The sequence below is a fragment of the Simochromis diagramma genome, unplaced genomic scaffold, assembly GCF_900408965.1.
Source record: "Simochromis diagramma unplaced genomic scaffold, fSimDia1.1 OVJJ01000038.1, whole genome shotgun sequence".
NCBI classification, from domain to species: Eukaryota; Metazoa; Chordata; class Actinopteri; order Cichliformes; family Cichlidae; genus Simochromis; species Simochromis diagramma.
Genome location: NW_024387105.1, coordinates 242,775 through 365,000, shown reverse-complemented (window position 1 = coordinate 365,000; position 122,226 = coordinate 242,775). Strand labels below are relative to the sequence as shown.

General features: G+C 46.4%; 6 protein-coding genes across 15 annotated transcripts in view; 1 reads left to right on the top strand and 5 right to left on the bottom strand.

Annotated features, from left to right (window-relative positions):
- LOC120743106 (rap guanine nucleotide exchange factor 1-like) overlaps positions 1-6,424 on the bottom strand; it is a 22,089-nt gene extending 15,665 nt beyond the window's left edge. Inside the window, exons 1-5 of the mRNA XM_040046651.1 lie at positions 5,950-6,424; positions 5,649-5,776; positions 4,270-4,481; positions 4,043-4,199; positions 219-463 (exon numbers count right to left, since the gene is read on the bottom strand). Coding sequence (XP_039902585.1) covers positions 219-463; positions 4,043-4,199; positions 4,270-4,481; positions 5,649-5,776; positions 5,950-5,977 — 770 coding nt within the window. The 5' untranslated portion in view covers positions 5,978-6,424. The remainder of the gene's footprint in view (positions 1-218; positions 464-4,042; positions 4,200-4,269; positions 4,482-5,648; positions 5,777-5,949) is intronic.
- A 25,571-nt stretch (positions 6,425-31,995) lies between these two features.
- On the bottom strand, positions 31,996-52,471 carry dnm1b (dynamin 1b). 2 transcript variants are annotated; one of them, XM_040046629.1, is made up of 23 exons: positions 52,126-52,471; positions 45,424-45,497; positions 45,199-45,348; positions 44,930-45,133; positions 44,745-44,843; positions 44,405-44,565; positions 43,399-43,541; positions 41,701-41,836; positions 41,521-41,588; positions 40,367-40,505; positions 40,186-40,272; positions 39,885-39,955; positions 39,679-39,730; positions 39,549-39,560; positions 39,128-39,241; positions 38,575-38,684; positions 38,044-38,155; positions 37,919-37,930; positions 37,685-37,852; positions 37,520-37,606; positions 37,275-37,429; positions 37,028-37,198; positions 31,996-33,813 (listed from the first exon to the last, which is right to left on the bottom strand). In XM_040046629.1, exons 1-23 carry the CDS (start codon positions 52,284-52,286, stop codon positions 33,792-33,794), a joined length of 2,508 nt encoding a protein of 835 aa, XP_039902563.1. In that variant the 5' UTR covers positions 52,287-52,471; the 3' UTR covers positions 31,996-33,791. The 2 variants fall into 2 exon arrangements, with proteins under 2 accessions (XP_039902563.1, XP_039902562.1); XM_040046628.1 differs by having other exon boundaries at positions 31,996-32,754.
- Positions 52,472-54,893: 2,422 nt separating this feature from the next.
- On the bottom strand, positions 54,894-65,745 carry fhip2b (FHF complex subunit HOOK interacting protein 2B). Of its 4 annotated transcripts, XM_040046638.1 has the most exons (19): positions 65,032-65,142; positions 63,870-63,948; positions 63,668-63,753; positions 63,508-63,591; positions 62,878-62,982; positions 62,347-62,466; positions 62,261-62,266; positions 62,111-62,230; positions 61,727-61,920; positions 61,526-61,637; positions 58,128-58,204; positions 57,889-58,042; positions 57,644-57,804; positions 57,458-57,568; positions 57,251-57,341; positions 56,971-57,120; positions 56,747-56,887; positions 56,559-56,659; positions 54,894-55,825 (listed from the first exon to the last, which is right to left on the bottom strand). In XM_040046638.1, exons 1-19 carry the CDS (start codon positions 65,080-65,082, stop codon positions 55,723-55,725), a joined length of 2,046 nt encoding a protein of 681 aa, XP_039902572.1. In that variant the 5' UTR covers positions 65,083-65,142; the 3' UTR covers positions 54,894-55,722. The 4 variants fall into 4 exon arrangements, with proteins under 4 accessions (XP_039902572.1, XP_039902571.1, XP_039902570.1 ...); XM_040046637.1 differs by lacking the exon at positions 65,032-65,142 and adding an exon at positions 65,662-65,745 and having other exon boundaries at positions 62,111-62,266; XM_040046636.1 differs by having other exon boundaries at positions 62,111-62,266.
- Positions 65,746-65,877: 132 nt separating this feature from the next.
- On the top strand, positions 65,878-77,888 carry LOC120743100 (gelsolin-like). Of its 4 annotated transcripts, none has more exons than XM_040046631.1 (19): positions 65,878-65,966; positions 66,668-66,868; positions 67,053-67,207; positions 71,558-71,722; positions 71,786-71,845; positions 71,927-72,016; positions 72,224-72,313; positions 72,409-72,541; positions 72,726-72,814; positions 72,975-73,097; positions 73,167-73,253; positions 75,589-75,734; positions 75,845-75,935; positions 76,018-76,188; positions 76,476-76,650; positions 76,723-76,844; positions 77,280-77,357; positions 77,436-77,496; positions 77,662-77,888. In XM_040046631.1, exons 2-19 carry the CDS (start codon positions 66,676-66,678, stop codon positions 77,823-77,825), a joined length of 2,193 nt encoding a protein of 730 aa, XP_039902565.1. In that variant the 5' UTR covers positions 65,878-65,966; positions 66,668-66,675; the 3' UTR covers positions 77,826-77,888. The 4 variants fall into 4 exon arrangements, with proteins under 4 accessions (XP_039902565.1, XP_039902566.1, XP_039902564.1 ...); XM_040046632.1 differs by having other exon boundaries at positions 72,969-73,097; positions 75,601-75,734; XM_040046630.1 differs by having other exon boundaries at positions 72,969-73,097.
- Positions 77,642-108,459, bottom strand: dab2ipa (DAB2 interacting protein a). The gene is made up of 20 exons (XM_040046627.1): positions 108,235-108,459; positions 102,880-102,947; positions 102,531-102,640; positions 95,132-95,276; positions 90,812-90,984; positions 88,505-88,776; positions 88,218-88,426; positions 87,980-88,124; positions 87,712-87,856; positions 87,401-87,637; positions 86,753-86,942; positions 86,437-86,672; positions 86,183-86,274; positions 85,611-86,093; positions 81,843-82,123; positions 81,542-81,655; positions 81,342-81,464; positions 81,189-81,268; positions 79,264-79,351; positions 77,642-78,826 (listed from the first exon to the last, which is right to left on the bottom strand). The coding sequence occupies exons 1-20, from the start codon at positions 108,263-108,265 to the stop codon at positions 78,656-78,658; spliced, it is 3,393 nt and encodes a 1,130-aa protein (XP_039902561.1). The 5' UTR covers positions 108,266-108,459; the 3' UTR covers positions 77,642-78,655.
- Positions 108,460-115,155: 6,696 nt separating this feature from the next.
- Positions 115,156-121,438, bottom strand: phf19 (PHD finger protein 19). Of its 3 annotated transcripts, XM_040046735.1 has the most exons (14): positions 121,160-121,432; positions 120,556-120,736; positions 120,388-120,469; positions 120,190-120,294; positions 118,185-118,279; positions 117,790-117,938; positions 117,617-117,712; positions 117,349-117,538; positions 117,202-117,269; positions 116,973-117,113; positions 116,834-116,894; positions 116,673-116,758; positions 116,486-116,566; positions 115,156-116,415 (listed from the first exon to the last, which is right to left on the bottom strand). In XM_040046735.1, exons 1-14 carry the CDS (start codon positions 121,210-121,212, stop codon positions 116,070-116,072), a joined length of 1,734 nt encoding a protein of 577 aa, XP_039902669.1. In that variant the 5' UTR covers positions 121,213-121,432; the 3' UTR covers positions 115,156-116,069. The 3 variants fall into 3 exon arrangements, with proteins under 3 accessions (XP_039902669.1, XP_039902668.1, XP_039902666.1); XM_040046734.1 differs by having other exon boundaries at positions 116,486-116,563; positions 116,834-117,113; positions 121,160-121,438; XM_040046732.1 differs by having other exon boundaries at positions 116,834-117,113; positions 121,160-121,437.
- Between the last annotated feature and the right edge of the window lie 788 nt (positions 121,439-122,226).

Below are 122,226 nucleotides of genomic sequence, written 5' to 3'. Positions count from 1 at the left end.
CGAACCAGACTGATGCAGACTAAACCAGACTGACCCAGACTGAACCACACTGAACCACACTGATCCAGACTGAACCAGACCGAACCAGACTGATCCAGACTGATCCCAGACTGATCCCAGACCGAACCAGACCGAACCAGACTAAACCAGACTAAACCAGACTGAACCAGACTGATCCCAGACCGAACCAGACTGGACTCAAGTAATTTAAGACTCACCTCTGTCCCAGCTGGGGGGTCACCTGAGTTAGCGACTCTGGGATGGGCATAGGAGGTTTGGGAGGAGCTGAAAGTATTTGCTCCTCCTCTCTCTTCGTTGGCTCCACCCCCATATTCTTGTCCTTCTCATCAGCAGGATTCCTGCAGGTCGATATTGCCTGCTCATCAAACCCTGATGACTCTGGCTGGACAGGTGACAGGGGGGCGGAGCCTTCTTGTCTCTCTGCAACCAATCGAACCAGTTCCTGAAGAATCCATGAGAACAGAAGTGAGTCAAAGCTGTTTCAGACAGATAAAAATATAAGGTCCATTCACTGGCTCGTCTCCACTGAGACACTGAGAGCAGAGTGCAGTGTGATAACCATAATAACATGACACAGAACAAACAGAAAAGTGAAGAGAAGCCAGACATGTCTGCAGCTGATCTCTCCAACACTGAGGGAGTCCCAGCAAAGCTGGAGAGATGGATGACCACAGGAATCACGTAACCTTCATTATGGCGTTAACAGATAAGTATGACAGGGGTTTCTGGAAGCAGCTGGATGGACTTCCCCCACTCTGTGCAGGAGTCCCTCAGGGCTGCGTGCAAAGCCCACCTCTCTGTACACCCACAACTGCACACCAACCACAACACCAGCTTAGTCATCATGCAAGCTATTCTATTGTATTTGTGATGATGCAGTGGCAGGAAGTCATGGCATCATGTATAATGACTGCTGTGATGGTTTCACTACATATACTCTCAGGGTTACGTGGTGGAGATGTGATTAAACATCTGCTGCAAATGAATTCACAACCTTAGACGTGCTAATGTGATGCTGATATATGCAGATATGAGATTATCTTTAGGCTGGAATATGAACAACTGTATAAACGTGATTCACAGTTGGGTCCATACATTTTTGGACAATGACACAATTTTTGTAGTTCTGCCTCGTCAGTGGATTTTAAACCAAACAATCAGGACGTGTCTGCAGACGTTCAGCTTTGATTCGGAGAGTTTAACTAAAGCTTTGCTTTAACTGTTTATGAGTTACAAACATTTTACACACAGTCCTAATTTTCAGAGGTTGAAAACTAGCAGGACAAACCAACATACGTTTAAATATAAAGACTCTTTTTAATACACGGGTGGAAGTCTGCCTGAAGCCTTCAAGAACAGATTTTACAGACCTGTGCAGCTAAAGTCTAATGGTCCTGTTCCTGAGTGCACCCAGAGGTTTGCACCTGTGAAGGCAGCTTTGACTGTGGACCTGAACACTGCTACAGCTTCTTCCTCGAGGTGTTCCTGACTTGATGCTTTTTGTAACTATAATTCTGTCTTCATGCACTTTAGTGTCTTCTGTGGACTCTGTTGCTTACAGCATTCGTTCATTCTAACAATGAATCAGACTGCTGATTGGGTCACTTCTAAAGTTTCTGCTCTCTGATGGGTTATTTTGGTTTTTCAGCATAATGACGTCCTCCCTCATCTCTGCTGACATCTTTCAGTCATTTGGTCTGTGTTTCTGGAGGAGCTCAGAGTAGAGCTGCTGCTCCTCCGCATCGAAAGTAGCCAGCTCAGATGATTCGGGCGTCTGATAAGGATGTGTCCTGATGAGGGGTTAATCCTCACCTAATCATGAAACTGTTGTCCAATTGCTTTTGAGCTTCTGAAAATGTGGACTGTGTTTAAAATGTCTGTAATGATTGAACTATTACTCTTGTTAAACCGCTTAAATTAAAGGTGACGTTATGATCTAAGTTCCTCTAAGGCGTTGTACCAAGGCAAAATCAAAACCGAGTCGTTGTCCAGAAGCTTTTGAACCTGACTGTAGTAGAAATGTTGGAGAAAGGAGCCGACTGTGCTGAAGAAAGACGGATCCAGAGGGGAAGTCAGCTTTAACAATGATCAGGTCTATTTAGTGCTGCTCAGGAGCAAAATAATGAGAGCACAAAAGCATTTAGAAGATGGACAGAAACATTTAGCATTGATAAGTTGCAGCACGTTAAAGTCTTCATTATTTTTAATGTGAGCATTGATGAGACAGCAGCTCTCTGCAGCCCAACAGCGCTCTGAGTGGAGATACTGAACTCTGAAGCCGTCGGCTGAAATCGGATAATTGATCAGAAATATGAATTCATTATTAAAAGGACAATTAACATTTAAATGGAAAAAGCGTTTTAGTGGACAAAGAGTTTTTATAGTTTTTGTTTCCATTCGTGGGGGTTCCAGTGCAGTTTGAGTTCAGATGGTTCCCACAGCGAGTTCACTGGTTTCACTTCAGGTTTTAATGCTGAAAAATGTTTAGTTTCAGTTTTTATGAGTTTCGCTGTTCGTCGTGCACATTTCAAGAAGTTCAAACTCTGAAGCCTCACAAACATCCGACTGACGCTCATGTGACTCTGTCGTCCTCGTCTCGTTATCGACCGTCTCGCTCTTTGTTTTCCACGTGAAAACTCTCACGTGTGCTTTAGCTTTACATTCACTAAACAGAATCATCTTTATTTATGATTTTTATAGCCAAAAGTTTTAATATGGAGGGAAAAGAACACGATTAGCACATTTAATCTTGAGCATATTTGTGCAAATTACGACTCACTTTGACTATGAATAAATCAATAAAACAAACTGCAGCTGTGAAAAGAAAGAATTAAGGAAAAAAGGAGAGTTTCAGACGAGAGCAGCGGCAGCTCGAACAGGAAGGCCGAAACGACGACGGGAGGAGGAGCAACACACCACGCGGACCTGGGTTCAGCCAATCAGAGGTTTCATCAAAGTACTAAAAATAGCCTTCATATTTAAAATGGTGTTCGTTTGTCCCCTTACTTCTGAGCATCTGAAACTGTGACACAGCATCAAATATCCACTCAGCACAGTTTACCTCATGAAACAGTTTGTGAGCCACAAACCTCTAACGTGTTCGACACAGAGAATTAAAGCATCATTTAAAATAAAACTCAGTGGACACGTAATAAAGAGCTGCCATTCATGTTTGTGTCGTTTTGGGCCAAAGAGCTTCAGGCTGACATGCCTGTGTGGGATTGTCATCAGAGGTCAAAGGTCAGTCTGGCTTAAAAAGAATAAAAGTATTTCAGAGGTCTGAGGTTCGTCGTCGTCGGGCTCCTGAATGGCACTCAGGAATATTTAACGACGAATGGACGAGTCTAAGCAGAAGCTGTTTTTAGAAGGACGTTTCCCTCACAGACGATTTCTGTTCCCGTTTGTCACAAGATCTGTTCGAATACTGAGAATGTATTTCTGCGGACTCAGCGAGCCCATCGAGACACGTGACGACGTTTCAGGAGCTTCAAACACACTTCAGACAGCTGGTGACCATTACGCTCTGTGAGACCACAGACGATCAGAGGCAGGTCACCGAGCTCCTCACCGCTGCTCGGCCTGAACCCACAGACTCAGGTCCACGCCATCAAAGCACGACTCTCAGAACCCGCTGCCTTCACTTTCTCAGCTGACTGAGCAGTTTTGGCTCGTGATTCGAGAATTCGAGAAGCTGGAAAACCCGAAATTAGACGTTGAGTGAATGTGAAAATAAAAATCTGGTACAAAAAACACCAGAAGTCCAACAAATGTCCCGTGAGAGTTTCTTTGTTTGTCCATTTTCTTTCTTGTTGTATGTGTTTGTTTTGTGTTCTCTGTTGTTGTTTGACTGACTGATGTGGTTTATTGTTTGTTTTTGTTTTGTTTGTCTTTATTTTTGCTCTGTTTGTTTGTTTGTATTGTTCTACAGCCTCACAGCAGTGAAGCGTCTGGGGGCGAGCTGCTGCCGTTTGATGCTGTATAAATAAAGCTAAACTGAATCTAGTCTGTGATTGGTTCTCACCTTGACGTTGTCCAGCAAGGTCCTGATCACTTTGGTAACGCTCTCTGTCGACTCCTTGTTGTCGTGTGAGACGCTCTGCAACATCACCTGATCGGTCCAGTGAATCAGCTGAGCCAGAGAGCGGTAGAGACGAGCAAGACAGGCAGCGACCGTCTTACTGCAGGGACACACACGGGTCAGATGGAGGACACGTCGTGTTCAGAAACTGCCACGTCAGTGACACCTACCTGCTGTGTAGGCGAGGCTCCAGCTGGACCAGAGTCTGGATCGCCTCCAGGACCCCCCCAGAAGCCCCGCCCAGCAGACCACTGACCACAGACTGGTTCAGGACCGGTTTGTCCACGCCAGGTTTGTCAACACCCAGTCGGTCCACCAGAGCCTTAAAGTACTGCAGGGAGCTGACCACGGCCCGCTGCTGGTCCGCGAACACACCTGACGACTGCGCGCGCACACACACACACACACACACACACACACACACACACACACACGCACACACACACACACACACCGTTCTTCAGCATCAGCTGATAAACTTGAAAGAAGTAGGGTTAGGAGTTAACCTTACACAGGGGACTTAAAGAGGAAGTTGATGAAGAGCATCTTCATCAGCTGCAGATGTTTGAGCTGTTCCAGCATCAGATCTCAGTGCTGGGGCTGCTCTCAGTTACTGCGGTCTGTTCTTTGGAACGAGCTGGCCTGAGATCAGTTACAGGTGCGAACATGCAGACTCAGACACAGGCGTGCACTCGTCAAGTGCTGTCGTTCTGCTGTCACTCCCTCTCCACAGGGTTTCATGATTTTATGTGTTTATCTTCTGTGTGGAGTGCACAGAGGTGCGTGTGATGAAATGTGCGCTATAAATACGCTTGTGATTGTTACTGTGTGTTACAGTGTGTGATGATGATGCCATTAGAAGGCTCTTCTGAGCGTGTGCAGGAGATGCGGTCAGCTGACCTGAGCTAAAAACACACCTCCTCTGAGGTCTTCAGACTTCCTTCCTGTGGTCTGACCAATCAGAAGCTGACATTCTGTTTGGAGCGCTGTAGAGGAGACGGACCATCTGGCTCGTTCTCAGCGTTCAGGTCGAAGCAGCATGATGATATGATGGGCATTAGTGCACATTCATGGGTAACTGTGACCTCTACAAACACCATTAATGCCGAAGGACGTCTGCTCCACCCAGACATCCACCCTGATCTTTAAACAAACCTCGCTGAGGTCAGACTCCAGCAGCCAGACCTGAATGCAGGCCGGACCTCCACCCACGGGAACATCTGGAGCTTTGTGAAACCAAAAACACGGCAGAAGCAGCTGGTCTGCTCAGCTTTGACAGAGTTACAGAGGAGCTCAGAAGGAAGCCTGCAGCTACAAAAACTTCCTTCTAATGTCCTGTTTGGAAAATGTTCTCAACCGATCGATCAGCTGGTTGGCTTTTGGGCGACTGGCAGCAGGTTCGTCCAGGTCCTGCAGTGCACATATAAATTCTGACGTCACGCGATGTCACCTCAGCTGACGTCTGAGGACGGTTTCAGGTTCAAGGTGCTGATGTGACTGCGGGTCCTCACAGAGACACAAAGACGTGTGTGTGTGTGTGTGTGTGTACCTGGGGCTGCTGCAGGTTCAGGTCAGGTGGTTTGACTCTCAATGATGGGGTGAGTTTGACAGGACGTCTCGTCCGCTGTGGGTGGAGCTTATCCTTCAACCTCATGGTGAGATATGCAATCTGGGAGGCTGGGGAAGAGGACCCCATCATCATCATCATCATCATCATTATCTTTACATTAAAAGAAAAAAAGAGTCCTAACAAAGTCCTGAGCGCTGGCAGGAAGTGCCATTAGCCTGCGGTGGCTAACAGTTAGCCTGTGAGAAGAGAAAGAGCAGAAGAAGAAGAGGAGGACACTCACCTGTCTTACTCTCAGCCCGGGAGGACATGTCTGCAGACAGTTTACTCCTCTGCTCTCATGTCAGACCCTCGCTCTTCTTCTGTTTGTTTCTCTTCTGCTGCTCGCCCTCCACCCGCCTGCTCTCTCGTCCTCTGTCTCTGCTTCAGTGTGTCTTCCTTCCTCGTTGCTTCTTCCTACTTTTGCCTCATTTAAATGAAACTCAGCCTCTCAGTGAGGATGATAATGTTGCTGAGGTCACAGAGCTCTGCGGTCCCACAGCTCCACCTGGTGGTGGTGAGCAGATGGCACAGCTGAGCCTGCTGATGGAGCTGAGCGTATCAGAGGCAGTATGCGTGCTTATGTTAGTAAACAGACTGCAGTCATCAGGATTTATGAAGGCGTTAAATATAAAGCAAAGAAATTAGCTGTTCTACGACTGTTTTCATGACTGTGTTATTGTACCAACACCATAATCATTCCTGTCCTTTATGGCAGTATTTTTACAGAACTATCACGTTACATTTATTACAAGTTTATAATAACTGATCTTCAGTTACTGTGTGGGCCTCGGAGTGCAGGAGCTGAGTAAAAACGTGTTTCAGTAATAATCCTATTTCAGGAAAAAAATGTGTTTCAGTGACAAACCTGTTTAGGTAAAATCGTGTTTCAATAACAAACCTTTTTAAGTAAAAAACATGTTTCAGTAAAAACGTGTTTCAGTATGTACTTCTTTTTCAATGGTACTGTATTTTTGCTGGTGAATGTTGAACTTCTTTGAAAGGTAACCAGTTGGGTGATCAACACCCTGCTTGTCCTCCTGCAACAGCACCGCACCTGCACCGCTGGCGCTGGCATCCACCTCTAGTTTGAAAGGACGTGTGAAATCAGGAGCGGCAAGTACTGGTGTGCTGCAGAGGAGAGCTTTGGCAGACTCAAAAGCATTCTGGCATGTGGGTGACCATACGAATGGTTTTGACACACTTGTGAGACTGGTGAGAGGTGCAACTACATCTGTAAAATTCTTACAGAAGTCGCGATAATAGCCGGCCATTCCAAGGAACCGGCGAAGCTCACGTCTAGTGCGAGGCACAGGGAAATCTAGGATAGCCTGGATTTTGGCCAGAAGGGGGCGCACCTGACCCTGACCCACCTGCTTCCCTAGATAAGTCACAGTGGCCTTACCAAAGTCCCATTTGGCAAGATTTAGGGTAAGGGATGCCTCTTTCAACTTTTCAAAAATCTCAGTGAGTGTTCCAAGGTGTTCTGACCAGGTCTCTGAATAGGCTACAATGTCATCTAAGTACACTTCACAATTTTTGACGCCACCTAAGACAATGTGCATAAGGCTAGGATTGTGCCAGGGGCATTTCGAAGGCCAAAAGGCATGACGGTGTATTGGAGGAAGTGATCAGGAGTGACAAAAGCAGAAATTTCAGATGCACGTGGAGTGAGGGGAACTTGCCAATAACCCTTTAATAAATCCAGCTTGGTGACAAACTTTGTGGAGCCAACCCTGTCAACACAATCCTCCATGCGGGGAAGAGGATAGGAGTCAGGTTTGGTCACACTGTTCACTTTTCGGAAATCGGTACAAAAACGTGAGGTTTTGTCTTCTTTCGGCACAAGAAGGCATAGGGAACTCCAGGCACTCGAACTAGGGACAGCTAGACCATTTTCCAGCAAGTAAGAAACTTCTTGCTGAAGAAGTGCGCGTTTCATAGGGTTCAGACGATAAGCATGTTGTTTGATCGGAAGGTGGTCACCTACATATGTCATGTTCGAGGACAGTAGTGCGAGACGGAGTGTCAGCAAACAGGGATGGGAAAGTATTGATCAGAGAGCACACATCGTTCTGGGCAGCGTCATCTGAATGTTTTTAGGTGGGATTTTAAATTATCCAATATTTCAGAGTTTCTGAGTCGGGAGCAACCCTCAGCACAAACGAAAACTAAGGCATCACTTTCTGGGCTATACTGAGACGGGGATGCTGGCACAACTACCGGCACGGCAGCGGGGGATGAGGAGGAGTTTACACCTGCATCACGAACAAAATAAGGCTTCATCAGATTGACATGGCACACACTACGGTCTGGGGTACCTACAACATAATCTGTGTCACTCAGTTTCTCTTGAACAGCATAGGGCCCACAGAACTTTGCCTGGAGAGAGGATCCAGGAACAGGTAGGAGAGTCAACACTTTGTCACCCACTTCAAATTTTCTCTGCACAGACTTTTTATCAGATTTCATTTTCATTTTCTCCTGAGACGCGTGCAATTTCGCAGGCTTTATGCAGACGCTCCCTAAAGCAACTTATGTAATCTAGGTTCAAGGTTCAAGGTTCTTTATTTGTCACATGCATAGTTATACAAGTATAACACACAGTGAAATGTAGCCTGACACGCTCCTCGACATGTGCAAAAATTGTGGGGGGGGGGGGGGTAGAGGAAGAACATTATATATATATATATATACATACATACATACACATATAGTATATACACTGGGTGAATGTGCAGTAGTAGCAGCAAGCAGGTGAATTCTGTACATTAATATGAATAGACATCTGACTATTTTACAGGATAGACAATATAAACATATTTAAAATTAAAGGAATTTGAAATGTACATTGTTCCTTGGTTTAGTGTCTGGAAGAGTCCTGTCTCAGTCAATTATAGATGATGTGAGAGGGCGGGTGTGTGTGTTTAGGGCCCGGATGGCTTGGGGATAGAAGCTCCTCTTGAGTCTCTCTGTCCTTGCCCGGAAGATGCGGAACCTTCTACCAGATTGCAGAAGTTGGAACAGTTTGTTGCCAGGATGGGACGGGTCCTTCAGTATCTGCACTGCTCTAGTCCGGCATCTCCTGGTGTAGGTGTCCTGAAGCGGGGGGAGAGCAATCCTGCAGCAGCGTTCTGCTGTACGGATCACTCTCTGGAGAGCTTTTTGGTCCTTCACACAGCTGTTCCCAAACCACGATGTCATGTTCTGTGTGAGGATGCTCTCCACAGCGCCTGTATAGAAAATCCTGAGGATCTTTGGAGAGACCCTGAACTTCCTCAGTTGTCGTAGGTGATACAGGCGCTGCCTAGCCTTTTTGGTCTGGACCTGAATGTGGGCAGCCCATGTCAGGTCTGAGGAGATGTGGACACCAAGATACTTGAAGGACTGCACCCTCTCCACTGGAGCTCCATTGATGATAATGGGCTTGTAGTCTCTGTGCTGACCCCTTCTGAAGTCCACCACCAGCTCCTTGGTCTTGCCGACGTTCAGCTGGAGGTTCATCTAGTATGTACTGCTCGGGGGTAGCTGTGTCGGACAGATATTTCTCTTTAAGCAGCCGCAGAGGACCACGCACTGTGTGTCCAAACACCAGCTCTGCAGGACTGAAACCCGTGGACTCACACTCTCTCTCACCGCTGGAAGGAGAAGTGGCACACCCTCGTCCCACTCTCTTTCTGACTCGAGGCAGAACTTCCTCATCATAGCTTTAAATGTTTGGAGGAAACGCTCAAGCGCACCCTGTGATTCAAGATGATACGCACTGGAGTTTTGATGCTTTATGCCAAGCAATTTTAAGATCTGAGCAAAAATCTTGGACATGAAGTTTGACCCTTGGTCCGTTTGAACTGATCTAGACTTAAACCCCCACGGACTGACATTGGGCTTTTTCTACCTTTAAAACCCGGAGAGCAGCCAAATGGCTGGTAGGCTTTTAGCTAGGCTTTAGCTTCAGCCAAGTGGAAGCTAAATTGTCTAGTCATTCATATGTAAATTGGGTCGTTATCTGGGAATTCTGGAGGGAGGGGAGTGGGGGTGTGTGATTGAGGGCGTGGGGGAGCTGCTAAAAGCTGTGCACTTCCTTTTGTGTTTCATCTTGATGCATTCTCAATCATCCAGGGAAATAAATCTCCAAAAGTCACCAACTTGGAGTGTTTCAGTTTGCCATCTTAGGGAGAAATCAACACACATGGGTGTATGTCCTTTGTTGCTGAGATTTATTGATAAAAACAGTACAAAAAACCAACCATTTGTACACATATTTACAAATAATAATAAAAAGTGAGTGAGTACAATTCAACATTTTCAGCAATCACTCACAATCCTGGCACTGCCATGGTATCTGTAGTCTGCATTTACCACATGTATATCTTTTGCAGTGAACACATCGCACAGTGGCATGATTGTTCTTGCAGTTGTGTTTGACCTGACACGTGGCTCTTTTTCCAGGGCTAGGTGTGGAGGGTTGTGTCCGAAGCAACTGTTCTTTTCTTGCCTTCTTCGCAGCTACATGAGAGTGAGCCAACTCTGTTGCAAGCGCCACCAGGAAGTCCACCTGTCTTTCCTTCGTCCCGGTGCATGCTTGATACAGCACATGTGCATTCAGTGCTGCCATGTCAATCATGTTATAAAACACGGCGACTGGCCAGCGCCGTGTTCCTTTGCGGACAGTGTACTCCCGAACCATCTGGTCCATCACATCCACGCCACACTTTGTTTTGTTGTAAAGGGTGACAGTGTTTGGCTTCCTTTTGGTAGTGTTATCAGTCTGAACCACGCTGTGCATGCTGCTAAGAATATAGACTGTCTTCTTCCGTTTGGCCGCATACGCCGTCAGCGTGGCAGCAGAGGTTGAAAACACCTAAGAAATAAGATAAATTGTTATTTCCATAGCCCTTTTACACACAATGAAACACATAAACATAGAACCACAAAAGACCTGTAACATACCTGAGTGGTGAATTCATTGCGATCTGTCTGTCTAGTGGATTGAGGAATTTCCCTGCGAATCCTGTTGACTGTGCCGAGGATGGTGGTTTTCCGTCTAAGAAGTTTTTGTGCAAGTGAAAGCGATGTGAAAAAATTGTCCGTGGTGACATTTCTGCCCTTGTCTAGGAATGGTTCCATCAGCCTCATTACTACATTTTCAGAAAGTCTCTCCCCAGTGGGACGATTGGGGTCCTTGCCAAGATATGGGAAGACACTGCAAATGTACTTGGATTTTAGGTCGCAAGCCACCCAAAACTTGATCCCAAACTTGTCAGGTTTACTTGCAATATACTGCAGGAAACAGCACCGAGTCTTTGATGGGAAAAGCTGTTCATCAACGGTGATATGTAGACCAGGGTTGTAGCACGTGATGCAGTTGGTGACAAATGATCCCCACACACTGGAAATTGCAGCAAACTTGTCAGTCTTTGCTCGATCACAGCGGGTGGACTTGTCATCAAAGCGTAGGTGTTGCATGATGTTTTGGAAGCGGTTTCGTGCCATAGTTCCAATTATCTGTGGGTTTCCCAGGTTTGCTGACCAGCAGTCATTTACAGATGGAACCCTGTAAACCCCCCGCAAGATCACAATTGCAATTGGGGTGAAAGGGAGACAGGTCCCCACATGTTCTTCACGCCACACTGTGCCATCTTTCGCTGTCTCAGATGGTTCGGGAGTACACTGTCCGCAAAGGAACACGGCGCTGGCCAGTCGCCGTGTTTTATAACATGATTGACATGGCAGCACTGAATGCACATGTGCTGTATCAAGCATGCACCGGGACGAAGGAAAGACAGGTGGACTTCCTGGTGGCGCTTGCAACAGAGTTGGCTCACTCTCATGTAGCTGCGAAGAAGGCAAGAAAAGAACAGTTGCTTCGGACACAACCCTCCACACCTAGCCCTGGAAAAAGAGCCACGTGTCAGGTCAAACACAAATGCAAGAACAATCATGCCACTGTGCGATGTGTTCACTGCAACAGATACACATGTGGTAAATGCAGACTACAGATACCATGGCAGTGCCAGGATTGTGAGTGATTGCTGAAAATGTTGAATTGTACTCACTCACTTTTTATTATTATTTGTAAATATGTGTACAAATGGTTGGTTTTTTGTACTGTTTTTATCAATAAATCTCAGCAACAAAGGACATACACCCATGTGTGTTGATTTCTCCCTAAGATGGCAAACTGAAACACTCCAAGTTGGTGACTTTTGGAGATTTATTTCCCTGGATGATTGAGAATGCATCAAGATGAAACACAAAAGGAAGTGCACAGCTTTTAGCAGCTCCCCCACGCCCTCAATCACACACCCCCACTCCCCTCCCTCCAGAATTCCCAGATAACGACCCAATTTACATATGAATGACTAGACAATTTAGCTTCCACTTGGCTGAAGCTAAAGCCTAGCTAAAAGCCTACCAGCCATTTGGCTGCTCTCGGGTTTTATAGGTAGAAAGGTAGAAGCCTGGGGGATGCTAGTGCTAGGCAAACCGAAAGCAGAGAAAAAGTTCACTGAGGCTCTGACAACAGCTTTGACTGTAGCGGAATAGCCTCAGGGAAGCGTGTGACGGCGCACATCAAAGTCAAGATGTACTCGCTGAAAAGCCTTCAGCTAATCCAAAATGCTGCAGCAAGAGTCCTGACAGGGACTAGAAAGAGAGAGCATATTTCTCCTGTTTTGGCTTCCTGTTAAATCCAGAATTCAAAATCCTGCTCCTCACATACAAGGTCTTAAATAATCAGGCCCCATCTTATCTTAATGACCTTGTAGTACCATATCACCCTATTAGAGCACTTCGCTCTCGCTCTGCAGGCCTACTTGTTGTTCCTAGAGTATTTAAAAGTAGAATGGGAGGCAGAGCCTTCAGTTTTCAGGCCCCTCTTCTGTGGAACCAGCTTCCAGTTTGGATTCAGGAGACAGACACTATCTCTACTTTCAAGATTAGGCTTCAAACTTTCCTTTTTGCTAAAGCATATAGTTAGGGCTGGACCAGGTGACCCTGAATCCTCCCTTAGTTATGCTGCAATAGGTGTAGGCTGCTGGGGATTCCCATGATGCACTGGGTGTTTCTTCTTCACTCACTATGTGTTAACAGACCTCTCTGCATTGAGTCATAGTTGTTATTAACTTCTGTCTCTCTTCCACAGCATGTCTTTATCCTCTCTAATTTCTCTCACCCCAACCAATCACAGTCGATGGCCCCGCCCCTCCCTGAGCCTGGTTCTGTTGGAGGTTTCTTCCTGTTAAAAGGGAGTTTTTCCTTCCCACTGTCGCCAAAGTGCTTGCTCATAGGGGGTCATATGACTGTTGGGTTTTTCTCTGTATCTACTGTACAATATGAAGCGCCTTGAGGCGACTTTTGTTGTGATTTGGCGTTATATAAATAAAATTGAATTGAACTGAATTGAATTGTACTGATGTTCTGACTTTGTTTTTGGAAGCGGACCTACACAATCAATGATTATGTGTTTTCCACTGACCTGGCAAATGTGGCAAGAACGGCAGTACTTGGTTACATCAGACTTCAAACCTGGCCAGAAAAAGTGACGCAGAATACGATGGTAACAACTACCTGTTGAGATACATTCCAGCTAAGATCACTAGATGAGGGAGGATGCCATTTGCGCATTAACACGTCATTTTCAATGCTGTAGACACGGGGATTCTGATCGTAAACATTTGGCTCATTTGGGTTGGGTTGAGTTGGATCATTCTGTTGCGCATGGACAAAATCTGTTCTGTTTATCTCAAAAGACAGGTCAGGTGTAGCAGGTAGCAGGCTGTCAGACACACATTTTTCAGCTTTTTCCACAGGCAGTTCAGCTTTCTCAGGAACAGCTTTAGAACATAGAAAAGAATCAGACAAGTCAACATCACCGTATTTGTGCTTGTGGGCGCACGTGACAACACAAGCAGGAAAAACAGAGGGCAGACTGTCAGCAGCACGTTCAGAAACAAAAACAGAATCATCGGCGGGCTTTTCAATTACCTCAGGGATTGGGAAAACTTTCCCATTGGCTAGATCATTCCCCAGAATCACAGTAACCCCCTCCACGGGCAAGCGAGCACCCCCACTGTTACCGGGCCCGAAAAGAGAGGTGACTGTAGGAAAACTGTGCAGCGGAGCTCGTAACACACTCATTTTCACTCCCCACACAAGAGCATCAGCACCACAAAACGAATTACTAGAAAAAGGCAGCGCGCTTTCCAAAATGAGAGACTGGGCAGCCCCAGTGTCACGCAAAATTACAATTGGCACGCGATCCTCCTCTTTCCCAGTCAGTGAGACGAACCCTTTTGAAATGAAAGGTCAGTAACTGCTGTCAAGACCGTCATTTCCTGGTTCATCACTGACGGGATTAGGAGTAGAGACCAACCGAACGAAACCAACACTTTTTGGTTTTTTCGATGTTTGAGTTTGCTCTTTGCGATGAAGTGACGGACATTTGGCAATGAGATGGCCAGTATCATGGCAATAAAAGCATTGTCGGACGGTCATGGGAACCGGATCAGGGCGCGTTTGACGCTTAGGAGAAACCCTTAAACTCCTCGCAGGTTTAGACAATGGAGCACATTCACGGCGCACAGCTGAAAACGTAGTGTGATGGGTCAACACAAACTCATCTGCGAGAACAGCAGCTTTAGACAACAAATCCACCTTTTGCTCATTGAGATGCACAACAACACTTTCTGGAAGACGCGTTTTGAATTCTTCCAACAGAACCAATTCTCTTAGCTGAGCAAAGTCCTTCACTTTACTTGCAGCTAACCACTTATCAAACAAGAGAGTCTTCTCCCTGGCAAACTCTCCATGTGTTTGGTTGGCAGATTTTTCACATGACCAAAACCTCTGGTGAATTGTCTCAGGAACTAGCTCATAAGCCCTTAAAATAGTGGATTTCACAATTTCATAATCCAGACTGTCATCAATGGATAAGCTTGCACACACTTCCTGTGCTTTCCCCACCAATTTACACTGCAGCAACAAACTCCACACATCCTTGGGCCATTTTAAAGTGGTTGCGATGCGTTTAAAGGCATTATAGTAAGAGTCAACCTCACTTTCTCTGAAAGGTGGCACTAAAGCAATCTGCTTGCTTGCATCAAACTGGTCAGAGGAGAATGAATCACAAGTTTTACTGACAATTTTACTCACTGGAGTAGAGGTAACATTGCGTTGTCAGGAGGGATCCAGCTCCATAGCCCTTATACGGAGATGCATAAGCTCAACTTCTTTGGCTTTAGCCTCAAGCTCCACCTCTTTCAGGCGAAGGGCGAGCCTAAGATGTTGAAATTGTCCGGCTGGGCTAACGTTTGGGACCTGAATGGCAGCAGGAGCCTCTGCCCCTGGTGTCACCCGTCCACTGGCAGCTTGTGGTATGGTTGCAGCAGCTTCTGCTCCCACATCCACCACCAAACCTCCAGTCGCATCAACCGGCCGAGGTTTCAACTTCGTAATTAACCCCTTTATCCAACAGCTGTGCTGTCAGACACTGCTTAGTTTCTAGCTTTTTAGTATTCAAAGGTACACTAACATTAAACAACTTTGCCACCAACAACAAATCTGCCTTTGTGCATTGATCCAACTTATCCATGGTGGGTTGCAGTGCAAAATCATCCATGTCAAAAGTCATTGCGGCTAGTCTACCCCCAACACTACAAGAAAACTGCCAACCAAAAACTGTAGGCAACCTAAAAAATACAATGAGCAAAAAGAATGGCAAAAGAAAAGAGCGGACGAGCCCCCACTTTATGTTACGCCCCAGTCTAGGTGTACAGGAACATAGCATAAGAGTTAAAAAAGGAAGTGACCCCGCCCTGGTCCCCAAAACCATACACAGAAAAAACAATTTCTTAGTGAACGGTGGTTTATTTGTCTACACTGAAAAAGAAGCTCCAGGGTGAACAAAGGCCAAAATAACAAACAAAATAAGCTAAGTCAGGAAAGGAGGTGTTGTCTAAACCCCTATGTGAAACAAAAACCAAACAAAAGACAAGCGCTACACCTAACTACCTAACTAAAATAAACAGGAGAAAACAGTACAAGGAAAAATAATAAGGCAGCTCACCCCTTTTGTTTCAGTGCTATTTACAAGTGAAAACTAATGTACACGCTATATACAAAGTCACGAGAATCTCAAACAGAATGATACAGGTTTTGGAAACCAGGGTCAGGTCTGCTGCTGCTGTCAGTGGCTCAACTGCTGGTAACAGATTTTCAAAGCAACCACATGATCAGGAGACCAATCAGCAGCCGTCAGCTTATCCAATCAGGGACCTGCAGAGACTTAAAGACACAGACACAAGAAACAGCCACCAAGACACATTATGACCAGGGCCGTAACAACATCTTTCAGTAAGAACATCTTTCAATAACAAACCTGTTTCACTAAAAACATCTTTCAGTAAAAACATGCTTCAGTAGCCAGCCTGTTTCAGTAAAAACCTGTTTCAGTAAAAACCTGTTTCAATAACAAACCTGTTTCAGTAAAAACCTATTTCAATAACAAACCTGTTTCAGTAAAAAATAAAAACATGTTTCAGTAAAAACGTGTTTCAATAAAAAACCTGTTTCAGTAAAAACGTGTTTCAGTAAAAACGTGTTTCTGTAAAAACGTGTTTCAGTAAAAACGTGTTTCAAAAACAAACCTGTTTCAGTAAAAACGTGTTTCAGTAAAAACGTGTTTCAATAACAAACCTGTTTCAGTAAAAACATGTTTCAGTAAAAACGTGTTTCAATAACAAACCTGTTTCAGTAAAAACATGTTTCGGTTAAAACGTCTTTCAATAACAAACCTGTTTCAGTAAAAACGTGTTTCAATAACAAACCTGTTTCAGTAAAAACGTGTTTCGGTTAAAACGTCTTTCAATAACAAACCTGTTTCAGTAAAAACCTGTTTCAGTAAAAACGTGTTTCAATAAAAAACCTGTTTCAGTAAAAACGTGTTTCAGTAAAAACGTGTTTCAATAACAAACCTGTTTCAGTAAAAACCTGTTTCAATAACAAACCTATTTCAATAACAAACCTGTTTCAGTAAAAACGTGTTTCAATAACAAACCTGTTTCAGTAAAAACCTGTTTCAGTAAAAACCTATTTCAATAACAAACCTGTTTCAGTAAAAACGTGTTTCAGTAAAAACGTGTTTCAATAACAAACCTGTTTCAGTAAAAACGTGTTTCAATAACAAACCTGTTTCAGTAAAAACATGTTTCGGTTAAAACGTTTTTCAATAACAAACCTGTTTCAGTAAAAACGTGTTTCAGTAAAAACGTGTTTCAGTAAAAACAAGCTTCAGTAGCCAACCTGTTTCAGTGAAAACCTGTTTCAGTAAAAACCTATTTCAATAACAAACCTGTTTCAGTAAAAACATGTTTCAGTAAAAACATGCTTCAGTAGCTAACCTGTTTCAGTAAAAACCTGTTTCAGTAAAAACATGTTTCAATAACAAACCTGTTTCAGTAAAAACATGTTTCAATAACAAACCTGTTTCAGTAAAAATAAAAACATGTTTCAGTAAAAACGTGTTTCAATAATAAACCTGTTTCAGTAAAAACATGTTTCGGTTAAAACATGCTTCAGTAGCCAACCTGTTTCAGTAAAAACCTGTTTCAGTAAAAACCTATTTCAATAACAAACCTGTTTCAGTAAAAACATGTTTCAGTAAAAACATGCTTCAGTAGCTAACCTGTTTCAGTAAAAACATGTTTCAATAACAAACCTGTTTCAGTAAAAACATGTTTCAATAACAAACCTGTTTCAGTAAAAATAAAAACATGTTTCAGTAAAAACGTGTTTCAATAATAAACCTGTTTCAGTAAAAACATGTTTCGGTTAAAACATGCTTCAGTAGCCAACCTGTTTCAGTAAAAACCTGTTTCAGTAAAAACCTATTTCAATAACAAACCTGTTTCAGTAAAAACATGTTTCAGTAAAAACATGCTTCAGTAGCCAACCTGTTTCAGTAAAAACATGTTTCAGTAAAAACATGCTTTAGTAGCCAACCTGTTTCAGTAAAAACCTGTTTCAGTAAAAACGTGTTTCAATAACAAACCTGTTTCAGTAAAAACATATTTCATTAAAAACTGTTTCAGTAAAAACGTGTTTCAATAACAAACCTGTTTCAGTAAAAACCTGTTTCAGTAAAAACCTATTTCAATAACAAATCTGTTTCAGTAAAAACATGTTTCAGTAAAAACCTATTTCAATAACAAACCTGTTTCAGGACTGCTAGAAAAGTTTAACATAACTAACTGTCTGTCCTGAATCAGTCTTATTAGGTAATGTTCAAATAATGTTATCATCCCAGTGTTTTCAGTGTGGGAGAAAGTACTCAGGGCCTTCAAGTTACACACTATGAAAGGCAGCAACAAGTTTAATGTTCAGAAACCTAAAGTATGTATCAGCAGCAGAATGGAGCTAAAAATAAATGTTGGTTTCAGTTCTATGAAGCTTTGAGTATTTTGGATCAGTAGCACTGCTGTGTTTGTTGCATCATATTGCTGTAATTGTTTATATGCTTTATATATTCTGAGCTAAGTTGATCTATAGTGTTACATCATATTCTATAAGGATGTTATGTGTTTGTAGACTTTCTGCCCAGTTTGACCCATTTAGCAGAAGTCAGCCTGTTTAAGGCTCTGATGTCTATTCTGTATGACTTAAAGCAGTTATGACATGGTCTGATTTTCTCACCCAATAAAGGAATATTTCATATATCAGTCTACTCTTCATTCTATCAGACACAGTTATCACAGCTCATACATTTGCTTTTTACACATATATGTAAGCATTGAGCCAAATTTAGTAATGCCAACATATTAAAAGAACAATATTTGTCTCTTATATTTCTTATATTTGTCGCTCATTACTGATGGCATGAAAACGATCTGTGAGCAGGCCACAGCCAGGATCCACCATCAGCCAGCAGGCCCAGCCAGGCTCCACCATCAGCCAACAGGCCACAGCCAGGCTCCACCATCAGCCAGCAGGCCACAGCCAGGCTCCACCATCAGCCAGCAGGCCTAGCCAGTCACCATCATCAGAAATTCTGCTTCCGGGTCCCTCGTGGTGGCCGCCTCGTGCTCTCGCTTCAGTATGCCACCCAAGAAAGGCCCAACACCAGAGGAGGTTGAGGACATTAAAACCTCCCTCGGAGCGCTGTGCGGAGACGTGGCCGCAGTCAGGGCGCAGCAGGAGCTGCTTCTGGGGCTTCTGGAGGAGGTAAAACAGCTACGCCTCCAAAATGCCGAGAAGGACAAACGGATCATGGATCTCGAGCAGCGGGTGGATGAGCTGGAGCAGTACACCCGTATGAACGATGTGGTCATCAGCGGTATTAAAATCAAGCCGCGCTCATACGCGCTCGCGGTGGCCGGGAACGTTGGGGAGCCCAGCGACGAGGAGACCCGCTCGGTGGAGCAACAGGTGGCGTCCTTCCTCCAAAGCAAGGGGATAGAGATGGACCTGGAGCACATAGAGGCATGTCACTCACTGCCCAGGAGGAGTGACAGACCGCCGGCCGTCATTATGAGATTTGTCAATCGGAAGAACAAGGTCGCACTGCTGAAACAAGGACGCAAACTGAAAGGCACGGACGTTTTCATTAATGAGCATCTGACACGAAAAAACGCAGACATCGCGAGGAAGGCACGGCAACTGAAGAAGAACGGTAAAATACAACATACATGGGTAACAAATTGTAAGATTTTCATTAAGCTAAACGGGACACCAGAAGAGGCAAAAGTACTGATAGTGAGGAACATGGAGGATCTGGACAAGTACAACTGACACTAATGTATCAATTACACCAGGAAATGACATGGACACGTTGAAATCAATTCTTCAACAGAAAGTAATTGATCTAGATTGTGAATATAAGGAGCATAATATAATAGATCCAGAAATAGATTCTGAAAGTAACTTTCTCTCTACTTTTGTTAAAAATTGTAATTATTTCACTCAGGAACAATATGAAAAAGAAATTAACCTAGACGGGAAGCTCTCATTAATTCACTTTAACAGCAGAAGTATGTACTCTAATATTGATTTCATTAAGGACTATTTACAACAATTTTCTCGCCCCTTTAGTGTTATAGCCATCACTGAAACTTGGTTCAATGTCGATAAAGGAATAGATTTTTGTTTGAATGGATATGATTTAAAATACATGAATAGATTAAATAAGGCGGGCGGCGGGGTTGCTATATATGTTCATAACTCTATAAACTATAATGTTGTAACAACTATGTCTATGGCTATTGATGGAATTTTGGAATGTTTGACTATTGAGATCATGAATGAAAAAAAGAGAAATGTTATAATAAGTTGCATATATCGGACACCCAGTTCAAGTATTGACACTTTTAATGAATGGATAGAAAAAACGTTTGCTTCGGTGAACCAAAAATTACTATTTATCTGTGGTGATTTTAATATTGATTTGCTAAACCCAACAAGGTTAAAAGCCATTGATGACTTTACTGACACGATGTACAGCTTATCACTATATCCAACAATAACAAAGCCAAGCAGAATAACTTCACATAGCGCCACTATTATTGACAATATTTTTACTAATGTCATGGATTTCCAAATTAATAGTGGCCTGCTTGTCTGTGATATAACTGACCACTTACCAGTTTTTACTTTGTGTGACTGTGATTTAAAAAAAAATAGATACCAAGATCATGATAGCAAAGCGAACAATAAATGAAGAAGCAATTCATGCCTTCAATTTCGATTTAGCACAACAAGATTGGAGTTCGGTGTATGAAGAGTCCGATGTGGACAAGGCTTATGATAATTTCCTAGATATCTTTACTATGTGGTACAATAAACATTGTCCTGTAAACGAACACATGACAAAGAAAAAAAAAGATAAAAAGTCCTTGGCTCACAAAAGGAATTATTAATGCTTGCAAAAAGAAAAACAATCTGTATAAACAGTTCATCAAAGTAAAAACAAAAGAAGTGGAACAAAGATATAAAGCATATAGAAATAAATTGACTGATATTATAAGAACGAGCAAACAACTTTATTATAGAAGAAGATTATATGAAAATAAAAACAATATAAAAGGAACTTGGGATGTGTTAAACAACTTAATTAAACAAGGATCTTCTGGAACATCATATCCTGAATATTTTACTGATGCAAATGGTGAAAATCACAACATGAGTAATATTGTCGATGGGTTCAATAAATTCTTCATAAATGTTGGCCCTGAACTAGCAGCAGACATCCCGTGTCTGTCATGATTCGTTGTGTGGCAGGCAGGAGAAGGACCCAAGATGCAGACTCACAGACACGGGGATAAACTTAAAGATCACAGTTTTAATGCTGGCTTAAAGGTGAAACACAAAGCAGTACTGAACTAAACTGGAAAAACTAAACATGAGCTGTACCAGGAACCACGGGGAGAGTAACACACAACATGAGGGAGAACGCGACGCCGAACAGAGGGAGACGCAGACAGAAATACACAGAGGGTTAACGAGGAAAGTGGGAACACACGGGGAACACAGCTGACACAGATAACCATAACGAGACAGGGCGGGGTGAACATAACACTGACGGGAGACGGGCAGAGTCAAACAGGAAGTACACAGAGGTTCAGACAGGAGGAGAGAGCACGGGGAGAACAGACATAACAGGCTGGGGAAAACATGGAATAAAACACGAAAGGGGACAAGGGCTCATGAATACATAGAGGGGCACACAGGGGGTGAGAGTCACAAAGGGAAGGCACACAGGGAACAACATAACAGGGCAACTCAGGAAACAGAACCTAAACAGGGAACTGAATACAAAAATACAAGAGAACTAAGAATACTGGGCCAACACGGCCCAGGACCATGACATCACCCCCCCCATAAGGGCTGGCTCCAGACAGCCCAAACACAGGAAGACAAAAACCAAACAGAAAACGACCCAGGGCGGGCGGCGGGGGCCCAGGACAGGGGGCCTCGGAACAGAAAACAAAAACTAACAGAAAACACAGGAGCACAAGACCATAGTTCAAAGAAAGTTCAGGGGGCCGACCTAGAGCCCACCGGCACAAAAGTTCACGGGTCACACGGTCGGGGGGCCGACCGGGCGGGTGGCACAGGTGACAGAGCTGGTCCGGAGGCCGGCCGCGCGGAAGGCAACGGCGGCGGCGGCGGCGGCGAAGGAGACGACTGAGCAGTTCAGGAGGCCGGCCGCGCGGAAGGCAACGGCGGCGGCGGCGAAGGAGACGACTGAGCAGTTCAGGAGGCCGGCCGCGCCGAAGGCAGCGGCGAAGGAGACGACTGAGCAGTTCAGGAGGCCGGCCGCGCGGAAGGCAGCGGCGAAGGAGACGACTGAGCAGTTCAGGAGGCCGGCCGCGCGGAAGGCAGCGGCGAAGGAGACGACTGAGCAGCTCAGGAGGCCGGCCGCGCGGAAGGCAGCGGCGAAGGAGACGACTGAGCAGCTCAGGAGGCCGGCCGCGCGGAAGGCAGCGGCGGCGGCGAAGGAGACGACGGAGCAGCTCAGGAGGCCGGCCGCGCGGAAGGCAGCGGCGGCTCTCCAGTCTCAGGCGTGTAGGCCGAGGCCCGGTGGGCCTAGGACCAGACGAGGCAGGACCAGACGGTGGCGATGCGGGGGCCGGACCAGGCGAAGCACAAGCTGAGGCTGGGCCAGGCGAGGACGAAGACTCTGAGGCTGGGCCAGGCGAAGATGAGGCTGAAGCCGGAGCCGGACCAGGCGGAGCAGAAGCAGAAGCCGAAGCCGGACCAGGCAGAGCAGAAGCAGAAGGTGGCCGGATGGGCTCCTCGGGCCCTCCAGCTGATGTGGCATGGTGCTGGACGGGCGGCTCGGGCCCCCCAGCAGACGTGGCATGAGGCTGGTGCGGTTCTCCTGAACCCCCAGCTGACAAGGAAGGTTGCTGGACGGGCTCCTCGGGCCCTCCAGCTGACGAGGCATGAGGCTGGACGGGCCCCTCGGACCCTCCAGCGGAGACAGGAGGCTGAACGGGCCCCTCGGACCCTCCAGCGGAGACAGGAGGCTGAACGGGCCCCTCGGACCCTCCAGCGGAGACAGGAGGCTGAACGGGCCCCTCGGACCCTCCAGCTAGCGTGGCAATAGGCCGGCTGCGTTCACATGACATCTTATAGGTATCAGTCCAGAAACAAACAGGTGTGAGGTGTCATGAGGCAGAGACCAGCCCAGTCACTGCAAGACTCATGTTAGTTGACATAATAGGTTCAGAAACAGAAAGCCCTGTGTCTACATTCCGCCCTTCAGACTCAATCAATGACATAACGTTATGGCACAGGTAAGCAGGGTCAGCCACAGGGAAAACAAGGATTACTATATTACCCACAAGAACATGACCTAAACCTCCAAGGGGAAGTCCCTGGGTGAACATGAGATATTCAGATATGGATCTGGGTGTCAAGCTGGCCACCTGAATGATGTTCAGGGGGCCGCCTGTGGAAACGTCACTTAGCAGTTCTTTACTGGTCTCCATGGTTGAGTCACACACCCTGTTGATTTTAACCTTTGCGTCACAGGAACCTACAGTACATAGGACATGAGTTTCTACCTCAGGAACGTTGGCTCCATGAGGTGCAGCAACGGAAGCAACGCCTGAAACAGTACTTTGTTTTGTTAAGTTATTATCAGAGCTTCCGTTATCAGTGGTTGTCTTCTCAGTGGAGCTAAACACAGCGTTCTCTGACCCATAACATGGCTTAGACTGCGTTTCGTTCATGGAAGAAGTCATGTCGGCCAACACAGGTTGCTTAACACTTAAAGAATCAGAAATGCAGCCCAAGTTATTCGTTGCTCCTTTAGTGCAATTCACGACCATCTCTAGGTGAGCAGATTTAGACGCACAAGACACCGACTCGACCATGAATTCACAGTTTACCGGATCACTAACAGATCTTAAATCCCGAACAGGATCATTACTGGTCTTCGGAAAAACAGTTTGTAAAGATGGGTTACACTTATTAACCATGGGATCCAGAACATTATTTTCTCGCAACACAGTTATAGGGGCTAAAACAGAGTCAGTCTTTGATTTAACAGCATCATGGACAAGATCCAAGTTCTCCTTGGCTTCTCTCTCAGCTCTATTCAACATGGTGCTTTGCACAGTACAGCACGATTCAGACAGAATCTCAGACTCTGAGTTGCTTAGCTGCTTTTCTTGAAAAACACTCACATAGCTTTGATTTTCAACAGATAAATTTAAACAAGGGCTAGTCACAATGTTACAGCCTCTGGACACTGCGCCAGGGGGTTCGTGGTTTGCATTGTGCACTGGTGAAGTTTCATTAATAAACTCCATGGAACAATGGTTCTCAACAGGGTCTATACACGGGGAAGTTAAATTAACACAGCCCGTGGAGGTCTTCCCTTGCGAGTTGACATTGGCTGTCATGCTAGTGGGGCTACTGCCAGTAGCCTCACTTCCAGTCACATGAACCCCAAACGCTGTGGCAGAAGTAATTTCAGTCTCAGAGCTTGGCTTGGCATGGCTCATTAGTCTACAGCCGGGCCCCTCAACCGGCAACACAGTCTTAATCGCAGAATCCTCCTTAGCTGAGACGTGAGGGGCAAAAACAGAGTCACTCACCTCCGTTTGTCGCGCAGCGCGACGGGGACGCGAACGCCGTTTCTTCTTGACCGTGGGCCCCGTAGACGTGGGAGATGGAGGCTCCTGAGGCGTCGCAGCGGCTGAGGAGGCGGTGGTAAGCGGAGTGGCAGGCGGGAGTCCCAGGCCACTCCGGGGGCCCCCAAGGGCTAGCCGTGTCCCGCGGAAAACCTCGTCGTAGGGGGGAGCGAGCCATGGCTCCTCTCGTAGCTCTTCCTCCAGTTGCGCGCATACGGCGCGCTGCCGCTCCTCGAGGTCGGAATCCGGGCCCCCCACAGCCACCTCGTGTTGCTCAGTGGAGAGCAGAACGGGCTGTGGCGGTGCGCGACAGCGGCGGGAACGCCGTTTCCTCTTAGGGGCGGCCGTGGGCTCAGCCTGGCCTTCCGTGGCGACCGGCTCCTCGCCCTCAGACCACATCCGTGCCAGGCAGGAAGCAGGAGACGAGTAGCCCGATCGCGGCGGCGAGGGTGGGTGGGTGGTCTGTGGTGGGACAGCTGACGAGAGCTCCTCCTCGGTGATAAGCCAGGGCTTCCAACGGAGCTCGTCCTCCCGATACGCCCGTAACACCTGCTGCCGCTCCTCTTCACCGAAGTCGCTGGCCTCTGGCATCTCCATGCGCCACGTAGTGTAGACAGACGGTGGCGAAGATGTAGAAGCCGAAGAGAAGCGAACAGGCGGCGTAACGGTGGTGAGCTCCATGGTCCCGATCCTGACCGTTTCCGGTTCTTTCTGGGACAGCTGCCCCGGGCGGATGCCCACGGCGGACACAAGAAAGTCCCGGATGTGGGGGCGCAGCGCGCCGAATAGCCACGGGAGCCCGGACACCATCCGCTGAAGACGGACGGCTACGGTCTCCCGGTATTTGCCTCTAGGCAGCGTCGCCCATTCCTCACAGTGGTATTCCACCGTGTAGACCAAGTCTTCCTGGAGGTCCGCGGAGGGGTTGTGAGCTGCTGGGTCCAGTTCGTGGTCGCGTTCTTCTGTCATGATTCGTTGTGTGGCAGGCAGGAGAAGGACCCAAGATGCAGAGTCACAGACACGGGGATAAACTTAAAGATCACAGTTTTAATGCTGGCTTAAAGGTGAAACACAAAACAGTACTGAACTAAACTGGAAAAACTAAACATGAGATGTACCAGGAACCACGGGGAGAATAACGCACAACATGAGGGAGAACACGACGCCGAACAGAGGGAGACGCAGACAGAAATACACAGAGGGTTAACGAGGAAAGTGGGAACACACGGGGAACACAGCTGACACAGATAACCATAACGAGACAGGGCGGGGTGAACATAACACTGACGGGAGACGGGCAGAGTCAAACAGGAAGTACACAGAGGTTCAGACAGGAGGAGAGAGCACGGGGAGAACAGACATAACAGGCTGGGGAAAACATGGAATAAAACACGAAAGGGGACAAGGGCTCATGAATACATAGAGGGGCACACAGGGGGTGAGAGTCACAAAGGGAAGGCACACAGGGAACAACATAACAGGGCAACTCAGGAAACAGAACCTAAACAGGGAACTGAATACAAAAATACAAGAGAACTAAGAATACTGGGCCAACACGGCCCAGGACCATGACAGTGTCATAAAAATGAAAATATCAGCAATATAAAATCAAATCCCTTTTCACTGTTCCTCTCAGCTACAAATGAGCAAGAAGTAATAAATATCACATTAAAATGTAAAAGTAAGTCTTCAATGGATTTTCATGACATAAATATGTCTGTAGTTAAACAGGTTATTCTGAATATTGCTAGTCCCTTAACATATATCTGTAATTTATCATTTCAGTCCGGTTGTTTTCCAAAAAAAATGAAAATTGCGAAAGTAATACCACTATATAAAAGTAATGACAAACACAGTTTTACCAATTATAGGCCTATTTCTCTACTGCCTCAATTCTCAAAAATTCTAGAAAAACTTTTTAATTCAAGATTAGAAAAATTCCTTGAAAAACATCAAATAATAAATGTTGGTCAGTATGGTTTCAGAACACAAAGAACCACTTCAATGGCGATAATTGAGGCAGTAGAAGAAATTACTGATACACTGGATAAAAATAAATATGCAGTTGGTATTTTTGTTGATCTCAAAAAGGCCTTTGACACAATCAATCACTCAATATTATTGGATAAATTGGAAAGATATGGTATTCGAGGGAAAGCTGGTAACTGGTTAAAAAGTTACCTAACGGGTCGGGAACAATATGTTAGCATAGGGCATTACCATTCAGAGAAACTTGGTATTACATGTGGTGTTCCCCAAGGGTCAGTGTTGGGACCAAAACTTTTCAATGTATACATAAATGATATTTTTGATGTTTCTCAAGTACTTAAACTCATACTGTTCGCAGATGACACCAACATATTTTTCAGTAGCGATGATTATACTGATCTTGTAATGACCGTAAACAGGGAGCTAAAATTAATAAAAAAATGGATGGACATAAATAAATTATCATTAAATATAAATAAAACTAAAGCAATGGTTTTTGGTAATTTAAAATATAATGTAGAATTACCAATCATCATTGAAGGTGTACCAATTGATAATGTGAGTGAAAACAAATTTTTGGGAGTCGTAATTGATAACAAAATTTCATGGAAACCCCACGTCAGACACATAAAAACCAAAATTTCCAGAAGCCTCGCAGTTTTGAACAAAGTGAAACCATACCTTGATAAAGATGCACTTCGTACTCTGTACTGTACTCTGGTTCTTCCATATCTTACATATTGTGTGGAAGTGTGGGGAAACACATATAAAAATACAACTAATCCATTAGTCACAGTACAGAAACGAGCACTGCGTATTATTCACAAGGCTGGTTATCTAGATCATACTCACAAATTCTTTCTTCAGGCAAAGTTACTTAAATTCCAGGATCTGGTTAATTACAATACATCCATAATTTTGTATAAAGCTTTTACTAAACTTTTACCGGCAAATTTACAAACTAGATTTGAAATTCGAGAAAAGGTTTATAATGTGAGAGGCTTTGGAGAATTCAAATTACCCAGAACTCGAACAACCCGTAAAGGTTTTTGTGTGTCTGTATGTGGTGTGAAAATCTGGAACAGTCTGAGTTTACAATTGAAACAATGCAAAAATATTCATAGATTTAAATTCCTCTACAAACAGTTGGTCTGGTCACAGTATACTCAATGATGGTTTTTTAGTGTGCTCTGTAATGTCTGTTCTCTTACCATTGCTGGTATGGATTCCAAAAAAAAAAAAAAAAAAGTGTGCGTATGTATGTACATATATGTACATGTGTGTGTAGATATATATGTATGTATGTATATGTATGTGTGTTTGTTACTTGTAGTTATTACTGCCTGTTACCTGTGGTAATGCAATTTATAATATATATATTCTGTATTCAGTTATGAAGGCTCTAATTGTTGTTTGCGAGCTGCCGTTTAGATGCTTGTATGTGCCCGGGGCTGTTGATGGGTCTGTATGCAATGATGGGCGTAGCTGCGGGAAGTTTGTTTTTTTTGTTGATGAGTGAGTATAGGGGTGGGATTTAATAAGTTTTCTTCGTCCCACTCCTTTTTCAGGCAATTTTTGTTTTTTGTTTTGTGCATTTTATGTTCAATATAGGTATTTGTTGTGCCTGAAAATGAACAAATAAATGAAATGAATGAAATGAAATAATACATCTATATACACACTGTCAAAGATGCTTGTGTTTGAGTGAAGATTTAAGGTGACAGGAAATATAAATAACTGCAACTTGAATCTTTACTGAAGCTCAGTGTTTGACACAGAGTTCAGGCTCACTGCTGTAATAACTAATAATGATTAATATACTAACTATAATATTGGCCATATTATATTTACCTTACCACAGTGAGTGATTTTAGTCTCATGAACAACATCAGCTAATTGTTATTTACTAGCTAATCTTATATGACTGTTCAGTACAGAAATGAAGCCCAACAATCATGTTTTACAGTCCTGTGGTCTCAGCCTCAGACACTCATTAAATCACACAAAGCTCATGTACAACAAACAAACAGATGGACAAAAGATTTTCTCCTTCATTTCTGTCAAACAAAGCCGTATGAAACATTTCCAGCAGTTGGTGTCATGGTTGCTAGGCAACCTGAGCAGCGTGATGGAGGCTGGACCATTCCATTTCACTTCCGGCTTTAGCAGTCTTTGAGTACGTGACCTTTGTGGACTCTGAGGCTGCAGACCCTGAATTGGGTACAGCCTCATTGATCTGTAGTTCACGGTAGAGGAAATGTAAACATTTTGAATTTATGGTTTACCAGGAGACAATGATAGTCCACATGACTAAATGTCTGAATTGAGCCAATTATATTTCAGATACAGTGATACAGACTATGGATGCACAACTGTCATAGGTCATTATTAGACCCCTCAAAAATGTGATTAACTGACGTTAGCTTCCTAACACGACTCATAGCTTCGATGATAACAGGATGTTGATGTATGTTAGCTAGGATGAATTAGAGACAGAGCGAGAAAGAGAAACATATCAAGTAGAAAACCCCATATCAAGAGGTCATGTGACATGTCATGTGACTGATGATGGTGTCAGGAGGTGAGTGGGTGACAAAGAGTCAAAGTCATCTTCATTCACACAAACTTTATTCATATCTGTTTGGGCCCTGATCACATGACACTAATACACAACAGATCTACACACACACACTCTCTTTTGTACACACACACACACACACACTACAGTGTTGGCCGCTGCATATTAAGTTTAGCTGTTTGCTCACATATATATGGTACATTTCTATATCGTCATATTCGCTGCACATAGATTCATATTGAGAGCATACACAGGTAACTATGCACAAGCACAGGTGTGGGAGGGGCCGAGGTGCGTGGAGTGTGCCGCTGCAGAGCAAAGTGCAACACTTTACTGATTGATAAACTCATACGACAAGCATGCAGACGTTAATGTAGACAACGACGACACGGCACAGCTAATGCCCCGCGGCGGTGGCGGCGCTGAACGCTGCTCGGAGCTTAACTAACTCTACAAAATCACCACAACATGAAGAACAAACACAACACAGTGAGGAGATCAGCTGGTACATCCAAACAGGAAACACGATCGCTTGACACTTTGCTCGCATGAGCAGCACAAAACCAACCCCACCTCCAGAGAAACCGGGCCACCTCCACAAACATTATCTCCTCATCGCTTCAGTCACAGTTTCCTCTGATCTTCACATTAGAGGAAGCTCACCGTAAACCAATGAGGAAATGAAGAAGAACAAAATACATGTCAACCCTGCTGGCGTTAGATGAAGAGGTAGAACCAGCTGGAACCAGGAAAGGGAAGGAGGAACCACAACGATCCATTTGGAACCAGCTGGTAGCTTCGTGGTCCATGCAATAGCTACACTGGACAAACATTTGTGGAACAGATGTAGATCAGAGGTAAGACGCAATGGTTAGCTGAAGGTGGGTGAGCTCAGCGAGCACTGTGCTGCTTTTCAATCTTTTCTCTCTCTGATGTAGATGTGATAACAGCTCTCTACCTCTAACAGCCCGATTACTATGTGAAGGGTTCAGGATATCGGACCGAATTTGACCTTTAACGGAAACCGCATCAGCAGGATTTGATTTGTGGAGGGATCAAATTTGACCTTAAGCTACCTTTATTCTAGCTAACTCACAGCTAACTATCCCACCTTAAAGACGGTATAAAAGATGGACATAGCTTCTGGGTCTGAAACGTGACGCACTAAAGCTGCAATCTTTGTAATGGCCACCAGGGGGCATTAGCTGTGGTAGACTTGCCAGTCCCACAGAAGTCTGAAAAACCACCCTGGCCGTGACCTCTGTAAACACTTCCTGGTGAGTTTTTGGTCCCTGCTGCTCGTCTCAGTTCGAACCCAATAACAGATCGAGTCAATTTCAAACATTTTGATCGTTGCATGTTTCTGAAAAACTCATCGGGCCTCTTGGCTCCACCCCTCAATCGTCACACATGTGTCAACACACTGAGATGGCCATGGTGAGAGAAGCTCGTCTCATGGCTTCATACTGGCATTCAAAAATATAAAACATCACGGCAGCTACAGTGGGGCAAAAAAGTATTTAGTCAGCCACCGATTGTGCAAGTTCCCCCACCTAAAATGATGACAGAGGTCAGTAATTTGCACCAGAGGTACACTTCAACTGTGAGAGACAGAATGTGAAAAAAAAATCCATGAATTCACATGGTAGGATTTGTAAAGAATTTATTCGTAAATCAGGGTGGAAAATAAGTATTTGGTCAATAACAAAAATACAACTCAATACTTTGTAACATAACCTTTGTTGGCAATAACAGAGGTCAAACGTTTACTATAGGTCTTTACCAGGTTTGCACACACAGTAGCTGGTATTTTGGCCCATTCCTCCATGCAGATCTTCTCGAGAGCAGTGATGTTTTGGGGCTGTCGCCGAGCAACACGGACTTTCAACTCCCGCCACAGATTTTCTATGGGGTTGAGGTCTGGAGACTGGCTAGGCCACTCCAGGACTTTCAAATGCTTCTTACGGAGCCACTCCTTTGTTGCCCGGGCGGTGTGTTTTGGATCATTGTCATGTTGGAAGACCCAGCCTCGTTTCATCTTCAAAGTTCTCACTGATGGAAGGAGGTTTTGGCTCAAAATCTCACGATACATGGCCCCATTCATTCTGTCCTTGACACGGATCAGTCGTCCTGTCCCCTTGGCAGAAAAACAGCCCCATAGCATGATGTTTCCACCCCCATGCTTCACAGTAGGTATGGTGTTCTTGGGATGCAACTCTGTATTTTTCTTCCTCCAAACACGACGAGTTGAGTTTATACCAAAAAGTTCTACTTTGGTTTCATCTGACCACATGACATTCTCCCAATCCTCTGCTGTATCATCCATGTGCTCTCTGGCAAACTTCAGACAGGCCTGGACATGCACTGGCTTCAGCAGCGGAACACGTCTGGCACTGCGGGATTTGATTCCCTGCCGTTGTAGTGTGTTACTGATGGTGACCTTTGTTACTTTGGTCCCAGCTCTCTGCAGGTCATTCACCAGGTCCCCCCGTGTGGTTCTGGGATCTTTGCTCACTGTTCTCATGATCATTTTGACCCCACGGGATGAGATCTTGCGTGGAGCCCCAGATCGAGGGAGATTATCAGTGGTCTTGTATGTCTTCCATTTTCTGATGATTGCTCCCACAGTTGATTTTTTCCACACCAAGCTGCTTGCCTATTGTAGATTCACTCTTCCCAGTCTGGTGCAGGTCTACAATACTTTTCCTGGTGTCCTTCGAAAGCTCTTTGGTCTTGACCATGGCGGAGTTTGGAGTCTGACTGTTTGAGGCTGTGGACAGGTGTCTTTTATACAGATGATGAGTTCAAACAGGTGCCATTCATACAGGTAACGGGTGGGGGACAGAAAAGCTTCTTACAGAAGACGTTACAGGTCTGTGAGAGCCAGAGATTTTCCATGTTTGAGGTGACCAAATACTTATTTTCCACCCTGATTTACGAATAAATTCTTTACAAATCCTACCATGTGAATTCATGGATTTTTTTTTCACATTCTGTCTCTCACAGTTGAAGTGTACCTCTGGTGCAAATTACTGACCTCTGTCATCATTTTAAGTGGGGGAACTTGCACAATCGGTGGCTGACTAAATACTTTTTTGCCCCACTGTACGTCCATCTGTTACACCGTCTTTGCTGAACCGCTCATAAAGTCTGAGCACAGACTGATTGAGTCCCTGGATCCAGCTGAGAGGTCACAGCCGATCTCTGGAAACATCTGGATTCAGTACTGTCCATAACTTTGACAGTTACAAACGCACAAACTGAGCCAGTTACATGACCGTTCACGAGGCCTGTGTACAGCTGGTTTCAGCCTATGTTTGTGCTTAGAGGATGGTGCATGGTGATCCACACATGTCACATGTTCAGTGCAGCTACAGGTGGAAGGACAGACGCCAGCAGAAACAAACGTGGAATTCCAGCAGAGTAAAATAAATAATACAATAAATAGATAAATACACAAGTTAAAACTGTAAACTTTACACTGTAAAGAAACGGCACCATGGATCAGAACAGGAAGTGAACATGAAGATGATCTCAGCCGGGACATTCAGAGCAGAGACCTCCTCCTCGCCTCGTCTCCTCCGGAGTCGTCTACAGTACTGACCGACCTGCTGAGGTCACATGTTTCTGTCTGCGGCGTGACCGAACGTCATATTTACACACAATGTATTGCTGATCAGCTGCTATACAGTCAGAATAAGTGCTGATAATAATCAATATGTTTATTACTAGGAAGGTTCACAGTAACACAGCTTCAGTGAGACACAAACACACACTCCGTTCAGCTTAACCCTCAATCGAAGACTGGGGACTCTCTCCGTGGGCGGGGCTACCTTTACTGGGACGACTGGGAAAAAAATGACAGAAAACAAAAGAGGAGAAGAGTAAATGAGGAGAAAGGCCAACTGGTACAGGGGTCAGAGGTCACATGAGTACAAACAGAACTGGCTAGAACCAGCAGTGATCCTCATGATCACGGTAGATCTTGATGGAACCAGATGGTACCAGTAAGCAGGGCGTTCGGTGAGCAGCTTATACATTTAAACCAGTTAGAAGATCCAACAGACTAGAACCAGCAGAAACTTGTTAGATGTAAAGAAACCAGTTGCTGAAACTTACCGGAGCCAACCAGAACTGGCTAAAACAGCTGGTACTAGCATGTTGGGCAACCAGTCTGTTCAAACCAACCAGCCAGGTCTACGTCAGGGCTGGATTTCTCAAGAACCAGTTGGTACCGGTATATCGGAACAACTGGCAGGAACCAGTGAAACCAGTAGATGGACCCAAACAAGGAGCAGGTTTGGAAAGCAGTCCATTCAAATATGGCTGAGTTAGAACTACTGTGAACCACTGAAGCCGAGTTTAAAACAAAAACCATCAGGACCCGCTCGGATCATACTGCTGGTACCAGTAACCCATCCATCAATATCAAGCTGGAATTAGAACCAGTTAGAACCAGTTTAAGCAGGCTGGAATAAGTCTGAGGTTTGAACCAGTCAGAGCTGGTCTGGTGCAGCATGTGACCAAAGGGAAATCTGAGTAAAGTGTCCATGCTGTGAAACCACATATGGAGCACTGATGGAACGGCCGTTTCACACGGGTCACGTGTTTCGTATGCTTGTGTGTGTGACTGTCAGGGGGCGGAGTCAGAGGCTGGTCTGGATGGTCGGGATGGAGATGCAGGAGCCCTCCGACTGGAGACAGACAGACAGACAGAGAGACAGACAGTCAGTCATGGGCCGATGGAGCTGGTAGTCACACTGATGCTAGGAAAATGGGCGGTACCACACGGTGAGCGCAACAGTTTGATTGGGCGATGAGACAAACACACAGGGTGGAAACAGTGACATCACACAGACATCTGACGTACCATTGGTGAACTCCTCACTGGTCACTGATAGAGATTCTGAAAGAATAACCAAATATGGTCAACATGAGGGAGGCGGAGCTACCTGCTCTGACGCTGAGAGCTTCCTCCCAAACACTGAAGGTTTGTGAGTATGTTTCAACATTTCTGCATAAATCTGATCAAATTTTCTAAAAGTCCAAACATAGAACCAAACAGTGGTGACTATCACTCATTCACTAAACTGATCCAACATGAGTGAGGCTCCCGCGTCCTGTACTGGACTGCTAACACGTCCTATTTCAGCCACACATGCTCTGTGGGTATCAGTGCGGACCAGAACTAGCTGGAACCGTTACGATCCCTCTGGCAGGGGCAGCTCGGACATTATTCAGTCTGTTGCAGCCCGATGATTATGTTAGTTTAAATGAATCAACACCCCCGAGTCATTCTAACTACCAGAAACCTCGAAGCACAGGCCGAGGGGGAGGTGTGGCAGCAATTTTTCACACCAGCCTATTAATCAACCAAAAACCCAGACAGACTTTTAATTCATTTGAAAGCCTGATGCTTCGCCTCGTCCACCCCAGCTGTGAAACTCAGAAACCAGTCTTACTTGTTATCATCTATCGTCCACCTGGGCCTTACACAGAGTTTCTGTCTGATTTCTCAGACTTTATATCTAATTTAGTTCTGAGCTCAGATAAAATAATTATTGTGGGTGATTTTAACATCCATGTAGATGCTAAAAATGGCAGCCTCAACATGGCATTTAATCTGTTATTAGACTCAATTGGCTTCTGTCAAAATGTAAAAGAACCCACCCACCACTTTAATCACACTCTAGATCTTGTTTTAACATATGGCATAGAAACTGAACATTTAACAGTGTTTCCTGAAAACCCTCTCCTGTCTGATCATTTCCTGATAACATTTACATTTACAATAATTGATTACACAGCAGTGGGGAGTAGACTTTATCACAGTAGATGTCTTTCTGAAAGCGCTGTAACTAAGTTTAAGAATATAATCCACCCACTGTTATCATCTTCAATGCCCTGTACCAACATAGAGCAGAGCAGCTATCTGAACGCTGCTCCAACAGAGGTCGATCATCTTGTTAATAATTTTACCTCCTCACTGCGTACGACTCTGGATACTGTAGCTCCTGTGAAAACTAAGGCCTCTAATCAGAAGTACCTGACTCCGTGGTATAATTCTCAAACATGTAGCCTAAAGCAGACGACTCATAATCTGGAGAGGAAATGGCGTGTCACAAATTTAGAGGATCATCATTTAGCCTGGAGAAATAGTTTGCTGCTTTATAAGAAAGCCCTCCGCAAAGCCAGAACATCTTACTATTCATCACTGATTGAAGAAAATAAGAACAACCCCAGGTTTCTCTTCAGCTCTGTAGCCAGGCTGACAAACAGTCAGAGCTCTGTTGAGCCAACCATCCCTTTAACGTTAACTAGTAATGACTTCATGAACTTCTTCACAAATAAAATTTTAATCATTAGAGAAAAAATTACAAATAATCATCCCACAGATGTAACATTATCTACAGCTACTCTTAGTACCATTGATGTTAAGTTACTCTTTTTCTCTAATTGATCTTTCTGAGTTAACTTCAATAATTACTTCCTCCAAACCATCAACGTGTCTTTTAGACCCCATTCCTACAAAACTGCTCAAAGAAGTCCTGCCATTAATTAATGCTTCGATCTTAAATATGATCAACCTATCTCTAATAATCGGCTATGTACCACAGGCCTTCAAGCTGGTTGTAGTTAAACCTTTACTCAAAAAGCATCTCTAGACCCAGCAGTCTTAGCTAATTATAGGCCAATCTCCAACCTTCCTTTCATATCAAACATCCTTGAAAGAGCAGTTGTCAAACAGCTAACAGATCATCATTGACAGAGTGTCCACTGGCCTGTAGGTGTGAATAGACTGTGGAGTCCTGGCACTTATTGTCGTATGTGTTTACTTTGTTATTTTCCTTTTTACATCAAATTCATGCAAAAACATAGAAAATCATAAGAAACTGTCAAACACCTCTGAAAGGTACTGTTAGAACAGGATCACACAAACACAAGAGACGAACGGACAGAAAGACAGGAAAACACACACACACAGACACACACACACAGACACACACAAACACACACACGCACAGACAGGAGGACAGACAGACACAGACACACACACACACACTGACACACACAGATAGACACACACACACACGCACACAGACACGCACAGACACGCACAGACAGGAGGACAGACAGACAGGAGGACAGACAGACATGACTCCGTGGGCTGTGTGGGAGTGGGCAGGTGCGCAGACCTCATGCTGGGCTAACAGACACACAGGTGAGGACGGAGAGTCTGAGGAAAGAAAGACAGTCTTTCTTTTTCATGTCTGTGCAGGTTGTTTGTTGATCGCTGCTTTTTGTTCTACAGTACCAACGAAGAAGAAAGTTGCTCTCAGCTAGTTTTTGATAAAACATCATCCGGGTCACACAAACACAAACTCTCTGCTTCAGGTTCAAACACTTTCACAGGTACAGTGATGCTCTTTTTAACGATTGATGTCTTTTACTGTAGCTCTGCTGAAGCCAGCTGCACACACTGATGACAATCCCTGGAAACATCTGGATGTTCATGGTACAGTTTAGAAACAGCATTCCAGGATACAGTCATCTGTTTGATGCTCCTGTACACTGCACGCCGAGACCGTCTTACACTGTCACACACACCCGTCAACCAACACCTGCAGTTCCTCCACCATCCAGCCGAGGCAGCAGTGAGTCAGTCCCACAGATTTCCATGTAAAACTTTACGTGTTTGGTGTCTGTGGATCATTTATTGGAGGATGCGTTATTACGCACCTGGATTAAAGTTTTCATTATTAGGGGTGTGGCCTCTTTGACTGACAGGTGGATGATGAAACAGGTGGCTGCAGCTGATGGCTGTCTGCTGGGCTTCAGCTCAGCTCATGTCCCTGAACTGGACCTGTGGACCGTGTGCGTGGTGCTGGAGCTTTTTTAATGACATGGCCAATAACACTGCTGCTGTGACGTTACTGTGAGAGACCATGTGACATCACAGGCTCCTTTCATCTTTTATGTACAGTCTGCCTCCAGAAACTCACCTGTCCTGACTGCATTTGAACTCAGCACACGCTAGGAGCCTGTGACCGTGCTGCTGATCACCTGACCTCTGTGACCTCAGGTTTCCTGTTATAAACACGGATTAGGAGGGGCGTTACCTGGGAACTCCAGGTGGTGGCGCTCTGTTGGGTCGTGAGGGAATAGAGGGTGGGGGTCCAGGATCAGGTGACACCGCCGGACGGGAGGGGGGACCCGGGGCGGCACGACCACCTGGACGAGGAGGGCCAGGAGGGGCCCGGCGCTGGGGGGTCGGACTGGACATGGGGGACCTGCAGAGACCAGCTGAGTGTCAGCGATGCCGCCCATGGTCTGTTACACAGCACGGCCCATCTGTTAGCGGCATACCTGCGTCCTGACGGCATCCCCGTCACCTGCAGCCACGAGTCGTCAACAGGCGGAGGCATCGCTGTGGTGATGGTGGAGGTGCTGATGTCACCGATGATGCTGAGGCCCTCGCGCAGCGCGTGGTACATCCTGAGCATCTCATCGCGGTGCTGAGCCTGGACGAGAGCAGGAAGAAGCAGAGTCTGAGTCTGATTGGCTTAAAACCCGAGCCCCTCCCACCTCCACCTGTCCGCCTGCTGCCTCACCTGTTCCTGGGACTCCTCCATCAGGGTGTTCTGGTCTCCACAAGAGTACAGCTGAGCCAGCAGGTCAGCGTGGATGAAGTCCTTCGTCTGAGGAGCAGAGAGGAGGTCACGTGACTCACAATATGACTTCCTGTATGGCCTTGTGTGTATGTGTGTGTGTCGTACATTGTTGACCATCAGGTGCATGATGGTCTTGGGGATCAGGTCCCTGATGGTACGGTGGATGATGGCAAGGTACGAGTCCACCAGGTTCCTGACGATCTCCACCTGCCGCTCCAGCTGAGGGTCCAGACTGTGGATCTGCCCGTCGCCACTCGACTCCTCGACCTCCACCTGCACACGCTGACCGTTAAACACACACACACCACCTCCACCTGAAGTGCACCATGAGAGACTCACCTTCTCTTTATCCTGATGGAGGGTGTGGAGAGGACAGAATAAAGTATTTACATGTAATTGTACTGCAGTAATAAGTAATAACATCAGTAATAATATTGTTATAACACAGTACAAATTGGGCGTACCACGCTGCGTTCAGGGTACACTCCAGCACGTAGGAAGGACGCCTTCCAGCCGTCGACCTCGTCCTGAGACTCGCTGGCCAGCTCCAGCTGACGGTAGTCCTTGTACACGTTCCTACAGACACAAATCACAGGATCATCATCAGAACCAACGACACACACATATCTCATCTGCTGCTGAAAAACACGTCTCCATTTTCCATGTCTACTTCCTGTCACGTGACGGCGTTTGTCTGCGCCATCAGAGAGCCTAAACTTTGACTGAGAACAGTTTAACATCCTCCTCCTTCACCGGAAACATCTGCACTGATGTGTTTCGAGCCGCTGCAGCTGGCACATCGCTGTGTGTCCAAATGGCGTTGCGTTTAGTTTCCATCTTCGCTGACCTTCAGATTTTTAACCGCACGCTTTCGTTCTCGGTTCAATCACAGCACAATCACACTCAGATGGAAACTAACTCGTTGTTAAACGTTAGCGTAGGAGCTGGACGCTCGGAGCACCTCTCAGTGTGTGGACATGGCTGATCACACTGACCTGTGCTCAGTGTTGAACAGGGCGAAGATGTGTTTGCTGGACATGAAGCTCTTCTCAATGTCCTTCAGTTTCAGGTTGTCTACAGGCAGCATGTACTTCTTCTCTTTCTCCTGTAGGAGGCGCAATGAAAGCAGTGAGATAAATAGCATAAAGCCTTTCGGGCTTCTGCCCTCTCAGTAAACCTTTATTTAACTAGATTTAACTTTAAATAGAAATAAAATGTTTGTGCTGGATCCATGTGACACCTTCCTTTGGTATCAAAAAACCTGCTGATGGAAATGAGCAACAACGTGTTTACATGTGTGTGTTTGTCACGGTTTCCTCCTGCAGACTGTGAGGTGTTGAAATGACTCGTCCAGCCGCGGTTTGTACTGCAGATTGTGACAGTTTTGAAATACATGTCTGATGTGTAATGGCACGGCTCACCGGCAAAGCTCTGCACACAAACAAAACCAGCTGGTACATAAAAACATGCTCTGCCACACAGCGCTGCACGGTGCAGGTGTGAGCATGCGTGTGCGTTTGTGCAGGTTTCTGTGCCAGTGTGTGTTACCTCGTCATCTTTGTACCAGGACAGCGTCTCAGCAGTCAGGACGAACCAGTACTCTTTGGCTCCGCCCTTCATGATGCCGATGTTGTTGATGGTGAGCCAGCCTTTACGGATCACCTGCGCACGGCATCAGTAAAACATGTGACTGCTGATGATGTCACTAATCGCTAAAACATGAAAACATCTGACGTTGGGCTGCAGTCTCCGCAGAAACCTGGACGTTTGGTATCAGGTAAAGATCAAATAACACCTGGACCAACATCACGAACCACCTCAGGAGGAGGATTCAAATCCAGATCAAAGGTCAAAGGTTGCTTTAAACCTGCATATCACAGGTCAGTGACACCAGTGTTTCCAGTAAACCAGCTCCAACACAGGTGCACCCTCACCCTCCCAATTACGCTACACAAGAACACACACTCACCATGATCTCATCCTGGTTGCCGTGGCAACAGAGGCATTGGAGACAGAGGAAGAAAAAGAGGTTAAAGATGGCGTCCTCCCACACTTCATCGTGTTGCTCCTCCTTTCCCAGGATACCTGCACACACTCACCTGGTTTCCTGCTGCCTTCTTCTTGTTCATCTGACTGCTTTTCTGCTGAGCGCTGACACACACACACACACACACACACACACACACACACACACCCCAGGTGAGTGTTCACACAGCTCAGGTGGTGTATCAGACAGCTGACACACCTGTACCTGTGTGTCAGGGATACAGGTGAGCCTGACAGGAAGTCGGTTTAAGGGTCTTACTTTGCGAAGCCGATGAAGTCCTCGTGGTTTGTGTTCACGTAGGCCAACTCGATGTCGATCAGCAGCATCACCTGAGGAGGGAGACGGACAGCCATCAGCGGCATGTGACACAGGTGATGTGCACGTATCCTGCAAATCTTCTATGACTTGGTGGCGGTGAAGAGGACGGCCCTGTCACAGCCTGCCCACCTGCTAAGGTGAGCCCCGCCTCTCACCCAATGACAGCTGGGATAGGCCACGACTCCCCTGAACTGCGATGGTCAGGATCATACCAAGATGGCGACAGTGTCATGTGACCAACCTGCTCTTTGGAGCGGCTCTCTCGGTCTCTGATGTGCTGAGTGACGATCCTCTCCATCTCCTCTCTGAGCATCGGATACTGAGCCAGCTGCAGGAAGGAGGAGGTCAAAGGTCACTGTAGTCAGTACTGTGTATTAGCGCTTAGTACTGTGCGATGATAGTACTCGTAGTATGTGTAGTACCTTCTGCGTGCACTGCCTGACGGTGTTGACGAGCTCGCTGATCACCATGTCGACACATTTCTGACACGGCTCTTTGAGCTGAGCGATCAGACGCTTCACGATCGTCTCGAATGCCATGTCAGGGGTGAACAGACCCGTCCTGAGCACAGGTGAGCGCACAAGTGAGCGCACAGGTGAGCGCACAGGTGAGCGCACAGGTGAGCGCATTCACACTCACCCCTGTATTCAGTTTTCCATTTCACACTACAACCTAGGTTTGCCACTTATCTGTACTCTAATTTTAATAACTGTACAGTACTCTGCTTTGCTATTGTCCAAGATGTAAATATGTAAAAATCGTGTTTCTGTTTCTAGTCTGTTTGTGTGTTTTTGCTGCTGATACAACCAAAGTTCCCCCTTTGTGGGACAATTAAAGGATTAGAATTCTGCGAGCGCAGCGACACACACTCATTAACCTCTGTCTCTCTTCCACAGCATGTCTTTATCCTGTCTTCCTTCTCTCACCCCAACCAATCACAGCAGATGGCTCCGCCCCTCCCTGAGCCTGGTTCTTCCTGTTCAAAGGGAGTTTTTCCTTCCCACTGTCGCCAAAGTGCTTGCTCATAGGGGGTCATATGATTGTTGGGATTTTCTCTGTATCTATTATTATAGGATATACTGTACAATATAAAGCACCTTGAGGCGACTGTTGTTGTGATTTGGCGCTGTGTAAATAAAATTGAACTGAATAGAAAAAAGATCAAAGCTATGCAGCACTTGTTACAGTAAGCTGCAGGGACGCACGTCTGCTGTCTGAGCACAGTTATTGTAACTGTTTCTCTGTAACAGCGTCTCACACACACACACACGTTCCCAGGATAACATTGGCAGATGTTTATGGATGAAACTCGTACTCTAATGTCGATTATTCAGCGGATGAAGACATCTTTGAGTGGTAGCGCCCTCAAAGATGACAAGCTAATACCCATGAATACATCTGGATCCATAAACAGGAAGAACGTGCCGAGAGAGAATGTTCAAACCCAAATAAATGAACAGGTAGCATGCGCACTGCACCCCCTGCTGTACAGTGGAGGTACTGCAGACAGAATAAACAGGGATTTTTTACCGAGGTTTGATATTACAATCAGGCAGGACTTTAGAAACAAACCTACCTGATCCCGTGGATGTTCTTGATGGCGTAGCTGATCTCCTTACGAAGAGTCTTCTCGTCACTCTCCAGCTGCACAAACACATTTATGACATCACTCGCCTGCCACAGGAAGTCCTGCTGCACACTGAACCGGCATGATGTCGCACATGGTGCGATGATGTCACCTGAGCGGAACGGTTACCTTGACCAGTTCGAAGGGGAAGCGTTCGTGGAAGATGCGGTTGATCTTCGCCCCTCCCGACAGCTCGTAGGTGTCCACCTGATCCCCGGACCCTTCGATCCGCTTCTCAAAGTCCACTGCGAACTGCTGCACCATCCTGCCGTGAACGTACAGCGCTGGTTATACCCAACCGACATCTGACACTTAGATCTCACACCTGTAGGCTCATCTAGTTGTGCTCCCTTCACCTGAAATCACACTCGTGACTCTACTGTCACCTCGACCCTTGGTCCTCTCTAGCTTACCAACACAGCCCCTCCTTCAGCTCCCTTCATAGAACTGTGGTCAGAGATTTCCGCTCGTCACAGGCAGGAATGTCGTTTTGGGCGTTTCTAACGAGTTCTTCGAACTCTTCCTTTTCCAGGGTGGACTCACTGCAGAGCACGACTTCTACATATATAGTGTCTCATAAATCTAATGATGGTGAGTCCCAGATTCAAGTCCTAATGGGACCCAAGAGGGTCGTTGACCCACTATTGATCATGTGCCTCATCGCATGTTCAAAGATGGTCGTTCACAGTGGACACAGATTTACTCCACTGTGAACGACCATCCTGGAACAGAGGGCGGGGCTTACGACACCAACTGCCATCTATAATCCAGTTTTGAGATCCTTCACACACCCACTCACATCCTGGGTCATCTGACCTCAGTGAGTCACATGATAGGGTGGGGCTAGGTTTCACAGTGGGTTCACCTGGAGCCTCTGCTGATAATGACCCACACCTGTTTTCACACCTTGCCTCATGTGATGAGGCACCACAGTCAATATTTTGTCAACGATCTCATTAAGGGACACTCCCATAGGGCTAAAATCTGGGACTCTCCACCCTTTGGTCTGGAACTGGAGAAGCTTCTCGGAAGAAAATTTCTTTCCAAGCTCCTCAGATGTTCTGCGATATCTTTTTACATGACGAGGCTTGTTAACGTCTCGTTAGTGATAAAAAGGATGTGTTTGATGCACTCGGGGTCACTCGGGGTCTAAAATCGGTCCAAGAGGTAAAGCTGAGGCTTTCAAACGCAGGAGCACTGCAGCAGCGAGCACGCATAGTGGAGGCAGCATCGTGCTGTTTGGTGCCAGTGGTACATTACACAAAGTTGTTCAAGTAATGGAGTAACCTTCAATCAGTAACTACAGGGTTGAAACGTGGACACAGTTGGGGACAAACACACATTAACACTAGATCTGGAATGGATAAAGCGGGCTAACATTAACTGACTTCAACCCTGTTGAAAATGGGAGACCTTAAAAGCCGGCTGTGTAAAGGAACCAAGTTTAAATGAACTCTACCAAGAAGAGATGTCAAATATCATCTGGAAGCCTGTTGATACCAAAAGTGTCTGCTTGATGAGCAACTTGCTAAGAGATAACCAAATATCAGTGTGTATGTGTATATTTGAGTCTGTAAGTATACTGTAGACCCTGTGTGTCCAAAGTAAACTCAGACGTGTTCATTAGTCCTTAAACATATGCTGTGAAATCATTCATGCCAAGCTATGCTGTGAAATCATTCATGCCAAGCTATGCGTTTTCTCTACACTCTACCAGTGTAGAGAAAACGCATAGCTTGGCATGATGCATGTTGAATCTTGACACGTTGAATCGTTGTAACTGCGTGTTAAAGAGAGCCGTAGGTGAATATCTGTGCTGGTCCTTACTGCAGCAAAGCCTTGGTCTTGCGGCTCGGGTCATCCGGTCTGAAGTTCTTGTACTCCTCCACCTCCTTCTCGATGGAAAGCAGCTGACTCTGCAGTTTACTGCGCAACGCCGGCAACGTGTCCCGGATGTGATTGGTCAGTTGCTGGAGGTAGCAGAGAGGTGCTCTGTTATTTATCACTAACATCAGAACATAGGTGGAATTAAAGGCAGGGGTTTGTATCATATCTATCTAATAGACTCCAGTTTGTGCATGTAAATGGAGAGTCCTCTTCACACACTGAGGTTAATTATGGAGTTCCACAGGGTTCAGTGCTAGGACCAATTCTGTTTACATTATACATGCTTCCCTTAGGCAGTATCATTAGAAGACATAGCATACATTTACACTGCTATGCAGATGACACCCAGCTCTATCTGTCCATGAAGCCAGATAACACACACCAATGAGTTAAACTGCAGGAATGTCTTAAAGACATAAAGACCTGGATGGCCGCTAACTTTCTGCTTCTTAATTCAGATCAAACTGAGGTTATTGTACTCGGCCCTGAAAAGCTTAGAAATATGGTATCTAACCAGATTCTTACTCTGGATGGCATTACCTTGGCCTCCAGTAACGCTGTGAGGAACCTTGGAGTCATTTCTGACCAGGACATGTCCTTCAATGCACATATTAAACTAATATGTAAGACTGCTTTCTTCCATTTGCAGTTAATCCAAAATGCTGCAGCAAGAGTCCTGACAGGGACAGGGAGCAGATTTCTCCTGTATCGCCGTCCCTTCATTGGCTCCCTGTTAAATCCAGAATCCTGCTCCTCATAACTTCCTCAAAAATCAGACAGTGTTTTGGAAATGTTCTGGGGAAATTCAAAGAGTATTTATACAGTGAGGACCTTTAGCTGTGCCAGTGTTTGTGCTAAGCTAACAGAACTCACTGCCCAGCCCTGTGGAAAGACAGATTTGAAATCCTTGCAGTCAGAAAACTTGGGAGAGATCTTGTGCATTTACCTGGTTGAGAATCTTCTGCAGGTAGGCGGTGCCCATGCGGTCCGCCAGGTGACGGTAAGCTGGGTGAGATAGGAAGAACTTCCTCTCGGCCTGCAGGGCTGCGGTGATGTCTTTCTTCCCATCGATGTCTTTCTGACTGCGATTCACGACCCCGATGTAACCTGACACAGTGAAAGTCTCGTATTGTCTCTGTCTGCTCAGCTGTAGCCTGTTCTGTCTCTTCACCTCCACATTGAGTGAAATTTGAAATGAAACTGTTTGAGGTGACTTCAAATCTGACTGAGCAGACAGCTGACCACCAACCAGTGAGAGGGTTTGGTGTAATGTCATGCATCTGTACCTCTTCGTAGCGGCAGCAGTTTGTTCTCCAGGATGTCTCTGGCGTCGGTCCCTTCATCCATCAGATCCAGTTTGGTGATGACCCCGATGGTCCTCAGACCTGCGCGACATTACCGAAACACTTTATTTAGTCCAGGAAAGAACAGTACAGGTGAAAGATGCAGGTGGAGCTGTCAGGAGCCTTACCTTGTGGGTCAACCTCCTTAGCGATCTTCAGGGCGTCAGAGTTAGCAAGGTCAGAGTTGGCTGGGGAAACAGCCAATAGGAGGCAGTTTTCCTTAGTAACGAACTGCATGATCATGTCTCTGATCTGGTGCTCGATGTCGGGTGGCTGGTCGCCCACTGCGACCTTCGTCATCCCAGGAAGATCCACCAGAGTCAGGTTCAGGACTGAGGACAGACAGCAGAGTCAGGACCAGGACAGGTGTGTATGTGTGTGTGTGTGTGTGTGTTACCATTGGGGGAGTAGACTCTGAGGTTGATGGGGACCGGACTGATGCCTTTGTTCTGCCCCGTCACTCGATCCGTTTCAGCTTCAATCTCCTGACGAACTTCATCAAAGTCCGTGAACTTCTTCCCTTTGCAGTGCAGGAACTCGGCATACTCTGATCAATATACATCACACGATCAGATCAGACACCGCACGGACGAACCACGTGTCTCTGCACTGTGAGTCTCACCTGTGGGACAGTTGATGAGCTGCAGCACGAGGGGACGCCGAGTGACGATGCCGGATCCACGAGGGAGGAAGTCCCTGAGAGGAGGAACAAAGATACGAGCTAGTAACAAAGGACACGACTGTACATAATTTTATTGATCATTAGATTCTGAACGATGTCTGTAAGCCTCTGGCTGTCTGATCGACTTTGCGAAGGACAGGCTGAGCCGTGTCTTTGGTACCACCAAAGTGCTTTTTCAGAGGTCGTGTTATTCACACTCGTTCTGGCCTTAAACCAGGCCCAGTTGTCCTTGGGAGACCCTACCAAGGGCGGGCTGAGCCCAACAACGTCGCTGATTTATTTGATATTTGTATTAATAATAAATCTGCACCTTTCTGCAGATGACGCTGTACCGTAGGCCGACTCACTCGACTCTGAATCATCCTGTTGAGGTGCTTTAAACTGCATTGCAGTGGCTGCAGACTTTATTGTGCAGCTTAAAGTTAGTTATTAATGCTAATAAAACCAAATTCATCCTGTTTTCCAGAAATCACTCACAGATTGGTTTTTATAAACTGGGAGATTATATTGAAAGTGTGTAATCCTATAAATATTTGAGTGTTCGGTTGGACGACAAAGTTCAGACGGAGCACTGAGTGCAAACTTTAGATTTGACTTTATTATGAAAAGTTTTGGTTTACCAGTCAGCAGTTAGTAAAAACGTGCACAGGTTATATTCTTAACCTTGATTATAGTGATATTATTGATGTGCACGCTGCCTCCTCTGTCAGACTCTGCAGATCACAGCTCTTCACATGTCCCATCAAACTCATTGCACACATCACTGGACCGCTTCAATTTAAATATGAACTCTGAATATCTTCAAACAGCTGCTATGATCTGAGCTTCTCTGACTGGGTCTTTTTTAGCCCTCTCTTATTTTGCACCTTGGCTGCTGACAGACACTAGCTCTGCTTTTAAGATTCAAACTTTCCTTTTTGGATCAGGTGACCCTGAATCCTCGCTTAGTTATGCTGCCAGGTGTAGGCTGCTGGGGGATTCCCATGATGCACTGGGTGTTTCTTCTTTACTCACTATATCAGGGGTGTCAAACATACGGCCCAGGGGCTCGATGTTTGTTAACTGTAAAGACTCCCCGAGGAATGAAGTAACAGAAAGTTTATGTTTTCTTTTGTTTTGATTTTTTTTTACAATAGATTCAATAGAATACAATTGAATACGTGCTTTCCCACGTCGTCTTCTACGTTGAGAGACACAGGAGACCCTCAAGGAGAGAGCGGGTAGGGGACCCGGTCCTTGTTAAAAGATACCTGAGCCACTGGGAGAAGCTGGTCCTCAACAACGGTGTGTTGTACAGAGTCTCCAGAGACCAGATATCAGGTAACAGACGACTGCAGTTCGTGGTTCCTGACTCGTTGAAGGCCGAGGTCCTCAGAGGGATCCATGATGATGCTGGTCACCAGGGCCAGTTCAGGAGTTTAGACCTGGCTAGAAAGAGATTTCTCTGGTTGAACCTTGGGCGTGACGTGAGAGGCCATGTACGGGGATGCCAGCGCTGCGTAGTCAGTAAGACCATCTAACCAGAGGGGCGTGCTCTTTTGCTCAGCATGTCCTTGTCCAGACTGTTGGAGTTGGTCTGCATCAACTTTTGGTCGGCTGAGGCTTCACACAAGTCTGTGGACGTCTTGGTCATCACAGACCACTTCACTGGATGGTCCTTCCCATGCAAGGACCAGTCGGCTAAACAGGTTGCAAGGCTTCTCTGGAACAGGTACTTCTGTGTGTTCGGCTTTCTGGAAAGGATGCACAGCGACCAGGGTGCTAATTTTGAGAGTCAATCGATAAGTGAGCTCCTCAGAGTCTCTGGTGTGGGCTGCGTATGGGGAGGGAGATTTGAATGCCCCTGCTGTGAGCTGTGTTGGTGCTGATGGTGACTGCTCACCCGATGCCATGGATGGGACAGCTGACCTGGAGGTTGTCTCTGAACCTTTGGACCCTGAAGAGAGGACAATTGCATGGGTGTCGCAGTTGACGGAGTCCAGCCGGTCTCAGGGAGATGTTACTGATGTTTCAAGCATGGATTCAGTCCTGCCAGCCGCATCGGGCTTGTCTGTTGAAGTGGACTTTGACCAAGCTGGTTCTAGCACGGCATCCCAAGAGGTCAATATTGCTACGAGCTGTGGGGAGGGTGTACAAGTATGCTCTACTACACCTGAGGTAGCGGTGGATATAGTTGCTCATGCCATTGCTCAGTCCCCAAAGGTTGACTATGGCCAAACCGGGGATGCTTCCCAGATCAGAACCAGACTTGGGTGACTTGTCAAACCAGTGAATAGACTGATCCAAATGTTTTGTTTATATGTCTACCTGAGTGATGGGATTTGTACTTGCTGTTACGTACTCTGCATTTTTGTTGTTTTTTTCCCTGTTGAGCCGTGGTACACACCTTGTAAGGGGTTATTGGTAGGGTGTATTTCGGGCACTCTACTGCCAGTTGCTGGGTTGGGAGTTTAGCGCTGCTCCAATCCCACTTCATCCTTAGGGATACGTTTAGTTGGTGTTTGTGATTTTTGACCTCTGTTTGGTTGGTGTGTACCAGTGTGGGTGCCTTTGGTACCTGAGGCTCAAATTTGATAAAATTCAGTGGGGCTGAGTATAACAGAGTTAAAAATACATCTGGAAAAACATGTACTTACCTGGTCTTAATTATTATTTTAAGTGTGAATTTTATCATCTTTGTTGTATTTTATTTTGAAAATCCAGCAACCGGATCTCGCTCTGGCGTTTAGAAGCTTCTAAGGCTTCTGTTCCTCACAAGGCCCGTTTGCACTGTGAGGGTAAGTTCTGTAATGAAAGGCTCTGGCATCTTTATGGTTTCTGGTGTAAATGTTGTTACATAGGTTGTACATGTTGGTGTATATAGATTTGTATTGATGTTAGAACGCTACTGTGTAACTGAAACAAAGGTTGGTTGCTGTTAAACAGTGTTTCTGCCGTATCTATGCTCTTTTGCAGTAAGCTTTTGCCGGCCCCCTAGTGGTTGCTGCGCATAGCTGGACTTACTGTTTTTCTGCGCTTTTTTGTGACGTTTGCTTTACATTGCAGGAGCTACAATTGCTGGTACCTTCAGAAGACACATGTTGAGTGTGTTTTGTCTGCTGCAGCTACGTGAGCTTGTTAACGGTCATTTTGTCTGTAAAGCTCAAGCATGCGAAAATGTAGTGCTCTACCGTAATTTGTCCACTAGAGGGAAATGTTGAGCCGGTGATACTGTTTACTGAGACTTCTGTTATCCTGTTATTTTGTTTTATACGGTTGTGAAATGTATTTTTATGGGTTATAAGATTTCTTTTTGTATACAAGTTCAGTGTGACAGACTGTAAAATGGGAGAAATGATTATTTTCCAACTTTTCTTTATTAAGAAGCAAATTGTAAGTCTGTCAACACAAGGTGCGTTTGCACTGTGAGGGAGCTACAATTGCTGGTACCATCAGAAGACACATGTTGAGTGTTTTTTATGTCTTCTGCAGAATAAACCACGAAAAGCCAACCTTTCTGAGCGTCTGTGATTTATGAAGAGCCGGAGGCATTACACCTGTAGGTGAAGCGATGGGGGAGTTGTGTTCAGTGAAGGAGAGGCGAGGCAGAGTAACGTTGCGTAGAGACAAAAGTGGACGAAAGAGAGGCAAACTTGCGGCTCCACAACAATAATTGTAACGTAACGTAGTAACATATTGTCACATCTCACATCTCGTATAAAAAAAATATATCGATATATTTAAAAACACGATATATCGCCCAGCCCTAATATTTACTTTCGTTTTCTCATATCTTGGAGTTTAAAGTGCAGTTTCACTGGTTAACAGTGACAGAAAGGGGAAGTCACTGGTCTGCTCACACAGACGTCTGTGACTGAAGAATAGAATAGAATTCAACTTTATTGTCATTGCACATGCACAGGTACAGGGCAACGAAATGCAGTTTGCATCCATCCAGAAGTGCTTTAGTGATATAGATATATTACAATATATATTAGCAATAATATAGATATGTGAGTGTAGAGTGTAATGCTGTGCCTTCTAACTTGGCTCTGCCTTGAAAAAGACATGTTGATGTCAGGGACGTGCTGGTTAAATGACATAAGAGAGTTCAAACACACGAGTTGGATGATGCCCCGCAGGGAGCGGCTTCACGGACCCCGGAGGTGGCAGGGAGAGGGAGGTGCTACGCTGGGATGGATGGTTTTCTTTTGTCGTGCTGCATCACATCCCCTTCACTTACGTAACTGAAGGAAATGTGTTATAGAGGAGGCAGGACAGAGATGGTTCCACTGTGGCCCACTCAAGTCTGCATTCAATGAAACACACTGTGAGCTGTGTGATGGGATCCCTCCGAGAGGCTTGAAGAAAAGCATCGTCACGACATCCTCACAGTGTGAGTGTGTGTGTCTGTGTCTGTGTGTGTGTGCGTGTCTGTGCGTGTCTGTGTGCTGCAGTGTGAGTCCTCTGCAGTCAGCTCACACACATCACGCTGATATTGTCATACGATGCTGCCCTGACCAAAAGCCTCCTGACTCATGTGACCTGAAGCAACCAATAAGAGCAGAGATGCAGACAGAGACCCCCCCCCCCACCCCCCACCCATTCTCAGAGTGAAGATAAAAATATTCAGCCAATCACATGCCATCTTCCAGCAGGACTCAAACTACAGACCTTAGAGACACACACAGTTTCTATCTGCACAGATCCTCCACCCTGCTGCCACCTCCTCCTCTGCAGCTTACAAGTGCCTTCTTCAGTCTCAGCTTACTGCAGGTTACTGCAGGTTTCCCCAATCTTATAAACAGGACGTTTGCATAATGACTGAAACTAGCCCACTGAAGAAACAATTGGCTGGGAGGTCAGTTCGTTATGTTACATCTCTCTTCACTTGCATCCCAGTCACAGAAGCGTTGGAGTTAGTCCGTAAGAGATTACAGGATGACCCCAACCTCAGCAGCAGGACCACTCTCAGCATCCACCAAGTGTGTTTGAACTGTGTCTTCATTCCACCTACTTCACATACAAGGCTCAGTTCTACAGGCAGAAACATGGGTGTGCCGTGGGCTCCCCAGTTTCACCCATCGTGGCCAATTTGTACATGGAAGAAGTGGAAAAGAGGGCTTTGTGATCCTACCCTGGAACACCAACGGTGATCAATGGTCATGGAATTTGCATAATTATGATTAAGGAACTGACCTCCCAGCCCATTGTTCCTTCAGTGGGCTGGTTTCAGTCATTATGCAGATGTCCTGTATATAAGATTGAAACCTGCAGTCAGCTGAGACTGAAGACGTCACCTGGATGATGACGAAACGTTTCTCCCACAAAACGCTACGTCCAGATGAACAGAATCAGCTTTTGGAGATTTACTTCCCTGGATGATTGAGATGCATCAAGACATATGACGACATAGCCTCTGTGACATCACACAGAGCAGGAGTAGAAAAAGTGTGCCAAACAGAGTGTTGGGAACAGAGGCATGGCTCATTTCTGACGTTTTTCTTTTTAGGTAGGTCAGAATTTTATCTCAGGAAGTGTTTTCTGAAATATTACTGTCGCCTCTCACACGCTCTGGGCTTTCCATTCATCTCTTTCCACCTTCTTAGCAACAGGGTAATCAGGGCATTCCAGATGTCTTTCCTCCAGTTTTCCAGGTCCTGCTGTGGGATCTTTAGGCGCTCTCGGGCCAGACAAATTATATAATCTCTGTGAGTCGTGATCTGGGATCAGCGTCACAGACAAACACATCCTGCAGATGATGGGGTGAAGGTAGAGCAGGTCATCTACTGATCAGAAGGTTGGTGGTTCGATCCCACGCTCCCCCAGTCTGCCAGCCAAATATCTTCGGGCAAGATACGGGGCGATCGTGGCTCAAGAGTTGGGAGTTCGCCTTGTAATCGGAAGGTTGCCGGTTTCAGCCCCGGCTTGGACAGTCTTGGTCGTTGTGTCCTTCGGCAAGACACTTCACCCGTTGCCTACTGGTGGTGGTCAGAGGGCCCGGTGGCGCCAGTGTCCGGCAGCCTTGCCTCTGTCAGTGCGCCCCAGGGTGGCTGTGGCTACAATGTAGCTGCCATCACCAGTGTGTGAATGTGTGCGTGAATGGGTGGATATGTAAAGCGCTATATAAATACAGGCCATTTACCAAGATACTAACCACTAACTAACCACAAGTATGTCTGCGATGCATCCATCAGAGTGAATGTTACCTAGTTAGCACCTAAAGCATAGAAGAAAGTGCTTGTGTGGTTGCACGGGTGTTGCTGGAGGGATGGGGGGGTGTAGCATGTTTGAGCGTAGAAAAGCGCTGTGTAAGAATCAGTCCATTTACCAGCTCATGAGCGGGTCGGTAACTCTGCTCCACCTGCTCCACACCTCCACCTGAACATCACTCCACCTCCAACCAAATGTCACACCTCCACCTGAATGTGTTTTAAAGGGCTGAACAGAAGGAAGAAGAATCTCCACTCCCAGCTCAAACAGACAGGTGGGCACACACGCATTCTCGTTTTCATATCTTAATGAGAGCCTCTAAGCTTTCCCAGCTGCTTACCGAACCATCAAAAAGAACCTAACCATAACAAGCACAGGAACGTTCCCATTTTTAGTACCCACAAAGATGTCTAAACAGGTACACACGCACACACACACAGGTGGACTCACTTGCCCACGAAGTTCTCGAGCACCGAGCTCTTGCCGGCGCTCTGACCGCCCACCACCGCGATCTGCGGCAGGTCGAGGCTGGAGTTCTGGCCGATGGCGGAGAAGGCATCCTGCAGCCGGTTCACCAGCGGGATCAGCTCCTCCATCCCCCGGTTCCCCATGGCGGAGAGGCGGGCGGAGACAGGCGGAGGCTGCTGGAGTGTCTCGCTGCAGCTGTGACCGATCAGCGGCCGATGATCGATCGCAGGATCGATCGATGCTGATGATGCTGCTCCAGCTGTGACCTTCAGCTCGTTCTCCTCCTCCTCCTCTCTGCTCCGCTGCAGGGAGGCTCCAAGCACGCTCGCAACCACACACTTCCGGTGCAGCCCTTCACAATAAAACCCCAGCCAGACAGGTTTGTAAGTTCTGACCCGGAGTCCTGAAAGTTGATTAACGCCAGCGAGTGTTCGCTCTTCACCTGCTAAATCCCCATGGTAACGGATGCTGAGCACATCACCTGGTCAGGTGAAGGCCAGCTTTATAGCTCTAGCAGGTCTCACTGCATGTGTATTCATGTTCACATGTTCACGTTGCCGTGCTGATGCAGGGGAGGATTCTGACCTACTGCTGCAAACACAGAACACACACCTGAACACCTGATCAACCAATCACATTCATTCTCTCTGATCTGATTTCATGTCTCCTTCATTGGGCGGGACAGGAAGCTGTAATGTTTCCATGGATAGAGTCTCTAAAGTCTCGCAGCCGTCACATATGACAGCAGCTCTGAGCGCTCAGACACAAAGTCATTGTCTGCCATTCAAATCTGTATTATAGCACTCGGTCACAAATCACCAGATTAACGATACTCTGCTTGTTCTTCTGTCAGATCATTTACCTGGTACAGATTTTCAGGTTTGATCATCAGTGTTGTCTCATAACGTGTCCGACTGGAGTAGGGGCGCTCGCAGGGATTGCTGCAGAGACTAAAACCCACTGGAGGCGCTGTTCGCACCTCTGTGGGTGGTAAACCCAGGCTAGCTCTCTGACAATGAACTAGAACAGATTTTGTGTGATCAAAGGTGTGCACGCTGAGCTTCTTTTTCAGGCTTCTGATTGGCCAGTATTACTGCAGGCTGGGTTGGGGTTATATCGCCCCCTGCTGATTTCTCTGAGGCACCTGTCCAGGTGTGACTTTGCCTCTCAACGCTGGGTTTTCTTCAACTGAGCGAACGACACATTAGTGGAAACAACGAGCTGCAGACATGACAGGAAGTGACACGTGCTCTGCTTCTTACCTTTGCTTGCCTCGCTGTCATTGTCAGTTTACAGACTTTTCTTGTCACAGATTCAGATTTTTGGATTTGTGTCAGGATTTTTACGTATATTTAACAACACGTTCAGACTGCTGTACTTTTACTGTGAAAGAACCAGGCCTGACGTCCTGTACTACCTGCAGCAGTTTGCAGTTCCCCGGTGGGACGATAGGGGCGCTGCAGATGATCTGTTCAATGAAACCAAAACTGATCAATAACGATCAGCAGGAGCAGCTCTGATGATGAAACACATTACTTACTGATTATGGATACAGGGAGCCAATCAGATTTTATTTTATTGTTATTTAGGACAGTGCATGTTAATGAACATACATGTAAAAAAAATTACAATGTATGTAAACATACCAGATTATTATATTTCCATCTGTTGTCCATAAAACATAAAAAAATAGACATAATAGACATAATGCTGTCCGTCTGTGGGGTATAAACACGTCTCTGTGGGTTGCAGCTCGTGGTCCTGTCTGAGCTTTCTTTACGCCTAATGAACTGCTTCAGTGGTGGTGGAGCAAGGGAGTGTAAGACTTTATATATTAAACACACTCTTTTAAGTTTCACTAAGTTATTGAAGTTCAGTAATTTTTGTTTTTGGTGGTGGAAAGTCAGTTTTTTGTCAAGTAGTTTTAAACGTCTTTTATAAATGTTTTCAATAGTTTTAAGTGTTGTTGGACAAGCAAGTGACCAGGACGTCAAACAATAGTGCATATGAGAGATGATCATTGAGTAAAAATAAGTTTTTGCAACATTCATATTTAAATTATTACGTATATGATTAAAATTTCGATTATTAAATTTAAGTACCTGGGACACTTTATTTATGTGACACTTGAAGGATAATGTTGGGTCTAGAATGACCCCAAGATATTTAAATTCTGGAGCTAATTCAAGCTCTGCTCCATCCAGGAATATGTTTGACTGCTTCAAGTTTCAGGGGCGTTTTGAAAAATACATACAGACAGTTTCTGAGGTGTTCAACATTAGGCATGAGTCCTCCAGCCAGCTCTGCATTAATGCTAAAGCAGCTGTAAGATCTTTTGCCACCTGCTGGACACTATTTGCTTGTGTATATATATAACTGCATCATCCGCATACATTTGAGCAAATATATTTGGAAAGACTTCAGGTAAGTTTTTTATAAAAAGAGAGAACAATAAGGGCCCAAGAACGGATCCTTGAGGAACCCCTGTATCACAGTCTAAATATGGAGATTTAAACCCGTCCAACACCACACACTGTTTCCTGTGTGAGAGATATGAGGCAAACCACTGAAGAGCCTGACTGGAGATATTAAACCGAGTCCATCTGGACAACAATATCTGATGGTTTACAGAGTCGAAAGCCTTCTTCAGATCTAAAAATACAGCTCCAACACAGGGACTCTTGTCCAGCAGGCTCTTCAAGTTCTCCACTAACATACACAGGGCAGGATCTTTCAAGGACACCACGACAGACGGCTGTCAGCACTTTTATTGTCTCACACATGAAACTCTTCATCATCATCATCATCAATTATACAAAGCTTTTTCATAGTGTTTGCTCAGTGGACCAAAAGTATGTGGACAGGTGTTCCCGCCAAAGGGAGGAGTGACTTCGATGTGACACTTGCCATGTGAAAGCAGCAGGAAGTCCATCAGGCAGTAAAGTTTCATCCAGTGAAGCTGATAAACAGTTTCTCTCTTTCACCAGAAACTAAGCAACATGGTTGCACGGTGATTGACAACATTTAGGGCGGGGCTAATGATGAATGAGGACTCGGCCCCATGAGGGTTTCTCTGTATTTAAATGCGTGTTCAGCCAATCAGACGGCTCATTAACCCTGGCTCCATTCATCAAACCGCGCCCACACAGTCAATGAGATTCACTGACATGTCACATGACAGGCATTGCTCACTTTGACAGTGTGTTTAATCGCAGTTTCTAAGTGTAACGTGCTGACATCACTCCATGTGATCGTCCAATGGGAACGTCTCACTGACATGTGACACATTCAAAACTGGACTCTGACACCACTTCCTGTTTGTTTAAAATCAGCTAAAGACTAAAACCATAAATAAACGTGCTGACCAATCAAACGCAGAGTGACGCCGAGGTGTTCAGGTCGCCTCAGAAACGGCACCAAGACATCGGCCAGTTTTTCGCTATACAAGAAGAACTTAAAAAAAAGAAAAAAAAACAAAAAACACTTGAGGACTCTGAATCTGCTTCTTCCTCCCAGGTGCACCTGCAGCAGGTGAGCCAATGTTTACATGTTGATCTGTAATCCAAAGTTCCAGGTGACTCAGTCCTGGTCCTGGGGCAGCTTGACGAAGGCGATGGCAGCAAGCTCCTTGCAGAACTCCTCGAGGACGATGACTCCTTTGAGCAGGGTCAGGTGATCCAGTCTGTGGACACACCCACAGGAGAACTCAGGTGAACACAGGACCAGCAGCGCTCACAGTCAAAACAGCTGAGTTCAGTACAGGTGGAGTCTGGAGTATGACGGCAGACTGCACAGGGCTGCAGCTACTGATCACCGAGTAAGAACATTTTTGTCTTATTAATGAGCGATAATAAACACACAAAGAGAGAAAACTTCTTATTTGTAAGCACTTGAAACAGTTTTTAATATCATTTCAAAGCCTTGTAATAAATCTAGGGCTCCTCGCACCCCCCTCTAGACTCACGCCTGTACACTTCCATGTAAAACGTGACGGCTGCCGTCAGCCTGGAGCGAACTGTGGGGTTAAAACATGCCTCAGATTATCTGGAGAGCTGTGTGTGTGTGTGTATGACACAAGCGGTGGTGGGTGGAGCCTACTTCACATCACGGTTTGTTGAGGCTCCGACTCCTGCAGCTCTTTCCCAGTCAAGGTTCTAATGGTGGACACCATGTTTCCTGTCACGCTACCGTCTCCCTAACGGCTCCGCCTCTATGCTCTTCCCGCCTCGTTTCTACTGCAGCAGCTTTCACTCGAAACGCTCGTGTTTCCGTCATTAACACATTAAACAAGCATCAAAGAAGAATTTGTGCAGAGACATTTTATAATCGAGTCACTCGATGAGTCGCTGCAGCCCTGGTAAGTGTGTTTACGGCGCCAGGCGTGGCTGGAGTGAGGCGTTACAGCAGGTAGTTACCCGGGGTCGTGCGGCAGGCCCAGCAGCGCTCTCCTGGTGTTCAGCAGTCGCTCGCTCAGGTTAGAGACCTGCTGGATCCTCTGCATCAGCTCTCCCATCACCTGGCACACACACAGGTGATAAAACAGACATGCCCTAACTTAAAAACAAATGCATGGCCCCGCCCTCCTCTGGAGAACGTGTCTCACCCTGATGAGGACAGAGAAGAGTGACCTGGAGGACTGAGACAGGTGTATGTAGGGGTTGAGCAGGTACTCGTGCAGCAGAGGGTGGCTGAACGCCGACAGCCTGGAGAGAACAGCCGTCAGCTGCAGGTTCAACTCGTACGGCTGCAAACACACGACATCATCGTCATCACCTGCACAGGTGAGCCAGGGGGAACCACGCAGGGCACAGGTGTGTGTCTGTGTACCTGCTCCAAGAGGCGTCCCAGACGGTCAAAGAGAACTTTTAGCAGGTGACCTTCAAAGAAGGAGGCGGAGTCTTTACCTGACGACAGGGAAAGAGGGGGGGGAGTAAGCGGCCAATCCCAGGACAGCGAGAGAGCCTGACACTCGGTCACCTGAGGAAATGGGAGGAGTCAGACAGGGTTTGACTGTAGGGTCAGAGACCAGTGACAGCTGTGTGTGTGTGTGTGTGTGTGTGTGTGTGTGTGTGTGTGTGTGTGTGTGTGTGTGTGTGTCTCTTCTGACCAGTGTGTGAGCGTCGTGGACGTACGTCTCGTATCCTCCTTCCTGCAGCAGCTGAGACGACCGCACCTGAACAGGAACCAAACACAGGAAACTACACACACACACACACACACACACACACACACACACACACACACACACACAGTCGTGTTTTGTTCCTCGGGTTAACTCGTTACTCTCTGTGCAGCGCAGCTTCAGGTGCGTTACCTGTTGATGACATCATCAGCTGTCTGGGGTCCGGGTGGAGGAGGCGGAGGGGGGTGGGGACTGTCTGAGAAGGTCAGGCTGTCGGAAAAGAAGGGGTCGTCCTCTGGGTCTCTGATACACAGGAAACGCATCATCAGCCGCGGACAGCTAAGACACAGGCCAACCCGCCACACATGAAGCACCTACTCGCTGTCCTCGCCACTCTCCGTCTGCCGCTCCTCCTGTGCCGAGGCAGGTGGACTCAGGTAACTTTGAGTGTGCAGGAAACTCAGCACCAGCACGTCCAACACGTCCCTGTGAGGCTTCTGGAGCAGCTCCTCCACCAGACAGAGCGACACCATGCTGATCTGAGGACACACAGTCGTTTCTATGCTTCCCGTCTCTGCACTCTAGCTAGCTGCAGGTCTCAGCTCGAGTGGGCGTGCTCTCACCTGGTCAGAGATGTGGTCGCAGCGGCGCAGCAGCGGCTGAGCGGCGTCGCTCCGCAGCAGGAAGTGGACGAGCTGATCCAGCAGAGATGAGGACTGGACGAGCCTGACAGTGGCACAGAGGACGGAGGTGGAGCCCAGCACCACCTGCTCACACCTAAACACACACAAACACACACCTAAGATCTGATAGGACCCCCACTTCCTGTGAGGAGGATGACGATGGATGATGAAGGACTCACGTGTCCAACAGCTGAGGCTGAAGAAGCTCCACCAACCAGAGCTGATGAACACACACAGCCAACTTCACTGACAACACCTGCAGACACACACACACACACACACAGTGAGGTGTGAGTGGAGATTAGATGGTTTTGTTAGCATTAGCAATAGCTTAGCAGCAGTGTTAGCATTAGCACTATCAAATGTATCTTGATGCAATCACCCAGGCACGGAAACGAGTTGGTTCTGTTCATCTGGCAACAACGTAGCAACAACCACTGATTGATGATCTCTCACACACACACACACACACACACACACACACACACACACACACACACACACCTGTTTATGCTAATGATCATAAACTGAGCTCACAGCCCGCTGTTCACCAGTGCTGCTCGTGTCAGCTATTGTGCAGATGTCCTGCTTACGAGGTTGGAGACCTGCAGTCAGCTGATGATGAAACCTTTTCTACGTCCAGATGAACAGAAGCAGCCTTTGGGAACCATCAGCTGTACTACAGCGCTGAGGATCATGACATCATCAGCTCGACGCATCATGGGACCGTGGTTAACACGAGCTGGCGATGGAGCAGACGCAGGTAGAAGCTGTGTTTACTGTGAAAGTTAAATCGAGGACATTGCCCAATATGTGCAAATAAAGAATAGTAAGTCACCCCATCTTCACTGTACACGAGGCATCCCTCAGTTCAATTCTAGGCCCCCGGTTATGTTCACCCTATGACTTGCTCAGTGTGTGCAAAAATGTAGACAATTATTTATGCTGATGATACGGTAATTGTTACACAAGCCAAACAGCTGATGATGCAGCCCATCAGCTTTCATTGGCATTACATGATTTACAAAAATGGCGGAATGACTCATGTCTGTGCCTTAATGTTAAAAAGACCGTATCAGTGATCTTTAGTAAAACTATAACAACCGTGGCTGCAGTGAAAGTTCGCTTGGGTGCACAAGAACTAATTATTGTTGAGGAATTTAAGTATTTGGGAGTGCTGCTAGACTCAAAATGATCCTTTTAAAGAACACAAACAATGTAGTGAAAACTGTAAATGTTAACATACAGAACTTTAGACATATCCGCACATCATTAACAGACACAGCAGCGACTACATTGCTGCACTCTATGACACTGGCTCATATTGAATTTATATAGAGAGATATAGATAGAGAGATAGATATATTGAATCATATTGGTAATTTACAAAGTTATACATGGTCTGGCGCCTCCACCAATGAGTGATTTTATTGAAAAGTCTAGCAGTGTTGCCTCGACTGACCCGAGCCACTGTGAGAGGGGATTGTGAATCTGCATTTAGACCTTTTCACAGATGCTCTGTCATATCAGGGAGTGAGCTTCTGGAATAGTCTTCCTTTGCTAGCGAGGGAAAGTTTCCCTCTCTGTAAGAGTCACTTAAAGGGCGGCTGAGGGACACAATAACATGTGATCATGGTTAGTAATCATGCTTCATATTGGACGTGAAAAAGAGTTAGTGTTAGGGCTGCTCGATTATGGCAAAAATGATAATCACGATTATTTTCACTGAAATTGAGATCTCGATTATTTGACGATATTTATTTAACAATAACAATGTGTTGAATAATGACTTTAAAGATTGTCAAAAAATAATATAAAATAGTGCAAATACTGATAATAGTGCAAATGTTTGCAATATAAGAAACAAATGAAGAATGTAAACATCTATGTTTAGTGAACTTTGCAGTGTTGCTCTGTGGTGCAGCTACGACACTGTAGCAAAGTTTACACACTGTGTCTACTTGATCCACGTCTGACTGAACCCATAATGTTTCCAACCACTGAAGTTTTTTTTACCTCTCTTTTCAACCAACGGCAGTCACTCTCCTCTCCAAATAACTTCTGCTTAGCTTTCCGAGCTTCCCTCGGGTCCTCTTAATCAGCGGTCCCCAACCCCCGGGCCTCGGACCGGTACCGGTCCGTGAGTCGTTTGGTACCGGGCCGCGAGAGTTGAGGCTCAGGTGTGAAATGTCTGGTTTTCAGGGTTTTTATCGGTTTTCAGCGTTATTTTGTTAGCGTTTTTATCGTTAACTCGGTTTTCCTGGGTCTTTTCACGTGTGTTATGAATAAATCTTTTTTTCGGTACCGGTACTAGTTTTATTTTGTTGTATTTATCCGCGACACCTTAAAGGCCGGTCCGTGAAAATATTGTCGGGCATAAACCGGTCCGTGGCACAAAAAAGGTTGGGAACCGCTGCTCTTAATTGTTGTGACGCGTGTTCGAAATGCAGAGAGGTGCGCTCGATTTGCCACACGGAGCAGCGCGAGAGTAAAGCACGAGGGAGGGGCTAATAATCGGCTCAGTCATTTTTAATGATCGTTGAAAGCCCAGATCGTAATCGTGATTAAAATTCGATTAATCGAGCAGCCCTAGTTAGTGTATTACAAAAAGGGAAACAACTATTAGTGTAATGTGTGAGTGCAATATCAGCACAGTCAGGGCATGTGCAACACTGTGCAATATAACTGATGTGTTTCCGTTCTCTATACTGTCCTCTGTTGTGCATTCTTGTTGTCATTGTTTGTTCTAATATGATGTGATCACGTTTTTTGTCCTTGTCACATGACCACTAAAAAGTGTCTCTGTATGTTTTTCCTAACGTGTGTGTAACAGCAGCCTGCCAGAGGGTCTGCAGATGGAAATAAGCCCAATCTGGCATAATTACATTTGTTAGAATGTTCATTAAAAAAAACAGCGGGCTGCTGTAGCAGCGCGGTGTGAGCGGACTATCAGCTGGACAGAGGACGTCTCAAAGGACGTGCTGACGGTGCAGGTGAGCTCGCGAACATTTACCTGTTTACAGCCTTTGACACACGGCGAGGACAACACGGAGAAAGAGCCTGCAGACTGGCAGCATCCTTTGGTCACATGACACTAAAGCTTTCTGCCCACAGACAGTGAGCTGTGTAATGTGAGGCTACAACCCAAAGACCGGCCTCTTCCACAGTCGGCTCACAGTCGGCCCACAGCGAGCCCACGGTCATGGTCCCTGCCAGGAGAGCGTCACACCTGGAGGACCTGAGACGGTCCAAAGATTGCTCAGGTCATGAGTGTGAGCAGCACGGCGAGTCGTTCGCACCCTGGATGCTGCAGGAGAAATTCATCGCTCTGTTTAGCGGCACGCAGGAAAAACTGAAGAGCTCGTCACAGTCGCGCACACCCGAGTGTGAGCTTGAACCTGTTGGATGTGCGCACCTTTGCAGGAGCTCATTTAGACGAGTCTTCCTCCGTATCACCTGTTGGTTTCTCTGTTTACATTTTGCGTGGACAGCATGGCAGCAGCTACCCACAAAGCACTGGCATCCCTGAGCATTATTAGCATTACTAGCAGCTGTGTACCTGTCATGGTAGTATTACCTGTGGTGCCTGTCTCATCAGGTGATCCAGGAAGTCCAGCCAGCAGAAGAAATTGATCATGTGACCCACAGACTGTGAGCTGGGGTCAGTGCTGAGGTGAGAGAACTGAGAGCTGAGGGGAAGAGGAAATGCTGCAGTACACCAGTCTGCAGTACTGCATCGTGCACTACTGTGTGTGTGTGTGCGCGTGTGTGTTCTTACCTCCAGGGCGTGTGAGGCCAGCTCTGCAGCTCTGCAGCGTCCTCCATAGGCAGCAGGGAGTAGAGGTCCTGCAGCCTCACAGCCAGCAGCTCTCCCAGCTGGGTGTGAGTGCTCAGCAGCTCCCCTGAGAACCCAGCCTGCAGCCCGCAGAGCAGCAGGAGGCTCTCGTGGGCCTTCAGACACACTGAGGTGCTCTGTGAAGGGACAGTGATGAAGCGGTCCGTCGTTAGTGCAACACACAGGGTCGCTGCCGCCGACTGCGATTGGTCAGAGCTCACAGTGCTGCGTGCTGACGTCTCTGCTCGTCAAAACTTTCTGCCATCTTTCATTTTCCAGTTATTCAGACGGCACCTGAATGCACCGCGAGATGTTCGGGTTACTGACCTGGCTCTTAGTGAGACCCAGCAGGGCCCTCAGCAGACAGCTCTCTGATTGGATGGGGCCGCAGGGCAGCGGAGGATCTGTCCCCCGACTGGATGCCTGCATGCTGCTCTCTGATTGGTCAGAGCTCAGTGTACTGCTTACTGGTTGGTCTGGAAGCTGAAAACAAAGATAACAGTCATGTGATAATGAGCTCACATCACGTGACAGGAAGTGGACCTAAGACCTTCTGAGGTTACCTGTAAGACGTATCTGAGCGTGTGGGGATCCTGCTTCACTCTGGAGCAGACGACCAATAGGAACTGAGCTTCCTCCTTTTCAGTCTGGGAACCAGGAAGCGCACAGAGGCAAATCAGCTTCTATGGGGCGGAGCACATAGTGACATCATCAGCACAGGCAGTGGTAGAGAGAAAGTGAAGAACGGTTAGCTTTATTGGGAAGATTTAAATAAAAATAAGCAGCTTGAGCTTAGCAGCATCAGTGTCCTTAGGTGTCCTCAGGTGTCCAGGCTTCAGGTCTGTCCCCTGCGGGCTGTCCCCCAGGTGGCTGAGAGATAAAACGCTGCCTTGTTTCCTCTGTGCTGTGCTCAGGTGGAGTGTCTCACCTGCCTACGCTCTGACGACCTCACTACACTGTCTGTAACCTAAACTTCCTGCTGTGTGCGTGTCACTGTAAGCCGTGTGAGGACTGACAACACCTGCAGACACACACAGGACTGACAGGCACAGATGAGCCTCTGCAGTGTGCTGTAGATGTTCCACCTGGTTTACCTGCACAGGTCTGTAGACGTTCACCAGCTGCAGCAGAGGCTTCTGCACCTGAGACAGGAGCTTGGAGAAGAAGAGGAGCACCTGCTGGAACATCCCTGGAGGATACTGAGAGAGGACAGAAGAGTTACAGTGTTAGCTCACAGTTCACCGCGTTTCTGCTCTGAAGCTAAAACTGGATTCAGCACAGAGACCCTCACCTGGAGACAGGTGTTCCTACAGACTGTAAACAAACAATGGCTGCTTCGGACTAAAGCTGCAGTCTTTGTAAAGCAGACTATTCTTGCTGTAAAACCTGATCTCTGAGCTCTAAATCAGGACTTCACCAGCTGATGTCACAATGTCTGCTTCCATCGTTCATATACAGTCTGTGGGTTACACAGGAAAGATCCACCAATCAGAGCTGTGAGCTCCTAACGCTACAGGCCATAAAACCTGACCACGCAGCTCAGTCTCAGTGCCAGGTACTAAAACAGGAAGTAAACAGCGAGCTGTTCCTCTAAGATGGGCACGCTAGCCTTTCAGACAGGAAGTGACCTCATCAACCTGAACATTTATGACTGAAGAGCAGGATCATCATCATCATCCTAGCCTGCAGCTTTCACTGTATCAGTGAGTGTGCAGCACCGTTACCTGAGCCTTCCCCAGTGTGCACAGAGTCTCCAACAGCTTGTGCTGCAGCAGGTACTCCATACAGGCTCCTGTGTCCTCCACGGCCTGATCAATACAGACAGGACATTCAATACTCTGATGGATATGCTGATCAATACAGCTCTGAGTCACACTGACGCACCTGCTGCTTCTCCTCGTACACCAGGATGTCCAACATCTGTCTGAGATGCCAGGGGATGTCCGTCTGTCTGACAGGACGACTGTCATCTACACACACACACACACACACACACACACACACACACACACACACAGAGCAGAGGAATTCAATTGGCTGGTTGTGTGGCTGTGGTAACAACTAGCTGCAGGTTAAAGAGCCTCACCTGTCGTATCGATATAATAATTGGTGATTGATTTCCAGTGATCGACAAACGAGTCAAACAGCTCCACCGTGGGCTCCCTCTGACAGACAGGTGAGATGTGAGGCGGAGTCAAAATGAGTTTAAGAATACTTAACAGACAGGAAGTCCAAAAAAAGCCACAGAGATGGGGTGTTTAGAAAAACTGTGTCTCAGCTGTTGTCCCCCATTATGGATGGAGATCTCACAGTCCAGGAAGGCTAACCAAGACCTTGGTGGTGTTCCAGGGTAGGACAGCAAAGCCCTGTGTTCCACTTCTTCCATGTACAAGTTGGACACACTGGGTGAAACTGGGGAACCCATGGCACACCCATGTTTCTACCTGGAGCACCTTGTATGTGAAACATGTGGAATGAAGACACAGTTCCAAGAGCAAACACATGTCAGCTGAGACTGAAGAAGTCACCCGGACAAAACGTTTCTCCCACTGAAACGCTACGTCCAGATGAAGACAAATTTTGGGGGGCATTTCTTTACCTGGATCATTAAGCATGCATCAAGCCAGGGAACCAATCAGAGTGCTTCATCAGCCCTGACCTAAACTAGCTGAGTACAGATCCATAAAGCTGATCGGTGCCTTCATGTTCTCTGTACTCACTGGTTGCTTTGCCTTCAAACGGCCTGGTTCCGATATAGATCAGAACTTGTTAGCTGATTCAGCCAATTACAAGTGAGCTCCTGTCAGCCCCTCCCACGGCGGCTGACATCACAGCTCTGAGCACAGCAGCTTCTGTTTTGGTTCCAGCAGCTGTAGAACTTCATGTCCTGACCAGGTCACCTGTCTCGATCAGTTCACTAGGTTTATTTATAAAGCTGGTTTTAATTAATTTCAAAAAGCTTTACTGGTATACTCATTAGGTGACAGTGAAGTACAGTAACAGCTGGCACACATACCTGTCTGTCCTGTCTCTACCTGTGCGAGTTCCTGAGCCCTGACACAAACCTATCTCCAGCAGGTAAACACCTGGAGTACTCTGAAGCTAACGTTAGCACCTGTTAGCTTCTGTGTTTACGTTTCGGTGACAGCAGATTGGTTACGGTCAGCAGTGACAAACAGCTCATCCTAGTGACTAACTTTGTCCAACTTTTCACGGAGCTAACAGCAGCTAACTAACTGCTAACTCACCGTCTCCAGCGCGTGCAGCAGCATGCTCGTGAACCTGCCGAACGTCTCCATTTTCCCGCCTAAACCGAGCGACCCCAGCCGACCGTCAGCCCGATTATTCCCGTTTATTCCCGGTTTTCTGCGACATGTCGACCAGCTGTGCTAACAGCTGAGCGCTCCGTGTCAAACGGAAACCTCCACGTAAACACATCCGATCGGAACTTTCACAATAAGACAAGGCCGTCAACGTAACGTATGCTGAGATTTCAGAATAAGCGCTTCAATAATAGTTAAAAACAATCAATTCGAGAGTCGTCGGCTTTAATTAGTTTTAGTAATCAAATTAATTCTAAAAAAGTTCAGCATTAAAGTCAGTGTTAGAAAGCATGATGACCTGCCTCTATCAGTCAGACAGTCTGACGTGAACTTTCAGTTAAATACGAAATTTTAAGGAATCACTGATTATTGTGTGAACCGCAGCATCGTAAATAAAATATGTTTAGTTATAAATAAAGTTTTTGAGTAGTTTGAATTCCGATTTCGTCACAGGTCACATGTGGATCAACCAGAGACACGCTTCTAATGCATTCTGTTCATTTCTGTATGAAAACATGTAGAAATATGCAGAAGACTAAAACAAACTAATTGCACCTGGAGCCGCACGGACAGCATCAGAGGGACGCTCAGCTGGTCTGAGCATTTGCATCGTCACAGGTGAGGTGAGGGAGGGGCTTCCTAGGTAAAAGGCGCTGCAGCCCCGCCCTCTTCTGTCAGAGACTCAGGTGGAGCTCAGTGAGAACGTCCAGGTGAGTTCCTCTGTTTCAGGTGAGTTTCTGTGACATCATTTCGAGCCTGTCATCAAGGTGATGTTTGTTTTTCCGCAGAAGCTCTTCATCCTCCTCGTCATCCTCATCTTTCCTTTCCACAGTCAGTCTTGCTTCTCAGTAACTGCTCAGGTGTGTTTCCTCTGTGTTACCTGTGATCAGTGAGGAGGCATTCGCTGTCTGTCGGGTTTTCCTCTTCCTGCTTTTAAACTTCTTGATTTCAAATGTTTAAATATAGAAAACCTTCACTTACTGTTTCTGTGAATGCCGCAGAGGTGAGACACACACACACACACCATGCTAAAACATGCATGTCAAAACCAACTGTGTGTGTTGATGCAACCTGAACAGGTTGAAACTTGATAGATGTTTTCATACAGCCTCAGGGTTGGATGACCTGTGAGCTGTCAGGTGTGTTAGCTCATGTTTGCAGGTGTGTCAGAATTGTCACAGGTGTGTGTTTGTGTGTGTCAACCTCGCCCTGTGAAAAAGGAAGTGCACACAATGAACCAGCTACTGCAAGAGGAACACAACGCTGTTAATACGACACACACACACACAGCTGTGCTATGGGAGCTGCTGTGAAATTCATCATCCAACAGCTCTGAGCTTTACGTGTGTTTTTGATTTTGATTGGGCTACAGCACACACCTGTTTGTTGTCCTGTGACTGATTTTAATGTTTTCATGACTTAGGGTTAGCCAGAGTAAGTAAATCTGATATTGTGGGTGGGGATTACATACACGCCACTCGTTAATGCTTCTGCCACGCCCCTTTCAGTGAAACGTTTTCAGGTTGGACTGTTTTCTTTTCTGTGGCTCCGCCCCTTGTAGGTGACATCATGGTATCCCATTCAGAGTTTGAGCGTGCAGGGAAGGAGGCGGGGCTTCAGGTGTGGCGGGTGGAGAACATGGAGCTGGTTCCTGTTCCTGAGAGCCTGTATGGCCGGTTCTACATCGGCGATGCGTACCTGATCCTGAAGAGCACGAGCAACCGCAGCGGTGCCTTGCAGTACGACCTGCACTACTGGCAGGGTACTGCAGTATTTCACGTACCGATACTACTGCCACTAATACTGCTGGAGAACATGTCGTAGTGACAGTCGAAATAAATGCAAACGGGAAGTGGTGTAGCACTGTGACTCGTGATACTGCAGTACTTGGTGGTGGTTGCAGCTGACCAGCTGTTCTGCTCTCTGATTGGCCGACTGTCTCACAGGTTCAGCGTGTTCTCAGGATGAGAGCGGAGCGGCGGCTATTCTCACTGTTCAGATGGACGACTTCCTGCAGGGGGCGCCGGTCCAGTACCGCGAAGTACAGGGCTACGAGTCTGGTACCTTCATCGGGTACTTCAAATCTGGTCTCACATACATGGTAACTACAACACAAGTACTACTATTACTACTAGGGGTGCAACGATATTCGTATCGATATTGAACCGTTCGATACAGTGCTTTCAGTTCGGTACGCATATGTATGAACAATACAAAATCTTTAATTTATTTTATCAACTTTCCTTCTGAGGATGCTGTCTGTGTTGAGCGCTCAGTGGATCTGCGCTCGACAGTGCAGCCTAGGCGGAGTAGTCGAACGCAGATTCACTGAGCGCAGGGCAAGCTAGCAGACAGAAGTTAAGCTCTCCTTGCAACATGGCAAATTGAACCTCCCCCACCCTCATTCAGATCTGGCGTTTGGAACTATTTTGGTTTTCATGTGAAGCATGACCCTGAAGGTAAGTGCGTCATGGACTAAAGTAAAACAGTATGTCGGATGTGCCACGCAATGCTCAATTACATGGGTGGGAACTAGTGCGTTAGCGCAGTTAGCTCGTTAACGTGTTGGCCGTCCAGCCCCAAGCACGGGGTGATCCGCGGTAGCTCGTTAACGGAGATTTGCTGTGTTGTGACGTTAACGTCATTTCAGATTAACGCTGAAAGCACTAGTGGGAACACAACGAATATGACTGCACATTTACTCCGACATCATCCTAGTGCAAAGACAAGTGGAAGCAGACAAAAACAACAAGCACGCATGCTACAAACTTTACCCGAGTCATTTAGACAGCCGTTAGCACAGGATTCTCCTTATGGGGACCTGATATGTTTAATATGCTGCTGAGAATATAGCCCAGAAGAAGCGTATAGTATAGCTTTTATTTTGGAAAGAGCCATTTCTCTGTTCTTGTGAACCAAGATGGCGCCGCGTATGGATGCCCTGGTGCTCCAGTGCGTTACTTTTGTTTTGTTTTTGTGCATTTCTTCTGTGTCTGGGCACTCCTCTGGATACTCTTACACCAGAGAAGAGCTCCTTAACTACAGGACCACAACGCCTGTGGATTTATTTCCAATATTTGTCGCATCTGCGGCAGATTTACTGCAGACTCTGACCAGGAAAGCGAGACGCCGAAAGAGAGGAAAGCGAGCCGGCGCACTCGTGCGTTTGAGGAGACGCGGACTGCGAACGGCTCTTCCTGGGATCTTCCTTTCTAATGTACGCTCACTCGGGAATAAGGTCAACGAACTTGCCCTGATGAGAAGCATGAACAGAGACCTTGCCTCCTCCTGTGTCTTATGTTTTACGGAGACGTGGCTCTGTGAGGACATCCCGGACAGCGCGCTAAAGCTGGAGGGCTTCCATCTGCTGCGCGTGGACCGGCAGGCCGCTCTATCCGGTAAGTCCAAAGGTGGAGGGGTCTGCTTCTACATCAATAGTGGCTGGTGCACAGATGTGACAGTGATTGCTCAGCACTGCTCTCCCTCTCTGGAATACCTTTTTATTCACTGCAAACCGTTTTATTCTCCGCGGGAGTTTGCTTCATTCATCCTGGCCGCTGTTTACATCCCGCCAGACGCGGATGCGCAGGCAGCTCAGGGCGCACTCGCGGAGCAGATTCTCCACATGGAGCGGACATACCCGGACTCTCTCATCATTGCTCTTGGGGACTTTAACAAAGCCAATCTGAGCCATGAGCTTCCCAAATACAAGCAGTATATTAAATGCCCGACCAGAGAGGACATTAGACCACTGCTACAGCACGATCAGCGGGGCCTATCGCGCGGTGCCGCGCGCTTCACTCGGACTCTCTGACCACGCCATGATCCACCTAATCCCCGCGTACAGACAGAGGCTGAAGCTCTCCAAACCTGTCGTGAGGACAAAAAAACTGTGGAGCAACGAGGCTGTGGAGGAGCTTCGCACGTGTTTGGAGACCACAGACTGGGACACAATGAAGGCTGCTTCTAACAGCTTGGACGAGTTTACGGACACTGTCACCTCCTATATCCACTTCTGTGAGGACAGCATTGTGCCATCACGCACCAGGGTGAGTTATAACAATGACAAACCCTGGTTTACTCCTAAACTCAAAAAGCTGTGGCTGGAAAAGAGAAAGGCGTTCAGAAGCGGAGACAGGGACTGCTACAGAGAGGCCAAGTACAGGTTCACTAAAGAAGTGGACATTGCTAAACATCAGCACTCTGAGAAGATGCAGCAGCAGATCTCAGAGAATGACTCGGCCTCTGTGTGGAAAGGTTTTAGGAATATCACCAACTACAAGCCTAAAACCCCCCACTCCACTGACGACTTGCTCTTAGCCAACACCCTAAACGACTTCTACTGCCGTTTTGACGAGCCATCAGGCAGCCTTCACACCTCCAACGGCCCCAACAATAGAGACACTTTGGACACTCATTCCCCCACCTCTCCCCCCTCCATAGAGCCATCACCACCTTCAAACCGTTCACCTACAACACCCCCCTCCTCACCCCACACAAAAGAGGATTTCACACCACCTCCTCCCACCACAACTCTTCATATTCATGAAGCAGATGTGAGGAAGCAGTTTAGGAGTCTGAATGCTCGGAAAGCTCCCGGCCCAGACGGTGTGTCTCCTGCCACCCTCAGACACTGTGCAAACGAGCTGGCCCCAGTGTTTTCTGGCATTTTCAACTCTTCACTGCAGGCATGTCATGTGCCTGCCTGCTTCAAGTCCTCTACCATAATCCCTGTCCCCAAGAAACCTAGGATCACTGGACTAAATGACTACAGACCCGTGGCTCTGACATCTGTGGTCATGAAGTCATTTGAGCGCCTAGTTTTCTCCCATCTCAAGACCCTCACGGCCCCCCTCCTGGACCCCCTGCAGTTTGCATATAGAGCCAACAGGTCTGTAGATGACGCCATCAACATGGCCCTACACTTCATCCTGCAGCATCTGGACTCCCCAGGAACCTACGCCAGGATCCTGTTTGTGGACTTCAGCTCTGCCTTCAACACCATCCTTCCAGACCATCTCCGAGGCAAGCTTTCCCAGATGACTGTGCCTGATCCCATCTGCCGGTGGATCACTGACTTCCTGACGGACAGGAAGCAGCATGTGAGGCTGGGAAAGAATGTCTCGGACTCCCGGACCATCAGCACCGGCTCCCCTCAGGGCTGTGTTCTTTCTCCTCTGCTCTTCTCCCTGTACACCAACTGCTGCACCTCCACCCACCAGTCTGTCAAGCTAATCGAGTTTGCAGATGACACCACCGTTATTGGACTCATCTCGGACGGGGATGAGTCTGCCTACAGGAGGGAGGTTGAACGTCTGGTGTCCTGGTGCAGCCACAACAACCTGGTGCTGAATGCCCAGAAGACAGTGGAGATTATTGTGGACTTCAGGAAGCACACAGCCCCATTCCCCCCCCATCATCCTGACTGACACCCCCATCACCTCTGTGGACTCATTCCGCTTCCTGGGTACCACCATCACCCAGGACCTGAAGTGGGAGCCCACCATCACCTCCGTCATCAAGAAAGCCCAGCAGAGGATGTACTTCCTGAGGCAGCTGAAGAAATTCAACCTGCCAACACGGACGATGATGCAGTTCTACACTGCTATCATCGAGTCCATCCTCACCTCCTCCATCACCGTGTGGTACGCTGGAGCCACTATCAGGGACAAACAGAGACTGCAGCGTGTTGTGCGCTCTGCTGAGAAGGTGATTGGCTGCAGACTCCCATCCCTGCAGGACCTGTACACCTCCAGGACATTGCGGCATGCAGCTCGGATCTCAGCTGACCCTTCTCACCCTGGACACAGTCTGTTTGACCTGCTCCCCTCAGGCAGGAGGCTCCGGTCCATTCGCACCAGAACCTCTCGCCATAAGAACAGTTTCTTCCCCTCTGCTGTTGGACACATGAACAATAACCATATGACTGTCCCCGCCACTATCACATGACCCTACGCTGTGTCACTGCATCATTCCATGTTTGGCACTGATCACCACCTGCACTAATGTATATATCTTTCTACGTAGCACTTTTAATTCTTATTCTTATTTTTATATCTTATGACACTATGTTTGCACTGAAGCACCGCAGCAATTTCCTAATGTTGTAAACCTGCTCAACATTTGGCAATAAACCCCTTTCTGATTCTGATTCTAATAAACTCTCTTTTCCAAAGATGAGGGATTTCTCCATCAGATTTATTATTTTATTACTTTGTTGTTTCAGCAACATTAAATTTAAAAACTGCACATTTGAGTTAAAATATATATTTATAATTTTAATAAATGGCAAATTAAAAAGGCATGAACTTTTTTTTTTTTTTTTTTTTTGTATTGAACCGTGAATTTTGTGTATCGTTGCACCCCTAATTACTATGTGTACTTACGCTGATTCTGTGATCATTAATGAGCTCATTCTAAATGACATCACTTCCTGCCTGTCTGGATACAGAAAGGGGGCGTGGCCTCAGGGTTCAAGCACGTGGTGACCAGTGATGTTGGTGATGTTAAGCGACTGCTGCATGTCAGAGGTCGGCGCGCTGTCAGGGCGACAGAGGTTCCTGTCAGTTGGGACAGCTTCAACCAGTCAGATAGCTTCATTCTGGACCTGGGACAGGTGAGGCAGGGGCGGGACAGGTGAGAGAGGGTGGTACAGCTGTAAACCTGTTTTTCTCTACAGGAAATGATTCAGTGGTCTGGTTCCCACAGCAACCACTTTGAGAAGCTGAAGGCAACCATGGTGAGTACTGACATCACCTAATTACGTCATCATTTTATGACGTCACAAAGCAGAATACCTGATTAATTAAATCTTCGACAGATGTCTAAGGGTATCCGTGACAATGAGAGGTGCGGGCGGGCTGAGCTCCAGGTCTGCGATGAAGGGGTGGAGCCAGAGAAGATGGTAGAGGTATGCAAATCGTGTGTAATGATTTCATCACAGACTCCTTAGCAGTACAGAAACGCACCACAGCTCAGTTCTTCTGGCGTCCAGCAGAAGCAGCAGTGAGGCACAATAGGCACATTTACAGCCTGATACAGAAACTGTTCTGCTGTTCAAGCTGCAGTGCATGATGGGACGTTCAGCTGACCTTTCACTGCTCTCTGTTGTGTTCAGGTTCTCGGGGAGAAGCCGGAGCTTTCCGAGTCTCAGGCTGACGACGCCGAGACAGATGCCTCCAACAGGAAAGCGGCTCGTCTCTACAAGGTAACAAACTCTGGTGTTTCTCACCTGGATCGTCATCCAATCAGCTCTCCGTGGCTGCCCATGATGTCTGAAGATTTACACGTGACTCGTCTCAGGTGTCGAATGCAGGCGGAGACCTGGAGGTCACTGTGGTGGCCGAGGAGAGCCCGTTCTCCCAGAATACTTTGGTGTCCAGCGAGTGTTTCATTCTTGACAACGGAGCCAACGGACACATCTTCATCTGGAAAGGTGAGCACAACAGGTGTGAAACCAGCAAGACCCATCTGACAGGCCGGGAACTGGTCATGGAGAGGGAGCGCTCGTTTTTCCACCTGTGAATAAACTGAACGTCCGGAGGTCACCTGTCTGGATGAGACTGAACAGAATGTAACACCTGCTGGTCCAAATTAACGGCGTGCGTGCGTGTATGCAGGTAAAGATGCAAACTCGGAGGAGCGTCACGCTGTCCTGAACACCGCAGAGTCGTTCATCTCAAAGATGAACTACCCCAGTTTCACACGGGTAGAGACACACACACACACACACACACACACACACACACACACACACACACACACACACACACACACACACACTTACAGTCTCACCTGAGATGAGCTGCATCAGGAAACAGGTGATCCGATTTTCCTGTCCTACCTGTGTTCCCGCCCCCCAGGTCCAGGTCCTTCCTGAGCACGGGGAGGGGCCACTCTTCAAACAGTTCTTTAAGGACTGGAGGGGCCCCAGTGACACGGTCGGCATGGGAACCGCCTACGTGTCCAACAAGATTGCAAAGATGGAAAAGGTAAGCCAATCAGCTTCCAGGACTAAACTGTGCCGAGCCAGACCAAAGCTGACTCCTGTGATTGGACAGGTGCCGTTTGATGCATCTACGCTCCACCAATCAGAAGGCATGGCGGCGCAGTATGGCATGGTCGACTGCGGGGACGGAGAAAAACAGGTGAGAACACCTGAATGTCGGCAGCTCAGGTACACGGTCACCTGACAAGCATGATGTTACTCAGGGCAGGTTTTCAGCCCTGAGTAACATCTGCAGGTTTCAGCTCAACAACGACAAGCTGAGAGGCTCCTGACTGACGAAACCCGGGGCAGTAAAGCTCCAGCGTGTGACTGACCTCACTGTAAGGCTGGCTCACCTGCAGCTGACTGATCCACCCGCCCACCTCTGTCACCTGTGTGTGCAGGCACACATCGCTGCTGCAGAAGAAAGGACTCTCAGAAAATCGGCGACCATCTACCGCTTCATAACGCCTTTCTGACTCTTCGCTGTGTTCTGTTTGTATTTAATCGAGCTGATACCGGGGAGAAGCAAAGACCACCTCGTAAAGCATAACATGTGATGTCGCAGAGCTCTGTGTGTGCTGAGCAATGATGCATGAGCAGGCTTTTGGTGCTCTTTCTCTGTGGACTGACGCTGAACAAGCAGAAACCTGTAACGTGCCCTGCTCACCAGCACGGTTTGAAGTACCCGAAAGGCTGGTTCTGCTCAGCTGGACGTTTTCAGTGGGAGAAAATAATCCTCACCCTCCCCCTCCTCCTCCTTCAGTGTCAGCTGACTGCAGGTTTCAACATTATAAACAGGACATCTGCACAATGACTGAAACTAGCACCAATGACTAACAATGGTGAGGTCAGTTTATGATCATTAATGTGCAGACTGTCATGACCACTGATCACAGACAGTAAGGTAGAAACCTGCAGTCAGCTGAGACTGAAGGAGTCACCTGATGATGATGATGATGATGATGATGATGAAACGTTTCTCGCACTGAAAACGTTCAGATGAGCAGAACCAGCCTGTTTCCTTACCTGGATGACTGAGCGCCCATCAACAGGGTTTGAAGTACAGTACAAAGTAACTGTCACGCCTCCCTGACAGCCACATTATGACAGAACTAGCACTAATATTACTGAAGAACAAACGTATCAGGCTGTAAACATGCAGGATTGAGCCAAAGCGATGATCACCCATTACCAGCAGCTACCATCATTGGTTGTTTCATTCATTTAAATATCCTCCACCAAATCTGTGCACTGAAAGGTGAAACAAATGCATGTGAAACTGTCCACACACAGTTGTGCCTCTTTTGGTGGTTTTCCCCTCACACTGGTCGACCTTCAGATTGTGTCACAGCAGGTTTTCTTTCAAGCTGGAGAGATATGATCCAAAGTGCACATTTCACATAGTGAGACCTCATTTGCAAATTTCAAATGTCATAAAACCTCAAAGATGACGGAGATTGCAGATGATGCGTTCACCTGTAGTGTCTCCTGTTTTCTAACTGAGACGTCTCTGTGAAAATATGGCACTTGTGACGTTCACACAGCTTCACAGCGAAGTGCCTTGAGGGCACTATTTGGGGAAAAAACTGAACCGAATGGAAATGTGGCCGTTTTTCTTCCTCCAGTCGTACTCGTACTCCAGCAGACTAACCGAGCTGAAAGCTTGAACGCCACATCATCCCTCCTCTCTGATGGAAAACAGTCTCCATTGGTGCCAGGAGAGTTAGCAGCTGTGTTCACAGGTGTGCTGATAAAACATTTGCATGTAAGTCAGACACACTAGATTATCACCCGGCTGCACTCATTACTGTCTACACCAGGGGTGTCAAACTCAAATACACAGTGGGCCAAAATTCAAAACTGGAACAAAGTCGAGGGCTAACGTTAATATTTATTGAAATATATTTATTCCTCCAGATATAAGAATGAATCTTTTCTTATGGACTCAAACACGTTTTGCTGAAAAACTGAATATGGAACAAGCAAAGCTTAATACTAAAATATATAGATAAGCTGTATAATACCAGTAGGCCAGCTCTAATAGTAATTTGGTATGGCTTCGCGGGCCAAATGTAAATAGGCTGCGGGCCAAATTTTGCCCGCGGGCCAGAGTTTGACACCTATGATCTACACAGAAAGGACTCAGGACCTTCCTGTCACTGAGCAGGACGAAGGCAAAACATAAGAGTTCGTCACACGCAGCAAAAACAGGCTGGTGTCAGCCTTGGTCACATGAAGCACTCTGATTGGCTCGTTAAATTTTGAATGTTCATGTGTAACAGAGGCAGGTTACACGCGCCTCTGTTTGGATTGGACATGTGTTTCTCAGGATCTCGATACAAACTCAAACATGTAAGTCAGTGACTTCACTTACACGAGGTGATATTTTAATTGTTTTCCAACTTTTGGGTTTTTGATTTTAAAAAGCAATCTCCTTTTGAAAGCTGTGACGTCCGTGGCCGCAGAGCCGCCAGGCTTTACAAACAAGTCAGTCTCTGTCACAGATTTGGAGGGTCGAAGGCTCGGAGAAGGTTCCCGTGGACTCGGCGTCCTACGGTCAGTTCTATGGAGGAGACAGTTATATCATCCTGTATCGCTACCAGCACGGCGACCGAAGCGGTCAGATCATCTACATGTGGTGAGGCGCTGCATGCGTGCTGGGATCCTCGGTCATGTCTCTCCACAGCAGGGTGCCATCTAGTGCTGGAAAACTTGCTTCTAATGTAGATGTTTTTATTCCCTCTATAGGCAGGGAGCGGAGTCTACCCAGGACGAGGTTGCGGCATCGGCCTTCTTGGCTGTTGAGGTGGATGATGAGCTGGAAGGAAGTGCTGTCCAGGTAAACCAGCTGGGAACGCTGAGCCCAGTCTGTTAACCCAACCCTCTGAGCAGGAAAGGCTCTTACTCTTACCTGTGTGCAGGTGCGGGTCATTCAAGGAAAAGAGCCCGCCCACCTCATGAGTCTGTTTGGCGACAAACCACTGGTGGTGTACAAGGGCGGGACTTCTAGAGAGAACGGCCAATCAGAAGCTGCAGACACTCGCCTGTTCCAGATAAGAGCCAATCCAGCAGGAAACACCAGAACTGTGGAGGTGAGGCGAGAACTGGAGCCCAGTGAAGACAGGTTCTTTCCTTTTAGAGTTTTAATCCAGAAAATCAAAGTTCCTTTGGTTCAAAGAACGTCCCAGACTTCTGGTTGATAGACTTTGAGTCCAGAGAACTCTGAGGGCTCAGCATTTGAGTCCAGAACTTTAGTTTTAGCTCAGGAATATTTTGGTCCAAAAGGTTTTGGTTCAGATCTTCGCGCCTTGCGACTGTCACGTTGTCTGAGCCTGCATTGGTTAGTCCAGGTGGAGCCTGACTCCTCTGCTCTTGTCAGGTGGAGCCGTCCTCCTCCCGTCTGAACTCCAACGATGTTTTCCTCCTGGTTTTGCCCTCTGGATCCTGGATGTGGAAAGGCAGTAGAAGCAACCCAGACGAACTGAAGGGAGCCGAGCAGCTGGCTGAGATCCTGCATGTGACCCCCACCCTTCTGGACGAGGGGGAGGAGCAAGGTGGGGAAGACAGGTGAAATATTTACCAATGTGCACATACTAGAACCATAAACTGACCATCCACGGTTACAGATGGATTCTGGGATACGCTGGGGGGGCAGCAGGACTACTGTCGGTCTGCTCGGCTGAAGAACCAGATGGAAGCTCATCCTCCCCGGCTGTTTGCCTGCTCCAACAAGACTGGAAATTTCAAGGTCTGTCAGCTCGTCACATGATTGGTTCTCCAGGAGCAAGGCCAACGTCACCATCATCGTTTACTACAAAGTTCTAGCAAAGCCAGTTTCATTTATACAAGATTAATCAGTCAACAATCAGCTCGATAGTTTCAGCTTCAGGTGGAAACTGAAACTAACTTCTAAATCCAGAGACACCTGGAGGCTAGACTTTATTATATCCTCTTTCAATTCAGTTTTAATTACAGTGCACAAAATCACAACAATAGTTGCCTAAATACACTTTAGACTGTAAAGTAAAGACAATAAAACAGAAAAGCAGAGGGCCGGCCGTCTGCTGTCACTGGCTGGGGGTGAGGGGAGGAGTGCGGGACAAAGACGCGCTGTGGAAGAGGCTGAATGTTGGTGACCAGGCTCGGTGCTAAACAAATCTTCACAGGTGAATCTGTGTTTCAGGTAGATGCAGTTCCAGGTGAGCTGACGCAGGATGATCTCGCTCCTGATGATGTCATGATCTTGGATACCTGGGACCAGGTGGGCGTCTCCTTCTGTTCATACAGTTAAAGATGTCTGCATCTCTTCGGTGTCCTCACGTCCTGCGTCCTGCTGCAGGTGTTCGTTTGGATTGGAAACGAAGCTCAGGAGGAGGAGAAGACTCGGGCGGTGACATCAGGTGAGACCGACAGGAGGCTAAAGTGGGCGTTACCTGGCAGTGTGTCCGATGTCCTCTGCTCTGAACTCGTCTAATATCTCGAAGGATCGGTTCAGTTGTAATTTAAAGTCTAAACTCGTAACTTTTGAGGCGTTTGAAATAAAACTTTTTTTTTTTTCCCTGCAGCTGAGCGCTACATCGAGAGTGACCCAGCCAATCGTGACCCTCGAACCCCCATCGTGACGGTGAAGCAGGGATTCGAACCGCCAACCTTCACCGGCTGGTTTCTGGGCTGGGAGTACGAATACTGGTCCATTAGCCCACTCCAGCGCTATCTCCAGGCCCTGTGACCTCACTTCCTGTTTACCATTGACCTTTGAGCTGTCTGCATGAATAAAAGCTTTTTATCGACATGCACGTCTCTGTGTGTGATGAGTAGGTAGACGGTGTATTAGTTTATTGGAGCGTCTCTATAAGTACCAACGTGGATAAATAACAATAAGAGGAAACATAAACACGGAGACAGAAGCCACAGTGAGCACAGCAGAGACAGTCTGAGTGTGCACGTGTTCACAAACTATTCATCACAATTTAAAGTTTGGACCGCTTTACAATAAAATCTGGTGTTTACATTAAAATCAGAATTCTCTGAAACAACAAACTAGCATCTCTAACTCTCCCACGCCTCGCCCATGTGACCAAAATATTCAAAGCTACGGAAGCCCTGAGGGGCCAACACAATCACTTGGAGTTGTGGTGCTGCTTCTAGTCTTTGTGCTAAGCTAGGCTAACCGGGATGAGGAAGTTTCCGTGAGGCAGCTCGGACACAAAGGTCGGACTGTTCCTTTAAAATACAATCGAAAGTCAAAGCGTCTAAAACAATAAATATGTTCCTCCAGCCTGGAGCCACGTACAGGTGGGGTTGCTTCATGTCTTGTCATAAAATGTCCATTTTGGTTTCGGGACAGTTTTTCTGATTCGTAACAGGAATTACCAAAATGTAAACGGGATATGATGTCATACTCTAACTAGTTCAAAGAGAAAACGTGCAAAACAAAAACAGGAAATGAGTTGGATTAAGGTCAGAGGTTCATCTGTAAAAGTCTATGGGTTAGCCCCGCCTCTATGGGCCTCGTAAGGCTAAGCACCTCCCTCTCCTTGCAGTACAGCCAGTTAGAGCTCAGCAGTTGCCAGAGTTGCGGAACTCTCCGTTCTCGGTGATCTGCAGCGATGACGTGTTGCTCGGAGACAGGCCGTTCCTCTGTGATGTCACGGCATAACGCTCCTTCAGCTGAGTTAGAGCCGCCATCAGACGAGTGTTCGCTGCGTCAAGACTCGCAATCCTCTTCTCCTGAGAGTCAGACAGGTGAGACGGGCAGGTGAGACAGTAAGCTCAGAACAAACCTGCAGGTCCACTTATGTCCACCTGGGATCTTTAGTCAGCTGTCACAGGGAGGCGGGATTTTACATATTTTCCTGTTTGTGCTGCTAATACGCTTTAAATATGAAGAACATTAAATGTTTTTCACTAACATATTTCACCTAATTATGATGTCGTACACATAAAATGTTTTTACAGACATGCATCAAAACTCAGCTATGCTAGCTACTGTTAGCTTCATTCCGAGATGGAGAACAGCTCGAGACGTCTTTTAAGACACCATAATGACGCTGAAGTAGCTTATGAGCACTTCCACCTGTTTCCACCATCACTGGGCAAAATATGGTCACTTCTACAGTCATAAACTCTGAGGCTTCAAATACAGATTTCAGGTGATGGAGACGTACCTGTGCCTCTATAATCTTCTGCTTCGAGTCAACCACAGCCTGCATGTCAGAGTGATCCTTCTTTAACTCTTCCTCCACCGCCATCAACCTGCAGGTGATCAGACAGACAGGTGATCAGACAGACAGAGAGACAGACAAAAGGACGGACAGACAGACAGGCGATCAGACAGAGAGAGAGACAGGTGATCAGACAGACAGACAGAGAGACAGGTGATCAGACAGACAGAGAGATAGGTGATCAGACAGACAGACAAACAGAGAGAGAGACAGGTGATCAGACAGACAGAGAGACAGGTGATCAGACAGACAGACAAACAGAGAGAGAGACAGGTGATCAGACAGACAGAGAGACAGGTGATCAGACAGACAGACAAACAGAGAGACAGGTAATCAGACAGACAGACAAACAGAGAGACAGACAGACAGAGATAAGTGATCAGACAGACAGAGAGAGGTGATCAGACAGACAGACAAGACAGAGAGAGAGACAGGTGATCAGACAGAGAGAGAGACAGGTGATCAGACAGACAGACAGAGAGACAGAGAGACAGGTGATCAGACAGAGAGAGAGACAGGTGATCAGACAGACAGACAGAGAGAGAGACAGGTGATCAGACAGACAGACAGAGAGACAGGTGATCAGACAGAGAGAGAGACAGGTGATCAGACAGACAGACAAACAGAGAGAGAGACAGGTGATCAGACAGAGAGAGAGACAGGTGATCAGACAGACAGACAGAGAGACAGAGAGACAGGTGATCAGACAGAGAGAGAGACAGGTGATCAGACAGACAGACAGAGAGACAGAGAGACAGGTGATCAGACAGACAGACAGAGAGACAGGTGATCAGACAGACAGGTGATCAGACAGACAAACAGAGAGACAGGTAATCAGACAGACAGGTGATCAGACAGACAGAGACAAACAAAAGGACGGACAGACAGACAAACAGAGAGACAGACAGACAGACAGGTGATCAGACAGACAGAGACAAACAAAAGGACGGACAGACAGACAAACAGAGAGACAGACAGACAGGCGATCAGACAGACAGAGAGACAGACAGACAGTCAGGTGATCAGACAGACAAACAGACAGACAGGTGATCAGACAGACAGACAAACAGAGAGAAAGACGGACAGGTGATCAGACAGACAGAGACAAACAAAAGGACGGACAGACAGACAGACAGACAGGCGATCAGACAGACAGACAAACGGAGAGACAAGTGATCAGACAGACAGAGAGACGGACAGTCAGGTGATCAGACAGACAAACAGAGAGACAGGTGATCAGACAGACAGACAAACAGAGAGACAGACAGACAGACAAACAGAGAGACAGACAGAGAGACAGGTGATCAGACAGACAGACAAACAGAAAGACGGATAAACTGACAGGTGATCAGACAGACATTTTCTCAGACAGAAAGACAGACAGAGACGGGCAGACAGACAGAGACAAACAGACAGACAGACAGATAGAAAGACAGACAGAGAGAAAGATGGACAGATGAATAGACAGACAGAGAGACAAATAGACAGACAGGCAGGCAGAGAGACAGAAAGAGAGGCAGACAGACAGACACAGACAGAGAGACAAACAGACTTGAAAGACAGAGAGACAAACAGACAGGAATAGAGACAAACAGACAGAGACACAGATGGGCAGACAGACAGACAGACAGACAGAGAGACAGACGGGCAGACAGACGGACAGAGAGACAGGCACCTGACAGGTGTCAGGTGAAGTTGATTATTTCTGACATCTGAATCGGTCGAGCACAGTGGAGCTGGTGCTGCAGTTCACAGTTCAACCTCTAGGTGGCTGCTGAGAAGTCTTTTTCCTTGTTGTCTGTTTGCTAAGGTGAACAAGCACAACCCTCAAGTACTGTTTCTATGGTAATGCACACAGGTGTTCCCACCTGCTGATGATGCTGTTCATCTGCAGGTCTTTGTCGTCCTGCAGTCTCCTTAGCCGACTCTCTGTGTCCTCCAAACGAGCCTAAAACACACGCACACTGCTATTGGTCTTGCTGTGTCATGTGACTGAGCTTCTCTGCAGGTGGGTCACAGACCTGGTACTCCTGCAGCATGCGCTGATTCTGCTGATCCTGGACCATCAGACGTGCTTCACACTCCTCCTGACGCAGTGCAGCAATGCGCAACTTCTCCTGCAGCAACGCAATCTCCTGCTGGTACTGCACACACACACACACACACACACACCGTCAGAACCAGTAGAACCAGTGTTGACCCAGAACTTTGAGAACCTTACCTTCTCCACGAGGCTGTCATCATGGCGATCATCCTCAGCCTCACCATAGGAGGAGGTGGAGTTCATGTTGAGCAGCCAGGCTGCCGTACGGTCTAACGCGCAGGGAGACGGAGCCTGGACACACAAACACACCTGAACAGGTACCGCCCACGACCTTAGACAGTCCAGGTACGTCCTCTGGGTGGGTCACTTCAGAAAAAGCTTTAAACAAGTATGGAGGACCGCCTCCTTGCATCTGATCATTAAATCAGGAAAGCCTGAACAAAATGACTCCATGGTACCGTGGTAACAGCCTAGTTACCTTGGCAGCCGGCCGCTGCTTCTCAGGGCTATCTCCTTTGGACGATGACGACATCTGTCTGAGCCGCGACTGGCTGCTGGTTGGCCAATCAGGGCTCGATGACATCATGCTGCCAGAGGTGGGACGTGGGGGGTAGGCGGATCCTGCACCACTGCCGCCGCTGAGCATGCTGGGAGGCGTCCGGCCTCGAGGAGGTCCGGGTGGAGCTGAGGACGGAGGAGGAGGCTGATCAATTCGTCTCTGGGGGCCCGAGGAGTTCTGCCGAGGTGGGACGGAGCTACCTGAAAGGTGGGAGCAATCAAAGGTAAATCAGACCTGATCCTCAAACTTCAGGCCTCGTCCAAAAATATAAAGCAATTTGCTGGTTGTGAGTGTCATTGTAGCTAATGGCAAAAACCCACCCACCACTTTAATCACACTCTAGATCTTGGTTTCGGTTTTACCCATCAGTCTTAGCTAATTATAGGCCAATCTCCAACCTTCCTTTCATATCAAACATCCTTGAAAGAGTAGTTGTCAAACAGCTAACAGATCATCTGCAGAGGAATGGCTTATTTGAAGAGTTTCAGTCAGGTTTCAGAGCTCATCACAGCACAGAAACAGCTTTAGTGACGGTTACAAATGATCTTCTTATGGCCTCTGACAGTGGACTCATCTCTGTGCTTGTCCTGCTAGACCTCAGTGCAGCGTTCGATACTGTCGACCATCATATCCTATTACAGCGATTAGAACATTCCACAGAAGAATTTTGAGTTTTTCTAACAGGAAGCCAAAACAGGAGAAATCTGCTCTCTCTTTCTAGTCCCTGTCAGGACTCTTGCTGCAGCATTTTGGATTAACACAGCGCCAAATCACAACAACATTCGCCTCAAGGCGCTTTATATTGTAAGGTCGACCCTACAATAATACATACAGAGAAAAACCCAACAATCATATGACCCCATATGAGCAGCACTTTGGCGACAGTGGGAAGGAAAAACTCCCTTTTAACAGGAAGAAACCTCCAGCAGAACCAGGCTCAGGGAGGGGCGGGGCCATCTGCTGTGATTGGTTGGGTAAGAGAAGGAAGACAGAATAAAGACATGCTTTGGAAGAGAGACAGAGGTTAATAACAGATATGATTCGGTGCAGAGAGGTCTGTTAATACATAGTGAGTGAAGAAGAAACACCCAGTGCATCATGGGAATCCCCGGCAGCCTACACCTATTGCAGCATAACTAAGGGAGGATCCAGGGTCACCTGGTCCAGCCCTAACTATATGCTTTAGCAAAAAGGAAAGTTTGAAGCCTAATCTTAAAAGTAGAGATAGTGTCTGTCTCCTGAATCCAAACTGGAAGCTGGTTCCACAGAAGAGGGGCCTGAAAACTGAAGGCTCTGCCTCCCATTCTACTTTTAAATACTCTAGGAACAACAAGTAGGCCTGCAGAGCGAGAGCGAAGTGCTCTAATAGGGTGATATGGTACTACAAGGTCATTAAGATAAGATGGGGCCTGATTATTTAAGACCTTGTATGTGAGGAGCAGGATTTTGAATTCTGGACTTAACAGGAAGCCAAAACAGGAGAAATCTGCTCTCTTTCTAGTCCCTGTCAGGACTCTTGCTGCAGCATTTTGGATTAACTGAAGGCTTTTCAGGGAGTTTTTAGGACTTCCTGATAATAATGAATTACAGTCGTCCAGCCTGGAAGTAATAAATGCATGAACTAGTTTTTCAGCTTCACTCTGAGACAGGATATTTCTAACTTTAGAGATGTTGCACAAATGGAAGAAAGCAGTCTTACATATTTGTTTAATATGTGCGTTGAAGGACATATCCTGGTCAAAAATGACTCCAAGGTTCCTCACAGTGTTACTGGAGGCCAAGGTAATGCCATCCAGAGTAAGAATCTGCTTAGATACCATATTTCTAAGATTTTCAGGGCCGAGTACAATAACCTCAGTTTGATCTGAATTAAGAAGCAGAAAGTTAGCGGCCATCCAGGTCTTTATGTCTTTAAGACATTCCTGCAGTTTAACTAATTGGTGTGTGTTATCTGGCTTCATGGACAGATAGAGCTGGGTGTCATCTGCATAGCAGTGTAAATGTATGCTATGTCTTCTAATGATGCTGCCTAAGGGAAGCATGTATACAGGGAGTGCAGAATTATTAGGCAAGTTGTATTTTTGAGGAATAATTTTATTATTGAACAACAACCATGTTCTCAATGAACCCAAAAAACTCATTAATATCAAAGCTGAATGTTTTTGGAAGTAGTTTTTAGTTTGTTTTTAGTTTTAGCTATTTTAGGGGGATATCTGTGTGTGCAGGTGACTATTACTGTGCATAATTATTAGGCAACTTAACAAAAAACAAATATATACCCATTTCAATTATTTATTTTTACCAGTGAAACCAATATAACATCTCCACATTCACAAATATACATTTCTGACATTCAGAAACAAAACAAAAACAAATCAGCGACCAATATAGCCACCTTTCTTTGCAAGGGCACTCAAAAGCCTGCCATCCATGGATTCTGTCAGTGTTTTGATCTGTTCACCATCAACATTGCGTGCAGCAGCAACCACAGCCTCCAAGACACTGTTCAGAGAGGTGTACTGTTTTCCCTCCTTGTAAATCTCACATTTGATGATGGACCACAGGTTCTCAATGGGGTTCAGATCAGGTGAACAAGGAGGCCATGTCATTAGTTTTTCTTCTTTTATACCCTTTCTTGCCAGCCACGCTGTGGAGTACTTGGACGCGTGTGATGGAGCATTGTCCTGCATGAAAATCATGTTTTTCTTGAAGGATGCAGACTTCTTCCTGTACCACTGCTTGAAGAAGGTGTCTTCCAGAAACTGGCAGTAGGACTGGGAGTTGAGCTTGACTCCATCCTCAACCCGAAAAGGCCCCACAAGCTCATCTTTGATGATACCAGCCCAAACCAGTACTCCACCTCCACCTTGCTGGCGTCTGAGTGGGACTGGAGCTCTCTGCCCTTTACCAATCCAGCCACGGGCCCATCATCTGGCCCATCAAGACTCACTCTCATTTCATCAGTCCATAAAACCTTAGAAAAACCAGTCTTGAGATATTTCTTGGCCCAGTCTTGACGTTTCAGCTTGTGTGTCTTGTTCAGTGGTGGTCGTCTTTCAGCCTTTCTTACCTTGGCCATGTCTCTGAGTATTGCACACCTTGTGCTTTTGGGCACTCCAGTGATGTTGCAGCTCTGAAATATGGCCAAACTGGTGGCAAGTGGCATCTTGGCAGCTGCACGCTTGACTTTTCTCAGTTCATGGGCAGTTATTTTGCGCCTTGGTTTTTCCACACGCTTCTTGCGACCCTGTTGACTATTTTGAATGAAACGCTTGATTGTTCGATGATCACGCTTCAGAAGCTTTGCAATTTTGAGACTGCTGCATCCCTCTGCAAGATATCTCACTATTTTTGACTTTTCTGAGCCTGTCAAGTCCTTCTTTTGACCCGTTTTGCCAGAGGAAAGGACGTTGCCTAATAATTATGCACACCTGATATAGGGTGTTGATGTCATTAGACCACACCCCTTCTCATTACAGAGATGCACATCACCTAATATGCTTAATTGGTAGTAGGCTTTCGAGCCTATACAGCTTGGAGTAAGACAACATGCATGAAGAGGATATGTGGACAAAATACTCATTTGCCTAATAATTCTGCACTCCCTGTAATGTAAACAGAATTGGTCCTAGCACTGACACACACAAACACTTCCTGTTGCTTCTGACCCCCGACCCTGGACTCTACCTGTGAGTGTCTCGCTGAGGGACAGCGCTCGCCGCGAGTACTCCTCGCCACTGCTGCTGCTCGACATAGCAGACATCCTCTCCCCCCTCTCCCCCCCTGTCAGTCCCACTGACATCTGGGTAAGAAACGCCGGTTTGGTCACCATGGTGTTCCTGTCGTCTGCATTTCCCTGCGACGCCACCGAGCCGTCTGAGGGTGTGGCGTCGGCCTGCTGCTGCTGCTGTGGCTGCCGCGGTGATGTGGTGGTCATGTGATAGACGGGATTCTGGAAGGAGAGGGGGAGGAGCCCCGTCCTGCGCTGCCACTGACCATCGTCGAGGCCGTCGCCAGGGGAGGTGTCATGCAGGTCCACCAGAGACAAGCTGCGGCTCTCGTTGTTCAGCTCGGACCCCTCTCTCCGACCTCCATTGGTCATTTCAAACGCTGCCTCATTCTCATTGGACTCTGAGTAGGATGAGCTTGGTGCTGGAGAACCCTGCATGCCTGGAGAAAGTGACATCACAGGAAGAGTCAGGGGTGACAGAGTGGTGGAGAAATGGGAAAGTGGATAAAGAAGAGAGGTGAAAGGTCACCTGACGCAGGCTGTAGGCTTGACCCTTTAGTGACGAAAAACAAGTCTTTGTTCTCAGGAGTCGGCGAGGGGAGTCTGGTGAAATCCACCAATCTACACACACACACACACAGATAACACGTCAGATATTTAAGCCATGCATCAGCCAGACTCTTCCTGCGCTGGCATGCACAGACAACTGAGAAGCTCCATGTGAGAGCCCTCTCTGTTCACCACTGGGGATGCTAATGCTAACAGGAAACACAGGATGCTAACCCTCCATCAAGTCCCATGCTGCCCTGCAGGCCAACAGAGGGATTACAGGTCGCCAGAGGTGGAGAAAGGGGCGGAGACAGGGGGGCTGGGGAGAGAGGGGGCGGAGACACTACACGTTGAGGCTCTGGGGAAGAAACAGATACGCCCCCTGCACTGGCCACACCCCCTGGATTGGCAAGCGCTGCCGATACGTCTCTGAGGATTCGAGGAAGAGGGCCGAGCTTCGACAGGCACGACTGGAGAAAACAGAGAGAGAGAGCAGTCAGGGAGTTACCTGGGCAGGCAGGTGAGTCATCTGCCAGGACAAGTGCATTACCTGGTCGAGCTCAGTCAGCAGGGTGTGCAGGCTGGACAGCTCACGGCCAAGGTCGATGTACCCGTCAAAGCCGGCGGTGTGGTTCAGCCCGTCGGGGTTCGAGATCTCCTGCAGGAAGCGCTGCATGCTGCTCCACTGCCGCTCCACAAAGTCATTCATGAACAGCATGTACTCCTCCTTAGTGCCGAACCTGTGCGACAGGTAAGACCGCCAGCGTCAGCAGGTCAGCATGCACGCACGCACGCATACAGTTGGCAGGTAGCCGTGCACAGTGCAGGTACAGAGACTTCAAAGTAAAAGCTCTGCACTACTTCAGAAAAGGCTTGGTACGTCACAATAAAAGCCCTGTGCTTCTTCCAGAATACTGGTCCTGAACTCCTTTCAGAACTAAAAGCCTTCCACTCCTTCACAATAAATACTCATCACTCCTTCAGAATAAAAGTCCTTTAAAAAAAAAGCCCTAAACTGCTTTCAAAATAAATTCTTTTTAAAAATCTTTGCTCCTTCAGAATAAAAGCCTTGGAGTCCTTTCAAAATAAAAACCCTGTATTCCATCAAAATAAAAGGCCTAGACCCCGTTAGAAAAAAGGCTGCTGTCTTTTCCAAATAAAAGCCCTGTATTGTTTCACAATAAAAGCCGTGGCGTACTTGCTGAAGTTGGCAAGGTTCTGAATCACTTTGGCAATCAGCGTCAGGGTTCTCGCTGTGCGTTCATCAGGGTATTCCTGCATCAGGTCGAATAGTGATGGTGACATCACGGCCGGACACAGGAAGCGCAAGAACAGCGAGGCGCTGATGAGGCGCTCGCTGATGTCTGGCCGTCCTCGGTTGCCGCATTCCTGCCGCCATGACCCAAACACCTCCTTCAGCTCCCGGGGGAAGACCCTGAGTGACAATCGGCAAGAGTCAGCGTGTGCCGGCCTGGAACGTCAGTGGTGTGTGTGATCTTGTGTGCGTACCTGTATGAGTCAAGAATTTTGCAAAATGCCAGCTCGCAGCACATCCTCAGGTTGGCCTGATGCTCCGCGAGGTCAGAGGTCGCACAGCGAGACGGGTCCACCTCACAGTTCTCATCAGACTCGTACAGAGCTTTGATGAACTCACCTGGACACACACACACACACACACACACACACACACACACACACACACACACAGCTGATCAATAAATATCACAATAAGCATACAGGGGGGCTTTTGTGTGTGTGTGTGTGTGTGTGTGTGTACCAAGTGCATCCTGTAGGTATTTCTGTCCAATCAGCTTCAGGTATTCCTCAATGCTTTTGGTCGCCAATGTGTTCTCTCTAAAGATCAGCTGGTCGTTGTCACGGCAACGGTCCACCTCTGACATCATCAGGTCGGTCAGGAAGTCCTGCAGTGAGGGGTGAAAGGTCATTGGGCTGAAAGAAGAACAGGTGGTGGTGGCAGGCCAGGTGTAGAGTTCAGGTGTGGTGGGCGGGGTTACCTTGGCCTTGCCCGTGCTGTGCAGGATGTGCACGAGTGCAGCAGCGAGCTCCTCCTTCGCTCTCAGGCTGATTGAGGCCTCCAAGGTGGAGCAGAGCAGCAGGTAGTTGGAACTGATGTACTCCGCAAACTCTTTGTACTGCTCCATCGGCAGGATGACGATACTCTGGTAACGTGCTTTGACCCTCACTGTTGGCACAGACGACTTACCTGAAATCGGGTGGGACAGGTTAAGAGGGTGACACAAATGAGACACCTCAGCGCACGAGCCCGAGTGGATCTACATACCTCGGATTGTACTGGGCGTGCTCAGTGTGTACCACTTCTCCACCAGCTGTCTGCCAGTCACCGTGGCGACCGGGATGTTGACTAACCCGACGTAGCTGCTTTTGTCCTTCTTCCTCTTCCGGTCGGTGTCCTTGTACAGGTGCAGCGTGATGGAGGCGACAGGTGGGAGGCTGCTGAAATCGAAGCGCTCGCCCCAGAAGATGTTGTCAGTTTTCAGCTTACAGGACGTCCGAGCGTAGAGGCTATCGTCCAAACACAGCTCGCAGAAGTACCTGCAGTACATGTACTGTGATTAGTGGTCGGGTCCTGTGAAATGTCGTCCTCATGGATCGAAGGTGCAAACTGTAAAACTACACATAAACTAAGAATAAGTACAGCAGTACTGTGTTTGAATACAAATAAACAGATTCAGTAGTACACAGAATGAATAAATAAATAAATACCTACAGTGCTACAACTACTATCTGCAGCACACTTCTGCAATCTACAATATAAGTACTGCAATAGCTGTTTGCAGTAAAAGTACTACCATTATTATCTGCAGCACAAGTCCTGCAGTTATTATATGCAGTACAAGTACTATGATTACTGCAAGTGGTTTGAATCACAGTAATCTAATTGAAACATATTCATTTCGATTGCAGCAGTTTCCTGCTGCATCAAGCAAAGTGCACGCCAGCGAGGGCGCGCGCGCGCCGTGCTCATAGTACAACTGCTTTGAGTAAGTCATTTGTTTCATGTCTCTGTGGACCTCGGCAGGAGAGCTGTGCTGTGGAAACGTCACTAACTAAACAAAGTCAGAGATACGTGTTTGAAAATGACAGGAAGCGGGCGCATCTCGTACACGTACAGCAGCTGTAAAAATTGACTGCAGCACCCAGCGCGACACAGATGTTGGGTCCTTCGCTCTAGCTAGCGCCAGCACAGTGCGAGCCACGTCCACCTTTAGAAGGCGTAACATACATTTACACTGCTATGCAGATGACACCCAACTTTATGTGTCCACACACACTGTCCGGTCGTTAAGTCTGACGTCACTAGCCGTGTCTGGGCCTAAACTCCGCTGCAGGTCCATATATCAAACGATCACTATGGCATTACAAAGAGTTGAAAAACTGTCTAAAGTCTTTCATCTTTAATAAAATGATCAGCGTTCTGCTCTACCAGGTGTAACAATTGAGTTTAACATCCAGGCATCCATGAAAACGGAATTTATGATATTTAACGGAGTTAGAAGTTAGCAGGAAGTTAGCTCGCTAGCTTCTATCTAAATACAATATAGCATGTCCTGACTGCGGGGTTTTGGAAACAAATTCAAACGTACAGCTCTGTTATCACTTCCAGCATAAATGAAGACAAAACTAAACAGCAGTGACGTTTGTAGGGTTACTGAAGTTGGGCTAGCTGGTATATAATGATGTGCTACGTGACCGCTAGCGACACAGCTATGTTAGCATAATATAAACAAGCTAACTTTTTTTCCACTCAATAAAAGTTAACGTGAGTGTTCTCGGTGGTCAGGAACAAATGTAATCGCATGGCAGGATGCTGTAAAAGGACCAAACTTCAGCCAGGAGAACAACTGAGATAATCCATCCACAATATGAGGTTAGTCATTCATATACTGCTGCATGGGCTGGGCTGTAGTTACATCCTAAGGTTTTAAAAACTGAGCTTAAATAAATGATTAGCGGTAATAAAAGCCGAGGGAGGTCAACAGGGATCACTGACTGTTTTAGGAGCTTTTTGAGATTAAATATAAGAAAATACAAAACATTAAACATGTTAACAACACAAAAGCCATATTAAACGCAGACTACTTTAGGGCCGGAAGTAGGATTCGTCACGTCATCACTTAACGACCGGATTAGTTAAACTGCAGGAATGTCTGCGATACTCTAATTACTGCCGGTAGCACAAATGCTCTGATTACTACATGTAGTAGAAGTAATCTAGTTACTACCTGCACTAAACATAGTAGGATTACTGTTTGTGTTCTGCTGATTTTCTAACACTGGAATATTTCTAACATTTTGAGTTATTTTCCAGTGTTAGAAAATCAGCACTGCTCAGTGTTAGTCTTTGTTAATCTTCAAAACTGACTAGGTTACTTTTAAACATATAACACTGTCAAAAGTGTTAATTTAACACTCAACAGTGTTGTATTTTACACTCAGAGGTGTGGACCCATATAGACACTCTCTAGTGTTAATTTAACACTGGAGATTTTGCTGTGTACTGTTTCCCTGCAGCTCACAGATGTAACTGTGATACTTGGAGCAGGTGGGCTGGTGCAGCGCCGCCTACCGTTTCTTGGCGGGCAGGTCTTTGGCCTCCACCACCCACACCGTCAGCACGTTCTCCAGCCGCCGGCTGTTGTCCTTGTTGGGGTGAACAGCACGTCGCAGGTTCTCCATCCATTTGTCTCTTTCTGCTGCTGAGCGACATGAGAAACACTTTGTTCCCGTCGAGGTTGTTACCTAGGAGACAGGCAACCACGGAGACACAAGAGGGCACCGATGTCAGCTGAGTGAAACCCTTGTGTCTTCCAACCAAACGCTGTCCCTCTGAGAGAGAAGCTTTGGATCGTTTTTGTGACCTGATTAACAAAACATGAGAGAAAAATGTTTCCAACCATGAGAAAGTCCTGATGGCGAGGGTTACAGTCAGAGCCATCTCGGATGATGACTCTGACCTCAACGTGTCCGATCAGGTAACATCTGTAGTTCCTGAAACTCTGTTTGCTCTTTGTGTGGATGAAATGCAGACGACGAGTCTCAGGGCCGCACGCAGCTCAACAAAGTCAGGCGTTCATCAGAGATAACACCGCAGAGGTTATCGGTTCTCTGTTAAGCCAGATTAAAGCTAGTGGTTTTATACAAAATGAGCACATTCCAATCAGAGACATTACCATTTGGTGATAAAGTCGCTAAACAATGTAAACATTTCTCTGTAAAATAATCTGAGAGGTGAAAGCAGCAGAAACTTTGCTTTGAAGATTTTCACTTTGAACTAAAGTGAATGATTTTGTTACTCAGCACGCTCAGTAAGGCGATGGCTGCACATCGGAGCTGTGAGACTTTAAACTGGATTTACAGCTCGATGAAGGAGATGTGGAAATCTGATGAAAGTCATTGGTTGAACAGATGTTCTGTAATAATGTCACTTCCTCTGGTAGATTTGAAGGCGTTAAACGAGGCTGCGGTTATTCTGATAAACATTCTTTCAAAATAAAAGACATTTTGAAAGTTGAGATGAAAACCTGTAAAAAATAAATGAAAACAAGTCGGAAACTGATCCGTGTGAAACACAACAATGGATCTGATGCTGATCAGAAACCTCGATCACGAAGCTTCGTCATATTTGTGTTTTACAGTTTTACAGTTGGGACTCTGCCCTGCCCTCTGCTGGAATTGTGAGGTAACGCAGGTCAATTCAATTCAGTTCAATTCAATTTTTTTTACACAGCGCCAAATCACAACAACATTCGCCTCAAGGCGCTTTATATTGTAAGGTCGACCCTACAATAATACATACAGAGAAAAACCCAACAATCATATGACCCCATATGAGCAGCACTTTGGCGACAGTGGGAAGGAAAAACTCCCTTTTAGCAGGAAGAAACCTCCAGCAGAACCAGGCTCAGGGAGGGGCGGGGCCATCTGCTGTGATTGGTTGGGTAAGAGAAGGACGACAGGATAAAGACATACTTTGGAAGAGAGACAGAGGTTAATAACAGATATGATTCGGTGTAGAGAGGTCTATTAACACATAGTGAGTGAGAAAGGTGACTGGAAAGGAAAAACTCAATGCATCATGGGAATCCCCGGCAGCCTACGTCTATTGCAGCATAACTAAGGGAGGATTCAGGGTCACCTGGTCCAGCCCTAACTATATGCTTTAGCAAAAAGGAAAGTTTGAAGCCTGATCTTGAATGTAGAGACAGTGTCTGTCTCCTGAATCCAAACTGGAAGCTGGTTCCACAGAAGAGGGGCCTGAAAACTGAAGGCTCTCCCTCCCATTCTACTTTTAAATACTCTAGGAACAACAAGTAGGCCTGCAGTGTGAGAGCGAAGTGCTCTAATAGGGTGATATGGTACTACAAGGTCATTAAGATAAGATGGGGCCTGATTATTTAAGACCTTGCATGTGAGGAGCAGGATTTTGAATTCTGGATTTAACAGGAAGCCAATGAAGGGAAGCCAAAACAGGAGAAATCTGCTCTCTTTCTAGTCCCTGTCAGGACTCTTGCTGCAGCATTTTGGATTAGCTGAAGGGTTTTCAGGGAGTTTTTTGGACTTCCTGATAATAATGAATTACAGTCGTCCAGCCTGGAAGTAATAAATGCATGAACTAGTTTTTCAGCGTCACTCTGAGACAGGATATTTCTAACTTTAGAGATGTTGCACAAATGGAAGAAAGCAGTCTTACATATTTGTTTAATATGTGCGTTGAAGGACATGTCCTGGTCAAAAATGACTCCAAGGTTCCTCACAGTGTTACTGGAGGCCAAGGTAATGCCATCCAGAGTAAGAATCTGCTTAGATACCATATTTCTAAGATTTTCAGGGCCGAGTACAATAACCTCAGTTTGATCTGAATTAAGAAGCAGAAAGTTAGCGGCCATCCAGGTCTTTATGTCTTTAAGACATTCCTGCAGTTTAACTAATTGGTGTGTGTTATCTGGCTTCATGGACAGATAGAGCTGGGTGTCATCTGCATAGCAGTGTAAATGTATGCTATGTCTTCTAATGATGCTGCCTAAGGGAAGCATGTATAATGTAAACAGAATTGGTCCTAGCACTGAACCCTGCGGAACTCCATAATTGACCTCAGTGTGTGAAGAGGACTCTCCATTTACATGCACAAACTGGAGTCTATTAGATAGATATGATACAAACCACTGCAGCACAGTACCTGTAATACCTGCAGCATGTTCTAATCGCTCTAATAGGATATGATGGTCGACAGTATCGAACGCTGCACTGAGGTCTAGCAGGACAAGCACAGAGATGAGTCCACTGTCAGAGGCCATAAGAAGATAATTTGTAACCGTCACTAAAGCTGTTTCTGTGCTGTGATGAGCTCTGAAACCTGACTGAAACTCTTCAAATAAACCATTCCTCTGCAGATGATCTGTTAGCTGTTTGACAACTACTCTTTCAAGGATGTTTGATATGAAAGGAAGGTTGGAGATTGGCCTATAATTAGCTAAGACTGCTGGGTCTAGAGATGCTTTTTGAGTAAAGGTTTAACTACAGCCAGCTTGAAGGCCTGTGGTACATAGCTGATTATTAGAGATAGGTTGATCATATTTAAGATCGAAGCATTAATTAATGGCAGGACTTCTTTGAGCAGTTTTGTAGGAATGGGGTCTAAAAGACACGTTGATGGTTTGGAGGAAGTAATTATTGAAGTTAACTCAGAAAGATCAATTGGAGAAAAAGAGTCTAACTTAACATCAATGGTACTAAGAGTAGCTGTAGATAATGTTACATCTGTGGGATGATTACTGGTAATTTTTTCTCTAATGATAAAAATTTTATTTGTGAAGAAGTTCATGAAGTCATTACTAGTTAGCGTTAAAGGGATGGTTGGCTCAACAGAGCTCTGACTGTTTGTCAGCCTGGCTATAGTGCTGAAGAGAAACCTGGGGTTGTTCTTATTTTCTTCAATCAGTGATGAATAGTAAGATGTTCTGGCTTTGCGGAGGGCTTTCTTATAAAGCAGCAAACTATTTCTCCAGGCTAAATGATGATCCTCTAAATTTGTGACACGCCATTTCCTCTCCAGCTTACGAGTCATCTGCTTTAGGCTACGTGTTTGAGAATTATACCACGGAGTCAGGTACTTCTGATTAGAGACCTTAGTTTTCACAGGAGCTACAGTATCCAGAGTCGTACGTAGTGAGGAGGTGAAATTATTAACAAGATAATCGACCTCTGTTGGAGCAGCGTTCAGATAGCTGCTCTGCTCTGTGTTGGTACAGGGCATTGAAGATGATAACAGTGGGTGGATTATATTCTTAAACTTAGTTACAGCGCTTTCAGAAAGACATCTACTGTGATAAAGTCTACTCTCCACCGCTGTGTAATCAATTATTGTAAATGTAAATGTTATCAGGAAATGATCAGACAGGAGAGGGTTTTCAGGAAACACTTAAATGTTCAGTTTCTATGCCATATGTTAAAACAAGATCTAGAGTGTGATTAAAGTGGTGGGTGGGTTCTTTTACATTTTGACAGAAGCCAATTGAGTCTAATAACAGATTAAATGCCATGTTGAGGCTGTCATTTTTAGCATCTACATGGATGTTAAAATCACCCACAATAATTATTTTATCTGAGCTCAGAACTAAATTAGATATAAAGTCTGAGAAATCAGAGAGAAACTCTGTGTAAGGCCCAGGTGGACGATAGATGATAACCAGTAAGACTGGTTTCTGAGTTTCACAGCTGGGGTGGACGAGGCGAAGCATCAGGCTTTCAAATGAATTAAAAGTCTGTCTGGGTCTTTGGTTGATTAATAGGCTGGTGTAATAGGCAGGCACAGAGCAGTATGTAAATGATTGTGTTGGGACACCTCGGTTTTGGGAGTGCTGCAGTTTGTGTGTGTTGTTTGCGTCACCTCGAAGCAGTAGTCCTGTCCCAGCAGGGATGAGTGAACCGGCTTAATAATCACTGATTGGTCCATCCTGAGCTCGAGAGACGATACACAGCCAGTGCTTAGCAACGACTCCTGGCTACCGCAACGCAGCCGACGCATCACACACCTGAAACAAACATACACAGTGTGATTACTAACAGGACAGGAAGACGCACTCATCGAGTTTCCAGAGGCATGGATCCCAAACCTGGACTGTCAGAGAAGTCTAGGATGTCTCCTGGACGTCTCCAGGGACACAAAGAAGGTGATCTACACTGTGAAAAATGAACATGAGATTTGACTTGGATCTGACAACAGAGACCGAGTGATGCAGCGAGTGTGATCAGGTTCACCTGGAGCTGTAGAGCAAGGTGGAGCTGAAACAACTGTCGGGCTGAAGCTCAGGAGGTCAAGGAGAACCTAATCAGGACCTCTGATTGGTTCAGCACAAGCCAATCAGTTTGATACTTTTCAAGACATTTGAGGTGTCATAAAGTAAAGTTACATTTAATAAAAGAAGGCGGTTCTGAAGTATTACAGTGTGACGCGGCGTTAGAAACAAATGTACGAGCCAGTGATGGAGTAAAAGCTCAGGATTCATATTCAGCCAGAGTCATTTCATCTGCTTCCAAACTTTGCTGCAGCACATGTGATTACACGTACAGATGTCATGCTGGGCTTGGTGCTTCCTGTTGCATCATGAGATGATGCTCCTCATTAGCACACCTGGACTTCATGTCTGACGCTCTGAAATGGGTCTGAGGTGCTGCCCCTCAGAAGAAAGTGGCATTTTAGGGAAGGGTTTTTCAGGTAGAGGATGCAGGCTGAGTATGAATAAGGATTATTCTGAGCTGTGAATCATGCACAGCTGCTCTCGTAAAGCCCGAGAATTAAAACAAAGGGCACCTCTGGGAAAGATCCCGTTGCGGTGCCTCGATGCTCCGCCAGCCTCTGAGGCCACGTTCATCACTGAGCGAGGAGACCTCTGCATGTCTCCAGCACACGGGCCTCCATTCGTTACATAACTCACTCCTCCACGGAGCTGTTAACAAGCAGAAACCCAGCTTCCCGTCCTCCGGACCGAACACAACCACAGCAGCTCTGACGGAGCGCGCAGGGAGGCAGCCACCACGCGCCGACCTGATTAACCCCGATGCAGAAAACAAAGCTGATCTCGGCTTCTCCACAACATTTATTTATTTATCATGTGCAAATGTGTCACAGTTCAGGGAGAGGCTGCAGAGCTTACAGAGTCAGTGTGAACGGACACGGTCAGAGTCTGATCACTGACAGACGTAAACACGACAACAGGAAGTACGAACGATGACCAGCAGCCGACTGTCCGATGGACAGCCCTCCTCTCACCTCAAACACCCCATCCAGTAGTTTTGGTGTATTTGGACACTGAGAGCCAAATGCACTCGTCCACACACCTGCAGTTCCTCTGCCATGCAGCAGAGGCAGCAGTGAGTCAGTCCCTACAAACTGCCATGTTGAAATAAACATGTTTACAGCTTGATACTCAAACTTCCTCCTTCATAACACGTGCACAGGAAAGCATGTTGTTATAACTCAAACGTTTTAGTCTGCAATGTTAGGGGCGTGGCCTTTTTGACAATAATATGGCTGCTGTGAGGTTACTGTACTAACAGACCATTCATGAAGGCTGTGCAATTTGATTTGATGTCACTCTTGCTAAATGATTCTGCTAGCATTAGCACCTCTGGAAACATGAACATGGAGGCATCACTAACCAGTGAATGACATCATGGCAATGCTGTGATTTGGTACGTTGAACTGAAACTGTGTGACGATATTTCCATCACAGCGTCCGAGCCACTGCACGCCACCTCCCCAGAACCCTCCCCCTGCTTCCCGCTCCTCTCAGACTGTGACTGGACCTTCTCTTCCATGACAACCATCACTTTTTATCCAATGAGACCTGAATAACAGCTGGGCTCATTTCCTCACTCCTAACAAATCACAGCAGAGTCTCCCCCTGCTGGACTGCAGGTTTAAGGCACCGTGGCCTGTCAGTGTCTGAGGTGGACAGGTCAGCACTAAGCAGTGATGATGATGATGATGATGATGATGATGATGATTGGCTCCCTGTTAAATCCAGAATTCAAAATCCTGCTCCTCACATACAAGGTCTTAAATAATCAGGCCCCATCTTATCTTAATGACCTTGTAGTACCATATCACCCTATTAGAGCACTTCGCTCTCGCTCTGCAGGCCTACTTGTTGTTCCTAGAGTATTTAAAAGTAGAATGGGAGGCAGAGCCTTCAGTTTTCAGGCCCCTCTTCTGTGGAACCAGCTTCCAGTTTGGATTCAGGAGACAGACACTATCTCTACTTTCAAGATTAGGCTTCAAACTTTCCTTTTTGCTAAAGCATATAGTTAGGGCTGGACCAGGTGACCCTGAATCCTCCCTTAGTTATGCTGCAATAGACGTAGGCTGCCGGGAATTCCCATGATGCACTGGGTGTTTCTTCTTCACTCACTATGTGTTAACAGACCTCTCTGCATTGAATCATACTTGTTATTAACCTCTGTCTCTCTTCCACAGCATGTCTTTATCCTGTCTTCCTTCTCTCACCCCAACCAATCACAGCAGATGGCCCCGCCCCTCCCTGAGCCTGGTTCTGTCGGAGGTTTCTTCCTGTTAAAAGGGAGTTTTTCCTTCCCACTGTCGCCACAGTGCTTTCTCATGTGGGGTCATATGATTGTTGGGCTTTTCTCTGTATGTATTATTGTAGGGTCTACCTCACAATATAAAGCATCTTGAGGCGACTGTTGTTGTGATTTGGCGCTCTGTAAATAAAATTGAATTGAACTGATGATAAACAAGATGATGATGATGACCCTCTTTAGCTTTTTATACACACACAGCAGGACGGGTGTGTTGCTCGGTTAGCTCGTCATCTTGTCTTAACAAGCTGGTTATATGGCTAATGCTGCATGTCTGTGTGTGTCTGTGTGTAACCTTGCTATGCTGTGTGCTACACACAGGAACACAGCATAGCACGCTAGCTATGTGCAGATTGCAGCCATGCTAACACACACACACACACACACACAGAAACGCATCATGCATGGAAATGCAAATCAGGTGGAAGACGGCAGCATGCACGCACCTCCCCAACACACACACACACACACAAAGCAGAAATCCACTGCAGCACATTTTTCTGATCGGAGGACAAAGAGGATCAAAGACACTCACCGAGCATCCTGCTGAGGAGGAGGAGGAGGAGGAGGAGGAGACAGCTATAGATTCATGTCCTCCTTCAGCAGCGAGCAGGAGGAAGAGGAGGAGGAAGATGGAGAAGCTGCTGATGCTGTGTGGATGAACCTGTCTGTCTGTCTGTGTGTGTTTGCTGTTTCTGATGCTTCACAGCTTCAGCCCTCCCTCCCCTTCCTCACTCTCTCTCTCTCTGTCTGTCTCTATGTGACTCACCCCCCTCGTCTGTCAGCTCTTGCCCCTCCCCTGCAGTGAGGCTGCCCTACTTCCTCCCTCTCTGCTCCTCTTTATCCTCCTTGTCTCCTCTGCTGGCCTGTCAGGGGTGCCCCCCCCCCCAGCAGCGCACATGTACGATACGTGTTGATGTGTTAAACAGGCTGCGGTTACACGCGTGTTATTGCAGCCGCTCTGAGCTTCTTCTTCTCTGGTCCTGTACGCACACACTTCCTGTCTGCAGCAGAAAGTGGAATTTTCCATTTGGTGTCATCGAGGCAGGAATCAAACGCCGCATCTCTCCCCGGTTTTATATCAACACCAACCTCCACACGCAGCCGCTCAGACGCTGCTGCATACGCTCGCGCCCAGCTTTAACTCAGGCGTTCATAAAAGTTTGGTTTTAATACTTCACGAACATGTTTACACACAATCCCCAAAGGCACTGGACTGTCACCTGCCTGAAAGGTGAAGCCTGTTCCCTCATCATTCCAGGACTAATGAAGCTGATAACAGATAACAGAGCTGATATAACCGTTAACTGTAAGCACGACATGAAAGATGTCAGTGAAAGAGGCCATCACTAGGCTGATAATACAAGAATAAAATAATCAGAGAGCAGAAACAACAATGAGAGCAGTGAGCAGCTCAGAAGAGTGGATGATGACAGATTTATTAAAATGATTGGAAACATAAGCCAGGTCAGGAACATGGCAGAAGCATCGCTGGGAAGCTGTAGACCAAGAGACAGAGAGTTTACAACAAGGTGCAAACCTCTAGGTGCACTCAGGAAGAACACACTGTAATACATCTAACAAAGGCTTGATGCACACTCGGTCATCCAGGTAGGTACATCCCAAAGGTTGATTCTGTTCACCTGGACGTTTTCAGTGGGAGAAACGTTTCATCATCATCAGGTGACTCCTTCAGACTCAGCTGACTAAACCTCATAAACAGTATATCTGCACAATGACTGAAGCTAGCATGTTGTCACTGCTCAGTGACAAAAACACTTATGAGCCCCTGAAACGAGACCCAGGAAGTTGCTACAAGAAGAGGGTGATAGACTGTCTGAAGCAGTTAGAACAAGACAAGGCTATCGACCGGACCTCATACCAGAGCTACACCAAGTCTGTATGGTTTACTGAAGATACATAAACAGGGTGCACCTTTAAGACCGATTGTCTGCATGATCAACTAGGTCACCTATAACATCTCTAAGCTTCTGGCTTCGATCCTCAACCCGTTGGTAGGCAGCTCTGAACACCACATCCAGAACATCCTGGATTTTGTTGAGAAGGTGAGAGATGTCATTATGGAGGCAGATGAAACCATGGTCTCGTACATTACATCTCTCTCCACTTGCATCCCAGTCACGGAAGCGTTGGAGGTAGTTCGTAAGAGATTACAGGATGACACCAACCTCAGCAACAGGACCACTCTCAGCATCGACTAAGTGTGTTTGAACTGTGTCTTCATTCCACCTACTTCACATACAAGGCTCAGTTCTACAGGCAGAAACATGGGTGTGCCGTGGGCTCCCCAGTTTCACCCATCGTGTTACTGTAAGGTGACCTTGAGGGTCTGAAAGGCGCCTATAAATAAAATGTATTATTACTATTATTATTATCGTGGCCAATTTGTACATGGAAGAAGTGGAAAAGAGGGCTTTGCTATCCTACCCTGGAACACCACCAAGCCATTGGTTCGGTATGTGGATGACACCTGGGTGAAAATCAAATCTCAGGACGTACCACATTACCACATTAACTCGGTGGACCGACACATCAAATTCACCAGGGAGGATATGAACAGTGGCAGGTTAGCCTTCTTAGACTGTGAGATTTCCATCAGTAATGGGGGACATCTAAAAGCTGACGTGTACCGTAAACCTTCACATACGGATCAGTATCTAAGGTTTGACTCTCATCATCCACTGGAGCATAAACTGGGCGTCACCAGGACGCTACAACACAGAGCGAACACCATCCCCACAGACACAGCAGCCAGGGAGGCAGAAGAACATCAAGAAGGCCCTGAGTAAATGCGGTTATCCCAGCTGGACTTTTGTCAAAGCTGGAAAGGCTCCTAAAGAAAGCTCCAGCTGATCCAGGAGAGAAGGACAACCGCTGCCCAAGCGAAAACCTGTAGTGATCCCGTACGTGTCAGGAGTATCGGAGCAGCTGAGATGCATTTTTTCTAAACACCGGGTCTCTGTGGCTTTTAAATCCCCAAACACGCTGCGCCAAAAACTGGTCCACCCCAAGGATCGGGTCGCCCGACACAAACAGAGTAACATAGTGTACGCTGGTAAGTGCAGGAGGATTGGCAGGATTTATACATCGGGGAAACCAAACAACCTCTGGGGAAGTGGATGGCACAACACAGAAGAGCCACCTCGTCAGGCCAGGACTCTGCAGTCTATTCACACCTACAGGCCAGTGGCATCTAAAGATGTGTTTGTGCACATGAAGTTGAGAGAAAGTTGTATGATGGAGAGAAAAGATGATGGTCTAAAGCATCCATTTGTCTAACATGATGGAGGCAGCATCATGGCGTGGGCATGTCCGGCTGCAAGGAAGCTGCTCTTTGGTGGTTAGTGATGACAGCGCTGTGCTCTGTGGGTACGGAGCCAAAGCAAACTGCAAAAAACCCAACAAATGAGATACTCTTAAAGTCAGTCAGCTGATCTCAGGTCAGCTGACCAGATTTTCAGGGATTTAATACAAACTACAGTGACCTGCAGAGCATCTCAAGGAGGAACCAGCATCTGGTCCATGGGTACCTTATACAGTCACTGGCAGCAGAGGATTTTCATCTAAGTATTAAATGTAATCCTCTTATATAAAACCTAGAATAGAGGACTGTGTCTGATTGCTGAGTTAGTAATAAGGTTGGATTGTTAAAACTTTCGTGAACTGCAGCAGCATCATGAATTTTCACCGTAGGTTCCTTTGAGCCGTGAAGTTAGGGACAGTTACAGATTTGGGGGCTCGTCCAGGATACGAGCCTCATCATGCTGCACATCGAGTTTTGGGGATTTGGTACTCTGTGTCCTTACTGGCACTCCACAAGAGGAAATTTCAAAGCATACAGGATTTCACTTGGGAACAAACTGTAGTGTATTACTGCAATGAAACAGCTCAGATTAAATCTTGACAAACTCAGAGACCTGAGCGCTGCCGCACCATGCTGAATACTCAGGTGGTCATAAACTGACAGCGTCATGGAACGGCTGTGTGCAGGCAGGAAAAGGACCCAAAATGCAGACTCAACTGAGGCGAAACTTAAACTCAAAATGGCAGCTTTTATTGCTGAACAGAAATCTCAACAAAACCTAAACTGGGAAGAATCTAACAAAACACACACATGAAGACGCAGGGAGAAACACACAGCATGAGGGAGATCCCGACACAGAGAAACACAGGGCTTAAATACACTGGGAAATAACGAGGGGAATGAGACACAGAAGGGGAGCACAGGTGGGAGAAACAGACACAACGACAGCCAAGGGAAGCGAAACACATTCACGTAGGACACAAACCTTCAAAGTAAAACAGGAAATGTAACACAGAAACGCGGACTTGACTAGGGGATACAGCTGACAGGGGAGACAGAGCAACTAAGAAACACAGAGACCAACATAAAGGAGGCACAGAGGGCTGCTACTAAATACTCAGAAAACTACGACACTACACTCTATAGAATAAACCGGGGCAACAAAGAAGGAACTCAACACTGGGTCAGGAGACCCAGGATCCTGACAGACAGAGACCTGTGGTCTTCACTTTTATAGCACGCTGTAAATTATAGCAGGTTTACTCACAACACAGAGGATCAGTCATATGACATTAAACTGACAGGCTGTACTTGTACAACAAAGTAAGTGACCCCAGTGGAATTCTGGGTAACTGACTGTTACCTAGTGTCAGCTGCATTGATCTGCCCGGTCTTTAAGCTGCTGTGACGAGACAGTTTGGGCTGAGATCGAGTCCGACGCAGCGACTGCTTCAACCTGCGAGACAGAAAACCCTGAAGAAGAAATCGGGTGAAGCCGTATTAGCTGCTGTGATCAATGAGCGATGTTAAATTCACAGATATTCGATGGAGTTTGGTGTGGAGATAAATCCCACCAGCAGGTGGGGTCAGTCAGTTAATCTACAGCTGACAGCAGCTCAACTCCTGTTGCCATGGAAACAACAGGCTGATCTCAGCAGGCGAGAGAGAGAGAGAGAGTGTGTGTGTGTGTGTGTGAGGGAGAGAGAGCTCACCGTCACTCTGGCGGTGGGTGTGTCGGTAGTGGAGGCACTGGGCATGCTCTGTCTGCGCACCCCCATCTCTGAAACAGACAGAATGCATCATGGGAGCATTTGTAGTTTTTATCATCAATCAGCTGCCACGTTCTGCTGTTGCCATGGTAACCACCAGCGGTGAAGGAGAATTGTTGTTTTTTTAAATTAAATTGTTTGATTAAATTAAGTTTGATCAAACCTTTCATGTGATTTTAGTTGAACTTAAGTTAATTTATATTGTTTTTACATTTAAAATAACTTCATTTTGTTGTTGTGCAACATCTCTAAAGTTAGAAATATCCTGTCTCAGAGTGACGCTGAAAAACTAGTTCATGCATTTATTACTTCCAGGCTGGACGACTGTAATTCATTATTATCAGGAAGTCCAAAAAACTCCCTGAAAAGCCTTCAGCTAATCCAAAATGCTGCAGCAAGAGTCCTGACATGGACTAGAAAGAGAGCGCAGATTTCTCCTGTTTTGGCTTCCTGTTAAGTCCAGAATTCAAAATCCTGCTCCTCACATACAAGGTCTTAAATAATCAGGCCCCATCTTATCTTAATGACCTTGTAGTACCATATCACCCTATTAGAGCACTTCGCTCTCGCTCTGCAGGCCTACTTGTTGTTCCTAGAGTATTTAAAAGTAGAATGGGAGGCAGAGCCTTCAGTTTTCAGGCCCCTCTTCTGTGGAACCAGCTTCCAGTTTGGATTCAGGAGACAGACACTATCTCTACTTTCAAGATTAGGCTTAAAACTTTCCTTTTTGCTAAAGCATATAGTTAGGGCTGGACCAGGTGACCCTGAATCCTCCCTTAGTTATGCTGCAATAGACGTAGGCTGCCGGGGATTCCCATGATGCACTGGGTGTTTCTTCTTCACTCACTATGTGTTAACAGACCTCTCTGCATTGAATCATACTTGTTATTAACCTCTGTCTCTCTTCCACAGCATGTCTTTATCCTGTCTTCCTTCTCTTACCCCAACCAATCACAGCAGATGGCCCCGCCCCTCCCTGAGCCTGGTTCTGCTGGAGGTTTCTTCCTGTTAAAAGGGAGTTTTTCCTTCCCACTGTTACCAAAGTGCTGCTCATAGGGGGTCATATGATTGTTGGGTTTTTCTCTGTATCTATCTTTGTAGGGTCTACTGTACAATATAAAGCGCCTTCAGGCGACTGTTGTTGTGATTTGGTGCTGTGTAAATAAAATTGAATTTTGATTTTTTAATTTTATTATATGCTTTGATTCAGTTTTGTTTAGTTAAATATTTAATTTTATTTTCCTGTTTGTACACATTTGTGTCCCAACTCGACTGAACCTTTATGTGTTTATATTTAAATTATAAAACAGAAATGATTCAAACAAAGAAACCAATAAATAAAAAGTATTTTTCTTGTTTGATTTCTTTATTTGTGGACAGCTGCATGTTCTGTGTAGTTATTTTAAATTCAGTTCAAAATAAACATGAAACCAATTAAAAACTTCTACATAAATCTGTTTTAATATATTTGAATGTGAGTTTGTTTTTTTCAGCAGAGAGTAAAATCCTCCAATCACAGAGCACAAATTCTTTGTTCTGTTGATAAAAGTTACTGATGAGAGTTACTGATTAACTGTTTGATGGTCTGGGTTTTATTAAATCTGATCAGTTTTTCTGATGAAAGCCAATTCAGAATAATTAACTGTGGAATTAAATCTGTACGAGAAAATTAATTTATGAATTCATTCCTTAATTCTTTTATTTGTTTAGACATAAGTAACATTTTTAGTTCATAGTTTTGTGTAAAAATAAAAACAGTATTTATAAATCAGTCATTCCATCGTGATGGAAATTTCTTCATGTGTTGATCACATGTTTTACTAATATCACTTTTGTTTCATTTAGTTATAAACATATAAGATAGCATCATAAATGTGGTTTATCACAGTGAGTGGGACAAGGGGGGTGGAGGGTGTGTGGATAGATAATGGGGGCCCTCCTGCTGATCTCAGGGAGAAGGCAGGTGACATAGTCGCCATTCTCTTTGCGGGAATGTCTTTGTCACTGTGTTCGTATATAAGTAGTTGCATGTGGTCACATGTGTAGCAAAGATACAGCTCAGTAAACATGAAGAACAAAAACTGAGTTTAGTACTTTTCTCTGGATCCTGTATGCGATTAATGATTCATAAATGGTTTTTTAAATAAAATTATTAAATAAAGAGTACTTTAGTATTGTCTTAATGAATAAAATAATTAAAGATCGAATTTAACGTAAAACAATTTTTCAATTTGTTCGTGTTTAAGCTCAAAGTCAGGAGTATCCACACCCACAGACAGTCGTTCCACCTCCTATTAATCCTGTCTTACAGAAACTGCACAGCAGGGGGCACTATGAGCTTGTCCTCACTGACCAATAGAGAAGTTAGCAAAATGATTACTTGTTTTCATAAACTCAACTCAGTAATGTACAGCACCAGCAAGTAAAGCGTTTCATGAATTAATAATTAATGATAAACTATACAATAAGTGGTGGTCCCACTGCTCCTTTTCTATACAGTTACCTTTTCCTGTTAGCTACTAGATTTGCTATCGTATTTACTATTAAATTTACTATTAAATTTGCTAATGGATTAGCTTTTCCATCTACCCTTTCTGTGGCTATTTTAGTCCTTGGAGAAAAACCAATCCAGTTAAGCATGCAGTGCAACGTAAGCAGCTGTCTGATTGATTAGCGACACATAGGCTAGCTACGTGTTGCTGTTTGCTGTGAATGACTTTTCCAAGGAGATATTTTAAAGTGTTTGTGCTGCTGCTTGGATATTAAGCCTTGCCTATCACTCTCTGAAAATGTACAGCGTGGACAAATGATGCATACAAAGAGAAACGGCAGTGAAATGGAGACCTGTGACTAGATACAGGTGGACTTAGCCTGACCTGATATAACACGTTGGAGGTAACATGGCTAACGCTAGCATCCCTGCATGTAGCCCCATCCTTGTAGGCTCATGCTAGCTTATGAATGTATGCATGTTATGAGTGTAGTTAGTGGTTACTTAGCATGTATTTAGTGTATAGTGTTGTGTGGTTAAAGGTTAGTTAGTGTGTAGTTAGTGTGTAGTGTTGTGTAGTTCGTGATTAGTTAGCGTGTAGTTAAAGGTTAGCGTGTAGTTAGTGTGTAGTGTTGTGTAGTTAGTGGTTAGTTAGTGCGTAGTGTACTCATTGTTCTGTCTCGTGTGTCAGTGACGGCACTGCTGAATGTCACTGTTGCTGTTAAGAAGAGTCCAGTTTGAATGTTTGTAATAAACAGAGTGTGAAGCTTAAATTAAACTGTTATTTTTAACCAACCTGCCTCATGCTGTGCAGCTTTCCAACCCACTTACTGGGCTTCATGCTTGGGCTAAAGCCAAGAAAACCTGCAGACTGTATTTATAGGAAATATGTTTTGATTTCCATGCCACCCTAAGAGGAATTCTCTAGACCCGCCCCTGGAACCAGCACCAAGGTGTGGGAGCAACGGCTCTAACCTGGAGCAGTTCCAACAGATGCTCTCTGTAGACACAGTCGCATCACCCTGCACGTTTCACTGCACGACTAGTTTGGTTTTTTTCTACAAGAGCTTAAAGTGTTGCAGAAAGGCTGAATGCACAAGCTAATCCCATAACTGGAAAAGCTTTGGGAAAGATTTAGGAAGAGAAGTGGAACTGGAAAGGAGGAGAGGAATCAGGATTTCAAATCACAATTTAAAAATTATTTTGGAAATCAGCTGTTTAATTGTGAAATCTGGAAATGTTTAGATTTTTGCTGTTGACAGCATTTTTTTTTCTTTTCAATTTCTAATTTTTATTATTGGATTAATAGTTGGTTTATATATATCTATATCTATATATCTATCTATATATATATATATATATATATATATATATATATATATATATATAATCTCTTCCTATTACGCAATACATGACCACATAATGAAGCACTTTAGTATCCGATACAACACATTTAAAATGATTTGTACTTTAACCTCCTAGGACCTGGTGTCCACATATGTGGGCATCACATTTTGGGTTGTCTAGACCAAAATACAAAATTTTGCTCTACAAGGGCCTGATATCCACTTACGAGGACATTATACTACCACTGTTCCATCAAAGTTTAAAACGAGGACACATAGGTATAGTTATATATACTCTCCCATGAAAATCATTCAAATATTATTACAGAAAAAAAAAAAAGTTTCTAAACCAAAATACCCCCCCCCCCCCCCCCCCCCCAAAAGCAAACAAACAAAAAAACCCAAAAAAAAAACAACAACCAAAGGTTGACAAATAGTGCTCCAGGGAAAAAAAACAAAACAAAGAGTTATAGCATAGTGAGTCATTAGGTTTAAGTGCATTGTTCCAGGGCTTCGGGCTGAAGTTTAGTCCATGGGTGTCAAGTTAGTTAAAGAGGCATCCAAATTAGTGGTTGCAATGATAAGCTTCGTCCTCTTCAGTTCCAGTCCATTTAATTTCACACCCCTTCTCCTGTCCTTCTATTTAGCAGTCCAGCACTCGCAGGGTCCCCAGATTCTCTTTAACAGCTGCAGCACTACTTCTCCCATACGGGTTAACTGGATAGAATCATTTCTGTTCATTATCGATCATTTCCTCACTTTCCAAAAATAACAAAAAATTTCCCCATATTTTTTTAAAGGAAGCATGTTTACTCTTTATCATGGACGTGAGTTTCTCCAAAGCAAGGGATTTTGATAATGTCGATAACCAAGTTCTCAAGTGTGGTCTACTAGTGGATCTCCATGATTTTTTTTTCTTTTTCTCTTTTGTTTTGTTGATGAAAAGGCAATAAATAAATCTTTATAAAAAAAAAAAGTTTAAAACGAATGTCCTCATACGTGGCTCTCATTTTTCTTAGGAACAAAAATCGGGTAAAAAAAAATAAATCTGGTGTTTCTTTGTTTTTACATTGATCGGGTCCCAATCAGCCCAAATATCAAAGAGAAATTAAAAATGCTGCCGTGGAAGAGTTCAGGTCTTAGGAGGTTAATATTAATCTGTGACATCATCTATGACCGCGCTGATAAACTTTATTTAACCTGACGCGTCTCAGTGACCTGACACGGATCATACTTTCACCTGTCTCTGTGACCTTTGACCTCCGGACAGTAATATCCACCTACAGTCTCTCCACCCTTTGAGCTCCTGGTGACCTAAGGAGTCGTCTGCCATGTTGCCATGGTAACACAGATTATGAGATTAATAATGTGACATGATGTGATGAAGCAGACGCTCTAATCCGGCTGCGCTCACACGAAAAACACACAAGCACTCGCCGCCGCTTCTTTTTCTTTTCTTACCACCGCAAGAGTCAAAGTCTGCGTCCATCATCTGTCCACCTGTCGGTCCACCTGTCTGTCTGTGTCTCAATGCTCCTGTCTGTCTGTTCGTCTGTCTCCGTCTTCTGCAGCTGCTCGAACCCGTCTCATCTTCCTTACCTTTGTGGGCAGGGCGAGAAGGTGCCGAGGTCACATGGAGCGTGTATCTAAGCAACCACACAGTGCAAGTCTCCGCCCTCTCTGTGAGGAGCAGAGGATGAACCTGAAGGAGGAGAGAAGGGAGAGAGGAGGATCCGATGTTTTTCTTCTGAAACCCCGATGCCTGACCTCTGACCTCTGACTGGATAAACATGAGAATATTATAAAGAATCATAAAAAGATGTCAGTTACAGCTCGTCCCCAGCCCTGGCCCCGCCCCCGTCTAACAGTAGAGGTGTGCAGGTGAGTCACCGCTGCAGGACTGAAGATAAACTCTCCCTGTAAACTCGCTCGCTCATCATGTGACCCTGACCACTTCCTGCTTAGTCTGAGTCTGAGGATGAATTCATAGCGCGGCCCAGCCAAACTCCAGTTTCCAACAATGGCGGCCGCTACTAAGTTTTAATTTCACTCTTACTAATCTTTCTGGGTCACAAAATAAACCTTTAACATATTTTCAGGCGAGAAAGTAGCTGTGTAAACATCAAATATCTGCTCGGTTTATCAAGATATCGCATATTTGCAAAAGTGCTTCGACGTTTTCGGAGACGTCTGCTACCCACCAGCTCGATAGCGAGCTGGGAGCTCAAGGGTCACTGAAGCCGCCGAGAACGGCACAACTCCCGGCACATCATTTTCAGATCACTGCGGACTTTTGTTACTCAGGTTAAACGTGATATAAAAGTCACTCAGACAACCCAAACATGTTATTGTTGGGCTTTTTTCAGTGTTTTATTTGTTCCTGAGTCAATCAGTTTGGCTGAGATTAAAGTTATTAGATTAGATTCGATAAAACTTTATTAATCCATCGGGTGGGTTCCTCCTTGGTTTTTACACAGCTGAGTAAACGTCAAACAGAAAAGTGATTAAACAGAAGTGTGTGTGTCTCTGTGTGTGTCTGTGTGTGTGTGTGTGTGTGTGTATACCTCCAGGTCGTCCAGCATTAGTAAGCGTGATTCTGATAGGATACAGAACATTTTACTCCAGATGTCAGGCTCCGCCCTCCGGCCACAGGACAGCCAATGAATGGAGGCGCTCTTCAGTTCTGTGACATCATCACAGCAGCATTATGATATGTTTCTGCACTTCCTGCTTTCTTCAGACTGGACAGATCTCTAAGGAAGCGTGTCATTGGCCCTCGTTAACACTGTGGGACACAGACCACGACACACCTTCCACACAGGTGACCCTTCAGGGTGAACCTGATGTTAAATACATCACATGACCTGGTGGCTGTTCAGAGGTTAAATATTCACTCGGTCGCATAAATGAAGCTCCACCCTCTGACCTCACAGACAGAAGGACACCTAGGTAAGGTGCATGTGACCTCAGCTGTGTGAAACTCTCCCTATTTCTACTCACCAATCACGTTCATCCACCCCAGGTGCTGACACCTGGACAGGTGTTTCACCAGCTGCTCCATAGGAGGGAGGCAGGGAGACACACCTGAGACAGACAGGTAGAAACAGAAGAGTCAGTTTGTACCTGACAGCTGTGGACAGGAGTCATGAAGTGTCCAGGGTACACAGCTTCCTGCAAAGCTTTGGCTCCGTCCTCAAACTGTTCATTGGTCTCATGCTGAGCGTTCAGAGAAGAAGCCACGCACACGTACATGCACGTGGCACGGTAACCGTGGTGATCTGACTGTAAATAATGTTTGAGCCCATCTCAACCTGAGCTCACACTGGAACATGGAGCCGCTAAATCTCTCTGCTGGTTTTCACTGAGCTGAACCTGCTGCTGTATGTCAGTAACAGCACCTCCTCCTGTGAGGTCACAATCAGCGTCACTCTGAGACAGGATGTTTCTAACTTTAGAGATGGAAGAAAGCAGTCTTACATATTTGTTTAATATGTGTCCTGGTCAAAAACGACTCCAAGGTTCCTCACAGTGTTACTGGAGGCCAAGGTAATGAACAGAAGTGGTCCTAGCCTGTGGAGCTCCATAGTAACCTTGGTGTGTGACGCGGACTCTCCAGTTACAAGAACAGACATTCACAGATATCCCACAGCTCCGGTGGAAATTAAATACAGGAGCAAAACACATAGACTGATGTGATACGGGTTCGGGGTGTGTGTGTCAGTGGTGTGCATGCTGGTGTGCTGACACCATGTGGCGTGCACAGTGTCGGCTGGTGGTCGGCCGGTCATTCTGTAAGCGTCGTTGCGCTCACCAAGTCCCGTTTGAGCACATTGGCACATCCCAAGACCAAAAACAGAGGTGAGGCGGTTCTGGAGGCTGGCTACTACTACTCGCAGTTCGTCCCGAACTTTGCAGAGCTGACCAGCCCCTCAACTTAACTCACGCAAAAGCTTTTGTCCCAGCAGGTAGGGGGGAAGCCTGCTACTGCACAAGGAAAACAAAGTGCTGGGCAATCCAGAGGGCGGTGGATCCCTGTTAGGATCACGCTGCAGTGACCTGACTGGTACTGCACGGCTGTGCTGTTAGGACTGTAATGTGTTCTTTGCTGTTCATTTTAAGGCAAAATTCGTTCGTTGCTTGTTTTCCTTATCTTTTCTTTGTTTTGTTTCTCTTCTTCATCCCCTTGAAATGTGGGCCCTGCTTTAAGTTTAGGGGTTAACGTTAACGGTGCAGGTACGAAGCTGGTGGTGCGAGGAGTACTTAGCTAATATGGGACGAGAGCAGGGGGCTTAGGGGTGCTGTTCCATGCAACCTGCTGGAGTGATATTGGTGGTTGGTATTGTGTTAGTTTTCTTTACATCGTGGCATGTTATTGTGTTTTATTCCTTGGGTGGGGTTGGTTTTTGTGTTTTGTTGTTTTTGTCCCCTCCCTTCCACTTTCCCTCAAACCACCTATTTGTTCCTTCAATGACAGATAGTTAAGAGAGAGAGTGATATCAAAACAGCTACGAAACGTCTGCATATATGTGCCCAAGTGTTGTATTGAAGCAAGTGATGAATAACTGTTTTCCAGTATGTTGTTTTGCAATGTTGTTGTTTTTTTTGTTGCATTGTTGATTTGTTTTTCACCCAAGCAGCTAATAAAGCTGATGGAATACAATGTTGCCTCTTAAGATTCTATAATAGAATGAAACAATAATGCCAGCTATAAATAAAGACAATAATTGAATGAATTATGAAACTCATTTTTTTCTATTAGATCTGAAAATGTTGTGTAACACTACAACCTGAAACAACAAATAGATGCGTTGGCCTGTGCAGGAGATAAAGAAAAACATGTAACAGCAGCTGTGAGATGGAATCGTCCAAATCACCAAAGTAAACTGGAGCTGGGCTTGTTGCAGGATCTGAAGTTACTAAACATGTTGTGAGTGTGTGCGCTCTCACTTAGGACCATATAATAATAAATATGTGCGTGATGAAAGTTGTGCAGCACGCTAACGTCCTTACTCCACTCTGTGTGCTCGTGTGGGTCTGACCCTTCCACTCCTTTGATTTGTTCCTCGTACTTTTTTTGCCTCTTCGTCACGTCTGTCTTCGTACGGAGCTGCCGTGTTCACTGTGGTTTCGTACATCACTGTTTTTGGGGCAAATAAAATGCAAGTAGGGATTAAAACTGCAGAATTAAGATTAGCGGAGCTGGAAATGCTAGCGCACGATGCAGTGTTTTGATTTTGTTGCCACTCGTACCTACAACGCAATGCGCGAAAGTCACGTGGTCTGTCGATCTCTATTGCGAAGCTAGCCGCTCACAATGGCGAAGAGAAAAGTTAATTCTGAAAACAGAGCCTTTCAGTGGCAGGCTGAATATATGTTTACAGACATGCTGGTAAACCCGTGTGTCTTATTAGTGGAGCTAATGTGGCTGTAATGAAGCAATTTAATTTAAGACGGCACGACGAGACAAAACGTCAGGATAAGCTGAAAAACCTAAACGCAGAAACTACAGAAAGTAGACGAGCTAAAGAAGAATCTGACATTTCAGCAGACGTTTGTCACCAGAGCAAAATCACAAAGTGAAGCTGTTGTGAAAGCAAGTTTTATTGTGGCAGAGGAGCCAAATCAGCCCGGCTATTTACCGAGGGAGAGTTTCTAAAGAGCTGCATGATGAAGCTGTGCGTCGTCTTGTGTCCAGACAAAACGCAGATTTTGGCAAATGTGAGCCTGAATAGAAACGTATGTCAAAGTGTAACCGACATGAAACTGTCCTGGGACAAACTTGTTGGATGCAGCGCCGGTGTTGTGCGGTGAAAAAAACTGACTAGTCAGCAGGATGCGAGTAAAGATGCAGGAGAACTGTACCGGTGAGTTAACAGCATATCACTGCATCACACACCAGGAAAGGCTGTGTGGTAAAGTCCTTAAAATGGAGCATGTAATGATCACCGTAACGCAGACCGTGAATTTGATCCGAACTAAAGGTTTAAATCACCGTCAATTTCAGTCTTTTATGATGCAGTGAAGGCACTTCAAGTGAAGCTGTCACAAATGCACCAGTGCAGCCTGCCTCACTTTCCCTGTTGCCAAGTAATGTTGAGCCAAGTCAGTGCAACAGTGTTCCCAAATGCGCACTTTGCTGATAAACTGAGTGCACTGAGTTTGTGGCGCTTTGGTGACTTTGAAGCACAAAAAGAGAATTTCGAGCTGCTTCACAACCCAACGTGGAAACTGCACCCGTGCAGGTTCAGATGGAGCTGCAGTGTAATGATGCACTCAGGCAAAGTACGACACTGACTGGCCCGCACAGTTTATTAGCTCCACTCCTGCAGCAACGCCCAGCTCCGTCTACATGCGGCTCCAACCTTGTGTTTGCTTTCATTTACTTTTTCTGGGGTTTTGGCATCATGTTCTTATTTCTAACTTGCATAATTTTGACAGGATATATTTTTATGGAGAGCAAAATGTTTAAAGTTAAAGTTTATTTTTTTAAGTTTATTTATTCTGGAATAATATTCCTGTCTGTATTCATATTTATGTTTACAAAACATTGTTTTAGTGTGTTCAATAAATGTTTATCTTGACCTAAAGTGTGCCTTGAGGTTTGGCCCCCAGTGCAATTGAGTTTGGCAGCCCTGCAGCAGATATTTTAATGGCCTGCATTTGTATAGCGCTTTTCTAGTCCCTAAGGACCCCAAAGCGCTTCACACTACATTCAGTCATTCACCCATTCACACTCACATTCACACACTGGTGATGGCAGCTACATTGTAGCCACAGCTGCCCTGGGGCACACTGACAGAGGCGAGGCTGCCGGACACTGGCGCCACCGGGCCCTCTGACCACCACCAGTAGGCAAACATGGGGTTAGTATCTTGCCCAAGGATATTGTCTCATGCAGCCAGGAGGCAGCCTGGGATCGAACCACCGACCTTCTGATTAGTGGCTGACCTGCTCTGCCACCTGAGCTACAGCCACCCCATGGTCAGGCCAACCTCCAGGGGCATAATATCATCCTTGTACAATCTAGTCTCCCACTTCCAATGTTCTTCAGTAGCTGCCATCGAATCTAAATGGGAACAAGACATAACTTTCATATCACAGATGACCTGTGGGACTCTGTCCTCGGCCAAGTTCACAATATATCGATGTGTGCTCGACACACTCATTTAAGATCATCGGGTGCATTGATCCAGGGTCAGGCTGGAGCGTATACACCCAGCCTGTAGGGGGTGCTCCTGGTACATTACTTCATATGTACTGGTCCTTCATTGGCCAACGTTTGGAACTCTGTTTCCCAAACGATGTCTGAAGTCCTCAAATTAAACCAGAGCCACTCTGTGCTACGTTTGATGCGCCCAGGACCTGAAGCTGCCCAACTCCAGAGTCAGAGTGTTAAACTTTTCATTACAGCTGACCAGGCGAGCTACCTGACCCCCCTCCCGCATGTGCAATGAGTAAAAGATACAACGTCCTGCTTTGTTTAGTTCAGTTCAATTCTGAAGTACTTTGTTATACGTAGCACTGAAACCTTTGTCTAATGAAAGGTCAGGATGAAATGGAAAATGCAGTTAGAAGGAACATTTACACGATCTCCTCCACGTTTATTATGTTGATGTTTTCATTAATGGTCAGATGGTCCGCTGCTGTGAATTATGGGACGGAATTTTCTTCTCCCCGTTCATAAAGGATGCTCTGCTAAGGGAAGCATTGAAGTTCCTTTATGTAGTGTTTGGAGAACTGGAACAGCTCTGGTTATGGCCACCATGCAGATACATCGCTCAGTGAGGAACCTTCCTGAGCAAAAAGGGTCGTTTGGAACGCACCTCGATCTCCCTTAGACTGTGCTGCTTTCAATCAGGTCCCTGATTTAAGGGAAAACATGAGCTGGACCTCATGTCTGACCTCAGGCAGGCGTAAAGAAACACAGAGCAGGTACACAAACACAAAGTATGGACAGGTGAAGAAGCTTACAGGTAGATGCAGGTGGTCTCCTCTGCTGTGAATCTGTCACATCGCCATGTTACCCGTCTGCCTGAATACCTGTGTGAGTGCTGGGACCCTCAGGACAACGACACAGATGCACCTGAGCACTCATGCAGGTTTCTCTGCCTTTTAACACCTTAACTGGATTATCAGATTACCTGCACTAGTCACTCTCACACACACACACACACACACACACACACACACACACACACACACACACCTTTGTGAGGACTCTCAGTAACATGAAAGCTCCCCAGGACCCCGTAAATCTGGACCCATAAAGTTAGACCTAGAGCTAGGTGTAGACTGACTGTGACACTCACAGGTTTTCACAAACCCAGGTTTCCACGCATCTCTGCTTCTCAGACACACACAGAAACACAGAAAGGTCAAAGGTCAGAAAACATTTGTTTTTAATCCAGAGAAAGCTGGCAGCTGATTGGTCAGCTGGAGAGGAAAACAGCAAACAAACAGTCACATGATCAAAACAAGCATTTAACAGGCCAATAGGAGCAGAGCATATCTTAAAGTGACAGAGTGCCAGTTTAACGTCTCAGAGACTGTTAGCACTATTAGCATCCCTCATTCACAAATATGGGCTGCGTTAGCTTCAAGCTAGGAGAAACACTGATCGGTGGCTCAGATTGATCACCAGCAGGCGCACTTTGGTGTTTGCATAGACGACGAATGGGATGCTCCGCAGGTGAGATCATGTGATAGAGTGAGAACACTGCACAGGTGAGGAAGGGGCAGGTAAACATGTGACTAAGTGCTTCTGATCAGGTACACAACATGAAAACTTCAGGGGAGGGAGGGGGCAAGAGAGGCAGGGTGCTGTCTGACAGCCAGGGGGCGCTGCATGGGGAACTCTGAGTGTTTTACAAATCAGAGCAAAAGAAGAACTCCACCAGTGTGACATCATTACAACCAGGAAAACAACTAATCAGTGTGTGAGGCTGCAAACATGGTGGAGGTGGGAGGAGTCAGGCGGGAGCTCTGTGTGTCTCTTTGGCTGCATTTAAACACTTTTTAAACTAAAAACTATTTTTTCCAGGATCGAGTTCAGCTTTGATTCCTGATTCCTCAAAACTCACCAGCCAGCTGGGGATATACAGCCCACATGTTTAACGGGGACACGGAGAGCCCGGTGGTTTAACAGGGATCCAAATGTTTAACAGGGACACGGAGAGACCAGGTGGTTGCGGGGCCACAGTGTCAGTTCAGGTTTCAACCAATAAGCAGCTCACCAGCAGCAAGTGTAGAGGAAAAGGAATCAAAGCTTCTAACACCACCTGGACCTTGATAACGTCCTAATAAGGGGTCGTCCCCTCCCACTCCAGCAAGTACTGGACCGTCCCCTGAGGGGTGATGCGGCGAGCCAACACCTGGTAGCGCTCGCCATTGGTTAGCCTACCCGCTACTCCAAAGTAAGAGGAGATGGAGGAGTGGAGGTGGGAGTTGTCAGACGGCAGCGGTGAGTGGTCTGACAAGAAGTGGGAGGAGTCTGTGGTCAGGTGGGTGTGGTTTGTAGCTTCCTGGGCCCCAATGATGCCAGAAGGCTCTTCCCCTCCAAGCTCCTCCCCTGCCTCACTGCGATTGGCCCACTGGCTGTAACTGTTCCGGGGTAACTTCCTCTTTCTGCTGCCCATCCTTCTCCTGAAGACAGAGGTCAAAGGTCAGATATCAAAAGCCTAGGGTTGGTGAGTCAGGTGTTCACTCAGCTCACCTGAAGTGGTAGGAGGAGGCGGAGCCAGAGGTGGAGGCATCGGTGGAGTCCTGGTCGATGCTGACGGCTCTGCTGGAGCTGCTGAGGAAGAACAGCAACGTCACAGGTGCGCCACCGTATGACGTGAACGGGAAAGCACAGGTAAGCAAAGCATCAATCAGAGCGCCGAGTCCAGCGCTGATCTCACCTCTTCAGGCTCTGCAGCTCATCCAGTGTGAAGTCAAAAATGTTGGCCATGTGGTGGTTGGCGGTCCAGCTGCAGGTCAGCTCGTTCTACGGGCAGAAGGTCACAGTCAGCGTGATGCATTAACAGCTTTAGAAACCACAGAAGAAGAAAATGAGCCTCACATTAGGAATGGCATCCTCGAGAAGCCACTTGGACTTCCTCTTTCTCCTCTCAGCTGAGCTGCTGAAGAAACAGAAATAAACACCACGGTTACGCTTCGTCCAATCACAGGCAGCGACGGCTGGCAGCAAGAGATCATACCTGCTCGCCGTCTTCTTCCTTGCCCCGCCCCCATCATTCTGAGCACGCTCAGGAAAGAGCTTGGAGGGGGGGTTAGGAGGGACCCTGGTCCTCAGACGAAAGATGCACTTCCTCTTTTTGATTTCCTTCCCGCACAGAAACCTGAACACACACACACGTTAAGAACACACATCCTGTGCTCATGTTACATACGTGTACTCGTGACGGCCTCGCTCTGATTGGTCCTTACTTGCTCTTGTACTTGTTGAGTGCATCGAGCAGGTGCTGCCCCCTCTCTGCTGGGGGGGTGTTGGACAGCTGAACAAACACACAGAGGGTTAAATGAACACAGGCACACCACGTGATCTCAGCGAACCTGGCTCAGGTGTGCTATTACCTTCCCAAGCTGCAGGTGGTCCCAGTGGGTGGAGACGAAGGTGAGGATCTCGTCCAGTTCGAAATACTTCTTCTTGCTGCAGATGGACAGGTTGTAGAGCACCAGGTGGACCAGGTCCACCCACCTGAGGGACAGGCGCCGCACGCACTCTGAGCCCTTATTACACACCACGCACACAAACAAGTAGAACCTGCGGGAGGACAGGAAGTCAGAGCCATACCGGGGAAAGGTAGCAGGGGGAGGGGCGGAGCAGGGGGTGGAGCCTCACCTGTCTCCAAACATCATTGCTTCCTGCAGGCACTGAGTGCACGCCTCATGGAACCACTGTTGACACCTGAAGCACTGCAGCATCTTCAGGTACCACCTGCACACAAAGGTAATGCACACAGGTGAATCAAGTAACGGCCAACCACACCTGCAGCTGTCATCAGGCCAACTTACTCTCCAGGGCCGCCGCAGTAACAGTAACACTGCTGCTGATTGGTCCGGTGCTGCGAGTCCCAGTCCAGGGCCTCCAGCTCGTACGGAAGCACCTGTTTCATCACACTCAGGGCTTTGGCTATCACACCTTTCCTCAGAGCCCCGCCCTTCTGTGGGACACACAGGTGCAGAGACACGAGTCAGAGGCAGGCGAAACACACACAAATGAGAGAGAGAGACACACACACACACACACACACACACACAGGTAAGAGAGAGAGAGAGACACACACACACACACACACACACACGGGTAAGAGAGAGAGAGAGACACACACGGGTAAGAGAGAGAGACACACACGGGTAAGAGAGAGAGAGACACACACACACACACACACAGGTGAGAAGCATCGTACCCGGACCGCCAGAGCAAAGACGCAGCGTCTGCAGAACCACGGAGTCAGGGTGCCGCTGCCCTCTACTGGAGGAATGTGACACTGCTGGTGGAAACCTGACAGACAGGTGATGGTCAGAGCCCAGGATTCACCATGGCAACAGATAAACAAAGAGCACTCAGTCATCGTGACCTTTGACCTTAAATCTGATCATCAGAAAGCATTTCTGCCTTTACTGCAAACAGCGTTTGCTCTAATGTTTCTACTATCAGCTTCACTCTGAGCTTCTGTTAAAGGTCAGAGGTCATTCACATTAGAAGTATCAGCAGTTATGGAGGAGCTCCGCCTCCTGAGAAAACGCTGATGTCACTGCAAGCCCGTCCAATAAATCCCACCCCCAAACACCATACAGTAGGGCTGGGCGATATATCGAGTTTTTAAATATATCGATATATTTTTTTATACACAATATGTTACTACATTATGTTACAATTATACTTGTGGAACCGCAAGTTTGCCTCTCTTTCGTCCACTTTTGTCTCTACGCAACGTTACTCTGCCTCGCCTCTCCTTCACTGAACACAACTCCCCCATCACCTGCAGGCAACGACAAGATGCACACGGCAGCTATCAAAGAGGAGCTGCTCGTTAAAAAGAAAACATTTGGAGATTACTATTTTAGTGCTGTCAGCGTTAATCTCGTTAAAATGACGTTAATGGCATTAATGAGCATTATTATTTAATAAATGTTGATAATTTCTTTCTTTTTTTTCTGAGTAATTTTTTCACGTACATCTGCGCTGTATGTTAATAAAAGTGCCTGTGTGAGACCTGGGACACAGTGTGACTAAGAACTCGCTTTTTCTTCTTACTTTCTACCTTTAAAAAAAATATCGAGATACATATCGTATATCGCCATCCAGCTAAAGAATATCGAGATATGAATTTTGGGCCATATCGCCCAGTCCTACCATGCAGTCAGTTTTAGCTTCGCAGGTGTGACCCTCAGTCCAACCTGCAGAAAGCCCACAGGCAAGTAGAGCAGGGCAATATGACCAAAAATATTTATCACGATATAGATCTGAAAATTTGCGATAACGATATAACTGACGACATAATTGACACTAGACAAAATACTTTACAACTCCACAATTTTATTAGTGCAAAAAAAACCCATCAATGTATTTTCACATAAACAAGCAGCTGTTTTTTGCATTAAAGTTATAGAAACATTTTACAGTGCAAATGCAAATTCCTCGCTGACAGCTTAACCAAAAGGCATTTCCAGTGGAAACTGGCTGACATATCCTCAGCATAACCATGTATAATATCCACAAAACTTAAAAAAAAAAAAGCTTATACACATGCAATACGGTAATATTATGTTGAAGCACAGTACGTATCACTCCGCGAGGCTCCGCCTACGGTAGCCGTAACGCTCCGACAATCCATCAAGCGGTGCGGCTTCGTAGCTTAGCAAAGTCGTACTGAAACATTTGACAGATTTTCGAGCGCCGTGCACATAAAATCGTTTCGAGGTCAGTAAACACAACCAGAATTCAAACATAAGGCACACGGGATTATAAGGGGCTCTGTCGATTTTCAGAAAAATCAAAGGATTGATTGTAAGTGCGCCGTATTTTCCAAAAAACACGGTAATAACGACGGCCCGCTAGCATGCTCCACCAAAAATAGTGCTTTGTTGTGTATCTGACGGACGAAAGCCAAACCAGTTCCACACCACTGAAGCTGCAGCATTTCTACAAACCAATTCTCGTTCATCCGTTTCATTCAACGATCCGCTTTCGCTCTTCTCATTCTCCGTCTCCACCATGCGTTTTCTGCCATGTGCGTATGAAAACAAAGGCACTGCGCATGCGCGTTTTATCCATATTCTATCGCCATATTTCATTTTCTTGCCGTTGCCCAACATTATACCGGTATTACCGTGAACGGTATGATATGGCCCAGCCCTACAGGCAAGTGTTCCTAATGAACTGTTCCTGTGTGTGTGTGTCAGACTCACCGATCCCACACTTCCCACAGATCAGGATCTGGTTTGATTGGGTGTTGGAGTTTGGGTCCACCTCCTGGCACATGGAGCAGCGAGGCTCCTCCCCCGGTACTCCAGCTGCATTAGGATTGGACAAAAGAAGCAGATCACAGACATGAAGCACCTGTCTTGCCCTCTCTAGCTTTCTCTCACTCCACCCGTCTGTCTCACCGTGCTGGATGTCCTTCCAGAGGACCCAGAACTTGGAGTTGTCCTCAAAAGTGACGAAGCAGCTCTGCCTAGGGGGACTCACCTATCCACCAATCAGAACACAGAAACTCAGCCAATCACGATGAGCATGATGACGCTGCAGTGGGTGTCAGGTGAGCACAGGCTTACCCGTTGGATCTTTCCCAGGTAGTACAGTCCATCTGACCAACGACAGAGCACGAACTGACCCACGCTCAGACTGGACTCCACCCCGTCAGGTTCGGGGACACGCCCCCCTTCACACCCTCCGCCCCCTGGAGACACCTGATGCTCCAGACCGCAGAAGTCTTCGATCAGGTCCTCATACATCCTGCAGAGAGACAGACAGACGGTCTGTGATTCATTCCTGAACTGCGCGGTGGATTGGAGGAGGGCTGACATGCGCAGTGCGTCCTCCCATCACATACCGTTAACAGAGCTCTAACCATCCAGTAACTACCCACCACACCCTAACGGGTTAACTAACGGAAAAGAGCTGATGAAGCGCGATAACCGATCGGAATAACGAGTAAACCGGGCCATGAAATCCTGAACGATAACCCGGTAACAGCCCGTAATAATTCACGTTAAGAGGGCCAGCTCACAAAAAAAAAACACTTGCACACAGTGATGAACTGACACGGGTTAAATTCAAGGGTTCCAACAGCTCTGTGTCCCGGGCTGAACTAACGGGCCACACTAAATCCCAGGGCTAAATCAGAGCGGGTCAGCGCAGAGAGGCAAGCCGTGATACCTGCATTGATCCGGGCTGTGCCTCCTTTCTGCCGGTCCTCCCGCTGCTGGCATCCCAGGACACAAGGTCGTTGAGTCGATGCTTCTTCAGGGTGTCTGTCTGTCTGTCTCTGTCCGTCCCCCTCACGTCTGCCTGTCTGCCTCCCTTACGTCTGTCTGTTTGTCTGCTACTACTGCTCTCCGCGGCGCTAAACTTCAAACTTACTCCGGCGCCATTTTTCACTTTTCCCGCGAATCACAGCACGGCTTTTTTCCTTATCGTTCCGTCATCACGCCGCAGCGCCTACCCTAACTGTGATTGGCTGTTGCATTGAACCCTGCGGGACCCTGCGCTGTGATTGGCTGTGAGAGGAAAAAAATAGTTTTACCGCGAGATTTGGTTTCTGAGCGAGATTTCTTGTGTAGCTGTTCTCCCTACACGCTGCTGATCTACACCCAGCACCTCTCTGCGAGCTGAACTCCACCTGTGACCGCCTTCCTCCACTCTCACACACCACCCTCGGCTCCTCTCTCTCGCAAGTACACAGTACAAGGGCGTAGATTTGGTTTTGGCATCGGTGGGGACGGACGATTCAACCACCGAGCCCTGCCCCGTTTCTTTTTTTTTTTTCCTTTTTGTCTTTGCTTCTTGATAAAAGGAGAAATATACTTGCCTACATATGCTATTCTACATGCTTTTAAACCATTTAAAATTACAATCCATAGTTTTATATGTTAAATTACTATTAAACAAATGACTAAGTATTTTAGACTTTAGTTTACTTCAGCCATATTCCATATAAATCAGGTATCATACAAAAATAAAAATAGCTTCAAATACAGTCATGACAATAAAAGAATATGACTTTAAGGACTTAACATCATTACTTCAGTTATAGTACACCAACATCTCTGACACATCAGCACTAAGGGAACACTGACCTGCTGGTTTTTGTCCATAAAACTACTCGTCTAAGATGACCACAGAGTAAAAGATCTCTCAGCAACATTATGCAACATTTTAGGCACTGTTGCCCCGATCAGATCAGTGAGCTGGGATGTTTTATTCTAAACATGAACTACTGTTAC

Coding starts and splice junctions, on each gene's coding strand:
- LOC120743100 (XM_040046630.1), top strand. CDS start 66,676: ATGGTATCCCATTCAGAGTTTGAGCGTGCAGGGAAGGAGGCGGGGCTT. Junction 71,846..71,926: donor AGAAGCTGAAGGCAACCATG/GTGAGTACTGAC, acceptor AATCTTCGACAG/ATGTCTAAGGGTATCCGTGA. Junction 75,735..75,844: donor GGTCAGATCATCTACATGTG/GTGAGGCGCTGC, acceptor TTCCCTCTATAG/GCAGGGAGCGGAGTCTACCC.
- dnm1b (XM_040046628.1), bottom strand. CDS start 52,286: ATGGGGAACCGGGGGATGGAGGAGCTGATCCCGCTGGTGAACCGGCTG. Junction 38,685..39,127: donor CCTGGTACAAAGATGACGAG/GTAACACACACT, acceptor CGCCTCCTACAG/GAGAAAGAGAAGAAGTACAT. Junction 37,199..37,274: donor GGGATGCCGTCAGGACGCAG/GTATGCCGCTAA, acceptor TGGTCTCTGCAG/GTCCCCCATGTCCAGTCCGA.
- phf19 (XM_040046732.1), bottom strand. CDS start 121,212: ATGCCAGCAGCGGGAGGACCGGCAGAAAGGAGGCACAGCCCGGATCAA. Junction 120,295..120,387: donor CTGGAAGGACATCCAGCACG/GTGAGACAGACG, acceptor ATCCTAATGCAG/CTGGAGTACCGGGGGAGGAG. Junction 117,939..118,184: donor TCTTTGCTCTGGCGGTCCGG/GTACGATGCTTC, acceptor TGTGTCCCACAG/AAGGGCGGGGCTCTGAGGAA.
- fhip2b (XM_040046636.1), bottom strand. CDS start 65,082: ATGGAGACGTTCGGCAGGTTCACGAGCATGCTGCTGCACGCGCTGGAG. Junction 61,921..62,110: donor TGGGTCTCACTAAGAGCCAG/GTCAGTAACCCG, acceptor GTCCCTTCACAG/AGCACCTCAGTGTGTCTGAA. Junction 56,888..56,970: donor TGGGACGCCTCTTGGAGCAG/GTACACAGACAC, acceptor GTGTGTTTGCAG/CCGTACGAGTTGAACCTGCA.
- dab2ipa (XM_040046627.1), bottom strand. CDS start 108,265: ATGATGGACGCAGACTTTGACTCTTGCGGTG. Junction 88,427..88,504: donor CACGCCCAGTACAATCCGAG/GTATGTAGATCC, acceptor ACCCGATTTCAG/GTAAGTCGTCTGTGCCAACA. Junction 81,465..81,541: donor ATGACAGCCTCGTGGAGAAG/GTAAGGTTCTCA, acceptor GTGTGTGTGCAG/TACCAGCAGGAGATTGCGTT.